Source organism: Pocillopora verrucosa, chromosome 11, assembly GCF_036669915.1.
Source record: "Pocillopora verrucosa isolate sample1 chromosome 11, ASM3666991v2, whole genome shotgun sequence".
Classification (NCBI taxonomy): domain Eukaryota; kingdom Metazoa; phylum Cnidaria; class Anthozoa; order Scleractinia; family Pocilloporidae; genus Pocillopora; species Pocillopora verrucosa.
In genome coordinates this window covers 1747712-1888399 of record NC_089322.1, presented here as the reverse complement: position 1 = coordinate 1888399, position 140688 = coordinate 1747712, and the positions used below count along the sequence as shown (strand labels likewise).

Below are 140688 nucleotides of genomic sequence, written 5' to 3'. Positions count from 1 at the left end.
AGGAGTCGACTGTTAATTGATATGAGCACCGTCTACTACTCCAACATGCTATTTTTAGCCACTTAAATTACGTGCACTTAAATCTTCCTGCAAATTACCATAAACCAAGAAAGTACTATCTCGATCAGCATGGACACGCGATAAGAGAACTGTCGTAGTAAAATTCAGTCATTTAAGATAAAAGTTCTACGCTACCCGTGCGGGAGTTGTTCGCAATAAGTGTCCCCACTGTCGCCAGCAGCTTTCTCCCTACCATCACACGGATGCTATTATTCCCTCAGGCCCGTATCCGTTTTGTTTTTATTAAGTTCAATTTCCACCCCCGCCACCTCCACCGCCAGATCAGTTTTGGTGGTTGGAATTACAAGGTCTTACCGTGGACAGGTATGGGGCAGAGGAAGATGATCTCTCTCCAGATTATGTTCTACCTCCACCGCCTGCTGGGTGGCAAGCTTTTCGCCTCGGCCATCGTTAGCCTTATTTATTTCAGCCGTATTTACATTCATTTAGCTAAGTATATTCTACAGGTATTCCAAACAAAAAAACAAAAACGAAATAAAGGCTTATTTACTCCCCATATTTAGTCACAACGGCATTTTGGTGTTTTATGTTAGCAACCTTAAGAATTTATCCACTTACGAATATATCCACTTATCTAACTGCATATTCATAAATCTTTTGGGAACTGGGGACAGCTCCGTCTAAATAGGGAGAATTTGTTAAATAATAAAATTATAATTATAGTAAATCTACAATATCTTAAGGGTTTCCTTGTATTGGGGTCGGAAAAAGGAATGGAAATATTATATTATTTTAAGTCATTTAATGCAAATTATAAAAAGGGCAGGTTGATTACTTCCTACTCCTTCTTAGTGGTCTTATCTTAAAGGTTGAGTTTGGTCACGTTCTTGTTGTGAGTTTGGTCACGTTCTCCTTGTGAGTTTAATCACGTTTTCCTCGTTGTGATCGTGAGGTGGACATGGAACTCGTGATGAGCCATGTTCCTAATTAAGTTAATTTGTTAGTCCAGGATGAGTAAATCTCCATGGTAATAGATCGCGTTCGACACCTTCTTGTCCCCAGAGGTAATTTAAGGTGTAAACAGGTGATACCCCTCATGTTTCGCAACCAAAAGCAATTTGGGGGCGGTACTTGTGAGCGCCTTTCTTCTTTAACTCTTGTGACCAAGATGTTGTTATGTAAAAATCTTTAAAGGTGGTTTTCTCTTAAGATACCTTTTCAGTTATAAATAATACTCTGAACCAAGGTTATTTGTAATTTTTATATTATCGATCTCGTTTCTGTTCTGGCCGATCTCAACCGTAAAGATATGAAAATTAAGGTATAAATTGATTTTGTAACTGCGTAAACAACTCGAAGGTGCATACTCAGTATGTGGGAACTGCAATACGTGGTCAAGCGTAATTCGCTACTTGAGATGGTACGATGACGACACAAGAAGATTGACGGCTTAGAAATGTCATCCGCAGTGTCACCTTCAGCGGAGACTCTAGTTTTCCCTGTTGGATAGAAGCTAGTCCCCGTTGTATCAATTTGTGAAGAAGGAGAATAAAGAAGAATTAACCTATCAAACGACGAGTGTTAGAAAATTTACTTCTAACACTATGGGGGACTAAGGCGAGGTTAGTGTGGTGTTCGCCTTTGAAGTGCAAATATATAGCATGTAAACCTCAGGGAAACATGTTTAGAATATTCAAGCGTAAATTTTAGAATGAAGCAGGCTGCGCATGCGTGTCGAAAGAACATGACCAGTCTAAACCACATGGGCAATCTGAACAGTGGTTAACATGATAATTAGCGAAGGAGAAACAAGAACAGGCGGACTGTAAAAAGCATGGAATAGCCTGAGTGATGCTTTTTGCGCCATTCACTCAAACGCTCCAAACGTCAGTTTCAGAAACTCTCTTCAGTGTCCAATTTACATTATCAACTCAGATAAAATCAAATTGTCTCGTAATACTCCCACCGAAGTAGCATCACAGTTTCTTCGAAAACACACCCCCTTTGTTCATTTGCGGGCTAACATAATCTCGTACCCAATTTTTTTTACTGTAACGGAAATGTAAGTTACAACCGCTTGGTCGTGAAAGGGGCGGGCACGAGACTACCTACAATCAGTCCTCTGCTCGTGAGATCGGGGAAAGGTATACTGGGGGTCTGGCACTACTTGCAGACCTCTAGCTGACTACCCTTTACAGGACTATAGAGAATTGGCTGCCATTGAACTGCCAACGAGGAAGGATCATAGGAGTATTACGGAAGCTTATGGGGGAATCAGGTAAATAATCATTTCATCCTGACAACCAAAATCATCCAACCCTAAGCAATTCCCCCCCCCCTTCGATAAAAAATTATCGGTCCGTAACTAAGCCACTTATATTTTAAGTTACGCGTGTTAAGCGACTGCAGGTAATCAAGGAAAACCGATAATACGGACTTTAAGATTGAGGACGGGGGCTTCTATTGAGAACGTCCTAACGGAGGAGAGCCTGGCTAGAGTAAAGCGTCGTTTACGCGGGAAATTTGGCGTTAAGATCCACTCGATCCAATACGTTTAGAATTTGGAGGACGTCTAACCATCATGGCTAATTTTAGGGAAATGCGTGATCTTTTCACACTTTATCATTCATCAGAGGTCATGATGAAGAGTTCATTTTACTGTATGATACACTCTCTTCAAAGTACTTACATCTTCCGCATGAAGACTATCAGCTATTTTCCTTCGACCATATGGAACCTGACCAGTGTAAAGCACAATTCAGATTCTGTAAAAACGACATCCTTTTGCTTGTCGATGTTCTGCAAATACCAGCAGATTTGGTTAATTCTCAAGGAACTATTTTTGGTGGACTGGAAAGCTTCATTTGTATTTTACTCAGAGAATTGGTATATCCATGTCAATACAGTGATTTATTACAAAGATTTGATCTACCAGTGCCCGAGTTGTCTATGATAAGTAGCACTGTTGTGAATTATATTTATGAGAACCACATGAACCTTTTAGCTTGGACTTTCATATATAGTGTCTATATAGTGTCTTTATTGTTCAAAAGATAAAATTACATATCTTATGTTACATTAAAAAAAAGGATGTAAATAAGCTTAGGTGTATCTAAATAAGATAAGTATATACGTGGAAACAAATACAAAAGTCTAATACAGGAAGTACACTTTTACAAAGCTACATTGTGCTTAAAAACAATTCTATTAAAAAATGTATTCTTAAAACGGTTTGTGCGAATAGCGGGCATGACAGGGGATTTATTTCTCAAATTATACCTCGTGATCTTGGTCTCAGGGAAGTAGGCTCTAAGAGGATGGCTCAGGATAGTTGAAACCTTGCGACAAATTTTGTGATCTTGCGTTTTAAGTAAGTCACCTATCACTAATTTCTTAGATATGTAACTACGTTTAAAACAACGATCTAAAAACTGCTGGGCTATAGTTAGCTCTGACTCAGAGGCCCCATGCACAGATAGAGCATAAGTAATATTAGGTAGGACAATGGAATTAAATAAAACATCTACTTCTGCTTGGCTACATCCTTCTTTGCGGAGGCATCTGATAACGTATAAACATTTATTAGCTTTACCTAACTTTTCTTTTAGGTGAGTACTGAATTTGCAGTTCGGCTGAAACGTGAGACCAAGAATGGTTATTGTACTAGTCTGAGGTATGCCAAAAATACTTTTGTAGGCCTCAGCAGTGTGACCTTTTTTATACATAATAAGCTCTTTACATTTAGTAGAATTTGAATTCATTCTATTTTGGCTTGCCCACTGTAAAAACTGATTTATTAAGTCTACAGAGTGATCTTTATAATAATATACCGGAGCAATAATCGTACAGTCATCAGCGTATTTGAAACCAAGTGTCTCGTTCCCTAATTTAATTTCCAGATCGTTAAGAAATATATTGAACAAATAAGGTCCTGAAACACTACCCTGGGTTGTGCCCTTGTGAACTGTTTTCCAATTACAGACATGATTCCCGAAAATAACTCTTTGTTTTCTATCTCGCAAAAAACCTAACCACCAGTTTATGATATACGGGTTAAGTGGTAGACTCTTAAGTTTCTCAGCAAGGAGTTGATGGCTCACAGAGTCAAAGGCCTTACTGAAATCCATCGCGAACATCCGCACTGCCTTGCACTTGGGATCATCAAGAAACTTGCAGATCTTATTCTGTATAAGTAGCAGAGCATCTGTGCAGCTCCCTCCTTCTCTATACGCGAATTGACTATTCAACAGCTGTTCTTCTACCGGCCTTTGGGCGTGAATCTTATAGACTGCCTTTTCCAGGGCTCTTGCTATTACAGGGGTTACGTTGATCCCCCGGAAGTCCCCTCTTGCCACTGGAACATCAACTTTTGGCAGTGGGTTTATACTTGCCCTTTTCCACGATCTAGGCCATTGGTGCGTAGCGAGAGACAAATTCCATAGCTTAGTAATGATTGGAGTGAAGATCTCCGCATGGTCTTTCCACACCCAATACGGAATTTGGTCAGGACCAGTTGCAGTCTTCTTTAGAGTACTCAGTGAGTTCCATACATATCGTTCACTAATTTCCGGGACTTTCACCTCAGGACCAATTTCAAGTAACGCGGGCTCAACGTAATCGCCATCCGTACACAGGTCACCGAAATACTCGTTCAAATCTTGAGCGGTCTCTCTATCCAGCGAAACGTTTGTGGACCGCCGGCGTTGAGATATCAAGTCTACGTTTTTCCACCATTCTCTGCTCCCCATTTTGCCCTCCAGAAGCATCCTTCTGTTTTCGCCAATAACCTTCAACACATTTCTACTAAGCTCTCTATGCTTATTAGTGCGTAAAACAGAGATGCGAGACTTGCTACGTAGCATGTATTTAACTAGCGGTGTCATCCAACTTGGATCACGGGACGAAAGGGAAACCGTTCGTAAAGGCATGCACCAGTTAATATTTGACAGGATCTTCAATTCTAAGATGTTCACAGCTGTTTCGATACTATCCGCCTCCAAAACATCATCCCAGCATTCTGATGCGAGGGCAAGGTAAAGAGCTTGCTTCCTATGCTCACGACAATCCCTAAATTGCACTTTCTTACGAATAGGCTTGAGTTTCTTGCCCGCTGGAACTATAAATCCAATGTGATCCGTCTTAATCAGCATCTTTATAGATAAAGTTTTTCCGAAGAGCTCTGGCCTATTTGTAAGACAATTATCCAAAAATGAATCCCCTCGTGTTGGAAAATCCACTAAAGCGGTCCAACCAGTAATGCGTTTAAGTCTCGTGAGATCAAGGTGATTAAGATCGCCACCGCAAACAATAGTAGCGTTTGGGTGATTATCCAGCATTGTGTCAAAGAAATTAAGAAGATAATCCATTAAATCGCATTGCTGGTATGATGTTTTCGGGGGGTGATAAAGACCAGATAAAAGAATGTAATTCCCACTTGGCAGCAACACAGTCAGGCAAATAAACTCGTATAAATTAGAACGATAAACATCAATAACTGAAAGATTACTCCTTGTATAGATAGCAACACCTCCCCCATTCCTTAGATCGCATCCAGACCAATTCCTATCCCTTCTGAAGATATTATAACCCGAGATATTAACCACCGTATCGGGTACCTCAATTTTTAAATGAGTTTCCGACACAACACAAGCATCGATGTCATTATTTCTTAAGTCGGCCTCCAAAGCCACAACCGCTCGCACCCGACTAGTTGTTTTCCCCAAACTACAGATGTTAATAAACAAAAGTTTAGGGACAGCAAGCTGACCAGAACTAACAGAGGTGTGTTCGCGGGACACCACTTGTTTTGGTACACTGACGAGATTGCTAGGGTTTCGTCGTTTTTCAACCCGCAGCCGGGGAATAGCAAACCCACTTTCCGCCCTTCGTCCAATGATGACAGAAATATTCTGAATAGATCTCTCCTTCACATGCTGAACATTTTTTCTCAAACCTCCCCGATTACCACGAAACCTGAGCAGCTGTAGTTTCTTAAGCGTCTCTAAGACAGGGCTCGAAGGTTTACCAGATTTCTTTCTCAAACCGAGTAAATAGTTTCTTCCATAACATGGAATCTTACTTTCGTCAGACCAGGTTTGCTTTCGTAGATCATAGCTCTTCTCTGAAGAAATAGGACCAGGGTTCGTCTCCACATCCATAAAAACTGTAATGTCTATCGTTAACAGGGAGCAATCCGTCGCCGCAAGCAGTATATAACCATGTTTAACCCATTTCATGATAGGCCTTCGAAGTCTATCATGGCGGTGCGCCCTTGTTGAGTAGCACTTACGAGCTGAGAAGGAAATTCCAAAGACGTCGCAACCAACCGAACTTTTTCCTCTCCAAATAGGCTTGAGAGAGTCAAAGTCTTCATCCAAGTATATATTGTAATAAAATTGAAGCTTAAAATTGATTAAAATAGCTAATAGAAGAGGAGCCAATATCCTCGTGGCCGCCATACTCGGCGCCTGCGCAAGCAAACATTGAATGTTTCTCTTTCTTTCTTCTTAAAGCATTAAAATTCATTAAAAACAAGCTATGGCTAAGAATATTGATGCAGAGCTGAAATAGACTGACCAGTAATGTCACTATTAATTGACATTTTTTCCACAGAGGGGAGGAAGTATAATGCCGGCATGCTTGCAGACTCAGGACTGCTCAGAGATCTTAGCCAATATGCTTTTTCTATTAGAGCGGACCCTCTCTGTTTGCATGGAGATTCTGCCTACCCTTTAATGGTTCACCTACACTGGTAATACTAGTAGCCAGTTTTTTGACCCCATTCCTTCTTCTCCGCAAGAATATTTTCAGTTGGGTCAATTCTTAAGTTCTTGGTCTGGCCATGCAAAAAGGTATAGTAAAGGTGTACCAAGTTTAAAGGAAATAAAACAACACTATGTATTGAAACGAGAGTAAAGTTTGAAGGTGTTTGTTTATTATTTAGGGTAAAAACAACAAACCTCTGCAAATCTAGTGAGTAATTTATGATAGGTAGCACTGATAATGGCGAAGAAAATTAGAGTGCATTCGACATTGGTATAGAACAATACCAACTCAATAGTTCAAACCAATATTGATCAACTAGTGGGGATAAAAGATGCTGTACTAATTTTGTACTATTTAAATTCATTCCAGTTTCATGCAGTCATACTGAATTTACTCTAGTATTGTGACATACATTGTTCTTTTTTTGTTTGGCACTGTTAAGTCATTGAGACTGGATGCATGATTCATAGTTTATTTAACAAACAACATCTGCGAAAAGAATACAACAATTTTATGTCATAAAAAACGGCAGCCATTGATTGTTGTAAAAAGCGTGCAGTATGTCTCATGAACTATTAGAATCTGAACATGATTTTCGTAAACCCATCCACTAGACTAGTCAGTTTTGGTAAATACAGTCAATTTACTTTACTCAACATAAAAGACAATAAACAACTACCGGGTGGATGCTAATAATTAAAAAATAAATGACGGCCAGTTCTCATCTTATTTGTTTTTCATTTGTTGCACTACTGACTCCATAAGTTTCATGGTGTTTTCTTGCATATTTTAATTAACAACATGAAATCTTGGTGTTGACGTTCGCATAGGTTTTGCTTTTTCTCATCAATTTCTAGCTGTTTGTTGTTTTAACTCGAGACCTTGCTCATTTTTGCCCTGTAGGTATCGATTGCTTCAGAACATTTTGATCTTTTTTTTTTCTTCACCACTTTCTTCTGAATCCGTTCGGCTCCGTTTTAGAGTTTCTCCTAGGCTTTCCATTACTTTTTGCCGCATAACAGCGGCAGTAGCCTTTCCTTTCTCAACTTTTCTTTCATGCTCTTCATCTTTATCCTTATATTCTGATTGAGAATACTTCTCTTTCTCGATGATTTCCTCAAGAAGCACATCAATCTCCGTCTCCTCTACATCTATGCTAGTAGCTTTATCCTGCTCTTTCTTTTTAGCAATATGTTTCTCTTTTAAGAGACAAAATTTATCTTTCACCGCTCTTTGGGTAACTGTGAAGGCTGGATTCGTTACATCACTAAATGAGCAACTACAGTATTTCACAGATTAATGCGCTGTTGAGTTCTAGGTTTGTATTTGAAGGGTTCCGTGGCTAAAATCTCTCGTAGAAGGAGGGTATGATGCTCATCGGTCCATTGCATTCTACAGAGAAGAATTACAAATCAAGGATCCATTCTATTTGCAGTCGAATTTAATACACAAGTTCTGATTTTACAGAAAAACTTACAAAGATTTGGCTGAACACTGTTTTTAACTTCAAGTACCTGTTGAAAAAAATCCTTCGTTTGAAATTTTTTCTACATCTTATCGCCTCACTAGAAGCCACGGCCGAGAAAAAGCGTAGAGTGGAAGATGCTGGCGAGAAAATGAACGAAATTAAAAAATTTACCTTGTTTATTAGGATTTGAATCTGTCGTTTGCTAATGAACCTCGAGTAGCCTGTTTTCACGTCGTTCACAGATCGAGCACGCGGTTGTCCACCTGTTCGCACTTACGCAATCGCGTTCCCAAGGAAAAATTTACTTCCGGTAGCCGTCGTTCACTCAAGCCATCCTCAATCTTAAGGTCCTTAATTAATTCATTTTCTTTCAACTTCCCATCTCAACATCGGCTGTAACCATCTGCCGAGATCTGAGGACTCTCTACTTGAACGTTAAATGACGGAGGGTACTATCGATATCGTTGTTATCCTCAGTAAGTCTAGAGAGAAATTGGCCAGCTAAAATATCGCAACCCATTCAGTATTTTTCTAAAATAACGGCTCCAACCTTTTATAAGTAAGCGAAAATCATGAGCAAATTGTATTGTAACCAGTTTTCGCAATTTTTGCCCATATTCACCGAACTTGAAGATCTTCGTTCGACTTGTATCGCCAACTGTGTCTTTAACGTTTTTCTTACTTACACCGCCTTCATGTTCAATATTGTGGCATTCTACGCCATACAAAAAGCTTCAACGATGCCAAAAACTTTGAAAACTCTGCTGTTGAGTCTTGCCTGCTCGGATGTTGCTGTTGGTTTATTTAGTCAACCACTATACACTTTCTTTCTCATCAACTGGCTTCGACTACACAATCCTGGCTGTAACACTCAACAAGTGCGGACGATCTTCAGTGGTATATTTTTAGCTGCCTCGTTCCTTGGTGTTGTGGCTGTAAGTATAGACAGGTTCTTAGCCGTTCATCTTCATCTCAGATACCAGGAGCTTGTGACTCCCATGCGTGTTGTTGTTTTGCTGATCAGCTTATGGCTGTACAGTGCATTTGTTAATTTGATGAAATTGTGGGGGCATTTTAATGCTCAGGATCTTATAAGTGCAATTACGGCTGCTGTCGGTTTTATCATCACCCTCATGGTGTACATCAGGATATATTTAACTGTACAACGGCACAAGAATCAGATTCAGTCCATGCAAATACGGAACGAAGCTCAGTCTGAGGAGATAAAAAACTTTACTCTCCTCACTAGATCCATAGTTAGCATATTCTACGTATATCTCGTGTTTTTAATTTGTTATTTGCCCTACTTAATTTGCATGGCTGTTATTCGAATCTATGGCTCGAGTATCGTTTTAAAAAAATTGTATCTTTTCTCATTGACTCTCATGTATCTCAATTCATCTTTGAACCCTATAATTTACCACTGGAAGATGAGACACATTCGACACGCTATCATAGACATACTACGAAAGATGTCTTGGGTGAGCAATCGGCCATTTCGGATCCACTACAATCGGTCATCAGATGTCGTCCATATTGGTAACTGATCCCCTCTGTGTGGCTTACAAAGACTGCGCGCAGTAATTGTTTACGACAAAGTAAATAGGGACATACAAGATCGTATAAAAACTTAATGATAAGACCCGGCAGTCAGATAATTGCGTAGTTCCAATTTTAAGTCCAATAAGTCTCTAGTTTGGAAGGGATGGGGCTAATTTTAGGAAGAAAGCTGGTTTTGTCATCGATGAGTGGTGAAATTGTAATTGTGGATGCAGATAAAAGTGAGAGAGGAGACATGACTTATTCATATCAAGGTTTCCGTCGCTCTTAATTTCAAATCAGAATTATAACCAATAACGGTGGTTTCGGACTTGAGCTTCGGAAAAGCCTCTTTTTCCCTCATGTAAATTTTTCCTATGACTGCCAACTGTTTCGCCAAATCCCCTCTCTTAAACTAACATTGACAATTAATTGACATGCCAGCTTCAAATAAGGAAACTTATGTCATCCATCCTTCTGCCGCAAAACCAGAATTTCCAAGTTACTCTGACTGTAATAGTGGAAAACGAACTTCTTCCTTTTAATAAACAGTTAACCCCTTGACTCCCCATAATGAGTAATTTAAAAAAATTCTCAAGCAAACAGGTAATAAAAATGATAGAGATGATCAATTTGGGAACATGGTATTGATAGTAAGATTCTCAGGACTAAACAACAAATAAATGTAAGGTATGATCATGAGTGAAGGGAATAAACTTGCACGTCTTTCATTATGTTAATAGTTGCAAACTTTAAATGATAAACAGAGTAGGGTCACATTGAGAGTGCCACGTTTTGCCCTCCGGAAGAAAAACAAACATGAGCTAGTATTTGCAAGGGAAGAAAAATCGATCTTAATTATTGGCTAATGAGTGGATAGAAAACAAAAATGGATTGATCAATATCCTTGAAAATTAAACAAATAACATAGAGCATCGAGTTTGTGTAAACACTTTTGAGGTAAAAACTTAGTCGAAGGAGAATGCTGCATATGAAAACGAAAACAGAGGTGGCTTTAGTGTTATTGATTAGCCCGCACATTGCAGGGGGTTCTTGATAATAACGGGAGTTTTGAGAACTTAAAATTAATTAAGTTTTGTTTTCTTATTATTTCCTTTGTTTAGATGCAAATAACTGATAGGTTTTGGAATCAATTTGACAATTCTTTACAATTTCTAGACAGCTTAACGGATCAATAAAGTGAAATGTATTGAAAACATTAGTACGTCTCGAGATAAAAGTGTTCAAAAGTTTATTTAAACAGATTATGGACGGCTTAAACTTTGGGCATATCTATAATAACTACGTGACAATTTGAATATGCCTTACAAAATGTCGGAGAATATTTCTGAAAGCCTCGATTTCTCTTGCAACAGTGTCGATTTCTCGTGGTTTTCGGGGGTAAACAAGAGGTGGGTGATCAGTCGTCGCCAACAGAGTATGAATAAAGATTAGTATTATGAAATGAAATGAAATTATTATTATTATTATTAAAAACTGACACGCTAACAAGGAGAAAGGGGGTAATACGAATATTACAGTCTTATGGGGGATAATGTTGTTTTTATCTTGACACAACCAAAATCCTCCTTAGGAAATGAATAAAACATTACAAAGCCTTCAAGATGATAACCAAACATTCTGAACAATAAGAAATGTTTGGTTTTGTTACCTTAACCGATAATAAGTTATGGAACTTTTGGTATCATCGATTTTCTATTACTGACCTCGCTTTTCCGAATGAGTTTTTGCAGTAATCGTTGCTTTTAGAAGTAAATGCGTATAATCGGAGATTATAGAGCAGAAAGCCATTAAAAATAGTTCATCTGTCACTTATCCTCCCAAGAGGCTGGTCGTTATTTATCACATGCGGTGGGAGGGGGGGCGGGAACCTTAGAGGATCTTGGTCGAGTGACAACAATGTTTACAAAGCCCCCCCCCCTCCCCTCCATAAGATTTTATAAGATTCCTACGACCCCTCCCTCCCTTGTTGATAGTTAATTGGTAGTCAATTTATTATAGTCCCCTATTAATATTCTGTTGGCGACGACTGAACCCCCCCCTCCGCTTTTCGTTAACCCTATAACTCCCAAGATCTGATTGTTAATTCTCCCCTCTACCTGCTACACATTTCCTTGTAAATAATTTACAATAATTTAACGTTAGATCAAGGTAACAACTTCTACCTGATAAGTTCAAGTATTCTCATGAACTATTCGCTGGATAATGTATGGATATTTTAGAGAGAAATTAGTTTTAAATCATTCCTGGGAGTTAAAAGGTTAAAGCCAGGAGAAATGGACCTTGTAACAAATAATCTCCGAAATTTTGAAAGACGTCTTCAAACTATTACATAATCTTCATGGTAAGCCCGAAATTTGAGCCATCGATTATCTCACAACAAAAGCTTTCAAGCACTTTCATTACGAGACTAACTTTTTTAGCTACGTTTTACATAACTGACCCATTAACTTGTCTAGAAATTGGAAAGAATTGTTACATTATTTCAAAAACCTATTTGTTATTGCGTCTAAGCGAAAGGAGATTTGGAGGAAAAACACACTTAATTTTAAGCTCATAAAACTCCCGCTCAGCTTGTATTATGAAACATCTGCGGACTAATCAATAATTTTACGGCCACCTTTGTGCTTCTCGCTGTTTGTTTAGTTTCAAGTATGTCGATCGATCTATTTTCGTTTTCCATCCACTCAATAGCCAGTGATAACAACAATTTTTCTTCGCTCTTAAATACTTGCTCCTGGTTTCTTCTCATCCTGAGGAAAACACATGATGCCCCAAATGTGACGCTATACCATTTCATCGAGGAATCGTTTAAAGCTTTAACTTCTAATGAAAGAGCTGGAAGTTTATTCCCTTCACTCACGATCATAACATATTTATTTGTTGTTTATTCGTGACCATCTTAATATCAATACCACGTCCCTAAATTGATCATCTTTGTCATTCTCATCATCTGCTTGCTTTAAACTTTCTTTAAATTACACATTAATGGGGGAGTTAAGGAGTTGACTGTTTATTAATATGAGCACCGTACACTACTCTAACACGCTAAATTTAGCCACTTAAATTATGTGCACCTAAATCTTCCTTCAAGTTATTATAAACCAAGAAAGAACTATATCTCGAGCAACATGGTGAGGCGCGAAGTGAATTGTCGCAGTAAAATTCAGTCGTTTAAGATAAAAGTTATATGCTACATCATCGCAAAAAGTAAATTAGGTAAAACGCGGTAATTGCATGATCACAACAAGTTACTCAAAAGCTGTTTCCGTTTTGTTTTGTTTTTTCCTATTTTTCAAAGAAGGTTAGTTCATCGTCAGACTTGTGCAAACGAAAGCAATAACGATGAAAATGTGTCTAATTGCAAATAGTTCCCATTATTACATTGATGCTAGCAATAAACATTACCCTTCAAAGTGAAAAGAAGTAAATTGTAAGAAAAATACTGCAGGATCGATGTCTGCTTGCAACGTGATCCACTTACTTAATTGTTCTTAAGGTAAGAACAATTTTCTCCGCGGACCTTATCTCATTCCTTCTTAGGGTAATGCTTCTTTGGAAAAAATTGATTATATTAATAATAAAAACTCGCTTTTTCATGAGATAAAGCAGCTTTTTTGAAGATGGTTCGTGGGAATTTCCCTCTTATCAGCATATAGCTCAATGAAAAATGACTTATCAAAGTTTTGAGCCATTTACTTTCATGAGCCTGAACAGTTTCGTTATATTTTAACCTCCTTAGAACAGATAACCAGGCCGAGGCAAAAGGCAATGAAGCTCGTTTAATTTGGAAATCAGCTAAAACACTTTGATAACCAAACCAGTCTTCCTATTTAATGGGCCTCGTTCGTTCCACTAGTAAGAATTTAATGTAAAGTGTATTTAAAATTCGAAAGGATTTGCTTGCTGAGCCATATCACTAAGTTTGTCTACAATGTTCTTTCTCCTTATTTCCTTTGTCGTAAACAAACCTGGCACAGTCCTTGTTAGACAAACAGAGCGGATTAGTTGAATAACATGTCCGGTCCCAGTAAAGGAGGAAAAGGTTTGGGTAAAGGAGGTGCAAAACGTCACAGAAAAATCCTACGAGACAACACCCAGGATATAACCAAGCCGGCCATAAGACGTTTGGCTAGAAGAGTTGGTATGGAGCACATGACGGTGACTGCCATGGACGTTGTATATGCGTTGAAACGACAAGGACGTACGTTGTACAGCTTTGGAGGCCGAATGATGAGGAACTGGCACGACGGAGAAACTTTAGAGTTAGCAAGCATATTGAAGGGAACACTGAAATTTTTATGATAGCCTCCAGGAGGACTACAAGCTATCAATTATGTTTTTGTTTTGCGTACATTATTAATTTTCTCGTTTGAAATTAAAACAATGTACTATGTAATGTCTTCATTATTTCCCCAAGTGATACCTGCTTACTTTCGTCTCTTTTGTGTCTGTGTACCCGAAGTTCCCTATTTTTTTGTCGCTGTAGCACGACTTAATGTTGTGCAAATAATGCACAGAGAATTAAGTTGCTTCTTTCGTTTGTCCATGTTCAGTTTACCGTGCCTCATCAGTATCTATGGGGGGACTAAGGCGAGGTTGGTGTGGTGTTCGTCTTTGAAGTGCAAATTGGAAAGAGTGAACCTCAGGGAACCATGTTTACAAAATTCAAACGCAAATTTTGGAATAAAGAAGGTTTCAATTACGTGTCGAAAGAACAAAACCAGTCTAATCCACATGGGCAATCGGAACAGTGGCTCACATCACAAATAGCGAATGAGAACCCGAAACAAGAAGAGGCGGACAGTAAAAAGAACGGAATAACCCGACTGATGCTTTTTGCGACATTAACTCCGACGAAAAGCTAGCAGTTGAAACATCAGTTCCAGAAACTCTCCTCAGTGTCCAATTTACATTATCAACTCAGATAAAAGTCAAATTGTCTCGTAATACCCCCCACCGAAGTAGCCTACAGAGCAGGCGTGATTTTGGCGAACGAGTGTTCAGTATTTTCTTAACGAAAATTATGGCCGCGATCGTTGATTTTAATGGCAGCGGAAGGCTGGAGAGAGAAAGAAATTTATACTAAGGGAGCGGCTGACGGACAAAGATAGGGAGAAGGGTAGGGTGGGGGAGTGAGGGTTACGCCTGTTGCGGAGTTCCGGATTGGTGCGATTAAGCTCCAGCCGTCAATCGCATGCTGTCAATCATTTGAGTGTATTCTAGCTCTTGCTGGAGAAATAGAAAGATGGCGAACTCTGATCGTGAAGTTTTAGTTTCGATTCCGCTCTCTAAGGAAGCAATCAAGAGTTTTTCGGAATTTGGTGCGTCTCGGAACAAAAAGAAGCAATTGCTACACTGGTTTCTGGAAAAAACTGGTTTTGGGAAGAGCCTGATATTTCAACGGCTGGTTCCTAAAAAAGAAATAATGACGAGAAAACCTTCTACCGTAGTTATCGTTTGTCCGCTTCAGGGTATTGTTTATGATCAAATGGAAGAAGCATCCTCGATGGGATTGACGGCAGCTATGCTCACGGATTGTTGTTTGGAGGAAATTGAGTGCGGCAAATATAACCTCGTATTTGCGTCGGCAGAGGAGGTTTTTGCGAACCCATTTCTTTCCTTAATGAAAAAAACAGCCACGCCATTTCACTAGAATATGTGTGCAATCATTGTGTGCAATCAAACGCAGTCAAACTAGAGGGGACAGAAAATTCTCACCTCATTCAAGAAAATTTTGTTCGAAAAACAAGCGAGCCCGTCCGGATTTACGCACCTCCAATATGCTTCCAGATTTCAAGTATTCGTCAAACTCAACTGACACTAACTTGGTGATTCCTTTATTTAGTTCCGGCTCAATTTCTTCGTGCTTTAAAATCTCATTAAAAGCTTCTCTCCATTGTTTGGTGTGAATGTTCTTCACCAATGTTTTCGTTTGGGAATCCTTGGGAATTCTCACAGTCACGTTTCCCGACTAATTCATGAACACGATTTTTACACCATCGTTTGGAAGATCTTCCACTATCAGTTGACTCAGCATCTCGTTTTCCTGTACGAAAGAAGTAGATGCGGTATTCGCTGTGATTTCGAAGGCGAGAGACTCTTTTGATCGCTTGGGAGGAACTTTCCCCGACGGAGTCTTCTCAATCGGGGAACTGACACGTACAGATTTTAATTTCTTCCGCAGTGGACTAGCTTTATCTGGCGTGTTGAGATTTCCTTTGCTAGTTTTAACTGGAGAAGACGTCGTTGCAGTCGCGTTCTCGACAAAGTGGTAGCACTGGCCTGAATTTCGAGTCCTACGGCCACATGGTTTGCAAACACGATTTGAAGATCTCGAGCTATCTTGCACCAAAGAAAATCCAACTTGACGAAAAATTTCACTCAAAACAACCCCAAGGCACTCTTTCCGTTTCGAAGGTTTGAAAATGCGTTTTGATGAAGAGAGGCTTTGATTAGGAAGATTTCCCAACTGAATTTTGAGGAAAAGGAAACTGCGCAAAGCCTATAGTTGTCTCTCGCTCTATTATGGGACATTACACAAAATGTGTTTGTTTTTTCCGGAAGTCATCGCCAAAGGTTTTTAAAGACACTGATTTTTATTGGTTACCTGCCTATTCCGGAAATGCAGTGAAGCGCAACTAATCAGGGGGTGTATGGAATTTTTTAACAGCCTCTTCGGGCAGCTGCCTTTTCGCCCATTCCTCTGTCCCCTACCCCCACTGTCCACTTTAACTTCAAATCAGACATGGCCATTCGGATAAACGATCGTGATAACGCTAGCTAGCTCTAGTAAGACGCCTACACTTCAGGCTATCACTGAAGTAGCATCATAGTTTCTTTGAAAGCGCACTCCCTTTGTTCGTTTGCAGTTTAGATTTCTGCCAAAAATTAACGGTTTTGCTCAAATTCAGTAACCTGCGAGCTAATCTCGAAACCAGATCCTACCGTTTCTAAACTGTAACTGAAATGTAAGTTAGAACCGCCTGGCCGTGAGAGGGTTTTGGTACGAGACTACCTCCAAGCAGATTTTCTCTGCCCGTGGGAAGACTTGAGACGAATCGGGGAGAGGTGTGTCAGAGGTCTGGCAGCACTTGCAGACTTCTAGTTGAATACCCTTTAAGGAATGTAGAGAATTGGCTGCCATTGAACTGCTAATGAGGCAGCTAAAAATCATAAGAATATTACAGAGGCTTATGGGGGAGTCAGGTAAATTTTATCGTGACAACCAAAATCCTTCGACCCCCAATCCCCCCTTCCCCACCCGCTAAACACTGATAAACACTGATCAGTCCGTAGCTAAGCCACCTATTTTTTCATAGTCTGTTTTAGAATTAACGAACATGAACGAGAAATTAAACGAGCTAGACAAACGAACTGTTACACGTAGGTAGGAGGTAATCAAGAAAAACTCACACAGGACGAAATCACATGTTTCCGTATTTCTGAAACGTGGCGGAAACATGCAACTCCATGTTTACGTCTTACGGAAACGTGAAAATTAAAGCCTACGTGTTACCGTCACATTAACGGAACGGAAATGCCAAGTCACGTTTCCGTCATATTGAAGCCAGCACATTTCCGCCGTTGTTCGTTTCCGTCATGTTTCTGCAAACGGATTTGCAGGTTTTTGCTACATCTTACCAAAACACAAACGCGAGATGGTTCTTTGAACAACAAGGAATCTTAATGCGACAGCTGTGTTATTTAATCCGGTTAGGCCAAATGAGACAGTTGTGTGACTTAGGTCGGTTGGTGCCAATGAGACAATTGTGTCATTTGATCTGGTTGACCCAAATGAGACGAGTTGTGTCATTTGATCCGGTTACCCAAAGAAGACAGTTGTGTGCACTGAGCTGGTTGGGCCAAACGAGACAGCCAAAATTAGACATTGTATTATTTGAGCCAGTTTAAGGCCAAATGAGACAGTTGTGTGATTTGCGCCAGCTGGGCCAAATGAGACAGTTATGTAATTTAAGTCGGTTGGGCCAAATGAGACCACTGTGTCATTTGATCTGGTTGGCCCAAATAAGACAAGTTGAACCGGCTGTGCCAAATGAGACAGTTGTGTCATTTAATCTGGTTTGTCCAAATGAGACAGTTGTGTGATTTGAGCCGGTTGTATCAGATGAGACAGTTGTGTGACTTGAGCCAGTTGGGCCAAATGAGATGGGCCAAATGAGACAGTTGTGTGATATGAGCCAGTTGGGTCAGGTGAGACAGTTGTGTGATTTAAGTCGATTGGGCCAAATGAGACTGTTGTGTCGTTTGATTTGGTTGGCTCAAATGAGACAAGTTGTGCCAAATGAGACAGTTGTGTGATTTAAGTCGATTGGGCAAAACAAGACAGTTGTGTGATTTGAGTCAGATGAGACGGTTGTGGGATTTGAGCCGGTTAGGCCAAATGAGATAGTTGTGTCACTTGATCTGATTGGGCAAAATGAGACAATTGTGTGATTTGTGGCGGTTGGGTCAGATGAGGCGGTTGAGGGATTTGAGCCAGTTGGGCCAAATGAGACAGTTGTGTCATTTGATCTGATTGGGCCAAACGAGGCAGTTGTGTGATTTGAGCCAGTTAGGCCAAATGACACAGTTGTGTGATTTAAGTCGGTTGGGCCAAATGAGACCACTGTGTCATTTGATCTGGTTGGCCCAAATAAGACAAGTTGAACCGGTTGTGCCAAATGAGACAGTTGTGTCATTTAATCTGGTTTGTCCAAATGAGACAGTTGTGTGATTTGAGCCGGTTGGATCAGATGAGATTGTTGTGTGATTTGAACCAGTTGGGCCAAGTGAGACATTTCTGGGATGTGAGCTGGTTAGGCCAAAAAGAGACAATTGTGTCATTTGAGCTGGTTAAGCCAAATAAGACATTCATGTGAGTGGAGTGGATTTTGCGAATAGTAGGCTCTGTAATGAATTGAAGCTCTATTTAACTACAACCTTATCTTATGGAAGAAAAATAAATGACGCTTTGGCAAAATATAGCTGTAGTATTTCTTTGACTGAAGGGGAAAACGCCATAAGAGGTGTTCTGTAAATTAATTAATAAGACTTTCCGCCTACCATGAACATTATAAGGGTGCGTTTCGGAAAGAAAGAGGGAAAAAAAGGTTTACCAAAGCTAGAAAGTTTCCGCAAGGGTAAGATAAATTTGAATTAACACGTTTCCGAGAAGTAAGCTGTAGCGGAAACATGAAACAGACCTCAGTTTCCGGAACGGTTTCTTGTGTTTCCGCAGGTTCCATCACCCATTCAGTAGCCCGGAATACGTCAACGGAAACATGGAAAAGACATGTTTCCGCAACGTTTTCTTGTGTTTCCGCAAATGTAAACCCGAAATTACGATTGCGGAAACATTTGTTTCCTTTAGCTGAAACTTGACGGAAACATGCACAAAAAGTGGTCCGGTTCCGTTGTATACGCAGCAACGGAAACGCGAGAAAACGTCACGAAACCGGTAACGGAAACACAGGTTATCCGTCGTGTTTCCGGAACGGTTTAACATGTTTCTGCCACGTTTCCGGTTACGGATTCTTGCAATTTCGTCCTGTGTCATAATTAATTTATTTCCTTTTAACTTCCCGTCTCAGCACCAGTCACAACCATCTGTTGAGACCTGAGGACTGTTTACTTGAACGTTGAATAACGGAAGGTGCTATCGTTGTTATCTTCAGTAAGGCTTGTGAGAATTTGGCTTGCTAAATATCGCAAACCATTCACTATTTGTCTGAAATAGCAGCCTCTAGCGGATATCATGAGCAAATTGTTTTGTAACCAGTCTTCGAAGTTTTTTCCGATATTCACTGAACTTGAAGATCTTCGTTCGACTTGTATCGCCAACTGTGTCTTTAACATTTTTCTTAGTTACACCGCCTTCATGTTGAATATTGTTACAATCTACGCCATATACAAAACTTCAACAATGCCAAAAACTTTGAAAACTCTGCTGCTAAGTCTTGCCTGCTCGGATGTTGCTGTTGGTTTATTCAGTCAACCATTATACACTTTCTTTCTGATCAACTGGCTTCGACTACACAATCCTAGCTGTAACACTAAACAAGTGCGGACGATTTCAAATATTTTATTTTCAGGTGCTTCGTTTCTTGGTGTTGTAGCTGTAAGTGTAGACAGGTTCTTGGCTGTTCATTTTCATCTCAGATACCAAGAGGTTGTGACTCACAGGCGTGTTGTTATTGTTGTGATTGGTATATGGGTGAAAAGTACATTTGTTTCTTTGATAATATTGTGGGGGCTACTTAGTACCAGGGATCTTATAAATACAATTATTGAAGCTTTCAGTCTCATTATCACGTTTGTGGTGTACATCAGAATATATATAACTGTACGACGGCACAAGAATCACATTCATTCCATGCAAATACGAGATGAGGCTCAGTCTGAGGAGTTAAAAAACCTTATTGTTCTCATTAAATCCACAGTTGGCATATTCTACGTATATCTCGTGTTTTTAATTTGTTATTTGCCCCATCTCATTTGCATGGCTGTTATTAGAACCTATGGCTCGAGTATCGTCCTAAAGAAACTTTTACTTTACTCATTGACTCTCATGTATCTAAATTCATCTTTGAACCCTATAATTTACTGCTGGAAGATGAGACACATTCGACACGCAATCATGGACATATTGCGAAAGATGTCTTGGATCAACAATCTACCATTTCGTATCAACTACAATCGGTCATCGAGTGTCGTCCATATTGATAACTGATCCCCTCTATGTGGCTTACAAAGACTATGGGCCGTAATTGTTTACGAGAAAGTGAAATAGGGACTAACAAGATTGTACATAAACTTAGTGATATGAACCGACAGCCAAATAATCCCGTAGTTCCAATTTTAAGCATTCGATAAATCGAACAATCTGTAATGTGGAAGGGAAAGGTTAATTTGAGCAAGAAAGCTGGTTTTATCATCGATGGATAGTGAAATTGTAATTATGGATGTAAATAAAAGTAGGACTTGACTCCTTTGAATGTAAAATTTAAATAGACTCTAGAATGACAGAGATAATCAATTTAAGGACATGGTACTGATAGTAAGATTCTCAGAACTAAACACCAAATAAGTATAAGGTATGATCGTGAGTGAAGGGAATAAACTTTCGGCTCTTTCATTAGAAGTTAAAAACTCTAAACGATTCTACGATACACCGGTATAGCGTCGCATTAAGAACGTCTCGTAATGCCTTCAGGAAAAAAAAACCGACAGGAGCTAGTATTTACGAGGGAAGAAGAATCGGTGTTAATCATCGGCTAATGAGTGGATTCTAAACGAAAATAAATTGGACGATATACTTGAAAATTAAACAAACAACGAAAAGCATCGAGTTTGCCTCAACACTTTGAGGTAAAAAGTTAGTCAAAGCAGAATGCTGCGTATGAAAACAAAAGCAAAGGATGCTATAAAGTTATTGATTAGCCCGCAGATGTTTGCAGGTGGTCCTTGATAACAGCGGAAGTTTTGAGAACTTAAAATTAAGTATGTTTTTCCTTGTCATCTCCTTTCGCATAGATGCAAATAACAGATAGGTTTTGACATCAATTTGACAATCGTTTTTAATTTCTGAACAAGTTAAGAGGCTGTCCGCGTAGAACGGATAAGGCAAATTTCGGCCGATCACCGATTTCCCTAAATTTTTCAGTGAAAGTAAAAAATTCTTTTCCGTGTACAAATCACACTTATTTTGATAATTTTTCATTATTTTTATTTTTTATGAGACAATTTTAGAAGTCACCCCAAAACTGCTCAATTTGCCATCTGTGATCCATATTATTAAGCTATAAATATCGAGCGCTACCAAATCCTTATTTCCCTAGAAAGCTGGTTATTTTACATATTTAAGAATGACTTTATTTCAATACGTTAAAAAAATGATTGCATTCTATAAAATTTTTACCGAGTTATGAAATTTTCAAAATACCTTATCGTGAGCATTGAAATTTGTGAGGAGTGAGGTACATGCGGTTGAAAGCTATTTTCTCTTACGTGGGACCTGATCTAGAGTCAAGTCTATTGCAGCTTAAAATTAATTAGAAACAGCAAGTTAAACATAGAATAAAACTTTTGGGCACTCCTCATCCTGCACCGTAGAGAGCTTTGCGAATTTCATAAATATTCGCCATCTTGATTGAAACCAACGATAAGGCGGTCCGACCTGCAGACAAGTTTCTGAAGTGTAACAGCCCTAAAATTCTCGAAGGTGCCGCAACGATTATCTGATTGAGTATCAAGATCGATATAATTCATCATTTTGGCCATTTTTTCACGAAATGGCTCAATTTTTCCGGAAAAATACTTCGTTAATAATTCTTATATGCAAATCAGCTTCATGCGTTCGTGTTATAATACATGTCAAAAATAGTTTCCGTTTAGCCGTTCAAAGAAGTGTTCTTATGAATGTGAAACTCATCTGTTGTATCCTTTCTTGAAAGCTTTACGTAAAATTTTAAGAGCCAATTCCTTTGAACACAATGCGCTAAGGGAATCCAGTTTGTTTTGACAAAAAAGTTTTTAATTTCCCGCAAGCGTTTTTATCTTATGCATAATCTTTTCAGACCTCTTTTGCCGTTTTTCTTCAGGAAAAAATTCACCCTTACTTGGGGAAAAATTTCGTCTCACTATTTGCGAAAGTTTTTTAGATTGTGAGCTAGTTGGTTCTCATGATTAACGCCGTGGAGTTTTTTTTAAGCGTGACTGTAGACTGCCGTGAACTAGCCTTGTCACGCAATACCAGCATTAAGAGACTGTCTCACGGCTGGTGAACTCAATTCAAATTAAAAAAAAACATTTAGTTCGGCATTAATATCATGATATGTTGATGTTTCGCCATGGAGAGTATGAAAATCTCCCCAGATGAAATTGAGAAATTATGCAACCGATAGAAATTGGTATATATAATTTAAGTGCCGCTCTCGCCTAGAACGGTCCTCTCGACTTCCCGACGGAAAAAAGTTTTCTTTTATTTTTTGCCCATAAAAAGGGTTTAGGACACATGTTTCAAAAATAGTTTAGTTGTTCTCCAATTCTCATTTTTTGCGTCGCCACAAGTCAAAAATAACTTTTGGCTAGACCACCATTACGGACAGTAATCGAAAATGTAAATTTCACAGAATTTGTCTAGCGCGTAGCGACTGCAATAATATAGCTCACGGAATTCTATCTTGCTACAAGTTACAAGGTACCTTCAATTAGTTCACAGACAAAATGTGGAAACTTCAGCTGAAATATTTTTCATACAAGCGTGATCTGAGGGGAGCCTTCTCTTCGACCTTTATCTGCATATCAAAATTCACCTATTTGTACGAAAGAAATCTCAAAATGAAGCCGTTAATCGAGCTAAAAAAGCATATCAGTGTATAGTTTATACACCAATGAGGTCACCGATTGCCTCAAACCCGCGATTATATCTGTAGCTTTCATCCACCAACAACTTAAAAACAACGCAAATCCATGTGTTTGCTCAATTGCGCTCGTGTCAATGATCCTTTGCATAATTCTGAAACTCGACCAAGATCTCCTCTTGACCGTTCAAACTTCGTTTGTTTATCCTCTACGTTAAAGATTTCAGGTTTTCATAACAAGTGAAGGGAGAATAGATGCCGAGTTGTCCTTAAACATTGCGTAAACGTGATCGGTCGTAACGCTTACGCGCTTGCGTGACTTACAAAGTAAACAAAAGTGATCGGAAGGCGCCTTCTCGATAATTTTCGTTTAAATATCTGGTCATGAACTACGCATAAAGAGTAAAGTTTGATACTCTAGTCATTACAGAGATATCGTGATGCTTAAAAGGGCACACAAACAAGTTGAAATACGTTACGGTGTTTTTTACCCAAACAACACGCATACACTCTGAAAGTGAAATGTAGTAACCACATTAGTCTTGTAATAAAATTGTTCAAATGTTTATTTCTACAGATAATCAACGGCTTAATTTTTGGGTATATCTATGTTGATTATACGTGGCAATTTGAGAATGCTTTTCAAAATCGATTTCTCTTGGTTTCCAGGGGACCAGAGCGGGGATCAGTGGTCGCCAACAGAGTTTCAAGGGAGGGGAGGGACTAAAGAAAAATTGCCTCAGAGAATATTTAAAATATGGTCGATTTATCCCGGTTTTCAGGGGTAAAATAAAGGTGGGTGATCAGTCGTCGCCAGCAGAGAAAAAAGGCAGATTATTAAAAACTGACACGTTAATAAGGAGGGAGAGGGTCATAAGAACGTTACAGAGTCTTATGGGGGATAATGTCTTGACACAACCAAAATCCTCCGACCTCTCCTCCCCACAGGCGATAAATAGTGACCAGTCCCTTAAGAGGATAAATTACAGATGATCTATTTATGACGGCTTTCTGCTGTAGAAACTCAAATTATACGCATTTACCTCTAACAGCAACGATTACTGCAAAAACTCATTCGGAAATAGCAAGAACTGAGGTGTTGGAAAATTAGTGAAACCATAAGTTTCATTATGTATGTTTTATTAATACCCTAAAAAACATAGCTAGCTGTCACTCAAGGATAAAATTTAAAATGAGCATTGACTCATTGACTTGAATGTTTCTGATTCATTTTCGAACACTGTCATTAACTGCTGGAAGATGAGACACATTGTACTGGCCATCATAGACATACTACGGAAAATGTTTCGGCGCAAAAATCAGTCAGCGTAATTTAAATTCGGTCCTCAAGTGTCTTCCGCTTTAATGACTAAAATCTTCAGTGTGGCTAATAAGCACTTTATGCAGTTTGCTGCCGCTAGAGTAAACAGGGACTGGAGATGCAAAATTGTGTTTAGACTTAATTATATTCCAATGGCCAAAATTACTGCGCATTTCAATTTCTTAATAAAATAATGTATATAGGAATTGCAGGAGCAAAGACAGAGAGATTAAATTGAATAGTAAAGCTGGTTTTACTTTAGCGAGATGTTGTAATTATGAAGGTAGTTAAAGAGGAGGGAAATTGGAGACATGATATTCTTTGCACCAAAGTTTCGTCTTCTCTTTAACATCAAAATAGAGATGAGAGAGGAAAAAAAACGAAATTACGAGCCTGATCGGAGACCTTAACTTTAAATGAGGGTTTTGTCACTCGTTGTTCGTTTTACTCATGAATGCAATTTTTTTTGTTGCATTCACACCTTGGGGCCGTAAAGGAACCTCTCCGTTTTGAAGATAATAACAATCGATTCTCCTGAGCAGCAGCTTTCACTTAGACTTGAAAAAAAAACCTATAAAATGAAAGAACAGCATCAACATGGATCCCGACCTAGACTTTTTTTTCCAAACAACAAAAGCCTTTTGTAAAGATAACAACAAGCCGCTGGCACTCAGGAAAGGGTGACCACAACTACTCAACAGGGTGACCGCTTAATACAGGTGGAAATTAAAATAACTAAGAGGTAACAATTTCAGGACTCTGACAACCGACCGTTAAATACAGGGTGACCGCTGATACGGTGCCGCTTCATACAGGTGCCACTGTATTTCTTTCTGATTCCTTGTAAAACGTCAAGACAAGCTGTCTATACTTGTAAATTAATTCTTTGTTCCTACTGATCAGTATTTTGACAATTTTTTTTTAGTTCCCTCTAATTGTTTGGCCAAGAGATTGTAAACATTTTAAAACCTTTTGTTTTGGCCAAATCGAGGAATTAAAGTCACGCGAAAACAAGTACTGAACGATTAATTGTAGTCGAAGTTAAATGTCATATCATCTGTCAAAAGGAACTTTTCACAACTTTTTTTATAATTTTGTTTTTTAAATAGACTCGTTAAACATGTTAATACTATTTTCATACTTTTACAACACAAAAACCTGAGAGTTTCCCGTGTCTAAGCTAAACCGACAGAGGTGATCAAGAAAAACTCATCCTTTAATAAAGATCTGACATTTTCGCGTCTTAGCACAGACCTGAACCATCTACGGCAATATTTGGCCTAATTGCTAAAAAGTAGAATTAAAGTCACCGGTGTTGTCTCTTTTATAAATAGAATACTGTCTGGATTCGGATTGCATCCCAGTATACAGTCATTGCACAAGTCCTTGTTAGTCACATGTAAAATTAAATGTTACATGTCAAATATATATTAATCAACTCATTTGTGGTATTTTTTCGCCTTCATGAGCCGTTTGAAGCGTCTTTTTACTAAAATACTTCTGGCCACAGGCCGTTTTCGCAAAAAGGCGCTTCAAACGGCCCATGAAGGCTAAAAATATCACAATTACGTCCATTGATATTTCATTTAACTTTATTGAGATATTCAGACCGAGATGTAATTCAGATACGTAATTTTCAGAGCTTTATTCATAACCCTCAGATTCTGTTCGTCTGATGTCAACAATAACTAACCACGAGCACATAATGGTCTGCCTGTGGCGACACTTGAAGAAGGATTGTAAATTACGCAAGATGGCTAGTTTCTTCCCCAAAACATGTCCCACAGTATGTCCATGATAGCGTGGCGAATGTTTCTCATCTTCTAGAAGTAAATGGCAGGGTTCAAAGATGAATTAAGAAATGTGAAAGTCAATGCTTAGAGAAAAAAATATTAGGCTCATTTCAATTGCTTTCCTTTATACCAGAGTAACAACTAGCTATGTTTATTAGGATATTATCATATCATTTATGAAGAAACTCGCGGAGTTCTCAAAGTTTTCCTCGAAAACGTGATACGCGACGCGGTGACATACACTGAACACGCCAAGCCACTTATTTTTTCAGAGTCTGTTTTAAAATTATAGAACACGAACGAGAAATTAAACGAGCTCCACAAACGTACAGCTACACGTGTAAAGCGAATGGATGTAACCAATGAAGACTCATAATTATTTCCTTTTAATTTCCCATCTCAGCACCGGCCGCAAACATCTGCCGAGATCTGAGGACTGTTTACTTCAACGTTGAATGATGGAGGGTACTATCGTTGTTATCCTCAGTAACACTTTTGAGAAATTGGCCAGCGAGAATATCGCAACCCATCCATTACTTGTCTGAAATAGCGGCTCCTAGCAGATATCATGAGCAAATTGTATTGTAACCAGTCTTCGCAATTTTTGCCCATATTCACTGAACTTGAAGATCTTCGCTCGACTTTTATCACCAACTGTGTCTTTAACATTTTTCTTACTTACACCGCCTTTATGTTGAATATTGTAACAATCTGCGCCATATACAAAACCTCAACAATGCCAAAAACTCTGAAAACTCTGCTGCTAAGTCTTGCCTGCTCGGATGTTACTGTTGGTTTGTTTAGTCAACCATTATACACTTTCTTCCTTATCAACTGGCTTCGACTAGACAGTCCTAGCTGTAACACTCAACAAGTGCTGACGATTCTAGGCATTTCATTTTCAGCTGCCTCGTTCCTTGGTGTTGTGGCTGTAAGTGTAGACAGGTTCTTAGCTGTTCATCGTCATCTCAGATACCAGGAGCTTGTGACTCACAGGCGTGTTGTTATTGTTGTAACTGGCACATGGGTGTATAGTGCATTTCTTTCTTTAATGATATTGTGGAAGCTTCATAGTACTCGGGATCTTATAAGTACAATAAGTGCTGCTTTCGGTTTATTATCACACTTGTGGTGTACATCAGGATATATCAAACTGTACGACGGCACAAGAATCACATTCAGTCCATGCAAATACGAGGCGAAGCTCAGTCTGAGGAGATAAAAAACTTAACTGTTCTCATTAAATCCACAATTGGCGTATTCTACGTATATCTCGTGTTTTTAATTTGTTATTTGCCTTATCTCATTTGCATGGCTGTTATTCCAATCTATGGCTCGACTATCGTTTTGAAGAAACTTTTTCTTTACTCACTGACTCTCGTGTACCTGAATTCATCTTTGAACCCTGTCATTTACTGCTGGAAGATGAAACACAATCGACACGCTATCATAGACATACTGCGAAAGATGTCTTGGATCAGCAATCGGCCATTTCAGATCAACTACAATCGGTCATCGAGTGTAGTCCTTATTGATAACTGATCCCCTCTATGTGGCTTACAAAGACTATGCGCAGTAATTGTTTACGAGAAAGTGAAAAAGGGACAATACGATTGTACATAAACTTAGTGATAAGACCCAGCAGCCAAATAATCGCGTAATTCCAATTTTAAGTACACAATAAATCGAACAATCTGTAGCGTGGAAGGGAAAGGCTAATTTGAGCAAGAAAGCTGGTTTTATCATCGATGAATAGTGAAATTGTAATTATGGATGTAAATAAAAGTAGGACTTGACTCCTTTGAATTTGAAATTTAAAGAGACTCTCGAGCAAACAGGTAATAAGAATGACAGAGATGATCAATTCAAGGACATGGTATTGATAGCAAGATTCTCAGAACTAAACAGCAAATAAATATAAGGTACGATCATAAGTGAAGGGAATAAACTTCCAGTTCTTTTATTACAAGTTAAAAACTCTAAACGATTCTACGATAAAACGGTGTAGCATCGCATTAAGAGCGTCTCGTAATGCCCTCAGGAAGAAAAACAAACAGGCGTTAGTATTTATGAGGGAAGAAGAAACGGTGTTAATCATTGGCTAATGAGTGGATTCAAAACAAAAATGGATTGGACGATATACTTGAAAATTAAACAAACAACGTAAAGCATCGAGTTTGTCTCGACACTTTGAGGTAAAAAGTTAGTCAAAGCAGAATGCTGCGTATGAAAACAAAAGCAGAGGATGCTATAAATTTATTGATTAACCCGCAGATGTTTGCAGGTGGTCCTTGGTAATAGCGGGAGTTTTGAGAACTTAAAATTAAGTGTGTTTTTCCTTGTCATCTCCTTTCGCTTAGATGCAAATAACAGATAGGTTTTGACACCAATTTGACAATCATTTTTAATTTCTGGACAAGTTAAGAGGCTGTCCACCTAAGTACGGATAAGGCAAATTTCGGCCCTTCACCGATTTCCCTAAGTTTTTCAGTGAAAGTCGAAAATTCTATCCCATGTACAAACATCACATTTATTTTGATAATTTTTCATCCTTTTTCATTTTTTATGAGACAATTTTAAAGGTCACCCCAGAACTGCCCAATTTGAGCGCTATCAAATCCTTATTTCTCGATCTAAAAAGCTGATTATTTCACATACTTAAGAATGACTTTATTTCAATATTTTAAAGGTAAGATGATTGCATTCTATAAAATTTTTACCGAGATGAAATTTTCAAAATACCTTATCATCAGCATTGAAATTTGTGAGGAGCGAGGTATATGTGGTTGAAAGCTATTTTCTCTTTCGTGGGACCTGATCTCGAGTCAAGTCTATTGCAGCTTAAAAGTACTTGGATAGAACAAGTTAAACATAGAATAAAACTTTTGGGCACTCCTCATCCTGCACCGTTGAGAACTTTGCGAATTTCATAAATATTCGCCATCTTGATTGAAACCAACGATGAGGCGGTCCGACCTGCAGACAGGTTTCTAAAGCGTAACAGCCACAAAATACTTGAAAGTGCCGCAACGATTATCTGATGGAGTATCAAGATCGATATTATTCATCATTTTGGCCATTGTTTCACGAAATGGTTCAAATTATCCAGAAAAATACTACGTTAATAATTCCTATATGCAAATCAGCTTCGTGCGTTCATGTTATAATACACGTCAAAAATAGTTTCCGTAACAACATTTAGCCGTTCAAAGAAGTGTTCCTATAAATGTGAAACTCCTCTGTTGTATCCTTTCTTGAAAACTTTACGTAAAATTTCAAGAGCCAATTGTTTTGAACACAATGCGCTAAGGGAATCCAGTTTGTTTTGACAACTAAGTTGACAATTTCCCGCAAGTGTTTTTATCTTGTACGTAATCTTTTCAGACCTCTTTGCCGTTTTTTTTTTTCAGGAAAATAATTCACCCTTACTTGGGGAAAAATTTCGTCTCACTATTTGTGAAAGTTGTTTAGATTGTGAGCTAGTTGGTTCTCGTTATTAACGCGGTGGAGTTTTTCAGCGTGACTGTGGACTGCCGTGAACTAGCCTAGTCACGCAATACCAGCATTACAAGATTGTCTCACGGCTGATGAGCTCAAATTAAAGAAACATTTAGTTCGGCATTTATATCATGATATGTTGATGTTTTGCCGTCGAGAGTATGAAAATAGAAATTGGTATATTTGATTTAATAAACGTTTCCAAAGGTAGGTAAGCAAATTTAGTAACTTAAGTTAAAGGCATAAATCATAGAGGAAATTTCAAGAAGGTAATAGAAAGAGTCTCTTTTGTAAATGCTCGTACATGCTGTAGAGTGAGAGTGAACATGACTCACGGTCACGGTAGGCTTATGATTTTTTTTGTTTTGAAATTAAAGGCATGACTACAAAATAACAGACGCCAATTTTAAAATGATTTTCACGGGTTTGCTTACATGTTAATGCTTTAAGCGCTTTTACTCATCGATATAGAACTATACATCAGGGTACTTAGAGGCGGTGCACATTACTCTTCAACAAATCCACTCTAAATGCCCTATCATTGGTTTGCCAGGGCTCAATACTTACAGTCATCCCAACCGAGACCCGTGTTTTGCACTTCATTATAGCATTGACACCCTTGTATAAAGGACATCAGTTGCTCAATCAGGTTTTTTTTCCTGTCTCTTGATATAAATTGTGTTTCAAGAAAGCGCAAGATTTCTTTAAGAAGTGAAACATTAAAAAGACTCAGTTTATTATCCCTCGCATACTCGCACAACTTAAAAACGTCGTAAGACAGAGAGTGTTGCGGCCTCAGCTCGTTAGAAATGTGCGCCATTAGCTGTTGTCTTTCAGCTTCTTTTTCCTCCAGAAATAGTTCCTTTGGATTGTGCTCGACTTCTGATTGTGCTTGTTGCCTTCTTCTGCTCGCTGCAAGGCGAGAAAAGAAACCGTGTACTTGGTTCTTGGTCAACCACTCGCCTCATTCAAACAACCTTCTATTCTGCTCATCTCTTGTCTTGCGCATATCATTTGAGACTTACTACTGAGGGTCAGCTTTTAGCCTGACTGTTCCCCTTGGTCACACTTTGCAGTTAGATATTTCTTAACTTTGTTAGTGAATCTAATGGATCATCCTCGTGGCCTGTGTAGGGTCCAGCCCATAATGACCGTGTGCAACGCGGGTATTGAGACATTTTCACTTTGGTGGTTCAGACGGTTCATTTTCAGTGACGTTGACTGATGTAATAAACCTGTCTACCCAATCTCTACGAAGCTTATCATATAGCGTTTCTGACGGCCTTTCATCTTTGACGCAATGATTCCCTACGTCCAAATGTGACTCGAGCTCTGAAAATGTTTGGAAACTCTTCACGCATCCAGGCTTGGAACATTCAAACATGCTTATATTCGAATCGTCCCAGTCATTCTCTTCTTCTGAACTCTCTGTCACAGGATCTGAGCATTGATAAACACGTGCATCATGAAGAGGGAAAAAATGTGTCACTAACAATGATACCAGTGTCCCCTTAGCCCTTTAACACCAGCTGGTCAAAAGAGATTTCCTTGTCACGCCCTATCCCGCACGACCTCCTCACACGAATACCTTTCTCCTCAAACTGGACATTGTGAAGCTTTCTAAAATCATCTATCTTGTTCACTTCTAGGGTTATCTTCGCCTCATTAACTTCGCAAACGCATGCGGATGTACCTTTCACTGGTCTTTCAGAAAGTGCCCTCCTCATGTCTCCCGCTAATAGAATGTGGTGTCCTTCCAGGCGTTTCAAACACATCTAGGAGGCCTATAGTCCCTATCATGCGTAAGAGTTGTCGTTGTGGGTGTGAGATAAAGGAAAAGTGTTTTCGAACCGTAGGGACGAGTAAAAGAGGGGCGACATCGTGCGAGGCATGGGGAAGAGATGCTCAGGACTATATCTGTCTCCTTCATTGCCACCAAACAGGCTGGCCAGTAGTCTTGGTGTAGCAATAGCATAAAAGAATTAAAGAAATTTCCTCGGTTGATGATAAAAAACGCATTTTTGTATTTACGACTGCGACACCAATAATTAACCAAGGGAAATGGACATGTGACCAACAACAACAAAAACTTATAGGAGTATTGACAGTTGAGGAAACAGAACTAGAGAGAGCCACAAGGCTATTGGTACTTACGTGATCTTACAGCGGCGATTTCTTTAAATATAAGTCTTATTTCGTCAGGTATTTGGAAGGTTGTGACGTGGCTGCCCGCCACACTTGTAACTTTCCTAGTATGGCCGGGGTATTGGCACGATCTTGGACCTCGTTAGAATCTTCCTAGTTAGTGTCTGTGCCTCGGGCAGATGGTCATTCCCTCGAGCTGAATTCTCGACAAATGCTGAATTCCCGCTCTCGCCATGATTAATTTGGCTTCTGTAACTTCGCTGTATTTTGACAAGTAGCAGCTAACCAAATGGGCGGATATATCTGTGTTACACTTGGAGAGCAAAACATGCTCTACTTCCTCCTTACTAGAATCGACTTTGCAGTATTTCGTTAAGAGAGCAATTTGGGGGGACAGCAGGCATTTTTAGTGCAAACAAAGAAAACGTCTCAAGAAACACTGTCTCGGATTTGTCTGAAAATCTTGCCGACAAATCGTTTTGTTCCCGACAAATTTTAATTGAATTAGGAAGAAATAAACAGGTTTGCCAAATATTCTTTCGCAAAAAATAGAAATTCCACACAGAAAAGTTAAAAAGTCTTAACTTTAATAAGCTTTAGGCAAAAACATTTCGTGTTTTTGAAGAGATGACCAGTATTAAAAGGAAATGTAGCTGCCGTCGAATTTCTTTATCAAAATTAATCAATAATTTAATTAGGTGAAACAGAAACACAGGGCTCTTTTTTAGCGCCTCATAGAAAATGAAAATGGTCATATAAATATAATACTAAATTTTTGTCTTGAAAATGCGGAAAACATCCCTACAGTAAAAAAAAACAGAACTTTTTTTCATCAAGAAAACGCCAAAAAAAAATGTGTCCTAAACTACATATTACATAACTTTCTGTAGCTAATTTGCATAATTTATTAACCGCAAGAAAGCTCTCCCTCCTTGTTTGTTCTTCAGCGCACCTATATCTCAAATACAACGGCGTAAACGCGATATAATATTTATTTCTGATGTACAAACCAACCTCTCATTATTTATTGTTTGATTTTAAGGTGGTTCTCGGTCCCGATATTAATAAACTGTCGGACCGTGTTTTATCGAGATAAAAACAAGAGCGAACTGAACAACTTTATTTGTCAAAACAAACTGGATTCCGTTCGCGCATTGTGTTCAAAGAAAATGGCTCTTGAAATTTTTACGTAATGCATTCAGAAAGGATACAAAAATTAAGTTTCCACATTCTTAAAAACACTTCTTTGAATGGCTAAATGTTGTTACGGAAACTGTTTGTGACGTGTATCTTATAAACACTATAGCTGCAGCCAGGAGGCTGCAGTTAATTTGCATTTAGGAATTAAAAAGTATTTCCATTTCTTTCCCAACCCCCCTTCCCCACCCGCTAAACACTGATAAACACTGGTCAGTCCGTAACTAAGCCACTTATTTTTCCAAAGTCTGTTTTAGAATTATCGAACATGAACAAGAAATTAAACGAGCTAGACAAGTGTTGGGCGAATGGAGGTAACCAAGAAGTCTCATGATTAATTTATTTCCTTTTAACTTCTCATCTCAGCACTGGTCACAACCATCTGTTGAGATCTGAGGACTGTTTACTTGAACGTTGAATAACGGAGGGTGCTATCGTTGTTATCCTCAGTAAGGCTTGTGAGAAGTTGGCGTGCTAAAATATCGCAACCCATTCACTATTTGTCTGAAATAACGGCTCCTAGCGGATATCATGAGCAAATTGTATTGTAACCAGTCTTCGAAGTTTTTTCCCATATTCACTGAACTTGAAGATCTTCGTTCGACTTGTATCGCTAACTGTGTCTTTAACAATTTTCTTAGTCACACCGCCTTCATGTTGAATATTGTGACAATCTACGCCGTATACAAAACTTCAACAATGCCAAAAACTTTGAAAACTCTGCTGTTAAGTCTTGCCTGCTCGGATGTTGCTGTTGGTTTGTCTGTTCAACCATTATACTCTTTCTTTCTGATCAACTGGCTTCGACTAGACATTCGTGGCTGTAACACTCAACAAGTGTGGGCGATTTCAGGTACTTTATTTTCAGTTGCTTCGTTCCTTGGTGTTGTGGCTGTAAGTGTAGACAGGTTCTTGGCTGTTCATCTTCATCTCAGATACCAGGAGCTTGTGACTCACATGCGTGTTGTTGCTGTGGTGGTCAGCATATGGGTGTACAGTGGGTTTTTTTCTTTGATGAAATTGTGGGAGCCTTTTAATGCTTGGAACCTTATAAGAACAATTACTGCTGCTTTCGGTTTTCTTATCACACTCGTGGTGTATATCAGGATATATCAAACTGTGCGACGGCACAAGAATCACATTCAGTCCATGCAAATACGAGACGAAACTCAGTCTGAGGAGATAAAAAACTTAACTCATTCTCATTAAATTCACAGTTGGCATATTCTATGTATATATCGTGTTTTTAATTTGTTATTTGCATTATATAATTTGCATGGCTGTTATTCAAATCTAAGGCTCGAATATCGCTTTGAAGAAACGTTTTCTTTACTCATTGACTCTCGTGTATCTGAATTCATCTTTGAACCCTGTTATTTACTGCTGGAAGATGAAGCGCATTCGACACGCTATCATAGACGTACTGCGAAGGATGTCTTAGATCAGCAATCGGCCATTTCGGATCAACTACAATCGGTCATCGAGTGTCGTCCATATTGATAATTGATCCCCTCTACGTAGCTTACAAAGACTATGGGCCGTAATTGTTTACGAGAAAATGAAATGGGGACAAATGAGATTGTACATAAACTTAGTGATATGACCCGGCAGCCAAATAATCGCGTAGTTCTAATTTTAAGTACACAATAAATCGAATAATCTGTAGTGTGACAGGGAAAGGCTAATTTGAGCAAGAAAGCTAGTTTTGTAATCGATGGATAGAGAAATTGTAATTATGGATGTAAATAAAAGTAGGATACGACACATGATTTTATTCACATCAAGGTTTCCGTTGCTTTTAGTTTCAAATCAGAATTTAAAACCAATTACGGTGGTTGCGGACTTAAGCTTCGGAAAAGGTTTCATTTTTTCCCTTGTAAATTTTGCCCATAACTGCTAACTGTTTCGCCGAATCTCTTAGAACAAGCATTGACAACCAAGTGACATGCCAGCTTCAAATAAAACAGAAGGAAATGTTTTGCCATCCATCCTTCTGCCTCAAAAGCAGAATTCTGAAATTATTCTGTAATAGTGGAAATAAACGTCTTCCTTTTAATATACAGTCAACGCTTTGACTACCCTTAAAGTATAATTTGAAGAAATTCTCAAGCAAACAGGTAATAAGAACAACAGAGATGATCAATTTGGGGACATAGTATTGATAGTAAGATTCTCAGAACTAAACAACAAATAAATATAAGGTAAGATCAGGAGCGAAGGGAATAAACTTCCAGCTCTTTCATTAGAAGTTAAAAACTTTAATTGATCCTATGATAAAAAGGTATAGCGTCACATTGAGAGCGTCTCGTAATACCCTTAGGAATAAAAACAAACTGGAGCTAGTATTTACGAGGGAAGAAGAATCCATGTTAATCATTAGCTAATGAGTGGATTCAAAACGAAAATGGATTGATCGATATCCTTGAAAATTAAACAAACTACAAAAAGCATGAGTTTGCCTTAACACTTTTGAGGGAAAAACTTAGTCGAAGGAGAATACTGCATATGAAAACGAAAGCAGTGGTGACTTTAGAGTTATTGATTACCCCGCAGATGTTTGCAGGTGGTTCTTTATAACACCTGGGGTTTTGAGAACTTAAAAATTAAGTATGTTTTTCCTTGTTATTTCCTTTGTTTATATGCAAATAACGGATACGTTTTGGAATCATTATGACAATTTCTAGACAAGTTGATGGGTCAATTAAATGAGATGTAATGAAAACATTAGTCTCGAAATAAAAGTGTTCAAAAGTTTGTTTATTCAGATAATCGACGGCTTAAATTTTGGGCACATCTATGATGATTTCGTGGCAATTTGAAAATGCCTTTCAAAATCTCGGAGGATATTTCTAAAAGCCTCGATTTCTCCTGGTTTTCAGGGGCAACAGAGTGGGGATCAGTTGTCGCCAAGAGAGTTTCGAGGGAGGGGGGCTAAATAAACTTGCCTTGGAGAATATTTGTCACAGCGTCGCTTTTCAGCTTTCTTAAAAACTGACAAGGCAATAAGGCAGGAGGGGGTAATAAGAATATTACAGTCTTATGGGGGATAATATTGTTTTTATCTTGACACAACCAAAATCCTCCTTAGGTAATAAATAAAACATCAAAAAGCGTTCAAGATGATAACAATACATTCTGAACAATAAGCAATGTTTCGTTTAATTATCTTAACCCATAATAAGTTATGTAACTTATGGAACTTTTGGTATCACTGATCTCGCTTTTCCTGAATGAGTTTTTGCAGTAATCGTTGCTTTTAGAAGTAAATGCGTATAATCTGAGTTATTACAGCAGAAAGCCATTAAAAATAGTTCATCTGTCATTTATCCTCCTAAGAGACTAATCATCACTCATCGCCTGTGGGGAGAGGGGAGAGGGGTGTTAGAGGATCTTGGTCGAGTTACAACAATCTTTACACAGTCTCCCATAAGATTCTATAAGATTCCTATGACCCCTCCTTCCTTAGGTGACAGTTAATTGGTCAGTCAGTCTCCTCTTAGTATTCTGTTGGCGACAACTGAAACCCCTTCTGTCTTTCCTAAGAGCTAGGAAAAGTCGACGCCGTTACAAATAATCTCCGAGATCACCAAGTCATCATAACGGATAATCCTGAAATTTAAGCCGTCGATTATCTGTCAAAAAAAAAACCAAACTTTTATAACGAGAATAATTTTTTGACTATATTTTACGTAACTGACCATTAACTTGTCGAGAAATTAGAAAGAATTGTTATATTAATTGAAAAACCTATCAGTTATTGCGTCTAAGCGAAAAAAGATTACAAAGAAAAACATGTTTAATTTTAAGCTCATAAAATTCCCGGTCAGCTAGTATTATGTACAATCAAATTAAAACATCTGCAGACTAATCGATAACTTTCGTTTTCGTATGCAGCATTCTGCTTTGAATAAATTTTTAATTAAATTTTTAAAAGTGTAACCAAAGGCAAACGAAATGCTCTTCGCTGTTTGTTTAGTTTTCAAGCATATCAATCAACTATTTTCGTTTTCCATTCACTCAATAGACAATGATAGGCAATAATTTCCCTTTCCTTCTTAAATACGTGCTCCTGGCTTCTTCTCTTCCTGACGGAAAAACGTGACGCTCCAAATGTGACGCTATACTATTTCATCGTGGAATCATTTAAAGCTTTTAACTTCTAAAGAAAGAGCCGGAAGTTTATTCCCTTTACTCATGATCATAACTTTCATTTATTTGTGGTTTATTCGTGACCATCTTGCTATCAATACCGTGTCCCTAAATTGATCATCTTTGCCATTCTCATTATCTGCTTGCTTAAACTTTCTTCAAATTACACTTTAATATGGGAGTTAAGGAGTTTACTGTCTATTAATATGAGCACCGTATACGACTCCAACATGCTAATTTTAGCCGCGTAAATTATGTACACCTTCAATCTTCCTCCAAATTATTATAAAGCAAGATAGAACTATATCTCGATCAGGATGGTCACGCGAGAAGTGAGCTGTTGCCGTAAAATTCGGTCATTTAAGATGAAAGTTCTATGCCATATCATCGGAAAAAGTAAATTAGGTAAAACGCCGTAATTGCATGGTCACAGCAAGTTACTCAAAAGCTATTTTCGTTTTGTTTTGTTTTTTTCCTTTTTTCCAAACAGGCCTAGTTGATTGCCAGACTTGTGGAAACGAAACCAATAACGATGAAAATCTTTTTAATTGCAAATATTTCACATTGTCACAATGATGCTAGCAATAAATGTCACCCTTCAAAGTTAAAAGTCGTAGATTGAAAGAAAAATACTGCAGGATCTTTGCTTGCAACATGATCCATTCATTAAAATTAGCGCAAACAGATGCTTTTCAACTTTATGCCCGTGAAAGTGTGTTTTCATTAAGGCAAGCGCAATTTTTCTTCGAGGACTTTAGCTCACTCCCGCTTAGGGGTTATGCCGGGGGTCTGACACCACTTGGAGACCTCTAACTGACTACCCTTTACAGGACTATAGAGAACTGGTTGCCATTGAACTGCCAATAAGAGAGAAGAAGCTTAACAGAAGCTTATCGAATGGAGGTAATCAAGGAAAACTCATATTTCAAATTATTTTTTTTCAACTTCCCATCTCAGCACCGGCCGCAACCATCTGCCGAGATCTGAGGACTGTTTATTTGATCGTTAAATGACGGAGGGTGCTACATCGCGAACCATTCATTATTTGTCTGAAATAGCGGCTCCAAGCAAAAATCATGAACAAATTGTACTGTAACCAGTCTTTGCGATATTTGCCCATATTCACCGAACTTGAAGATCTTCGTGCGACTTGTATTGCCAACTCTGTCTTCAACATTTTTCTTACTTACACCGCCTTCATGTTGAATATTGTGACAATCTACGCCATGCACAAAATTTCAACAATGCCAAAACCTTTGAAAACTCTGCTGCTAAGTCTTGCCTGCTCGGATGTTGCTGTTGGTTTGTTTAGTCAACCATTACACACTTTCTATCTGATCAACTGGCTTCGACTGCACAATCTTAGCTGTAACACTGTACAAGTAGGGACGATTTTAAATGGTTTATTTTTAACTGCTTCGTTCCTTGGTGTTGTGGCTGTAAGTGTAGACAGGCTCTTGGCTGTTCATCTTCATCTCAGATACCAAGAGCTTGTGACTCACAGGCGTGTTGTTGTTGTGGTGATCAGCATATGGGTGTACAGTGCATTTGTTTCTTTGATTACGTTGTCGGGGCTTCTTAGTGTTCAGGGTTTAATCGGTACAATTACTGCTGTTATCGGTTTTATTATCACACTCGCGGTGTACATAAGGATTTATGGAACTGTCCGACGGCACAGGAATCAGATTCAGTCCGTCCAAATACGAGACGAAGCTCAGTCTGAGGAGATAAAAAACTTAGCTATTCTCATCAAATCCATAGTTGGCATATTCTACGTATATCTCGTGTTTTTAATTTGTTATTTTCCTCTTACCATTTGCCTTGTTGTTATTCGAATCAATGGCTCGAGTATCGTTTTAAAAAAATTGTATATTTTCTCATTGACTCTCGTGTATCTGAATTCCTCTTTGAACCCTGTCATTTACTGCTGGAAGATGAGACACATTCGACACACCATCATGGACATATTACGAAAGATGTCTTGGATCAGCAATCGGCCATTTCGGATCAACTACAATCGGTCATCGAGTGTCGTCCATATTGATAACTGATACCCTCTGTGTGGCTTACAAAGACTGCGCGCAGTAATTGTTTACGACAAAGTAAATAGGGACACACAAGATCGTATAAAAACTTAATGATAAGACCCGGCAGTCAGGTAATTGCCTAGTTCCAATTTTAAGTCCAATAAGTTTCTAGTTTGGAAGGGATGGGGCTAATTTTAGGAAGAAAGCTGGTTTTGTCATCGATGAGTGGTGAGAGTGTAATTATGGATGCAGATAAAAGTAAGAGAGGAGACATGACTTATTCATTTCAAGGTTTTCTTCGCTCTTAATTTCTAATCAAAGTTATAATCAATAACGGTGGTTTCGGACTTGAGCTTCGGAAAAGCATCTTTTTCCCTCATGTAAATTTTTCCTATGAATGCCAACTCTTTCGCCAATTCCCCATCTCTTAAACTAACATTGACAAGTAATTGACATGCCAGCTTCAAATAAAAAAAAGGAAACTTATGTCATCCATCCTTCTGCCGCAAAACCAGAATTTCCAAGTTACTCTGACTGTAATAGTGGGAAACAAACTTCTTCCTTTTAATAAACAGTCAACCCCTTGACTCCCCTTGATGTGTTATTTAAAAAAATTCTCAAGCAAACAGGTAATAAGAATGACAGAGATGATCAATTTGGGGACATGGTATTGATAGTAAGATTCTCAGGACTAAACAACAAATAAATGTAAGGTATGATCATGGAAGAAGGGAATAAACTTGCACGTCTTTCATTATGTTAATAGTTGCAAACTTTAAATGATCCTATGATAAACAGAGTAGAGTCACATTGAGAGTGCCACGTTTTGCCCTCCAGAAGAAAAACAAACAGGAGCTAGTATTTGCAAGGGAAGAAAAATCGATCTTAATTATTGGCTAATGAGTGGATGGAAAACAAAAATAGATTGATCAATATCCTCGAAAATTAAAGAAATGACATAAAGCATCGAGTTTGTGTAAACACTTTTGAGGTAAAAAACTTAGTCGAAGGAGAATGCTGCATATGAAAACGAAAACAGAGGTGGCTTTAGTGTTATTGATTAGCCCCCACGTTGCAGGTGGTTCTTGATAATAACGGGAGTTTTGAGAACTTAAAATTAATTAAGTTTTGTTTACTTATTATTTCCTTTGTTTAAATGCAAATAACTGATAGGTTTTGGAATCAATTTGACAATTCTTTACAATTTCTAGACAACTTAACGGATCAATAAAGTGAAATGTATTGAAAACATTAGTACGTCTCGAGATAAAAGTGTTCAAAAGTTTATTTATACAGATTATGGACGGTTTAAATTTTGGGCATATCTATAATAATTACGTGACAATTTGAATATGCCTTACAAAATGTCGGAGAATATTTCTGAAAGCCTCGATTTCTTTTGCAACAGTGTCGATTTCTCGCGGTTTTCGGGGGTAAACAAGAGGTGGGTGATCAGTCGTCGCCAACAGAGTATGAATAAAGATTATTATTATGAAATGAAATGAAATTATAATTATTAAAAACTGACACGCTAACAAGGAGAAAGGGGGTAATAAGAATATTACAGTCTTATGGGGGATAATGTTACTTTTATCTCGACACAACCAAAATCCTCCTTAGGAAATGAATAAAACATTACAAAGCCTTCAAGATGATAACAATACATTCTGAACAATAAGCAATGTTTGGTTTAGTTACCTTAACCAGTAATAAGTTATGGAACTTTTGGTATCATCGATTTTCTAATACTGACCTCGCTTTTCCCTAATTAGTTTTTTGCAGTAATCGTTGCTTTTAGAAGTGAATGCGTATAATCGGAGTTTATGCAGCAGAAAGCCATTAAAAATAGTTTATCTGTCATTTATCCTCCCAAGAGGCTGGTCGTTATTTATCACATGTGGTGGAAGGGGGGGGGGCGGGGGGCGGGGAGCGTTAGAGGATCTTGGTCGAGTGACAACAATGTTTACAAAGCCCCCCCTCCCCTCCATAAGATTCTATAAGATTCCCACGACACCTCCCTCCCTTGTTGATTGTTAATTGGAAGTAAATTTACTATAGTCCCCTATTAATATTCTGTTGGCGACGACTGAACCGCCCCTCCGCTTTTCCTTAACCCTTTTACTCCCAAGATCTGATTGTTAATTCTCCCCTCTACCTGCTATACATTTCCTTGTAAATAATTTACAAGAATTTAAAGTTAGATCAAGGTAACAACTTCTACCTGATAAGTCTAAGTATTCTCATGACCGATTCGCTGGATAATGTATGGATATTTTAGAGAGAAATTAGTTTTAAATCATTCCTGGGAGTTAAAAGGTTAAAGCCAGGAGAAATCGACGTTGTAACGAATAATCCCTGAGATTTTGAAAGACATCTTCAAACCATTACGTAATCATCATGGATAAGCCCGAAATTTGTGCCGTCGATTATCTCTCAACAAGAGCTTTCAAGCACTTTCATTACGAGACTAATTTTTTAGCTACATTTTACATACCTGACCCATTAACTTGTCTAGAAATTGGAAAGAATTGTTAAATTATTTCAAAAACCTATTTGTTATTGCTTCTAAGCGAAAGGAGATTTCAAGGAAAAACATGCTTAATTTTAAGCTCATAAAATTCCCGCTCAGCTTGTATTATGAAAAATCACCTGAAAACATCTGCGGGCTAATCAATAACTTTACAGCCACCTCTGTGCTTCTCGCTGTTTGTTTAGTTGTCAAGTATATCGATCGATCCATTTTCGTTTTCCATCCACTCAATAGCCGATGATAAACAAAAATTTCCCTTCCCTCTTAAATACTTGCTCCTGGTTTCTTTTCATCCTGAGAAAAAAACGTGACGCCCCAAATGTGACGCTATACTATTTCATCGTGCGGGATCATATAAAGCTTTTAACTTTTAATGAAAGAGCTGGAAGTTTATTCCCTTCACTCATGATCATAACTTATATTTATTTGCTTTAAACTTTCTTTAAATTACACATTAATAGGGGAGTTCAGGAGTTGACTGTTTATTAATATGAGCACTGCATACTATTCCAACACGATATTTCTAGCCACTTAAATTACATGCACCTTCAACCTTCCTCTAAATTATTATAAACCAAGAAAGAACTATATCTCGATCAGCATGGTCACGCGAGAAGTGAGCTTTCGCAGTAAAATTCGGTCATTTAAGATGAAAGTTCTTTGTCATATCATCGGAAAAAATAAATTAGGCAAAACACTGTAATTGCATGGTCACAACAAGTTACTCAAAAGCTATTTTCGTTTAGTTTTGTCTTTTCCTATTTTGCAAACAAGCCTAGTTAATTGTGAGACTTGAGCGAACGAAAGCAATAACGATGAAAATCTTTCTTATTGCTCACATTGTCATAGCGATGTTCACGGCAATAAAAGTTACCCTTCAAAATGAAAAGAGGTAAATTGAAAGGGAAATACTGCATGATATCTGCCTGCAACATGATCCATTGATTAAAATTAGTGCAAACAGATGCTTTATCACTCTATTCCTGTAAAAGTGTGTTCTAATTAATGCAAGAAAAATTTACTTCACGGAGTTGATCTCACTCCTTCTTAGTGTAATGCTTTTTCTTAATTCAATCAGCCATTTCGGATCAACTACAATCGGTCATCAAATGCTGTCCATATTGATAACTGATCCCCTCTATGTGGCTTACAAAGACTGCGCGCAGTAATTGTTTACGACAAAGTAAATAAGGACATACAAGATCGAATAAAAACTTAATGATAAGACCCGGCAGCCAAATTATTGCGTAGTTCCAATTTTAAGTACGTGATAAGTCCAATAGTCTCTAGTTTGGAAGGGATGGGGCTAATTTTTGGAAGAAAGCTGGCTTTGTCATCGATGAGTGGTGAAATTGTAATTATGGATGCAGATAAAAGCAAGCGAGGAGACATGACATTATTTATATCAAGGTTTTCGTCGCTCTTAATTTCAAATCAGAATTACAACCAATAACGATGGTTTCGGACTTGAGCTTCAGAAAAGCCTTTTTTCCCCCATGTAAATTTTGGCCATGACTGCCGACTGTTTCGCCAAATCCCCTTCTCTTAAAATTAACATTAACATGTAACTGACATGCCAGCTTCAAATAAAGCAGAAGGAATCTTATGTCATCCATCCCTATGCCGCAAAAGCAGAATTTCCAAGTTACTCTGACTGTAATAGTGGGAAACGAACTTCTTCCTTTTAATAAACAGTCAACCCCTTGACTCCCCTTAATGTGTAATTTAAAGACATTCTCAAGCAAACAGTCAATAAGAATGACAGATATGATCAATTTTATGATCAATCAATTTTGATAGGAAGATTCTCAGAACTAAACAACAAATAAATGTAAGGTATGATCATGAGTGAAGGGAATGAACTTGCACGTCTTTCATTATGTTAATAGTTGCAAACTTTAAATGATCCCATGATAAAACAGTATAGCGTCACATTAAGAACATCACGTTCTGCCCTCAGGAAGAAAAACAAAAAGCAGCTAGTATTTACAAGGGAAGAAAAAAATCGATGTTAATCATTAGCTAATGAGTGAATTCGAAACAAAAATGGATTGATCGATATGCTTAAAAAAATAAACAAACAACGAAAAGGATCCAGTTTGCCTTAACACTTTGGAGGTAAAAACCTAGTTGAAGAAGAATGCTGCATATGAAAACGAAAACAGAGGTGGCTATAGAGTTATTGATTAGCCGGCAGATGTTTGCATCATTATCTCCTTTCGCTTAGATGCAAATAACAGATAGGTTTGCAATCAATTTGACAATTCTTTACAATTTCTAGACAAGGTAATGGGTCAATAAAATGAAATATAGTGAAAACAATAGTCTCGTAATAAAAGTGTTCAAAAGTTTATTTGTACAGATAATGGACGGCTTAAATTTTGGGCATATCTATGATGATTGCATGGCAATTTGAAAATGAATTTCAACATCTCGGAGAGTATTTATAACAGTCTCGTTTTCTCCTGCCTTTAAGGAAAAACGGAAGGCTCGCATTGAGAATTTTGATAATTGCAATACCGTGTCCCTAAATTGATCATCTTTGTCATTCTCATTACCTGCTTGTTTCAAACTTTCTTTAAATTACACATTAACGGGGGAGTTAAGGAGTTGACTGTTTATTAATATGAGCACCTTATACTACACGAATATGCTATTTTTAGCCACTTAAATTACGTTCACCTTCAATCTTCCTCCAAGTTACTATAAACCAAGAAAGAACCATATCTCGATCAGCATGGTCACGCGAGAAGTGAGCTGTCGCAGTAAAATTCGGTCATTTTAAATGAAAGTTCTATGCCATATCATCGGAAAAAGTAAATAAGGTAAAATGTCGTAATTGCATGGTCACAACAAGTTATTCAAAAGCAATTTTCATTTTGTTTTGTTTTTTCCTATTTTGCAAACAAGCCTAGTTAATTGTGAGACTTGAGCAAACGAAAGCAACAAGGATGAAATTCTTTTTAATTGCAAATATTTCATATTTTCAAGATGATGTTAGCAATAGATGTAACCATTCGAAGTGAAAAGAGGTAAATTGAAAGGAAAATACTGCATGATCTCTGCCTGCAACGTGATCTATTAACTCAAATTAGTGTAAACAGATGCTTTTTAATTCTATGCCCGTAAAAGTGTGTTCTCATTAAGGTAAGAAAAATTTTCTTCGCGGGTAGGGTAATGCTTCTTTGGAAAAAATTATTCTATTGATAATAAAAACTCGCTTTTCTATGAGTTAAAGCACTCTTTTGGAAGATGCCTCGAGGGAATTCCCCTCTGATCAACAAATGGCTAAATAAAAATGACTTATCAAAGTTTTGAACCATGTACTGTCGTGAGCCTTAACAGTTTTCTAATATTTTAACCTCCCTAGGATACATAACCAGGCTGAAGCAAAAAGCAAATTGTGCTCGTTTAATTTAGGGATTAGCTGAAACACATCGATAATTAAACCAGCTTCCTGTCTAATGCGGCTCTTTCTTTCCACTTGTGATAATTTGATGCATTGTGTATATTTAAAATTCGACTGGATACACAATTATTTGGCTGCTGAGTCAGTCATATCACTAAGTTTATGAACAATGTTCTTTCTCTCCATTTCCTTTATCGTAAACAAATCGTACACAGTCCTTTTTAGACGCACAGAGTGGATCAGTTATCAACTTGGACGACACTCGATGATCGATTGTAGTTTATCCGTAATGGCCGATTGCTGTTCCAAGGAATCTTCCGTAGTATGTCCATGATAGTGCGTCGAACATGTCTCATCCTCCAGCAGTAAATGACAGGGTTCAAAGATGAATTAAGAAACACAAGAGACATTGAGTAAAGAAAAAAATGTCTTGAAGCGATACTCGAGCCATAGATTAGAATAACAGCCGAGCAAATAAAAAAAGGCAAATAACAAATTAACAACACGAGATATACGTAGAATATGCTAACTGTGGATTTCATGAGAACCATAAAGTTTTTTAATTCATCAGAATGAGCTACTTCTTGTACTTGCATAGAGTGAATCTGATTCTTGTGCCGTCGTACAGTTAAATATATCCGGATGTACACCACAAATGTGACAATGAAACCGAAAGCTGCAATAACTGACTCTATAATCTCCTTAGCACCAGCTAACCCCCACAATGTTATCAAAGAAAAAAGTGCACTGCACAGCCATTTGCCGATCACCACAACAACAACACGCCTGTGAGTCACAACCTCTTGATATCTGAGATGAAGATGAACGGCCAAGAACCTGTCTACACTTACAGCCACAACACCAAAGAACGAAGCAGTTGTGAATAAATAACCTGAAATATTCAGCACTTGAAAAATATTACAGTTAAGATTGTCCAGTTGTAACCTCTTGACCAAAAAAAAGATGTATAATGGTAGGATAAACAAACCAACAGCAACATCAGAGGAGGCAAGACTCAGCAGCAGAGTTTTCAAAGTTTTTGCTATTGCCGAAGTTTTGTGGATAGCGTAAATTGTCACAATATTCAACATGATGGAGGTGTGAGCTATAAAATTGTTAAAAATGCAGTAGGCGATAAAAGTCGAACGAAGATCTTTAAGTTCCGTGTATGTGGGAAAATATTCCAAAGAATCGTTACAAAATGACTCTTTCATGATATCAACTCACTCACAAAAGATAGGACCCTCTATTCCAAACAAATTGAACGTGTTGCAATTCTTTAGCGGGACAGTTTCTCCCTATTTCGGGCAGCGATTCTTTTGCTGATTCAACATTCTGCCTAAAACGTTACCTTTCCTCCCAAAAGTGGTGAACATCGACAAAAGGTATCCTGTGCTTTAGGAATGGGTTTTAAAGTTGTAAGCCAATGATAAAGAAAGAACTTACGTCAGACAAATCAACAGACGTAAGCAGTCAAGATGTTCGACTGTCTTTTGGAATAGACAGTTTTCTCCGAGGCTTGTTTTTCAATCATATATCTTGGAAATGTTAATACTCAAACTAAAACAAAATAAAATGTGTCCTTGAAAGCCTCCCTTACCCCAGCCCCTAGCTCCGCCGTCCCTGAGGTATTCCGGTATCAACATGAACGACACTTGAACGCCGATTGTAAAATTACGCCAGATGGCTGATTTGTTCTCCAAGATATGTTCTGCGGTATTTCCATGAAAGCGCGTCGAATGCGTCTCACCTTTTAGCTGTAAATGACAATCCGTTATGGAACTCTTTCTAATACCTAAGTTCTCGCTATTTGAGAATCAGTCTTTGCAGTAATCGTTGCTGTTAGAAGTAGATGCATACTATTTGGGTTTCTACAGCAGAAAGCCACCTAAATAGTTCATCTGTCATTTATGCCACAAAAGGAACGGTAATTACTTATTTTTCATAATAAATTTCAACTTCAAATTGTCACGTAATCGTCATGGATAAGCCCGAAATTTGAGCCTTCGACTATCTGTCAAAAGAAAAGCTTTTAAGCACTTTTATTACGAGACTAATTTTTTGACCACATTTTACATAACTGACCCATTAACTTGTCTAGAAATTGGAAATATTTGTGAAATCAATTCAAAAACCTATCTATTACTGCGTCTAGGCGAAAGGAGATCACAAGAAAAAACATGCTTAATTTTAAGCTCATAAAATTCCCGGTCAGCTTGTATTATATAAAATCACCTGAAAACATCTGCGGGCTAATTGTTAGCTTTAAAGACATCTCTGTTTTCGTTTTCATATGCAGCATTCTGCTTTGAATAAATTTTTACCCCAAAAGAGTAAGGGAAGGTACGTTTTTTATGGGGGGGGGGGGGGGGTGGGGGGGGGTGGGTCGCACTTCCCAGAATGGATTAATGTATGACTCTTCACAAATATCTGACCCTTCCCCCACCTCCTCCAAGACAAAAATCACTGGAAGTGAAAATAATTAACGGGAAGTGTTATTCAGACAACCGCATCTGCGCACAAAGCAGTGAATAGCGTGGCGTGTGATTGCACGGTGAAAACTTGATAATGGGTAAGGACGTACGAGGAACAGAAGGAGGAAAATGCGGTTGAGGTGAATGCGAGGATTTCATGAGGTCAGATGGAGCAACTTGTGGCTATTGCGGCTGTTTGCCGACTTACCATTCTAAAAAGGATGCCCGCTACTCCTCTGACTCTGTTGGTGGCACATCGGGTAAGGGAACAAGTGAAAGTGCAAGTCCACAGAAATTGAAAGATGAAGACCTAGGGTGGTTCCTGGACCCAAAGGGTGAATATACTGAATTCTCGAATAGTATTCTGCAAAAATTCTAAACGTCCTTTTGGACCACTTGTCCCTACAAGGGACACTTTTGCCGCTGTTTCGTGACTGAAAGAAAGCGCCGGTGGGAAGTTCGCGAGGCTTTGAAAGCAATAAATCACAAGTTGGCGTTTTGTGACTTCTGATAATCCAGCGGTTGCCGGGAGATTCGTGGAGGAAAGTTTTAGCGCGAAACGTCATGACGCTACCACTATTAAGAACAACACTGATGACCTTTCGAAGCCGAAGGTCAAAATCGATGAGCTGAATGCGAAAGTAACTGAAGATGGTAATGCGCTGTTCGATTCAAACGGATGGCATATTTAATCTGGCCAGAAATTTATTCATAATGCGAATGAAGAATTTCTGGAGAGTTTGAAATCAATCAAAAAGACTGTCGGCGAAACCATGGAGCTGTTGGAGAAGGCTCGAGACAAAGTGGCATCAATTTTGCCATTGAAACGGGGAAACGCGCTAAAGCGGAAGTCGCGAATACCAAAGCAGGGAATCGCCACCACAACCCCGCACGGAGACATTACCGCCGTCGAAATATGGACGAAAGGGGACACGGGTCGAGAGAAACGATTATGCTAGTTGGGAGAAGATGGATAATGAAAGAGCTGGAACTTTATTCCCTTCACTCATAATCATACCTTATATTCATTTGTCATTTATTCGTGACCATCTTGCTATCGATACCATGTCCCTAAATTGATCATCTTAGTCATTCTCATTACCTGCTTGCTTTAAACTTTCTCCAAATTGCATATTAATGGGGGAGTTAAGGAGTTGACTGTTTATTAATGTGAGCCCCGTATACTACTCCAGTACGCTATTTTTAGCCACTTTTAAGTGGCTAAAAATTTAAGTGCACGTAATTTAAAAATTACTTGCACTTAAATCTTCCTGCAAATTAATATAAACCACAAAAGAACTATATCTTGTTCAGCATGGACATGCGATAAGTGAACTGTCGAAGTAAAATTTAGTTATTTAAGATAAAAGTTCCATGCCATATCATCGGAAAAAGTAAATTAAGAAAACGCTGTTATTTCATGGTCACAACAAATTACTTAACAACTATTTTCGCTTTGTTTTTGTTTTTTGTTTTTACTTATTTTGCAAACAAGCTTAGTTAATCGTCAGATTTGTGCAAACGAAAGCAATAACGATGAAACTTTTTTTGTTGGCAATAAAAGTTACCCTTCAAAGTGAAAAGTGGTAAATTGAAGGAAAATATTGCATGATATCTGCCTGCAACGTGATCCATTAATTATAATTAGTGCAAACAAATGCTTTATCCCTTTATGCCCGTAAAAGTGTGTTCTCATTAAGGTAAGGAAAATTTTCATGGCGGAATTTATCTCAGTCCTTCCTAGTGTAATACTTATATTGGTAACAAGAACTCGCTTTTTTATGAGTTATAGCTTTTTCAAAGATGATTCAATGGAATTCCCCTCTTATCAACTATGGCTAAATAAAAAATGACTTATCAAAGCTTTGAGCCGTGTACTGTCGTGAACATAAACACCTTTTTGGAAAAACGTTTGGGTAAAGGAGGTGCGAAACGTCACAAAAAAAATTCTAAGAGACAACTCTAAGGGTATAACCAAGCCGGCCAAGAAAGGTGGTGTGAAGCTCATTTCAGGACTCATTTATGAAGAAACTTGCTGAGTTGTCAAAATTTTCTCGAAAACGTTATACACAAAGCTGTGACATACACTGAACATGCCAAAAGCAAGACGGCGACCGCCACGCTGTACGGCTTTGGAAACTGAAGAATGAAGAACTGACATGACGGAAAAGCTGTAGAGTAAGCAAGCGTGTAAACGGAAAGAGTGAAATTTTTATGACAGCTTCCAGCAGGACCGCAAGCTCTTAACTATGTTTTACTTTTGCGTACATTATTCATTTCCTGGTTTGAAATTGAAACAATATATTATGTAACGTCTGCATTATTTCCCCAAGGGATACCTGCTTAATTTCGTGTACCTGTGTTGTTGATGTTGCCTATTTTTTGTAGCTTTAGCAAGACTTAATATTATACAAAGAATGCAACGAGAATCAATTTGCTTCTTTCGTTTCTACATTTGTTTGTAGTCCATGTTCATTTTAACGCACCTCATCGGTATCTATGGGGGAACTAAGACGAGCTTAGTGTGGTCTTCGCCTTTGAGGTGCAAATATGTAGCATGTAAATCTCTGGGAACCATTTTTAGAAAATTCCAACGTCAATTTTAGAATAAAGCAGGCTTCACATGCGTGTCGAAATAACAACACCAGTCTTATCCGCATCATAATTAGCGAACGAGAACCCGAAACAAGAATAGGCGGACTGTCAAAGCATGAAATAGCTCGAGTGATGCTTTTTGCGTCAGTTTTAGAAACGCACCCCCTTTGTTCATTTGCAGTTTAGATTACTGCCAAAAACTAACGGTTTCGCTCAAATTCAGTAGCTTGCGGGCCAATATAATCTCGTACCCAGATCTTACTGTAACGGAAATGTACGTTACAACCGATTGGCCGAGAAAGGGGTGGGCACGAGACTTCCTATCGGCAGACCTCTGCCCGTGGGAAGACTTGAGACGATATCGGGGAGAGAGGTATGCTGGAGGTCTGGCACCACTAGCAGACTTCCAGCTGACTACCCTTTACAGAACTATAGAGAATTGGCTGCCATTGAACTGCCAATGAGGCAGGATCATAAGAGTATTACGGAGGCTTATGGGGGAACCAGGTAAATTTTATCGTGACACCCCAAACCCCCCCCCCTTTTCCCCCCTCCCGTCCCCCATAAAAAATTATCGGTCCGTAATTAAGCAACTTATCTTTTTATCTTTTTAAGTTGCACGTGTTAAGCGAATGGAGATAATCGAGGAAAATTGAAATTGACAATAGGGTCGGGGGCTTCTATTGAGAACATCATCACGGAGGAGAGCCTGGTTAGACTACGGTGTCGTTTGCGCGGGAAACTGAGCTTTAAGATCCACTCAATCCAATACGTTTAGAAATTCGTGATCTTTTCACACTTTATCATTTATCAGAGGTCATAAATGATGAAGGGTTCATTTTCTCGTAAGATGCATTCTCTTCAAGGAACAAGGCTTTCTATTGCTTTTTGCCGCATACTACTGGCAGTGGCCTTTCCTTTCTCAACTTTTCTTTCATGCTCTTCATCTTTATCCTTGTATTCTGATTCATAATACTTCTCTTTCTCGATGATTTCCTCAAGAAGCACATCAACTCGGTCTCCTCTACATCTATGCTTTATCCTGCTCTCTCTTTTTAGCGAGATATTTCTCTTTCAAGAAACAAAATTTGTCTTTCACGGCTCTTTAGGTAACCGTCAAGGCTGGATTCGTAACATCATTAAGTGAACAACTACAGTATTCCACAGATTACTGCGCTGTTAAGTTCGAGGTTAGTATTTGAAGGGTTCCGAGGCTAAAATCTCTCGCAGAAGGAGGGTATGAGGCTCATCGGTCCATTGCATTCTACGGAGGAGAATTACGAATCAAGGGTTAATTCTATTTACAGTCGAATCTAATACACAAGTTCTAATTTTACAGAAAAACTTACAAGGATTTGGCTGAACTTGGATGCTTGTTAGCAAACATTGTTTTTAACTTAAAGTACCTGTTGGAAAAAATCCTTCGTTGGAAACTGTATCCACATGTAATCGCCCCACTAGAAGGCACGGCCGAGAAAAAGCGCAAAGCTGGAAGATGCTGGCAAAAAGTGAACGAAATTCAAAAATTTACCTTGTTTATTAGGATTTGAATCTGCCGTTTTCTATAGAACCTCGAGTCGCCTGTTTTCACGTCGTTCACAGATCGAGCACGCGGTTTTCCACCTGTTCGCACTTGCGCAATAGCATTCCCAAGAAAAAATTTACTTCCGGTAGCCGTCATTCACTCAAGCCATTTATTTTCTTTTAATTTCCCATCTCAGCATCGGCTGCAACCATCTGCCGAGGTCTGAGGTCTCTTTACTTGAACGTTCAATGACGGAGGGTACCATCGTTGTTATTCTCAGTAAGTCTTAAGAGAAGTTGGCCTGCTAAAAAATATCGGAAACCAAACAGTATTTTTCTGAAATAGCGGCTCCAACGTTTTATAAGTAACCGAAAATCATGAGCAAATTGTATTGTAGGCAGTCTTCGCAATTTTTGCCCATATTCACCGAGCTTGAAGATCTTCGTTCGACTTGTATCGCCAACTGTGTCTTTAACATTTTTCTTAGTTACACCGCCTTCATATTGAATATTGTGACAATCTACGCCATACACAAAACTTCAACAATGCCAAACACTTTGAAAACTCTGCTGATAAGTCTTGCCTGCTTGGATGTTGCTGTCGGTTTGTTTAGTCAACCATTATACACTGTCTTTCTTATCAACTGGCTTCGATTAGACAATCCTAGCTGTAACACTCAACAAGTGCGGACGATTTCAAGTAGTTTATTATCAGCTGCCTTGTTCTTTGGTGTTGTGGCTGTAAGTGTAGACAGGCTCTTAGCTGTTCATCTTCATCTCAGATACCAAGAGCTTGTGACTCACAGGCGTGTTGTTATTATTGTGATTGGCATATGGCCATGGTGTATAGTGTATTTGTTTCTCTGATGATATTGTGGGGGCTTCTTAGTACTTGGGATCTTGCAGGTACAATTAATTTTGCTTTCAGTTTTATTATCACATTCGTGGTGTATATCAAAATTTATTGTTTTTTTAGAGGGCACGGTAACGAATCTTGCAATCTGATTGGTTCTTTACCCGGTCAGTATTTTCCTATCGCTGCCCACGGGCCACGTTAACGCTTTCGTGAATCGCCGAGTACATCCCAACTTTCGTTGTCATTTTTCATAAATATACCTCGTTCTCCGGCTGGGCAGTATTTTTAAGCAAACACGTCGGTCACTACCTCAAGCCAATAAATAACTTATGAATCCTCCCTTTTCTCTCTATCAAATCACTTTGGTTGACAGAAAAATATTGGTTTCAGAATGAATTTGTATAAACAATAGTGTCATTACGTTGGTTGACAAGCGGCCTAAAAACCGTCTGCAATTAATTTTAATCGTTCACAAAAAGTACCCAGAAAGTTGAAACGTGAGGTATTTGGTTACAGTTGAACTGAACGATGGAACTTTCATTCATTAATATCTGAATTTTCTCGAGCAATTTGTTCATAATAAAAAAAAAGCGAGCGAAGTTTTAATTTAAGTTCTACAACAAATATACTCTCCTGGTGAGTCTTTCCAATTCCGTTCAATTTGGACATGTGTACCTTGTGTGACAAAATTCCATTAAATGTCTGTCCCCTTGCTCAATATCATCATCAGTAAGAATTTTCTTTCCAAGAGTTTTACAGGCAAGGACAAAATGACGCCAACACTCAAGGTGGTTTTCAGGGAGAACTCCTTTTAAAGCAAACAATGAATAAACTACTGTCCAGTTCTTCCATTGATCAGCAGTAAATCCTGAAAAACTGTTGGCAATCTTTCCAGGTATGCGTCCAATATCTTGAGGCACTGTCATCCCATCGACCAGTTCTTGGATCCTTTGAAAGTCCTCATCAGATATGAAATCATTTTTTTCATTAAGCCACACATTTTTCATGATGTGTTTGGCTGTTCCCAGATAAAGATTGTGCATGGGGTCCACAACAAAGTAGCGAATACAATCAAAATAGTCTAGTTCTTGCAGAACTGAATACCTAGCACCTAACTGAGAACACAGTTTTTGTTGTGCAGTAGGGCTGGTTTCATCCATTGTTCTTTTTGCAGAACACTTATGCTCAGAGGATGTTCTGGGGCTCCAGTTTTCTCGATCAAAACCACTAAAATCGAGGCCATCTCTAGAACCAAAAGATTTCTTACAGCGAGAACACCCTTGTGATGACATGTGACCTAGAAATCCCCCTATTTTTCTTGTGGCTGGAATGTCTGAGGAGACACAAATGAGTCCAACCTTTATTGGTCGTTTAAAAAAACTACCATGAACTGAGAATCATTCCTTACAGGCCCACAAAGCTTGTAACTCTCTCACAAGCGGTTCAAGGAAAGTGTTGGCAGTTAGCTTTGGCTCTGAAGGTCCAGGCAGAATTCCAGTAACTATGATGTTCTCAAGTCTATATCTTTCATGACGAGGTAAATTAAGTAGAACAAGATACACAACTCCAACTGATCCTGGTGAATGCTTATGAGGTCTGAACCAATCTACATTAAGCATGAAAGCTAAGCTGTTCGAGTTTGAAAGAAACCCAGTTGAAGACAGCTCCCTCCAAACATTCCCTTGGTAGATATCTGTCTTAACATTTGCAGAGGAAACCTGATTTCTCCATTCTTGACATTTGTTCCACAGTCCAGGTCTAGCCAGAAGACGCTGCAAAGACTTCACAATTGAGTTATATGGATACACCATTCTTGGATAAAGAAATGTTTTTGTTCCAGTCTGAACAGTCTTTAGTAGTATTTCATCACAAGGACCTAGGGAAAAAAACTTCAAAAGTTATACAAACCCAGCTCATGTGGAAAACCTATAATTTAATATAGAAATCAAAAATTCTTTCTTACTGAGTACTCATTGCATACTCATTGAAACTCGTTCACTTCCAGAAAACCCTCTCCAAGATGATGAGAAAAGTCCACAGTTTTTCTAATAAGCAAAATAATCTTCATTTTAAGTATGCAGCAACTCACCAGTTTTGCTCCCCCAATATCTTTGATGTAGTATATAAAAAACAAGTGCAAGGGTTTGATTGTGGCATCCAAATGTTGAGAAACACGAAATGAAAGCACAAGGCTGCTGGTTTAATTTGTTTTGAGATGTTTGGATGCCACAACCAAACCTGAAGCAAGAGCCTTTTAGCTTGCTTCTCAAACTGCCTATTTCAATCATCACCTAAATTGTCACATTATTGTTATGCTCTTTTCATTGGTTGCATAATTTTGGACATTTTATCAGCAACTATCCATCTGTTGTCTCTTTGGGGTTTCTTTGGGGGATTCAAAGTGTGTGCTAAATTTATGGTAGTTTTGCTCATTTAGTTTATAGCTCTATGGTTAGTTGGAGCTTAATTATGGCAGAAAGTAATGCAGTTAACCGTTTACGCATCCCGAAAAGGGGTGAAGAGCAAGGTAAACTGCTAAAGGAAAGTGTTCCCAAATGTAGTGTAATTTTCTTATTTGCATTACACATACACATAAATCTAGATATTCAGTAGAAACGTATATCCAGATCACTGATGATCTGGATGTGTTTTTATTGGATATCTGGATTCATGCATGTGACGAAATACAGATATACATCTTTATCAAGTATCTAGATTTATGCATGTGACAAAATACTTTCCACTCATTGGCCAATAACCTCAGAATAATTAATGAGTTTGAGGAGGAATACATCACATGCACATAAAATGAACTGACTGCTAAGTAGTTTCTTACCTCTGCGACTCCTGTGTGGGTGTCTTGACCATGGTACAAACTTACATCGAGCTGAAACTTGCCTTCCACAACGGTTCTGGATGCAGTCTTTGTAATCATACAGGTTTTTGCAATTTGGGCACACAACATATTTAATAAATTCATCATTTCCTAGTAGCCCAAGGTTCTTCCTTAACTTGTAAAGCGTACTTGGCAAACGTTTTGAAAGTCTAGAAATTATACCATTCTCATCAAAAGTTCCAAGAAGCCCCAAGAAACGACTAAGAAATTTGAGTAGCATTTCAACAGCTGAGTCTGTAACAAAAAAAGCTGACTGCCAGGATACTAGAAACAATAACAACCAAAATACAAGAATACCGCATCTGTCGGAGATTGAGGGTGAATATTCATCGGCATTCTCAGTTGATTGATTCTGCTCAAAATCCTCTTCAGAGTCTTGAGCATTTGGAAAACCAGACCAGTCTTCGTTCACAGAATCTTCCCTGACATTTCTACCACTTTCATATGCTTCGATCTCTTCATCGTCGTCCTCAAAGTAAGACAGATCTTCTTCGCTAAAACGTTTCCTTAATCGGTCCTTGAGTCTTCTTCTAAGATCTGGAGACAAAGGGCTATCGATGAGTTCCGCCTCAGTTCCATCGATGCCCTCATCTACCTCATGGCAGTTGATCGGCGACTCTGTCTCAAGGCCATCGCCATTGCATAAGTTGCCGTTTGACAAAAGCTGTGGAGCATCATCAGCGTCTCGGTGGATTTCATCGCCAGAACTGTCCGGGCAAACGTGTGTCCTCGCTCCAGAATAGGAGTAACTATTTCCACATCTAGAACAATAAATTCGACGCCTATTCCGCCGATTCAGTTCGCGAGGAAAGCTTCTTTTTGGCATTGTAAGGTGCTCCAATCAGCGAAATAACGAAAAAGGAACTTCGATCCCAAAATACAGGATAAAATCTTGTCAAATACTTAATAAATTTTGTTAATTGTTTAAATTCACCACTAAGAACAATACTTTGATGAAGGATTTTAATTTTTGCGTCCCTCTTGGCGCCATACATAAGACCGCTGACCATCATGCACGAAATTTTTGACCAATCATATCGATTGTTATGACTGCACACTTCATCGGACCAATCACATTCCTTGTTTTAGTTTGTTCGTGAAGGGAAAACTCACAACAAGCATTCCACGTGCGACTTGCAAGTCGAGTGAAAGCTGTCTATTTACCTAACTCTTTATCGCGAAATGGCATCTAGCAGAGCCTCAAATGTATCCGAATTTCGCCAAGTCTTGAGCAGACTCAAAGATTTACATGAGAAGCTGGAAAGGTCCGATCAATCTAGTCTTGCAGCTAAATTGTCGGACATAAATGACTCCTTAAGCATTATCGAAGGTAACCAGACTGACTTCTCCGATACAGTCCTGCAAACTTTGGAGAGGATCCATTCTACGATGGTAAATGGCTTCAAAACTATGGAAGACAGGATATCCACGCTAGAAGCCAAACTAACCAGCCATGAGACTGGAAGCTATGATGCAGTGACGCCGCCGAATTCTTCAAGAAAAAGAAAAATCGCACGGCACCCTGATCTTTCGGTAAGATACGTGAATATTTTCCTCTTTGCTATTTCTTTGCGTTGAGAATGTTAACCATAAAAATTTATAAGATATATCAAAGGATTACCCGGTAAGAACATGGAAAGGGAAGTCAAAAGCCGTTTTCAAATTTCGTGCGCATTTTGTGATTTATATCACACCTTTTGATTGATCAAAGCCGATCCCCGCCATTTTTGACTTGCTGTCGGTTGCGAATTTCTTTTATCATCCGTCCTCTTTCGGTGACGCTAACGTCTCCTTAGTTCAAAGATGTGTTTATGCATGTGAGCGATTGATTTGTTTGCTCTCTCTTAGAAAGAGAGAAAGAATGACAAACTTAAATTATCTGATGTTTAAAACACTCAGTTAAATTCCTCTTGCATTTATTGATGATCATTCACAGCATTACGTCCGCTCCAAGATGGAACAGTTAGGACTGTCGTGGAACACGGAAAGGAAGTAAGTTCATAGCCAAAGGGGAGTAAAGATACTTGTAACATAGTTTGCGATTGAATAGTTTACAACGGAAGTCCATGTGGAAAGAAAGTGGGAGGTGCAAGATGTTTGAAGGGCTACGCATTAATAAAATCTCAACCACAAAGGAAAAAAGTAGAATCAAAGTGGTGAGAGCAGAAGTAAAAATCATCGTTTTAGTCCCACGTTTTCTTGATCACTCATGTTAGTCCATGGAAGTTCACTGTAAGAATACTATACTGAGGAATGCTGTGTCATGGCTCCATTTGGGCTATTTTTACCACTTACACCAAAAGAAGAGGTTTCTCATAAACCTAACCATTTGAATAATGAGTTACAGTTTCTATTTGGGGGCACCAAAGAGGGGGAACCTATGCTGGAAATGACTTTGAGGTTTTGCAATTTACTTTTATCTACACATTATATTCCAACAGGGAGAATGAGCCACCAAACCAAGAAGTTGCCAGAAGACTTCTCAAAGAAGTTCAAGAAGTTGAGCACGTAAAGAATGACTCTCTCTGCACAGAGAGGCGGATATTTGGTATGTTTCCCTTTGGTATTGATTGTTTTAATTGGGCAGGACCTTTAAGTCAACTATTTATCACTTATCAACTCCAAGAAATGGATATCTCACTCAACTTTTGCTTCATTGGGATTGATTTCTTTTAAAGTTAAACCGCAAGAAACCTGCTCTGTTTACATCACCTAAGTTGGCTCACAATGCCTACATGTTGTCTTTTTCAAACAGAGTAAATGATTTTAGCTCTGGCACATTAACTGTATAAAGCTAGTCAAATAATTTCTCGGGTACAGCTTCAGTATTAAACCTTGGTTTCCTGGCCTCACCTCAGAAATATTTAATTTTTCAGATGCTGTCTCTCAAAACTTTGCCTCCAACAAAAGAAAGAGGAGGCAGATGGAAAATGGTACATATGAGCAGTACCAAAGGGAACAGAAAAGGAGGCAAAGAATTAAAAGGGTAAGAGTTAGCTTGCTTCAATGATGTTTCTACACAAAAAGTTAACTGTGGACCATTTCATTCACCTCTTAAATTCTTTCTTTTCCTTTATTTCTCTACCCTATGTGATTGTGGAGATTGCCAGTATTGATGTTTTTCTGCTTGAGCTTAGTTTAATATTGAAAATTGAATGTCATGTTAGTTGTGCACTGAGCCAAGCAGTTTTGGAAATGTCTTTTAGTATTATGAGTTAGAGAGAAACATCTATTTCAAATGATGTAATCTCTCCTAACCACAACTATTGTTTATTTAATGAAAGTCTGCTAAGTAATAATAATAATAATAATAACGAATTTTTATACAGGATTGAAAAACCCATCAGTGTGTAACACTGTTGTCCTTGGGGTCCTGTCAAAAATAATAAATAAATAAATAAAATAAAATTTAACAAGATATAATCATTGATCTTAAGGTCTAGAAAAGCATACAATAAAATGAAAAAAAAAAAAAAAAAAAAATTAAAAATTAAATAAAAATGCTCTGAAAAGGATACCTATAACCACGTTTAGATAGAATTTAACTAAAATAATCTCGCAATTTGTTCTTAAATTTCAGTCTCGAATCTAACGACCTTAGTTCAGCAGGCAGGTTGTTGAAAGTCTTTGCTCCTTGGTAATAGAAGCTCTTTTTACCAAATTCTAAACGAACTTTGGGTAATTTCACTGATATACCGTTATTCCTAGTGGCCTTAGAATGAACCAGCCTTTCGAAGTAGTTCTTAAAGGGTGTGCAAACATTATTCAGGAGACAGTCGAAAACAAACAGACAGCTTTTACGCTTGATCAAATTGTTCACGGATGGGGGATTAAAAGAACTATTGCCGATAACTTTAAAGCCTCGTCGTTCGATGTTCTTTATCATTTCCTTTCGGTAATCCGGAAAGCTAAGACCAAGTGTTCCGCAATAGGTAAAGATAGGTGCGATCATAGTGTTATAGATCGATTCTGCACACTTTTGGTCGATCAAAGGACGAATTGATCGCAAGAGATTGATTCTGGTTGCAGCTTTTTTATAGATTCGGTCAAAATGTGATGCGAGGTTTAGTGATGAGTCAAGGTGAACACCTAAGTACTTATAGGTAGAGGTATTATTGATGAGTGACCCATTAGCAGAAAGTTTAAGTTCCTTGTCTTGAAGGTTGATTCTTTTAGCTGTTCCAAATAACATAGACTCCGTCTTGTCCTTTTTTAGGTTAATGATCAGTTCGTTGTCTTTAAACCACTCGCACAGGTTATTCATATCCTCGCTAAGGCTTCTCTGTATAGTATCAATATCTTTAGAAGAGGTATAGATGACTGAATCGTCGGCATAAGTGATAATCTTCGAATGTTGAAGCGGTTTATGTACATCGTTGAAAAAGATAATGAATAAGATAGGACCCAGGATACTTCGAAGTAGTTCTTAAAGGGTGTGCAAACATTATTCAGGAGACAGTCGAAAACAAACAGACAGCTTTTACGCTTGATCAAATTGTTCACGGATGGGGGATTAAAAGAACTATTGCCGATAACTTTAAAGCCTCGTCGTTCGATGTTCTTTATCATTTCCTTTCGGTAATCCGGAAAGCTAAGACCAAGTGTTCCGCAATAGGTAAAGATAGGTGCGATCATAGTGTTATAGATCGATTCTGCACACTTTTGGTCGATCAAAGGACGAATTGATCGCAAGAGATTGATTCTGGTTGCAGCTTTTTTATAGATTCGGTCAAAATGTGATGCGAGGTTTAGTGATGAGTCAAGGTGAACACCTAAGTACTTATAGGTAGAGGTATTATTGATGAGTGACCCATTAGCAGAAAGTTTAAGTTCCTTGTCTTGAAGGTTGATTCTTTTAGCTGTTCCAAATAACATAGACTCCGTCTTGTCCTTTTTTAGGTTAATGATCAGTTCGTTGTCTTTAAACCACTCGCACAGGTTATTCATATCCTCGCTAAGGCTTCTCTGTATAGTATCAATATCTTTAGAAGAGGTATAGATGACTGAATCGTCGGCATAAGTGATAATCTTCGAATGTTGAAGCGGTTTATGTACATCGTTGAAAAAGATAATGAATAAGATAGGACCCAGGATACTTCCCTGAGGAACACCTGTGAGAATGGGTTGAGGTTCTGATAGCACGCCTTTATATTGGACAACTTGTGATCTGCAGAAAAGGTAATCAGTGAACCATGCGAGTTCTGTTCCACGAACTCCGTAAGTTGAAAGCTTGCTCAGGAGGCCAGAGTGACTGATGGTGTCAAACGCCTTGGATAGATCGATGAAAACACAGCCTGTCAGGTTACCATTCTCACCTTCTCTTCTGATAACATCGGTAAGATGAGTAACGGCCAGTTCAGTAGAGCGCATGCGACGGAAGCCGTACTGAAAATGAGAAAGTAGACCATTCTGTTCAAAATGAGCCATCAGCTGCTTAAATACCACTTTCTCCAGGATCTTTGACATTGAAGGAAGTATTGAAATAGGCCTATAATTGTCGATTTCGGCCATTGAACCAGATTTAAAAAGTGGTACAATTTTAGCCGCTTTCCAGTCAGTAGGTACAGACCCTGTTGCGAGAGACAGGTTAATTATATGCGTGAGAGGCTTGGCTATTATATCAGCAGAGTCCTTTAACATTCCAGAAGGAAAGTTGTCAAGGCCAGAGGACTTATTTCTCTTAAGGCTCTTTAATGCATTAAAGACAACCTTTTCCGAGACTGATCTAAACTCAAAGTTCTCTAGCGGCTGCTGGGTGTCTATTGTAAGGGGCCTTTTCCAGACAAAATTGCAAAGAGGGAAGATCTTTCTTTTTAGAGATCGCGCAACATCAGTGAAGAATTTGCAGAACAAATTTGCAATAACCTCTTTGTCGGTTTCTACTGCTTCATTAACGAGAAAAGCTGCTCCTGGTTCCTTTGTAGACTTTGTAGGGTATAGTTTTTTAATAGCTGACCAAAATTTGTTAGGTGAACCCACAGTCTCCTCTAAGAGTTCACGGTGATACCTGCTTTTGCAATTTTTTACCATACCGTTAACTTTGTTTCGTTGGCGCTTGTACGAAGACCAGTCAATTTCACGATTTGTCTTTCTCGCTTTTCTCAAAAGCTGATCTTTGGTATTCATTTCTTGCTTTACCTTCTGTGTAAGCCATGGGCTGAGTTTCCCTTTGATCCTCTTCTTTATAGCTGGCGCATGCTTATCAATACATTCTTTCAGAATGGCTTTCAAAAAAGACCATGCTTCATTAACGCAGGAGGATTTAAAGACAGGTGTGAAACTATTGGACCGTAAATCATTGCAAAAGGATATAGGATCATAATTAGCATAGTTTCGACAGGTGATGGTTCTTGGCTGGAATTTATGGTTATGCAGCTTCCGGACACAACCAATCATATCATGGTCACTTAAGCCGGCGGGAATGACTTTAACACTATAAACATTCTGAGGGCGATTTGTGTAAATCACATCTATCAGTGTTTTTGAATCTTGCGTTACCCTCGTGGGATCCTTGATTAGCTGTTTAAGGCCAAAAGACAATAGCATTGCCTTCAGTTCTTTGTTGTCTGAGCTTACCAAATAGTTGCAGTTGATATCGCCTGTCAAAATGCATTCTTTGTTTTCAGATGATACAGCAGAAAGCATCGACTCCAGTTTATTTTCAAAATCTGCACAAAGATGCTTTGAAGAACTCGGGGGGCGATAAATAAAACCAATAAGGATACCCTTAGATTTTGGAAATAAAATTTCTATCCAGATACATTCGATTCCATCGCGTTCCAGGTCTAGTCTTCTATGAAAGGGGACAGAAGAGGAGATATAAACTCCCACACCTCCACCTTTGCCTGTTTTCCTTGGTCTATTAATGAACGTATAGCCATCCAGTTGAACTTGAGCCTCTTCACTGTCCGATAGATGAGTCTCACTGAGGGATATGATGTCTATATGCTTGGAATCATCGATCATTTGGCATAGACTATCCCTGTTCGCCACGAGGCCTCTGATAAGTCTTAAACTTTTCATGTTTTACCCTAGAAACTGGAGAAGAGACTGAGAGTGGTTACTGAGGAAGAAAAGAAGTCAGAATTGTTCGAGGCATTGCATTTGTCAATGATATCCTCAGATGAATCTGATGGCGAGGATGACACCCTGTCCACAAAGCATCTTGTCTGGAGGACAGAGGAGGTTTCTTCTTTCTTCAAAGAACTGGACTCACGGCATAGGGCAAATATGTCCACCCAACAAAGGAGGCAGTCTGTAAACAGGCAGGTTGGCCGTCCAAGTACCAGAAGCCACAATGAAGTGCCAGAGAAATTGCTCTGGGCCATTAAATTGTAATTATTTTCTATTTTTTTTTCCATGAATGCTGTTATTGTTTACTAGGCAATTTTGGTTACAGTGGATCCATTAGAGTAAAGCAGTAATTAATGGATGTTCTTGATTTAGATTAAATATGGGATATTTACTTCTAGAGGCCCTGCTATGTTCCTTAAGTTCAACTGCAAAAGTTCTTTTACACTTGAGGATGGTGTTGAGTAGGATTTTTCAAACTCTAATGTTTGAGCCTAGAAATTTTCTGAGTATTTTTGTGATGTTTATCAAAATTAAGGAAACAGCTCGAAATGTTGAACTGGATGATACATGTAAAAGGTTCTTTTACAACTGCCTATGTGAGTCCCAATATAATCATCCAAATTTCACATATATGCATTTCAACATTTTCCCAATTTTACATATGATCCACCTTAGGTGGTGAACAGACATTAGGTTTCACTCATTTTTGTGCAAGGTTTGTTTGTGTCATTTAGAAGTCTCATTTTATTGACCAAAATGAAGCAGATTGTATTTGTTTGCCAAGGGTGAGACATACAATTTTGTTGATATTGTAGTAAGAGTGCATTTTTTTTCGCTGATACTTTTAAAATTTTTTTTAAATGTTAGATTACAAGGTTTTCTGTGTTGTGAATATTTGTAAAAATCGTATGATTAAGAACTGATGTAACTAGGTGAATACTACTTTGATTAATTGGTAATAAAAAGGCTTCAAAAAAATTTATGTTAAGGCTCTTATTGCTTGCGTCACATACGGGAGGGAATGATTCCAAGTAGTTCAATGGATCATTTGATTTGCGAAGTGGATTCAGCGACTGGTAGAACTTCTTCAAAATCGTTCTAGATCAAGGGAGCCTGGAGCTAAAGAAATTATGAGCGAGAGAAGTAAATGTAAATATAAATTTCCAAATGGTTGACAGTGTAAAACACCGATGAATATAGGAATACATGCCATTTTCCGCACGATAATCGAACGGCAAATACAAGAAAATGCGTGGGAATAACCGCATTCGGGTGGTGAACCGCCACTAACAACGCGTTTTCTCAACGCAAACAGCTGCAAACGCTAGAAAATATTGTATTTCAATTTGTTAGCCAACCCGTGAACGTTGGACGACACTTGGTTTTCAAGCGTTATCTACGCATTTACTGTCCTAGAAAATGGAAGAAAACGCATTGTCTTCAACGGAAAACGTCTGTGAAAACAATGTTTTGTTACTGGGAAAACACCAGTAAACAATGGAATACAAACTGTTTTCCCGTCTGTTAACCGTACTCTTAACACTAAGAAAACAATCGTTTTCATAGAGTTCACTGTGGAGGAAAATTGCTGGATAATGGAACGAATACTCCAATTTGCCGACTCGAAAACAACGGGAGAACGTTGGATTTTCTTTTCGGAAAATGTCAGAAAATGCGTGAATAATGCTGCGTTTTCAAATATTCACAACTTGTTTTCCGAACGGGTGAACACCACTTTTTTTGCAGTGGAAGGAATTGAGAAAAGGCTGCATTAAATTCCCTTGTGTCTTGTTGGAGTGTGCCGTTCGAATTTAGTTTTTGTGAAGGAAAGATCAGAGTTAAACACGCCATTACAGCAAACAAACGAGCAAACTCTCACAACTTCAAAATAAAAAATTGAGTTTACTCACAATTAATTTCCTCGCCGTTTACTTAATGAACAGAGGTAAATCTTCGTACATGACTGAATGGTCGATGAGAGTAAATAATACTTTCCGTTAGATCATTAACTGATTTTTGACAGTTCTAACCAAACTAGTTCTGTTGGTTTTCAAATGTTCCTACGATTTTTTTTTCTTGCGCGCTCTCTAATTGACAGGTGTCAGATTGTGACAGATACTTGTAAAAATAATGTTTCAAAGTATGTTTGGAAGCCTTTTAAATCACCTTTGTCGTTACGGAAATAAAAATGTTTCGGCATCTCTCTTAAATTTGCATCACCTCTATTTTAACTACCATTTACTCACTCAAAAATTGTTCAGTTTATGGAAGATCTTGCCGTACTTACGGCCATAAGTCATTCGGGTTCTTTCGGAAAGAATTTAGTCAAGTTTAAAAACAATAAATATGTTATTTACCGGCTAAGGGTCGATCCGTATGGTGAAAAACTGTGACCTCGGTCTTGAAAATGCTGCTCTCGGCCTACGGCCTCGGGCAGTATTTTCAAGACCTCGGTCACAGTTTTTCACCATACGGACCTCCCAGCCGGCAAATAACATATATATATATATATATATATATATATATATATATCTAACTGTGCGACGGCACAAAAATCATACTCAGTCCATGCAAATACGAAACGAAGCTTAGTCTGAGGAGATAAAAAACTTTATTGTCCTCATTACATCCACAGTTGGCATATTCTACGTATATCTTGTGTTTTGAATTTGTTATTTGCCCTACCTCATTTGAAAGGCTGTTATTCAAATCCACGGCTCGAGTATCGTTTTTTTGATGAGTTCTCACGCACTGAAAGACGATCTCACTCAACTCGGCGAAAAAATCGGTAAATTGAAAGAAGAATGCTCCAGGATCTCTGCCTGCAACGTGATCCATTCAACAAAATCTGCGCAAACAGATGCTTTATAACTCTATGCCCGTAAAAAACTTGTTCTCATTAAGGTAAGTGCAATCTTCTTCGCGGACTTTACCTCACTCCTTGTTAGAGTAATACTTCTTTAGAAAAAATTGATTATATTAAAAATTTGTTAGATTATATTCTGTGGCAATTCTAAAATATCTTTCAAAATCTCAAAGAATATTTCTAAAACTCTCGATTTCTCCTGGTTTTCAAGAACAACAGAACGGGGATCAAACTTCGCCAAGGGAGTTTCGGGGAGGGGGGGAGGGGGGATGATCAGTTGTCGCCAACAGAGTGTAAAGAGAGATTATTAAAAACTAACATTACAATATTACAATCTTATGGGGGAAAATGTTGTTTTTATCTTGACACAATCAAAATCCTCCTTAGGAAATAAATAAAACATAAAAAAGCTTTCAAGATTACAACAATACGTTCTGAACAATAAGCAATGCTTGGTTTAGTTATCTTAACCGATAATCAGTTATGGAACTTTCGGTATCACCGGTTTTCTAACACTGACTTCGCTTTTCCCAAATGAGTTTTTGCAGTAATCGTTGCTTTTAGCAGTAAAAGCGTTTAATATGAGTTTCTACAGAAGAAAGCCATTAAAAAAAGTTCACGTGTAATATATCTTCCTGGGAGACTACTCATTATTTATCGCCTGTGAGGGGATAGGAGGGCGTTAGAGGATCTTGGTCGAGTCACAACAATGTTTACACAGTCCCCCATAGGGTTCTATAAGATTCCTACGACCCCTCCCTCCCTTGTTGACAGTTAATTGGCAGTCAATATATTATAGTCCCCTATTAATACTCTGTTGGCGACGACTGCACCCCCCCTCCGCTTTCTTTAACCCTTTAACTCCCAAGAACTGATTGCTAATTTTCCCCTCTACTTACTACACATTTTCTTGTAAGTAAGTTACAAGAATTTGATGTTAGATCAAGGTAACAACTTCTACCTGATAAGTTTAAGTATTCTCATTACCTGTTCGCTGGATAATGTATGGATGTTTTAGGGAGAAATTAGTTTTAAATCATTCCTGGGAGTTAAAAGGTTAAAGCCAGGAGAAATCGACGTTGTTACAAATAATCTCCAAGATTTTTGAAGACATCTTCAAATCATTACGTAATCATCATGGATAAGTCCGAAATTTGAGCCGTCGATTATCTCAACAAAAGCTTTCAAGCAATTTTATTACGAGACTAATTTTTTTGACTACATTTTACATAATTGACACATTAACTTGTCTAGAAATTGGTCGGCATTTTAGGTAGGTTTTCTTTCGCCACCGCGGCTGAAAAACAGCTCAAACAACGAAAACCCTGTAAAAAGCACTGCTTTTTGGTTGTCGGTTTAGAAAAAGGGCTGTTTAGAGAAGTTAATTGCCAAGGAAATCGAAAATTACGAACCGACCCAGCTTGACACTTTGCTCGAGCGATCCAACGCCGAAATTAAAAACAAACATGGTTAATCCTCCAGTAAAATTCAGTAATTAAAAATAAAGGTTGTGTACCATATCATCGGAAGAAGTAAATAATAAACACTTTAATTGGTCACAACAAGCTACTGATATCGATATCTCCATGATATCAACTCACTCATAAAAGATAGGACCCTCTATTCCAGACGAACACAACGTGTTGCGATGTTACTCTTTGGGGAGACAGTTTCTCGTTATTTCGGGCAGTGATTCTCTCAAAATGTTACCTTTCCTCCCAAAAGTGATGAACTTCAACAAAAGGAATCCTCTTGATTCTCGCAGTGGGATTTTGGGATGTCAGCCAATGACAAAGAAAGAACTTACGTCAAACAAATTAATTCACATATGGAGGCAGTCAAGATGTTCAATTGTATTTTGAAATCGACATTTTTTCTCCCGAGGCTTGTTTTTAAATCATATACCTTATAGATGTAAATACTCGTACAAAAACAAGATAAAAAGTGTCCTTGAAAGCCTCCCTTGCTCCAGCCCCTAGCTCCGCCGTCCCAGAGGTATTCATGTATCACCATAAACGATACTCGAACGCGATTGTAAAATTGCGCCAGATGGCTGATTTGCTCTCTAAGATATGCTCTTCGGTATTTCTATGAGGGCGCGTTCAATGTGTCTCACCTTTAGCAGTAAATGACAATGTGCTATGGACCTCTTTCTAATACCTCAATTCTCGCTATTTGCGAATCAGTTTTTTCAATAATCGTTCCCGTTAGAAGTAAATGCGTACAATTTGGGTTTCTATAGGAGAAAGCCATTAAAAATAATTCATCTGTCATATATCCTACAAAAGGAAGGGTCAATTTTTTGGGGGCAGGGGGGGCAGGGGATTCCGTAGTACACATGATTTATTCATATCAAAGTTTCCGTCGCTCTTAATTTAAAATCAGAATTAAAAACCAATAACGGTGGTTGCGGACTTAAGCTTCGGAAAAGTTTTCTTTTTCCTTGTAAATTTTCCCAAATAATTGCCAACTGTTTTGCCAAATCTCTGAAACCAGCTCTGACAACTAAATGACATGCCAGCTTCGAATAAAACAGAAGGAAACCTGTGCCATCTTTCTGCCTCAAAAGCAGAATTCCCAAATTACTCTGTAATAGTGGGAAACGAACGTTTTCCTTTTTAATAAAGATTCAACGCTTTGACTACTCTTGATGTATAATTTGAAGAAATTCTCAAGCAAACAGGTAATGAGAATGACAGAGATGATCAATTTAGGGATATGGTATTGAAAGTAAGATTCTCAGGACTAAAAAACAAATAAATATAAGGTATGATCGTGAGTGAAGGGAATAAACTTGCACGTCTGTCAGAAGTTAAAGCTTTAATTGATCCTGCTATAAAACAGTATAGCGTAACATTGAGTGCGTCTCATAATACCTCCAGGAAAAAAAACAAAAAGGGATTAGCATTAACGAGGGAAGAAGAATCGATGTTAATAATTAGCTAATGAGTGGATTCAATACGAAAATGGATTAAACAACATACTTGAAAATTAAACAAACAAAGAAAAGCATCGAGTTTACCTTAACACTTTGAGGTAAAAACTTAGTGAAAGCAAAATGCTGCGTATGAAAACAAAAACAGACCAAATGTAACGAGACCAAAAGTTCCATTACGTATGTTTTATTAATATTTTAGCACATAGCTAACATAGCTAGCTGTCACTCTGGGATAAAATTTAAAATGAGCTCAATATTTTTTCTTTACTCTTTGAATCGCATATTTCTTAATTCATCTCTGAACCCTGTAATTAACTGCTGGAATATGAGACACATTGGACACGTCATCGTAGACATACTGCGGAACATGTCTCGGAGATGAAATCGGTCAGCGTAATTTAAAATCGGTCCTCAGGTGTCTTTTGCATCAATAACTAAAATCTTCTGTGCGGCTAACAAGCACTTTGTGCGGTTTGCTGTCGATAGAGTAAACAGGGATTCAATAACATGTCCCAATGGCCAAAATTATTGTGCAGTTCAATTTTTTAATGACGTAATGTATTTAGGAATTGCAGTAGCAAAGACGAAGAGATTAAATTGAATACTAAAGCTGGTTTCAATTTAGTGAGATGTTGTTATTATGAAGGTACTTGAAGAGGAAGTAAATAGCAAGTACACGAGAGTCAGTTTTTTTCTTTAGTGAGATGTTGTTATCATGAAGGTACTTGAAGAGCAAGGAAATAGCCAATAATAAAATGAAAGAACAGCATCAACATGGATCTCAAAATAGACATGTAAAGATAACAACAAGCTACTTGGACTCAGGAAAGGGTGACCGCCACTGCTGAATCCTTTACACCCTAACATCAATATGCATATTCTCCATACTGTTCTCTATACATTTCCAATGACACTGACAAGGAGAATTTGCGTAACAAGAAAGAACTGCTTTTATCTGGTGATCATTTCCAATTTTCCCATAACCTTAATGTGTGATGCAGGGTTGATGTTGTAAAGAGAAATTAGAAGCTAGTCACTCCCAGGGGTCAAAGGATTAATAAAGGTGACCGCTTGATGGAGGTGAAAATTACACTAACTAAGGGATACCATTTTCAACACTTTAACAAACGACCGCCCAAAACAGGGTGACCGCTAATGTGGTGCCGCTTCGTACAGGTGCCATTGTATTCCTATCTGACTCTTTGTAAAACGTCATGACAAGTTATTTATACTTGTCAATTAATTTTTTGTTCCTGCTGATCAATATTTTGACAAATTTCGCATAACTTAGTTCCTTCTAATATATAATTTTGGCCAAGAGATTGTAAATAGTTTATGATCTCTTGTTTTGGCCAAATCGAGAAATTAAAGTCCCGCGAAATTAATTAATTAAAAAAGCGCATTTCAAGTCTCATTTGCGAAGAAGCTCGTGGTTGTATGTATGCCTCCTTGAGGCTATCAAAAAAAATTTCAGTATTTCCTTTACACCCTTGCTAACTCTTCATTCTTCTGCTAAGTTCTTCATTCTTCAGCCTCCAAAACCGTAGAGCGTGCGTTTTTGTCGTTTCAGCGGGTATACAACGTCCATGGCGGTCACAGTCTTGCACTTAGCGTGCTCAGTGTATGTCACCGCGTCGCGTATTACGTTTTCGAGGAAAACTTTAAGAGCTCCATGAGTTTCTTCCCAAATGAGACCTGAAATGCGCTTTCTTATGTTTTATTAATATCCTAGTTAACATAGCTGTCACACTGAAATAAACGAAGGCAATTAAAATGAGCTTAATCTTAAGAACATGAACGAGAAATTGAATGAGCTCTACAAACGTGCAGTTACACTTGTTAAGCGAATGGATGTAATCAAGGAAGACTTATAATCATTTTCTTGTAGCTTCCTGTCTCATCACCGGCCGCAACCATCTGCTGAGATCCAAAGACTGTTTACTTCAACGTTGAATGACGGAGGGTACTATCGTTGTTATCCTCAGTAAGGCTTGTGAGAAGTTTGCCCGCTAAAATATCGCAAACCATTCAGTATTTGTCTGAAATAGCGGCTCCTAGCGGAAATCATGAGCAAATTGTTTTGTAACCAGTCTTCGCAGTTTTTTCCCATATTCACCGAACTTGAAGATCTTCGTTCGACTTGTATCACCAACTGCGTCTTTAACATTTTTCTTACTTACACCGCCTTCATGTTGAATATTGTGACAATCTATGCCATACACAAAACTGCAACAATGCCAAAAACTCTGAAAACTCTGCTGCTAAGTCTTGCCTGCTCGGATGTTGCTGTTGGTTTGTTTATTCAACCGTTATACACTTTCTTTTTGATCAACTGGCTTCGATTAGACAATCCTGGCTGTAACACTCAACAGGTGCGGACGATTTTAGGTTATTTATTCTCAACCGCTTCGTTCCATGGTGTTGTGGCTGTAAGTGTAGACAGGTTCTTAGCTGTTCATCTTCATCTCAGATACCAAGAGCTTGTGACTCACAGGCGTGTTGTTATTGTTGTGATTGGCATATGGGTGTACAGTGCATTTTCCTCTTTGATGATATTTTGGGGGCTTCTTGGTACTCGGGATCTTATAAGTACAATTAATATAGCTTTCAGTTTTATTATCACACTCGTGGCGTACATCAGGATATATCTAACTGTACGACGGCACAAGAATCAGATTCGATCCATGCAAATACGAAACGAAGCTCATTCTGAAGAGATCAACTTCAGTGTCCTCATTAAATCCACAGTTGGCATATTCTACGTATATCTCGTATTTTTAATGTGTTATTTGCCCTATTTCATTTGCATAGCTGTTATTCAAATCTATAGCTCGAGTATCCCCTTAAAGAAACTTTTCCTTTACTCGCTGACTCTCGCGTACCTGAATTCATCTTTGAACCCTGTCATTTACTGCTGGAAGATGAGACACGTTCGACACGCTATCATAGACATACTGCGAAAGATGTCTTGGATCAGCAATCGGCCATTTCGGATCAACTACAATCGGTCATCGAGTGTCGTGCATATTGATAACTGATGCCTTCTGTGTGGCTTACAAACACTACATACAGTAGTTGTTTACTACAAAGTGAAATAGTGACAAACAAGATTGTACCGCATAAACTTTGTGATATGATCCAGCAGTCAAACGATCGCTTAGTTCTAATTTTAATTACTCAATAAATCGAATAATCTGTAGTGTGATAGGGAAAGGCTAATTTGAGCAAGAAAGCTGGTTTTGTCATCGATGGATAGTGAAATTGTAATCATGGATGTAAATAAAAGTAGGATACGACTCAAGATTTTATTCACATCAAGGCTTCTGTTGCTCTTAATTTCAAATCAGAATTTAAAACCAATAACGGTGGTTGCGGACTTAAGCTTCGGAAAAGGTTTCATTTTTCCCTTGTAAATTTTGCCCATAACTGCTAACTATTTCACCGAATCTCTTAAAACTAGTACTGGCAACTAAGTGACATGCCAGCTTCAAATAAAACAGAAGGAAATGTTTTGCCATCCATCCTTCTGCCTCAAAAGCAGAATTCCCAAATTACTCTTTAGTTAATAGACAGACAACCCCTTGACTACCCTTAATGTGTAATTTGAAGAACTTCTCAAGCAAACAGGTAATAAGAATGAGAGAGATGATCAATTTGGGGATATAGTATGGATAGTAAGAATGTCAGGACTAAACAACAAATAAAAATAAGGTTTGATCATGAGCGAAGGGAATAAACTTCCAGTTCTTTCATTAGAAGTTAAAAACTTTAATTGATCCTATGATAAAAAGATATAGCGTCACATTGAGAGCGTCTCGTGATGCCCTCAGGAAGAAAAACAAACAGGAGCTAGTATTTACGAGGGAAGAAGAATCCATGTTAATCATTCGCTAGTGAGTGGATTCAAAACGAAAATGTATGATCAATATCCTTGAAAATTAACAAACAAAATCTTGATAATAACGGGAGTTTTGAGAACTTAAAATTAAGTTTGTTATTTCTTTTGTTTATATGCAAATAACAGATAGATTTTGAAATCATTATGACAATTCTTTGCAATTTCTAGACAAGTTGATGGGTCAATAAAATGAAATGTATTGAAAAAATTAGTTTCGAAATAAAAGTGTTCAAAAGTTTGTTTATACAGGTAATCGACGGCTTAAATTTTGGGCACATCTATGATGATTATGTGGCAATTTGAAAATGCCTTTCAAAATCTCGGAGAATATTTCGAAAACCCTCGTAAATGCGTATAATCTGAGTTCACAGCAGAAAGCCATTAAAGATAATTCATCTGTCATTTACCTCCTAAGAGACTGGTCATTATTTGTCACCTGTGGGGAGAGGGGGGTGTTGGAGGATCTTGGTCGAGTCACAACAATCTTTACACAGCCCCCCATAAGATTCTATGAGATTCCAATCACCCCTCCCTCCTAGCTGACAGTTAATAGGTCACTCAGTCTCCTCTTAATACTCTGTTAGCGACAACTGAAACCCCTTCCATCTTTCCTTGGAGCCAGGAAAAATCGACGCTGTTACAAATAATCTCCCAGATTTTGAAAGACATCTTTAAATCATCACGTAATCGTAATGGATAATCCTGAAATTTAAGCCGTCGATTATCTATCAAATAAAACAAACTTTTATAACGAGAATAACTTTTTGACTATATTTTACATAACTGACCCATGAACTTGTCTAGAAATTAGAAAGAATTGTTAAATTAATTCAAAAACCTATCTGCTATTGCGTCTAAGCGAAAGGAGATTACAAAGAAAAACATACTTAATTTTAAATTCATAAAATTCCCGGTGAGCTAGTGTCATGTAAAATCTCATTGAAACATATGCAGACTAATCAATAACTTTCGTTTTCGCATGCAGCACTCTGTTTTGAATAAATTTTTACCACAAAAGTGTAACCAAAGGCAATCGAAATACTCTTCGCTGTTTGTTTAGTTTTCAAGCATATCAATCAGCCCATTTTCGTTTTCCATTCACTCGATAGACAATGATAAACAATAATTTCCCTTTCCCTCTTAAATACGTGCTCCTGGTTTCTTCTCTTCCTGAGAAAAAACGTGACGCTCCAGATGTGACGCTATACCATTTCATCGTGGAATCATTTAAAGTTTTTAACTTCTAAAGAAAGAGCTAGAAGTTTATTCTCTTCACTCATGATCGTTATAATATATATATATTTGCTGTTTATTCCCGAGCATCTTACTATCAATACCATGTCCCTAAATTGATCTTCTTTGTCATTCTCATTATCTGCTTGCTCTAAACTTTCTTTAATTACACTTTAATAGGAGGAGTTAAAGAGTTGACTGTTTATTAATATGAGCACCGTATACTCCTCCAACACGCTATTATAAGCCACTTAAATTATGTCTTAAATGTGCGTGAAAATTATCATAAACCAAGAAAGAACTATCCCGATCAGCATGGTCACGAGAGAAGTGAACTGTCGCAGTAAAATTCATTCATTTAAGATACAAGTTATATGCCATATCATCGGAAATAGTCAATTCCGTAGGAAATAGTGAAACGCAGCAATTGATCACATTAAGTTATTCAAAAGCTATTTTCGTTTTTTTTTGTGTTTTCCTATTTTCCAAACAAGCCTAGTTAATCGTCAGAATTGTGCATCATCTTTGCCAATCTCATTATCTGCTTGCTTTCAACTTTCTTTAAATTAAACTTTAATAGGGGAGTTAAGGAGTTGGCTGTTTTTTAAGATGAGCACCGTATACTACTCCAACACGCTATTTTTAGCCACTTAAATTATGTCTTAAGTCTTCCTGCAAATTATCATAAACCAAGAACGAACTATCACGATAAGCATGGTCACGCGAGAAGTGAACTCTCACAATAAAATTCAGTCATTTAAGATAAAAGTTATATGCCATATCATCGGAAATAGTAAATTAGGTAAAACGTTGTAATCGGTCACAACACGTTACTCAAAAGCTATTTTGGTTTTTTTTTTGTGTTTTCCTATTTTCCAAACAAGTCTTGTTAATCGTCAGACTTGTGCAAACGAAAGTAATAACGATGAAACTCTTTTTGATATAAATAGTTCCCATTGTCACAATGATGTTAGCAATACAAGTTATCCTTCGAAGTAAAAAGTGGTAAATTGAAAGGAAAATTCTGCAGGATGTCTGCTTACAGCGTGATCCATTCATTACAATTAGCGCAAACAGATGCTTTTAACTCTATGCCCATAAAAGGTTTTTCTCATTTAAGTACGAGCAATTATCTTCGCGGACTTTATCTTACTCCTTCTTAGGGTAATGCTTCTATGAAAAAAAAAATGATTACGTTGATATTAAAAACTAGAGTTATAGCAGTTTTTTGAAGATGCTTCGAGGGAATTCCCCTCTGATCAACATATGGCTAAATAAAAAAATGACTTATCGAAGTTTTGAGCCATGTACTGTCGCGAGCCTAAACAGATTTTTCTGTTTCAACCTCCTTAGAATAGATAACTAGGTTGAGGTAAAAAGCAAATGAAGCTCGTTTAATTTAGGAATTAGCTGAGATACATCGATAACCAAACCAACTTTCCTGTTTAATTGTCCTCTTTCGTTCCAGTGAGAATTTGGTGTATTGTGTATTTAAACTCGACAGGATACGCAATGATTCTGCTGCTGAGTCACATCACTAAGTTTATGTACAATGTTCTTTCTTCCTGTTTTCTTTGTGGTAAACAAACCATGCACAGTCCTTGTTAGACGCACAGGGTGGATCAGTTATCAACATGGACGACACTCGATGATCGATTGTAGTTTATCCGTAATGGCCAATTTCTCTTCCAAGGCATCTTTCGCAGTATGTCTATAATGGCGTGTCGAACGTGTCTCATCTTCCAGCAGTAAATGACAGGATTCAAAGATGAATTAAGAAATATGAGAGTCATTGAGTAAAGAAAAAATTGTTTTAAAGCGATACTCGAGCCATACATTCGAATAAGAGCCGAGCAAATGAAAAAAGGCAAATAACAAATTAACAATAAGAGATATACGTAGAATAAGCTAACTGTGGATTTAATAATAATTATTAAGTTTTTTATTTCATCAGAATGAGCTACTTCTTGTACTTGCATAGAATGAATCTGATTCTTGTGCCGTCGGACAGTTAAATATATCCTGATGTACACCACGAGTGTGACAATGAAACCCAAAGCTACCGCAACTGAATTAATAAGTTGCCGAGTACCAGGTAACACCCAAAATATCATGAAAGAAATAAATGCACTGTACAACCATTTGCTGATCACCACAACAACAACACGCTTGTGAGTCACAAGCTCTTGGTATCTGAGATGAAGATGAACAGCTAAGAACCTGTCTACACTTACAGCCACAACACCAAGGAACGAAGCAGTTGAGAATAAATAACTTAAAATCGTCGCCAATTGTTTAGTGATACAACCAGTATTGCGTAATCGAAGCCCGTTGATCAAAGAGAAAGTGTATAATGGTTGACTAAACAAACCAACAGCAACATCCGAGCAGGCAAGACTTAGCAGCAGAGTTTTCAAAGTTTTAGCGATTGCCGAAGTTTTGTAGATAGCGTAGATTGTCACAATATTCAACATGATGGAGGTGTGAGTAAGAAAATTGTTGAAGATACAGTTGACGATAAAAGTCGAAAGAAGATCTCTGAGTTCAGTGGATATGGGGTATATTGCAGAATCGTTGCAAATAACATTGCTCATGATATCAACTCACTCATAAAATATAAGAACTACTATTCCAGACAAACAGAGCGTGTTGCGATTCTTTAGCAGGACAGTTTTATCCTTATTTCGGGCAGTAATTTTTGAGCTAATTTCACTTTCAACTTAAAATGCTACCTTTCCTCCCAGAAGTGGTGAACTTCAATAAAAGGCATCTTCTCCTGGTGGTATGGGTTTTTGGGATGTAAACCAATGACAAAGGAAGAACTTACGTCAGACAAATTAACAGATATGTGAGCAGTCAAGATGTTCAATTGTATTTTAAAATAGACAGTTTTCTCCCTAGGCTTGTTTTTTAAGTGCATGTTAAACATGTTAATTCTAGCTTTTTTCTTAATTCCATGAAATTGAGAAGAACTGTTCAACACAGAAACCTGAAAGTTACTCTAAGCGAAAGGAGGCAATTACCAAAAAACTCGTCATTTAGATCGATCAGCGTACTGAAATTTTTCTGGCGTCTTGGCACAGGCCTGAACCATCTTTAGAAATATCGATTATAATTACATAATTATTGCATAATTACTAAAACGTCGAACTAAAGCCACTCGTGTTGTCGCTTTCGTAAAGCATTTTGTTCAAGTCAACAGAAAATTATTTCAAAAAAGTTCACAAATAATAGATTTCTTCAATTTCCGGGTTTTTATGAAAAATTCAAACTTTGGTAACTTATACAATTCCGCACCTCGGGTACCGACGTACGGGAAAAACACAACCGACGAGGAAATTATGTCCCAATAATTTCTCCTGTTTGGGTGAAGAATATTTCTCCTTAGTTCTGGCTAGCTTTACGTTTGAAGAAATTTGAAATCTAGGGGAACAGTCATTATTTATATTTATCGACTGAGGGATGGCGTCGGAGGGCTTTTTTTTTTTTTTTCCTTCCTTTTTTTTGAGGGGGAAGGGAATTACACGTTTCCCTTGGGGGACAGATGAGGGATCAATTGTTGCTAACAGAGTCTGAAGGGGGAACTACGGAAATTATCCCGTTCACCCCCTCTCTGCCCCCTCCCCTCCCCTCTCTGCCCCCTCCCCTCCCCTCTTCCCTCCGTACGGTTTTTTTCGACTGGTTAGTTATTCATATTACATTGGTAGAATATCGAAAACATGTATTCAAAGCTAATATTTCACTTGAAAATGCCAGTGGTCGTTCAGTAATAAAAATAAACTTGCTGTTCTGCTTCTTTCAAATTTAGCTGTTGTGTGTATTAAGCGAATTACTTGCATATATTTGCAATATTGGTAATTGCATACAACTACCGTAGACGGGAGATCATAAAAAGTCAATGAAGGTGGAGGGGAGGGATCATCAGAATACTGCAGTGCTAGTCTCGTAACCAGACCTTTCACGGGCAAGATCACATTTCAGTCAGTAACCCGGTAGGATCTGGGTACTAGATTATGCAGAGCATTATAAGGGGTTCAGGTAAATTTTATTGTGACATTAATAAAATCCCCCGACCCCTCCCCACCCCTTTCGACCGGGCTTTTTGAGTTATTTACATGCACTCTCGCTTCCCAATACAGGAAAAATATTTTGCGTTGGATCTTTCGTAACTCCCTTAATTATTCCTTTTTCCTCTAACTTTGTTTGTTTGTTTGTTTTTTTCCATCGGAAATACAAGCTACACTGTTGATGCAATTTTTTTTGTTAGATTTAGAAGGAAATCTCTGATTTGGCTAATGTTACCTTTTTCCGCTTTTTGACAGAAATAAAAGCAGTAACGTCACAAATGAAACCACAGAAATGCTTTCGAAAGTTCAGGAACTGGACATATTGCACGTAAATACTTTTACCTTCTTTTTTACTTTGCCTAAATGATTGAATGTATCGGTGCAAAGCAGGTAGATTTGACGGTCTATCATGTTCGATTATTTTAAAATAGAAATTTGCCAAATTACTGGATAGCTCTATCGAGAAAGCTAATTTTCTTGTGATAAATCGACTTGCTAAAATATCACAACCCATAAACTATTTATCTGAAATAGCGGCCCCTATAATTTATAAGTGAGTGAAAATCATGAAAAAATTGTATCGTAACCAGTATTCGAAATTTTTGCCCATATTCACCGAACTTGAAGATCTTCGTTCGACTTGTATCGCCATCTGTGTCTTTAACATTTTTCTCAGTTACACCGCCTTCATGTTGAATATTGTGACAATCTACGCTATCCACAAAACTTCAACAATGCCAAAAACTTTGAAAACTCTGCTGCTAAGTCTTGCCTGCTCGGATGTTGCTGTTGGTTTATTTAGTCAACCATTATACACCTTCTTCCTTATCAACTGCCTTCGACTAAACAATCCTGGCTGTATCCCTAAACAAGTGGGGACGATTATAGGTAGTTTATTTTCAGCTGCCTCGTTCCTCGGTGTTGTGGCTGTAAGCGTAGACAGGTACTTAACTGTTCATCCTCATCTCAGATACCAGGGGTTCGTGTCTCACAGGCGTGTTGTTGTGGTGGTGGTCAGCATATGGGTGTATAGTGCATTTGTTTCTTTGGTTACATTGTGGGGGCTTCTTAGTGCTTGGAATCTTATAAATACAATTACTGTTGCTTTCGGTTTTATTATCAAACTCGTGGTGTACATCAGGATATATCAAACTGTACGATGGCACAAGAATCACATTCAGTCCATGCAAATACGAGACGAAGCTCAGTCTGAGGAGATAAAAAACTTAACTGCTCTAATTAAATACACAGTTGGAATATTTCACGTATATCTCGTGTTTTTAGTTTGTTATTTGCCCCTTTTGCAACTATTCAATTTTATGGCTCGAGTATCGTTTTAAAGAAACTTTTTCTTTTCTTATTGACTCTCGTGTTCCTGAATTCATCTTTGAACCCTGTCATTTACTGCTGGAAGATGAGACACATTCGACACGCTATCATAGACATATTACGAAAGATGTATTGGAACAGCAATCGGCCATTTCGGATCAATTACAACCGGTCATCGAGTGTCGTCCATATTGATAACTGATCGCCTCTGTGTGGCTTACAAAGACTATGGGCGGTATTTGTTTACGACAAAGTAAAATAGGGACAAACAAGATTGTACATAAACTTAGTGATATGACCCGGCAGCCAAATAATCCCGTGGTTCCAATTTTAAGTACTCGATAAATCGAACAATCTGTAATGTGGAAGGGAAAGGCTTATTTGAGCAAGAAAGCTGGTTTTGTCATCGATGGATAGTGAAATTGTAATTATGGATGTAAATAAAAGTAGGATACGACACAAGATTTTATTCACATCAAGGTTTCCGTCGCTCTTAGTTTCAAATCAGAATTTAAAATCAATAACAGTGGTTGCGGACTTAAGCTTCGGAAAAGGTTTCATTTTTCCCTTGTAAATTTTGCCCATAACTGCCAACTGTTCCGCCGAATTTCTTAAAAATAGCACTAACAGAAAAACAAATAGGAGGTAGTATTTACGAGGGAAAGAAAATCGATGTAAATGATTAGCTAGTGAGTGGACTGAAAACGAAAATGGATTGATCGATATCCTTGGAAATTAAACAAACAACAAAAAGCACCGAGTTTGTGTTAACACTTTTGAGGTAAAAAACTTAGTCGAAGCAGAATATGAAAACGAAAACAGAGGTGGCTTTAGAGTTATTGATTAGCCCGCAGATGTTTGCAGGTTACCCTTGATAACACCGGGAGTTTTGAGAACTTAAAATTAAGTATATTTTTCCTTGTTATTTCCTTTGTTTATATGCAAATAACAGATAGGTTTTGGAATCATTATGACAATTCTTTGCAATTTCTAGACAAATTAAATGGGTCAATAAAATGAGATGTATTGAAAACATTAGTTCCGAAAAAGAAGTGTCCGAAAGTTTGTTTATACAGATAATCGACGGCTTAAATTTTGGGCATATCTATGATGATTACGTGGCAATTTGAAAATGCCTTTCAAAATCTCGGAGAATATTCTAAAGCCTCGATTTCTCCTGGTTTTGAGGGGCAACAGAGTGGGGATCAGTCGTCGCAAAGAGATTTTGAGGGGGGGGGGAAGGCTAAAGAAACTTGCTTTGGAGGATATTTGTCACAGCGTCGCTTTTCTTAAAAGCAGACAAGGTAAGAAGGAGGGAGGGGGTAATAAGAATATTACAGTCTTATGGGGGATAATGTTACTTTTATCTTGACACAACCAAAATCATCTTTAGGAAATAAATAAAGCATCAAATATATCCTGGTGTACACCACAAATGTGACAATGAAACCGAAAGCTGCAACAACTGACTCTGTAATATTCCGAGTACTAAGCAACCCCTACAATGCTATCGAAGAAACAAATGCACTGCACAATTATTTGCCGATAACCACCACCACAACAAGCTTGTGAGTCACAAGCTCTTGATATCTGAGATGAAGATGAACAGCTAAGAACCTGTCTACACTTACAGCCACAACACCAAGGAACGAAGCAGTTGAGAATAAATAACCTGAAATATTCAGCACTTGGTAAGTATTACAATTAATTTTGTCCAGTTGTAACCACTTGACAAGAAAGAAAGTGTATATTGCTTTGCTAAACAAACCAACAGCAACATCTTAGAAGACAAGACTCAGCAGCAGAGTTTTCAAAGTTTTTGCCATAGCCGAAGTTTTGTGGATGGCGTAGATTGTCCCAATATTCAACATGATGGGGGTGAGTTATAAAATTGTTAAAATGCAGTTGGTGTTAAGAGTCGAGCGAAGATATTTAAGTTCAGTGTATCGGGGCAAATAATCCAAAGACTCGTTACAAAATTATTCGTCCATGGTATCAACTCACTCATAAAAGATAGGACCCTCTATTCCAGACAAACAGAATGTGTTGCGATTCTTTAGCAGGCCAGTCTCTCCTTATTTAGGGCAGCAAATGTTGAGCTGATTCCACTTTCTGCGTAAAATGTTACCTTTCCTCCCAAAAGCGAAAAATTCATCAAAAAGAATCCTCTTAATTCTCGCAATATGAGTTTTTGGGATGTGGAAGAGGCAGTCAAGATGTTCAATTGTATTTTGAAATCGATACTTTTCTCTCGAGGCTTGTTTTTAATGATATTTCTTGAATATGTTAATACTCATACTAACACAAAATAAAATGTGTCTTTGAAAGCCTCCCTTGCCCCAGCCCCTAGCTCCGCCGTTCCTGAGGTATTTTGCAGTAATCGTTGCTGTTCAAAAGAGATGCATACAATTTGGGTTCTACAGCGGGAGAGCCATTAAAAAATAGTTCATCTGTCCTATATCCTACAAAAGGTACGGTCAGTATTCATTTTCTTTGTGGGGAGGGGGCAGAGGATTCAGTAGGACACATGCTTTTATTCATATTAAGGTTTCCGCCGCTTTTAATTTAAAATCAGAATGAAGAAACCAATAACGGTAGTTGCGGACTTAAGCTTCGGAAAAGCTTTCTTTTTTTTCTTTGTAAATTTTGCCTATAACTACCAACTGTTTCGCCAAATCTCTTAAAACAAGTACTGACAACTAAATGACATGCCAGCTTCAAATGAAACAGGAAACTTATGCCATCCATCCTTCAGCCTCAAAACCAGAATTTCCAAGTTACTCTGTAATAGTGGAAACGAACTTCTTCCTTTTAATAAACAGTCAACGCTTTAGCCACCCTTAATGTATAATTTGAAGAAATTCTCAAGCAAACAGTTAATAAGAGTGACAGAGATGATCAATTTAGGGATATGGTATTGGTAGTAAGATTTTCAGGACTAAACAACAAATAAATATAAGGCATGATCATGAGTGAATGGAATAAACTTCCAGCTCTTTCATTAGAAGTTAAAAACTATAAAACAGTATAGCGTCACATTGAGAACGTCTCGTAATGCCCTCAGGAAGAAAAAGGAGCTAGTATTTACGAGGGAAGAAGAATCGATGTTAATCATTAGCTAATGAGTGGACTGAAGACGAAAATGGATTGATCAATAACCTTGAAAATTAAACAAGCCATAAAAAGCATGAGTTTGCGTCAACACTTTCGAGGTAGAAACTTAGTCGAAGCAGAATGCTGCGTATTAAAACGAAAACAGAGGTGTATAGAGTTATTGATTAGCCTGCAGACTTTTGCAGGTGGTTCTTGAGAATACCGGGAGTTTTGAGAGCTTAAAGTTAAGTATGTTTTTCCTTATATTTCCTTTTTTTAGATGCAAACAACAGATAGGTTTTGGAATCAATTTGACAGTTTCTAGATAACTCAATGAGTCAATAAAGTGGAATGTATTGGAAACGTCAGTCTCGAAATAAGAGTGTTCAAAAGTTTATTTACGGCAAAAAAACTAGCGTTCACCGTACGAAAAACGAAGGTTAAATTCACGCAAAACTCGGGTTTATTAACGTTAACCCGTGTTTTGCATACGGAAAATCCGACGTTTTTTGTAAAGATAATCGAATACATAAATTGTGGGCATATCTATGATGATCACGTGGCAATTTGACGATGCTTTTCAAAATCTCGGAAAATATTTCTAAAAGCCTCTATTTCTTGTGGTTTTCAGTGGCAACAGAGTGGGGATCAGTTGTCGCCAAGAGAGTTTCGTGGTAGGAGGGGGAAGAGAGAAACTTGCCTTGGAGAATATTTCTAACAGCGTCGCTTGTCAGCTTTCTTAAAACTTACAAGGTACCAAGGAGGGAGGGGGTAATAGGAATATTTCAGTCTTATGGCCGATAATGTTGTTTTTAACTTGACACAACCAAAATCCTCCTTAGGAAATAAATAAAACATCAAAAAGCCTTGTCAAGATGATGTTATCAAGATGATAACAGTACATTCTGAACAATAAGCAAGTTTGGTTTAGTTATCTTAACCGAGAATAGGTTATGGAACTTTTGGTATCATCGATTTTATAACACAGACCTCGTTTTTCCTGAATGATTTTTTTTCAGTAATCGTTGCTTTTAGAAGTCAAAGCGTATAATTTGGGTTTCTATAGCAGAAAACCTTTAAAAAATTTCCTTTGTCATTTATTCCTCTCAAGGGACTAGTCATTCTTTATCGCCTGCTTTTTTTTTGAGGGGGGAGGTCGAGTCATAACAATATTTACATAGCCCTCCCCCTCCAAAGGATTTTCTAAGATTCCTGACCCCTCCCTCCCTTGTTGACAATTAATTGGCAGTCAATTTACTATGGTCTCCTTTTAATACTATGTTGGCGATAACGGCACCCCCTCCGTTTTTCCTTAACCCTTTAACTCCCAAGATCTGATTGTTAATTCTCCCTTCTACCTGCTACACATTTCCTTGTAAATAATTTATAAGAATTTAACGTTAGATCAAGGTATCAACTTCTATCTGATAAGTTTAGGTATTCTCATTACCTGTTCGTTGGATAATGTATGGATATTTTAGAGAGAAATTAGTTTTAAATCACTCCTAATAGTTAACGGGTTAAAGCCAGGAGAAATTGACGCTGTTTCAAATAATCTCCGAGATTTTGAGACATCTTCAAACTGTTACTTAATCATCATGAATAAGCCCGAAATTTGAGCCGTCGAGTATCTGTCAAAAAAAGCTTTAAAGCACTTTCATTACGAGACTAATATTTTGACTACATTTTACATAACTGACCCATTAGCTTGTCTAAAAATTGGAAAGAATTGTTAAATGAATTAAAAAACCTATAGGTTATTGCGTCTAAACAAAAGGAGATTTCTAGGAAAAACAGGCTTAATTTTAAGCTCATAAAATTGCCGGTCAGCTAGAATTATGAAAAATCACCTGACATCCGCGGGCTAATCAATAACTTTACTGTCACTTCTGTTTTGTTTTCGTATGCAGCATTCTCCTTTGACTAAGTTTTTATCTTCAAAGTGTAACCAAAGGTAAATGAACTGCTCTTCACTATTTGTTTAGTTTTCAAGCACATAGATTAATCCGTTTTCGTTTTCAATCCACTCAATAGACAATGATAAACAATAATTTCCCCTTTCCCTCTTAAATACTTGCTCCTGGCTTTTTTTTTCCTAAGGAAAAAAACCCTCCAAATGTGACGCTAAACCGTTTCGTCGTAGGATCATTTTAATATTTAAACTTCTAACGAAAAAGCTGGAAGTTTATTCACTTCACTTATACCTCACATTTAATTGCTGTTTATTCCTGAGCATCTTACTATCAATACCATGTCCCTTAATGGATTATCTTTGTCATTCTGGCTCATTATGTGCTTGCTTTAAAATTTCTTTAAATAACACATTAGTAGGGGAGTTGTGGAGTTGACTGTTTATTGATATGAGCACCGTATACTACTCCAACACGCTATTTTTAGCCACTTAAATTATGTGCACTTAAATATTCCTGAAAATTATCATAAACCAAGAAAGAACTATATCTCGACCAGCATGGTCACGCGAGAAGTGAGCTGTCGGACGAAAATTCAGTAATTTAAAATAAAGGTTGTATACCATATCCTTGAAAGAAGTAAACAATAAACGCTTTAATTGGTCACAACAAGTTACTCGAAAGCTATTTCCGTTTTGTTTTGTTTTTTTCCTATTTCCAAACCAGTCTAGTTAATCGTCAGACTTGTGCAAACGAAAGCAATAAAGATTAAAATCTTTCTAATTGCCAGTAGTTCACATTGTCACAATGATGTTGGCAATAAAAGTTACCCTTCAAAAGTGAAAAGTGGTAAATTGAAGGAAAATACTGCGTGATTTCTGCTTGCGACGTGATCCATTGATTATAATTAGTGCAAACAGATGCTTTACCACTTTATGCCCGTAAAAGTGTGTTGTCATTACCGTAAGAAAAATTTTCTTTACGGAGTTTATCTCACTCCTTCTTAGTGTCAGTGTCTCAATGATGTTAGCAATAAAAGTCACCCTACAAAGTGAAAAGTGGTAAACCGAAAGAAAAATATTCTAGGATCTCTGTCTCCAACGTGATCCATTCAACAAAATTAGCGCAAACAGGTGCTTTATAACTCTTTGCCCGTAAAAGCTTGTTCTCATTAAGGTAAGAGAAATTTTCTTCGCATCACTCCTTCTTAGGGTAATGCTTCTATGGAAAAAAATTGATTATATTGATAATAAAAAATCGCTTTTTCGTGAGCTAAAGCAACGTTTTTGAACATGCTTCAAAGGAATAAAATGAGTTATCAAAGCTTTGAGCCATGTACTGTGGTGAGCCTAAACAGTTTTGTTATATTTTAATCTCCTTAGGGTAGCCAACCAGGCTGAGGCAAAAAGCAAATGAAGCACGTTTAATAAGAATTATTAAACGATAAGCAAACCAGCTTTTCTGTTTCATTGGCGTCTTCCTTTCCACTTGTTATAATTTTTATGTATTGTGTATTGAAAACTCGACTGAATACACAATCATTTGGCTGCTGAGTCATATCACTAAGTTTATGTAGAATGTTCTTTTTCCCTATTTCCTTTGTCGTAAACAAACCACGCAAAGTCCATGTTAGACGTACAGAGTGGATCAGTTATCAATTTGGACAACACTCAATGATCGATTGTAGTTTATTCGTAATGGCCGATTGCTCTTCCGAGACATCTTTCGCAGTATGTCCATGATAGCGTGTCGAACGTGTCTCATCTTCCAGCAGTAAATGACAGGGTTCAAAGATGAATTAAGAAATATGAGAGTCAATGAGTAAAGAAAAAAATGTTTTGAAGCGATACTCGAGCCCAAGATTCGAATAACAGCCGAGCAAATAAAAAAAGGCAAATAACAAATCAACAACAAGATATATACGTAGAATAAGCTAACTGTGGATTTGATAAGAACAATAAAGTTTTTCATTTCATCAGAATGAGCTACTTCTTGTACTTTCATAGAGTGAATCTGTTTCTTGTGCCGTCGTACAATAAAATATATCCTGGTGTACACCACAAAAGTGACAGTGAAACCGAAAGCTGCAACAACTGACCCTATAAGATCCCGAGTACCAGGTAACCCCCACAACGTTATCAAAGAAACAAATGCACTGCACAACCATTTGCCGATCACCACAACAACAACACGCCTGTGAGTCACAAGCTCTTGATATCTGAGATGAAGATGAACAGCTAAGAACCTGTCTACACTTACAGCCACAACACCAAAGAAGGAAGCAGTTGAGAATAAATAACCTGAAATAATCAGCACTTGATAAGTATCACAGTTAAGATTGTCCAGTTGTAAGCACTTGACTAGAAAGAAAGTGTATAATGGTTGGCTAAACAAACCAACAGCAAGGTCCGAGAAGGCAAGACTCAGCAGCAGAGTTTTCAAAGTTTTTGCCATTGCCGAAGTTTTGTGGATAGCGTAGATTGTCACAATATTCAACATGATGGAGGTGTGAGTTATAAAATTGTTGAAAATGCAGTTGGTGATAAAAGTCAAACGAAGATCTTTAAGTTCTGTGTATGTAGGAAAATAATCCAAAAATTCTTTACAAAATAACTCGTTCATGATATCAACTCACTCATAAAAGATAGGATCCTCTATTCCAGACAAATTGAACGAGTTGCGATTCTTTAGCAGGACAGTTTCTCATTATTTTGGGCAGAAAATCTTGAGCTGATTCCACTTTCTGCCTAAAATGTTACCTTTCCTCCCAATAGTGATAAACTTCAACAAAAGGAATCCTCTTAACTCTCGCAATATGGGTTTTTGGGATGTCAGCCAATGACAAAAAAAGAACTTACGTCAGACAAATTAATTCAGAGATGGAGCCAGTCAAGATGTTCAATTGTATTTTGTAATCAACACTTTTCTCCCGAGGCTTTTTTTTAATTATATATCTTGGAGATGTTAATACTCACACTAACACAAAATAACACGTGTCCTTGAAAGCCTCCCTTGCCCCAGCCCCCAGCTCCGCCGTCCCTGAGGTATTCTGGTATCACCATGAACGACACTTGAACGCCGATTGTAAAATTATGCCAGATGGCTGATTTGTTCTCCAAGATATGTTTTGCGGTATTTCCATAAAAGTACCTCGAATGTGTTTCACCTCTTAACAGCAAATGACAATCCGCTATGGAACTCTTTCTAATAACTCAGTTCTCGCTATTTGCCAATAAGTTTTTGCAGTAATCGTTGCTGTTAGAAGTAGATGCATACAATTTGGGTTTCTACAGCAGAAAGCCATTAAAAAATAGTTCATCTGTCATATATCCTACCAAAGGAACGGTCAGTATTTATTTTTATTATTCATTTTTCAAAATCAATTTCAATTTCAAATCGTCACGTAATCGTCATGGATAAGCCCGAAATTTGAGCTGTCGATTACCTGTCAAAAGAAAAGCTTTAAAGCACTTTTATCACGAGACTAATTTTTTGACCACATTTTACATAACTGACCCATAAACTTGTCTAGAAATTGGAAATAATTGTTAAATCAATTCAAAAGCATATCTATTACTGCGTCTAGGCGAAAGGCGATCACAAGAAAAAACGTACTTAATTTTAAGCTCATAAAATTCCCGGTCAGCTTATATCATGTAAGATCACCTGAAGACATCTGCGGACTAATTATTAGCTTAAGAGACACCTCTGTTTTCGTTTTCATATGCAGCATTCTGCTTTGAATAAATTTTTACCCCAAAAGAGTAAGAAGGTCCCAATGGGGTTAACCGTTAGCCGTAAAACGGCCTAAAATATTTAGCCGTTAGACGTAAAAATTGACAAATTTTAACCGTTAGTCGTAAAAAAAATTAAACCTTAAAAAATATCTCTGGTGGAAACAATGGAAATGTGTTAACCGTTAGCCGGAAATTGGCCAAAATTTTAACCGATAGCCGTAAAAGCCATCACCCCATTGAGACCCTCGACTAAGGGAAGGTACATTTTTTATTATGGGGGTGAGGGGGGGGGGGGTGGGTCGCACTTCACAGAATGGATTAATGTATGACTCTTCACAAATACCTACACAAAACATCTGACCCTCCCTCATCTCCTCCAAGACAAAAATAACCGGAGGTGAAAATAATTAACCGGAAGTGTTATTCACACAACTGCGTCTGCGCTCAAACTAGTTAATTGCGTGGCGTGTGATTGCGCGGTAAAAACTTGAAAATGGGCAAGGACGTACGAGGAACAGAAGGAGAAAAATGCGCTTGTGGTGAAAGCGAGGATTTCATGAGGTCAGATGGAGCAACTTGTGGATATTGTGGCTGTTTGCCGACTCGCCATTCTGAAAAGGATGCCCGCTATTCCCCGACTCTGTTGATGGTACATCGGGTGCGGGAACAAGTGAAAGTGCAAGTCCACAGAAGTGGAAAGATGAAGACCTGGGGTGTTTCGCGGACCCAAAGGGCGAATATACTGAATTCTCAAATAATATTCTGCCAAAATGCTATGTGTCCTTTGGATCACTTGTCCCTACATGGAACGGTTTCGCCGCTGTTTCGTGACTGAAAGAAAGCGCCTATGGGAAGTCCGCGAGGCTTTGAAAGCAATAGCAATAAATCACAAGTTGGCTTTTGTGACTTCTGATAATCCCGCGGCTGCCGGGAGATTCATGGAGGAAAATTTTAGCGCAAAACGCCATGACGCTACCACTATTAAGAACAACATTGATGACCTTTCGATGCCGAAGGTCAAAATCGAGCTGAATGCGAAAGTAACTCAAAATGGTAATGCGCTGTTCGATTCAAACGGACGGGATATTTAATCTGGCCATAAATCTAGTCCTAATGCGAATGAAGAACTCCTGGAGAGTTTAAAATCAATCAAAAACACTGTGGGCGAAACCATGGAGCTGTTGGAGAAGGCTCGAGACAAAGTGGCGTCAATTTTCCCATTGAAATAGGGAAACGCGCTAAGGAAGTCGCGAATACCAAAGCAGAACCGCCACCAGAACCCCGCGCGGAAACATTACCGCCGTCCTAATTTCGTGTACCTGTGTAGTTGATGTTGCCTATTTTTTGTAGCTGTAGCAAGGCTTAATATCATACAAAGAATGTAAAGAGAATTAAATTGCTTCTTTCGTTTCTACGTTTGTTTGTAGTCTATGTTCATTTCTTTGATGATATTTTGGGGGCTTCTTAGTACTCGGGAACTTATAAGTACAATCATTGCTGCTTTCGGTTTTCTTATCACATTTGTGGTGTACATCAGGACATATCAAACTGTACGACGGCAGGAGAATCACATTCAGTCCATGCAAATACGAGACGAAGCTCAGTCTGAGGAGATAAAAAACTTAACTGTTCTAATTAAATCCACAGTTGGCATATTCTACGTATATCTCGTGTTTTTGATTTGTTGTTTGCCCTATCTCATTTGCATGGCTGTTATTCCATTGACCCCTATGTATCTAAATTCATCTTTGAACCCTGTCATTTACTGCTGGAAGATGAGACACGTTCGACACGCTATCATGGACATACTTCAAAAGATGTCTTGGAACAGCAATCGGCCATTTCGGGTAAACTACAATCGGTCATCGAGTGTCGTCCATATTAGTAACTGATCTCCTCTGTGTGGCTTACAAAGACTATACACAGTAATTCCTTAGGACAAAGTGAAATAGGAACAAACAAGATTGTACATAAACTTAGTGATATGGCCCGGCAGCCAATTTTAATAGTTCCAATTTTAAGTACACAATATATCGAATAATCACAACTGGAAGGGCAGAGGCTACTTTGAGCTAGAAAGCTGGCTTTGTCATCGATCGATCATGAAATTGTAATTATGGGTGCAAATAAAAGTAAAATAGGACACATGCTTTTATTCATATTAAGGTTTCCGTCGCTCTTAATTTCAGATCAAACCAGTAACGGTGGTTGCGCTCTTGAGCTTCGGAAAAGTCTCTTCTTTCGCTTGTAAATTTTGCCCATGACTGCCAAATGTTTCGCCGAATCCCTTAAAACTAGCACTGACAACTAAATGAGATGCCAGCTTCAAATCAAATAGAAGGAAACCCGTGCCATCCATCCTTCTGCCTCAAAAGCAAAATTCCTAAATTACTCCTTAGTAATGGAAAACGAACTTCTTCCTATTATATACAGTCAACGCCTTGACTCCTTTAAATGTGTTATTTAAAGAAATTCTCAAGCAATTTGGGTACATGGTATTGATAGTAAGATTCTCAGCACTAAACAACAAATGAATCTAAGGTATAATCATCAGTGAAGGGAATAAACTTCCAGCTCTTTCATCAGAAGTAAAAAAATTTAAATGATCCTACGATAAAACGGTATAGCGTCGCATTGCGAGCGTCTGGTAATGCCGTCAGGAAGAAAAACAAGCAGGAGCTAATATTTACGAGGGAAGAAAAATCGATGTTAATCATTGGCTAATGAGTGGCTTCTTAACGAAGATAGATTAAGCGACATACTTGAAAATTACACAAACAACGAAAAGCATCTAGTTTGCCTCAACACTTTTGTGGTAAAAACTTAGTCGAAGCAGAAACTGCCTATGAAAACGATAACAGAGGTGGCTTTAGAGTTATTGATTAGCCCGCGCATGTTTGCAGGTGGTTCTTGATAATACCGGAGTTTTGAAATTAAGTATGTTCTTCCTTGTTATCTCTTTGCGCTTAGATGCAAATAACAGATAGGTTTTGACATCAATTTGACAATCCTTTTCAATTTCTAGACAAGTTAATGGGTCAATAAGTGAAATGTAGTGAAAGTATTAGTCTCATAATAAAAGTGTTGAAAAGTTTATTTGTACAGATAATCGCGGCTTAAATTTCGGGCATATCTATGATCGAGTGTCTTCCACAACAATAGCTGAAATCTTCTGTGTGGCTAACAAGCGCTTTGTTTGGACGTTTGCTGTCGTTAGAGTAAACAGGGATGGGAGATACGAAATTGTATTTAGACTCAATGATGTCCCAATGGCCAAAATTATTGGTCACTTCAATATTTTAATGAAATAATCTATGAAGGAATTGCAGTCGGAAAGACGGAGTGATTAAATTGAAGAGTAAAGCCGGTTTTACTTTAATGAGATGTTGTTATTATGAAGGTTCTCGGAGAAGAAGGAATTGGGAGACATGATATTATGTGCATCAAGGTTTTCGTCGTCTCTTTAAAATCAAAATCGAAACTCGATGAGAAAAAAAAAAACAACAAAATAAAAGAACAGAATCAACATGGATCACAACATAGACATGTAAAAGTAACAACAAGCCGTTGGGACTCAGGAAAGGGTGACCGCTACTGCCTAACCCTTGATACCCCTAACATCAGTATGCATATTCTCCACACTGATCTCTATACATTTCCAATGACACTGATAAGGAGAATTTGCTTTCTATTTTTCTCATAACCTTAATGTGTGATGCAGAGGTGATGTTGTAAAGAGAAATTAGAAGCTAGTCACTCCCAGAGGTCAAAGGGTTGATATTGGTGACCGCTTGATAGAGGTTAAAATTGCACAAACTAAGGGATACCATTTTCAGCACTTTAACAACCGACCTCCTAATACAGGGTGACCGCTAATACAGTGCTGCTTCATACAGGTGCCATTATATTCCTATCTGACTCCTTGTAAAACGTTATGACAAGTTATTTATACTTGTTAATTAATTCTTTGTTCCTGCTGATCAGTATTTTGACAATTTTCGCTTTACTCAGTTCCTTCTAATATATACTTTTGGCCAAGAGATTGTAGACGATTTATAACCTCTTGTTTTGGCCGAGTCGAGAAATTAAAGTCCTGCGAAATTAAGTCACTGCTAAAACAAGTACTGAATGATTTATTATAGTCGAAATTAAATGTCAAAGTATCTCTCAAAAGAAACTTTTAACAATTTTTTAACAAGGTTTGTTTTCTAAATAGACTCGTTAAACATGTTAATACTATTTTCATACTTTTACAACACAAAAACCCGAGAGTAACCCGTGTCTAAGCTACGCCGACATGGCTAATCAAGAAAAACTCATCCTTTAACAAAGATCTGAAATTTCTGCGTCTTAGCACAGACCTGAACCATCTACAGCAATATTTAGTCTAATTGCTAAAAACATCGAATCTAAGCCACAGGTGTTGTCGCTGTTAGAAATAGAACTCTTTTTGGGTTCGGATTGCATCTCAGTATACAGTCATCGCACAAGTCCTTGTTAGTGACATGCAAAATAAAATGTGAAGTATGAAATGTTAATCAACTCATTTGCAGTATTTTTTTTTCGCCTTCATGGGCCGTTTGAAGCGTCTTTTTGCTAAATTACTTCTGGACGCAGACGTCTCAAACGACCCATGAAGGCTAAAAATATCACAAGTGCGTCGATTAACATTTCATTGAACTTTATTGAGATATTCAGACAGAGATGTGACTTAGATATGCCGGCAATTTTCAGAGCCTTATTCATAACCCTGGCGTATTCTGTTCGTCTCATGTCAATTATAATTAACCATGAACACATAGTGTGGTCCACCCGTGGAATGACACTTGAAGACGATTTGTAAATTACGCAAGATGGCTGATTTCTTCCCAAGACATGTTCCACAGCATATCCATGATAGCGTGTCGATTGTGTCTCATCTTTCAGAATGGCAGGTTTCAAAGACGAATTAAGAAATGTGAGAGTCAATGAGTAAAACAAAAAATACTAAGCTCATTTTCATTGCTTTCATTTTTTCCAGAGTGACAGCTATGTTTATTAGGATATTAATAAAACATAAAAAGCGCATTTCAGTTCTCATTTATGAAGAATATCGCGGAGTTCTCCAAGGTTTCCTCGAAAACATGATACGCGACGCGCTGACATACACTGAACACGCCGAGCGCAAAACGGAGACCAGATGGACGTTGTATACGCGCTGAAACGACAAGGACGCACGCTGTACGGTTTTGGAGGCCGAAGAATTAAGAGCTGACATAACGAATAAACTTTGGAGCAAGCGTGTGAAGGAAAGACTGAAATTCTTATGATAGCCTTCAGAAGGACTGCAAGCTCTTAATTATGTTTTACTTTTGCGTACATTATTAATTTTCATTATTTCCCCAAGTGATACCTACTTAATTTCGTGTATCTGTGTACCTGATGTTGCTTATTTTTTTGTAGCTGTAGCAAGGCTCAATGATATATACAAAGAATACAAAAAGAATTAAATTGCTTCTTTCGTTTCTACATTTGTTTGTAGTCCATGTTCATTTTACTACGCCTCATCTGTATCAATGGGGGGGAATAAGGCGAGCTTAGTATGGCGCATATGTAGCATGTAAACCCCAAAAAACCATGTTCAGAATATTTAAACGCAAATTAAGAATAAAGCAGGCTCCACATGCGTGTCGAAATAACAAAACCAGTCTTATCCACACGGGCATCGGAACAGTGGGTAACACCATAGGTAGATAGATAGATAGTTTATTATTATCAAGAACCTTGCAGCCACAGGCTGAATTACGTTTGATTTACAATAAAATATATACTACAAAAAATACATGGCTAAGAAGAACTAATTAAAAAGACAAAAATATATAATTAAGAGAAAAACAATATTACATCATTGCTTTATGGACATAGTGATGGATAAAGCTATTTCGAGTACGAATGGTGTGGAGGCGCCGTGTAGTAAAAGAGTGCTGACTCCTTAAATTGACTTCGCACTCATTCTTGGGAGGTAGTAAGCTATAGAGCTTGTGCGAGGGATTAGACAGGATGGAATTAAAAAGCTTATCACATAAGAACTCGCGGCGGTTGTGTAAGGGAACTAGACCAGTCAAAAGAAGCGCCTCATTGTACGAACAATCTGGATAGATAATACGTAAAGCTCGCCTTTGACATCTCTCAAGATCTACTGAAAGGTATTGCGGGAGGCTATGATGATAAACAGGGCATGCATATTCAGTGACAGGCCTAATACAAGTCAAATAGAAGAGCAAAAGTTCCTCCGACTTGACCTGTGCACGCTTAAGCTGACGCAAAAAATACAGGCGCTTGTTTACTTTCTTTACAACTTCGGATACGTGATTATTCCACGTAAGATCGCAAGATATCTGCAAACCTAAGATCTTTGCTTGCTCTACACACTCTAAGTCCTGATCATTAACCTTAATTGGATCAAAGTTCTTTCTAGAGTGACTGAATGTTATGCGCAGTTCCTTGCACTTGGTTTCATTTAATTGGAACTTGTCAGCAGAAGCTTGCGTCGCGAGTTCGTCAACCGCTTGTTGGACTTTGCTGACCTCAGACTTCATGACTGTTTCAGAAATAGTGGAGTCATCGACATATTTCCACATGTCTGTACCCGGGATGATGAGGTCGTTTATCATAATAGTAAATAACCAGGGGCCAAGTTTTGTGCCCTGTGGGACCCCTGATGGGATGGCCCCCCACTCCGAGTAACAGTCCTGACTAAGTTTAACACGCTGTCGGCGACAGGACAGAAAGTCCACTATCCAGTCAATTATTCCGCTTGGAAGATCGTATGAAATGAGCTTCTGAACTAGGATCTGATGGTCAATAAGGTCAAACGCCTTGCGGAAGTCAAAGAGGATGGTTCTGACAGTTGCACCGTTCCCATCCGTAGCACTAAGCCATGAGTGGACCATGCTTATTAGTGCTTGTGTCGTACTGGAACCTGGCACAGTCCCAAACTGCCGTACATCCACTTTCGCCAACACAACAGGCTTGAGGAAACTCTCCACGACGAAATCTTCAGCAACCTTAGAAAGCACGGGAGTTAGGGATATTGGACGTAGATGTTTGTTTACATCGTGTATTGGATTCTGCTTTGGTACTGGAGTGATGTTAGCGTCCTTCCAAGACTGAGGCAACCGTGCTTCCTTAAACGAACAGTTAAGGATATCAGTCACAGGCAGTGCTAATAAATCTGCATTCTCTTTAAGAAGCCAACCGGGGATTCCGTCCGGACCGGTTGCCTTAGTTGGATTTAAGGCGGATAGCTTCTTTAAAACAGAGAATTCTGATACCTGGAAAGCACTCTCCTGGTCAGAGTTGGTTGAGGTGTTAGGTGAAAGGGGGTGAAGACGCGCATAGGAGCCAAGAACGCCTGGTTGATGGTGTTAGCAATGTCTATCGTGCTTGGAGGCGAACCTCTCTGACCACAATCAATATGTTGGTAGAGGGTAGCTGGATTAACGCCTCTAGAAGCTGCGTCTGACGTACCACTGAGCTTCTTTACCTCACGCCACCAAACTGCGGGTTTACAGTCCTTCAGATGTTCAACCTTGGAGTTATAGAACTTTGCACGGCATGCTTTCCTCTCACGATTAACGCGATTTCGTAGGGTGCGGTACTGCTCCTGGTCGCCTTGAGCGAGGGCCTTTTGGCGGCTGTGAATGAGACCCTTCAATTGTTGATTGACCCAGGGCGGCTCGTTGGTTTGTACCGACTTAGACTTCAGGGGGAGGAGAATGTCCATTCCGGTCTTAACTATGGTCTCCAGCATTTCCACTTTGCCCTTGCAAGAATCTTTACTATCGATAAGTGTCTTAACGTCCACATTTCCAAGATACGTGCGCATAGCCATACGCGTTGTAGGCCGTAAGTCCCTCGATTTCACGATAAGTTTAGTTCTTGGTTGTTGGGAACGCACGAGCGGCTGAACTTCCACAGAGAAATGATCGGACAAACCGAGAGCAGGGCGCTGGATCGGAGGGGCATAGAACTCCTTCACATTTGTTAACACCGGATCTAAGGTATTTCTTTCGCGAGTTGGAAAGGTAACGATTTGCTTCAAATTAAAGCCGTTACTAAGGCGCGAAGATTTCTTTAACAGAGTTTTATTGAAGTCACCAAGTAAAATTATCCCGCAGCCAGGAAAGCGAGCCTCAACCAAAGATAAACAGTTATACAAATAATCCAGCATAGGCGAATCCGCGGCGCTCGGAGAATGATAAACAACTCCAACAATAATGCTGGTAATGCCCCTTGGGAGACGCGAAGGCCGTATTTGAGTCCAAACAACTTCAAACTTCCTATCCATAATGTCCTCAATGATCTTGAATTGGATAGACTCTTTAATGTACAGACACACTCCCCCATGCACTGCTTCAGTTCGATCTCGGCGGATCACGTTATAGCCAGAAATAGCGACAATATTATTGTCAATGTGGTCTTTGAGCCAAGTCTCTGTTATGCATACAAGGTCGTAATCTGCATAATGGACGACTTCACGGACTTCATCTATTTTCGGCGCCAGTGACATGACGTTGGAGAGAAAGAACGACGGCATGAATAGCTTTGATGACTTTGCAGGTTCGGCTTTAGATGGTGTAGGTGGAATAGCGAGAAGGTTGGCGTTATTACAGTATTTGTGACTGGACTTCAAACGGTAGGGGCCATGGTTGGCTGACCTTGGTGAAATAACTGCAATATGGCGGTGACGATAAACTTCTCGCTCCTTCACTTGTCGTCCAGCTATGGTACCGCGATAAGATGGCCATTTCCCACCATGAAATCGAAGAAAACCAAAAGAGGGGCGAACCTGGACCATTTTGCGGCAGCAGATATAACATTTAAGGCAATAAAATTCAAAAATTACGGAAGCAGATGAGACCTCGTGCTGCCTTGAAAGGCGCATACATAATTCCAAGCGAATGAGAACCCCAAACAAGAGCAGGCGGACCGTCAAAAGCACGGAATAGCCCAAGTGATGCTTTTTGAGACATTTACTCCGACGAAATGCAAACGGTCGAAACTTCGGTTTTAGAAACTTTCCTCAGTGTTTAATTTACATTATCAACTCAGATAAAATCAAATTGTCTCGTAATACCCCCACCGAAGTAGTACAGTTTCCTTCGTTCATTTGCAGTTTTAATTTCTGCCAAAAACTTAACGGTTTCGCTCAAATTCAGTAGCCTGTGGACTACTATAATTTCGTATTCAGATCTTACCGTTTATCTGTAAGGGAAATGTAGGTTCCAACCGCTTGACCGTGAAAGGGGTGGGTATGAGACTATCTACGAGCATACCATCTCTGCCCGTGAGAAGGCTTGAGACGAGTCGGGGAGAGGTCTGCCGGGGGTCTGGCACTACCTGCAGACCTCTAGCTGACTACTCTACAGAGGACAAAATAGAATTGGCTGCCATTGAACTGCCAATAAGGTAGCTAAGGATTATAAGAATATTACAGAGGCGTGTGGGGAAGTCAGGTAAATTTTATCGTGACAACCAAAATCCTCCGACCCTCAACTCTCGTCCTGCGACAATGATCAGTCCATCAAAAAGCCACTAATTTTTTGAGCGTTTGTTTTACAGTTATAGAACATGAACGAGAAATCCAACGAGCAGTACAAACGCACTGTTACACGTGTTAAGCGAATGGTGGTAATCAAGGAAAACTGATAATCAACTTATTTTCTTTTAACTTCCTATCTCATCACCGGCCGCAACCATCTGCCGAGATCCAAGGACTGTTTACTTCAACGTTGAATGACGGAGGGTACTATCGTTGTTATCCTCAGTAAGGCTTGTGAGAAGTTGGCCTGCTAAAATATTTGTCTGAAATAGCGGCTCCTAGCGGATATCATGAGCAAATTGTATTGTAACCAGTCTTCGCAATTTTTTCCCACATTCACCGAACTTGAAGATCTTCATTCGACTTGTGTCGTCAACTGTGTCTTTAACATTTTCCTTACTTACACCGCCTTCATGTTGAATATTGTGACAATCTACGCCTTACACAAAACTTCGACAATGCCAAACACTTTGAAAACTCTGCTGCTTAGTCTTGCCTGCTCGGATGTTGCCGTTGGTTTGTTTAGTCAACCATTATACACTTTCATTTTGATCAACTGGCTTCGACTAGACAATCCTGGCTGTAACACTCAACAAGTGCGGACGATTTCAACTATTTTATTTTCAGGTGCTTCGTTCCTTGGTGTTGTGGCTGTAAGTGTAGACAGGTTCTTAGCTGTTCATCTTCATCTCAGATACCAAGAGCTTGTGACTTACAGGCGCGTTGTTATTGTTGTGATTGTCATATGGGTATATAATGCATTTCTTTCTTTGATGATATTGTGGGGGCTTCTTGGTACTCGGGATCTTCTAGGTACGATTAATTTTGCTTTCAGTTTTATTATCACACTCGTGGTGTACATCAGGATAAATCTAACTATGCGAAGGCACAAAAATCATATTCAGTCCATGCAAATACGAAACGAAGCTCAGTCTGAGGAGATAAAAAACTTTACTGTCCTAATTAAATCCACAGTTGGCATATTCTACGTACATTTCGTGTTTTTAATTTGTTATTTGCCCTACCTAATTTGCAAGGCTGCTCTTCAAATCTACGGCCCGAGTATCGTTTTAAAGAAACTTTATCTTTACTCGCTGACCTTCGTGTACCTGAATTCATCTTTGAACCCTATCATTTACTGCTGGAAGATGAAACACATTCGACACGCTATCATAGACATAGTGCGGAGGATGTCTTGGAACAGCAATCAGCCATTTCGGATCAACTACAATCGGTCATCGAGTGTCGTCCATATTGATAATTGATCCCCTCTACGTAGCTTACAAAGACTATGGGCCGTAATTGTTTACGAGAAAGTGAAATGGGGACAAACGAGATTGTACATAAACTTAGTGATATGACCCGGCAGCGAAATAATCGCGTAGTTCTAATTTTAAGTACACAATAAATCGAATAATCTGTAGTGTGACAGGGAAAGGCTAATTTGAGCAAGAAAGCTAGTTTTGTAATCGATGGATTGAGAAATTGTAATTATGGATGTAAATAAAAGTAGGATACGACACAAGATTTTATTCACATCAAGGTTTCCGTTGCTTTTAGTTTCAAATCAGAATTTAAAACCAATAACGGTGGTTGCGGACTTAAGCTTCGGAAAAGGTTTCATTTTTTCCCCTGTAAATTTTGCCCATAACTGCTAACTGTTTCGCCGAATCTCTTAGAACTAGCACTGACAACCAAGTGACATGCCAGCTTCAAATAAAACAGAAGGAAATGTTTTGCCATCCATCCTTCTGCCTCAAAAGCAGAATTCTGGAATTATTCTGTAATAGTGGAAATGAACGTCTTCCTTTTAATATACAGTCAACGCTTTGACTACCCTTAATGTATAATTTGAAGAAATTCTCAAGCAAACAGGTAATAAGAACAACAGAGATGATCAATTTGGGGACATAGTATTGATAGTAAGATTCTCAGAACTAAACAACAAATAAATATAAGGTAAGATCAGGAGCGAAGGGAATAAACTTCCAGCTCTTTCATTAGAAGTTAAAAACTTTAATTGATCCTATGATAAAAAGGTATAGCGTCACATTGAGAGCGTCTCGTTATACCCTTAGGAATAAAAACAAACAGGAGCTAGTATTTACGAGGCAAGAAGAATCCATGTTAATCATTAGCTATTAGTTAATCATGAGTGGATTCAAAACGAAAATGGATTGATTGATATCCTTGAAAATTAAACAAACTACAAAAAGCATGAGTTTGCCTTAACACTTTTGAGGGAAAAACTTAGTTGAAGGAGAATACTGCATATGAAAACGAAAGCAGAGGTGACTTTAGAGTTATTAATTACCCCGCAGATGTTTGCAGGTGGTTCTTTATAACACCTGGGGATTTGAGAACTTAAAAATTAAGTATGCTTTTCCTTGTTATTTCCTTTGTTTATATGCAAATAACAGATACGTTTTGGAATCATAATGACAATTTCTAGACAAGTTGATGGGTCAATTAAATCAAAAGCAGAATTCTCAAATTACTTTGTAATAGTGGAAACGAACTTCTTCCTTTTAATAAACAGTCAACGTTTTGACCATCCTTAACGTGTAATTTGAAGAAATTCTCGAGCAAACAGGTAATAAGAATGACAGAGATGATCAATTTGGAGACATGGTATTGATGGTAAGATTCTCAAAGCTAGACAACAAATAAATATAAGTTATGATCAGGAGCAAAGGGAATAAACTTCCAGCTCTTTCATTAGAAGTTAACGACTTTAATTGATCATACGATAAAGCGATATAGCGTCACATTTAGGGCGTCTCGTAATGCCCTCAGGAAGAAAAACAAACAGGAGCTAGTATTTACGAGGGAAGAATAATCGATGTTAATCATTGGCTAATGAGTGGATTCAAAAAGAAAATGAATTGATCGATATCCTTGAAAATTGAACAAACTACAAAAAGCATGAGTTTGCCTTAACACTTTTGAGGTAAAAACTTAGTCGAAGGTGAATGCTGCATATGAAAACGACGGCAGAGGTGGCTTAAGAGTTACTGATTACCCTGCAGATGTTTTCGGGAGTTTTAAGAACTTAAAATTAAGTATGTTTTTCCTGGTTATTTCCTTTGTTTACATGCAAATAAGGGATAGGTTTTAGAATCATTATGACAATTCTTTACAGTTTCTAGACAAGTTGATGGGTCAATACAATGAGATATATTGAAAACATTAGTCTCGAAATAAAAGTGTTCAAAAGTTTGTTTATTCAGATAATCGACGGCTTAAATTTTGGGCATATCTATGATGATTACGTGACAATTTGAAAATGCCTTTCAAAATCTCGGAGGATATTTCTAAAAGCCTCGATTTCTCCTGGTTTTCAGGGGCAACAGAGTGGGAATCAGTTGTCGCCAAGAGAGTTTCGAGGGAGGGGGGGCTAAAGAAACTTGCCTTGGAGAATATTTGTAACAGCGTCGCTTTTCAGCTTTCTTAAAAGCTGACAAGGCAACAAGGCAGGAGGGGGTAATAAGAATATTACAGTCTTATGGGGGATAATATTGTTTTTATCTTGACACAACCAAAATCCTCCTTAGGTAATAAATAAAACATCAAAAAGCGTTAAAGATGATAACAATACATTCTGAACAATAAGCAATGTTTCGTTTAATTATCTTAACCGATAATAAGTTATGTAACTTATGGAACTTTTGGTATCACTGATCTCGCTTTTCCTGAATGAGTTTTTGCAGTAATCGTTGCTTTTAGAAGTAAATGCGTATTGTCTGAGTTATTACAGCAGAAAGTCATTAAAAATAGTTCATCTGTCATTTATCCTCCTAAGAGACTGGTCATCACTCATCGCCTGTGGGGAGAGGGGAGAGGGGTGTTAGAGGATCTTGGTCGAGTCACAACAATCTTTACACAGTCTCCCATAAGATTCTATAAGATTCCTATGACCCCTCCTTCCCTAGGTGACAGTTAATTGGTCAGTCAGCCTCCTCTTAATGTTCTGTTGGCGACAACTGAAACCCCTTCTGTCTTTCCTAAGAGCTAGGAAAAGTCGACGCGGTTACAAATAATCTCCGAGATCTTGAAATTATCGATTATCTGTCAAAAAAAACCAAACTTTTATAACGAGAATAATTTTTTGACTATATTTTACGTAACTGACCATTAATTTGTCGAGAAATTAGAAAGAATTGTTAAATTAATTGAAAAACCTATCAGTTATTGCGTCTAAGTGAAAAAAGATTACAAAGAAAAACATGTTTAATTTTAAGCTCATAAAATTCCCGGTCAGCTAGTATTATGTAAAATCACATTAAAACATCTGCAGACTAGTCGATAACTTTCGTTTTCGTATGCAGCATTCTGCTTTGAATAAATTTTTACTTAAATTTTTAAAAGTGTAACCAAAGGCAAACGAAATGCTCTTCGCTGTTTGTTTAGTTTTCAAGCATATCAATCAACTATTTTCGTTTTCCATTCACTCAATAGACAATGATAGGCAATAATTTCCCTTTCCTTCTTAAATACGTGCTCCTGGATTCTTCTCTTCCTGAAGGCAAAACGTGACGCCCCAAATGTGACGCTATACTATTTCATTGTGGAATCATTTAAAGCTTTTAACTTCTAAAGAAAGAGCCGGAAGTTTATTCCCTTCACTCATGATCATAACTTACATTTATTTGTGGTTTATTCGTGACCATCTTGCTATCAATACCATGTCCCTAAATTGATCATCTTTGCCATTCTCCTTATCTGCTTGCTTTAAACTTTCCTTAAATTACACTCTAATAGGGGAGTTCAGGAGTTTACTGTCTATTAATATGAGCCCCGTATACGACTCCAACAAGCTAATTTTAGCCGCTTAAATTATGTACACCTTCAATCTTCCTCCAAATTATTATAAAGCAAGATAGAACTATATCTCGATCAGCATGGTCACGCGAGAAGTGAGCTGTCGCCTTAAAATTGGGTCATTTAAGATGAAAGTTCTATGCCATATCATCGGGAAAAGTAAATTAGGTAAAACGCCGTAATTGCATGGTCACAACAAGTTACTCAAAAGCTATTTTCGTTTTGTTTTGTTTTTTTCCTTTTTTCCAAACAGGCCTAGTTGATTGTCAGACTTGTGGAAACGAAACCAATAACGATGAAAATCTTTTTTAATTGCAAATATTTCACATTGTCACAATGATGCTAAAAGTCGTAAATTGAAAGTAAAATACTGCAGGATCTTTGCTTGCAACATGATCCATTCATTAAAATTAGCGCAAACAGATGCTTTTCATCTTTATGCCCGTGAAAGTGTGTTCTCATTATGGCAAGCGCAATTTTTCTTCGAGGACTTTCGCTCACTCCCGTTTAGGGGTTAAGCCGGGGGTCTGGCACCACTTGGAGACCTCTAACTGACTACCCTTTACAGGACTATAGAGAACTGGTTGCCATTGAACTGCCAATAAGAGAGAAGAAGCTTAACAGAAGCTTATCGGGGAAACAGGTAAATTTCGTCGTGACAACCAAAATCTCCGAACCCCAAAAAACCCTCAACCCCCCCACTGCCCTGCGATAAACAATGATCGGTCCATAAGCTACTTATTTTTTCAGAATTTGTTTTAGAATAATCAACCATGAACGGGAAATTAAACGAGCTTTACTGAAGAAATGTAAAATGGTTTCCGTGTTTACACAGCCTGATGTAAACACGCGGGAGGTTGGGAGAACACGAGATAAGCGTAGGAAGTAGCAAGTGTTTACATCAGGCTATGTAAACACGGAGACCATTTTACATTTCTTTTATAAAATAACTAATGAAAGAGGAACGAAAACCGTGTTTACATACGCTCGTGTAAAATGGTTTTATGGCCAATCAGAGCGCGCGTACTATTTGAATTATTTTATAAAAACGCACTGTTGCACGTGTCAAGCGAATGGAGGTAATCAAGGAAAACTCATAATTCAAATTATTTTCTTTTAACTTCCCACCTCAGCACCGGCCGTAACCATCTGCCGAGATCTAAGGACTGTTTATTTGATCGTTAAATGACGGAGGGTGCTACATCGCTGACCATTCATTATTTGTCTGAAATAGCGGCTCCAAGCAAAAATCATGAACAAATTGTATTGTAACCAGTCTTCGCAATATTTGCCCATATTCACCGAACTTGAAGATTTTCGTGCGACTTATATCGCCAACTGTGTCTTTAACATTTTTCTTAGTTACACCGCCTTCATGTTGAATATTGTGACAATCTATGCCATACACAAAACTGCAACAATGCCAAAAACCTTGAAAACTCTGCTGCTAAGTCTTGCCTGCTTGGATGTTGCTGTTGGTTTTTTTAGTCAACCATTATACACTTTCTTTTTGATCAACTGGCTTCGACTACACAATCTTGGCTGTAACACTACACAAGTATGGACGATTTTAAGTGGTTTATTTTTAACTGCTTCGTTCCTTAGTGTTGTGGCTGTAAGTGTAGACAGGTTCTTTGCTGTTCATCTTCATCTCAGATACCAGGAGCTTGTGACTCACAGACGTGTTGTTGTTGCAATGATCAGCATCTGGGTGTACAGTGCATTTGTTTCTTTGATTACATTGTGGGGGCCTAATAATGCTCTGTACCTTATAAGTACGATAAATGCTGCTTTCGGTTTTATTATCACACTCGTGGTGTACATCAGGATATATCTAACCGTCCGACGGCACAAGAATGAGATTCAGTCCATACAAATACGAAACGAAGCTCAGTCTGAGGAGATAAAAAACTTAACTGTTCTCATTAAATCCACGGTTGGCATATTCTACGTATATCTCGTTGTTAATTTGTTATTTGCCCTACTTAATTTGCGGGACTGTTATTCGAATCTACGGCTCGACTACCGCTTTAAAAACATTGTATATTTATTCAGTGACTCTCTTGTATCTCAATTCAACTTTGAACCCCGTCATTTACTGCTGGAAGATGAGACACATTCGACACGCTATCGTAGACATACTACGAAAGATGTCTTGGAACAGCAATCGGCCACTTCGGATCAACTACAATCGGTCATCGAGTGTCGTCCATATTGATAACTTATGCCCTCTGTGCCTCTAAGAAGGACTTTGAACGGTTTGTTTACGACAAAGTGAAGTAGGGACAAAAAACATTGTACAAAAACTTTGTGATATGACCCGCCCGGTGTATAATTGCGTAGTTCCAATTTTAAGTACACAATATATCGAATAATCACTACGGAAAGGGAAGAGGCTAATTTTAGCAAGAAAGCTAGTATTGTCATCGATGGATAGTGAAACTGTAGTTAAGGATGCAAATAAAAGTGGGATAAGACACATGATTTTATTCATATCAAGGCCTCCGTCGCTCTTAATTTAAAATCACAATTAGAAACCAATAACGGTGGTTGCTTCGGAAAAGGTTTCTCTTTTTTGCTTGTTAATTTGCGAATGAATGCCAACTGTTTCGCCATCTCTTAAAACTAGCACTGACAGCTAAATGAGATGCCCCAACAGAAGGAAACTTGTGCCATCCTTCTGCCTCAAAGGCAGAATTCCGCAGATGTTTTCAGGTGGTTCTTGATATATAATACCGGGAGTTTTTGAGAACTTAAAATTGAGTATGTTTTTCCCTGATATCTCCTTTCGCTTAGATGCAATAACAGATAGGTTTTGGAATCAATTTGGCAATTCTTTGCAATTTCAATACAACTTAAAGGGTCAATAAAGTGAATTTAAAAAATTAGTCTCGTAATAAAAGTGTTCAAAAATTTATTTTTACAGATGATCGACGGCTTAAATTCATGATGATTACGTGGCAATTTGAAAATGCCTTTCAAAATCTCCGAGAATATTTCTAAAAGCCTCAATTTCTCCTTGCTTTCAGTGGAACAGAGCGGGGATCAATGTTTGCCAAAAGAGTTTCAAGAGGGGGGGGGGGGGGGGGACTAAAGAAAATTGTCCCAGAGAATATTGGTTTTCAGGGGTAAAATAAAGGTGGGTTATCAGTCGTCGCCAGCAGAGTATAAAGGGAGATTATTAAAAACCAACACGGAGGGAGGGGTCATGAGAATGTTACAGAGTCTTATGGGGGATAATGTCTTGGCACAATCAAAATCTTCCAGCCCCCCTCCCCCACAGGCGATGAATAATGACCAGTCCCTCGGGAGGATAAATGACAGATGAACTATTTTTAATGACTTTCTGCTGTAGAAACTCAAATTATACGCATTTACCTCTAACAGCAACGATTACTGAAAAAACTAATTCGGCAATTGCAAGAACTGAGGTGTTAGAAAATTGATGAAACCAAAAGTTCCATTACGTTTGTTTTATTAATATCCTAACAAACATAGCTCGAAATAAAAGTGATCAAAAATTTGTTTGTACAGATAATCGACGGCTTAAATTTCTGGCACATCGATGATAATTCCGTGACAATTCTAAAATGTCTTCCAAAACGTCGGAGAATATTTTTTCCAAAAGCCTCGATTTCTCCTGGTTTTCAAGGGCAACAGAACGGAGATCAGTCGATTCCAAGAGAGTTTGGGGGGGGGGGGGGAGAAAGAAGCTCGCCCTGGAGAATATTTGTAACAGCATCGATTTCGCCTGGTTTTCGGGGGTAAACAAAATGGGGGTGATCAGACGTCGCCAACAGAGTGTAAAGGGAGATTATTAAAAACTGACACGTTAATAAGGAGGGAGGAGGTAATAAGAATATTACAATATTACAGAGTCTCATGGGGAATAGTGTTGTTTTTATCTTGACTCAACCGAAATCCCCTTTGGAAATAAATGAAACACCAAACAGCCTTCAAGGTGACAACAGTACATTCTGAACAATCAGAAATGTTTGGTTTTAGTTATCTTAACCGATAATATGTTATGGAACTTTTGTTATCATCGTTTTCTACCACTGACCTCGCTTTTCCCAAATGACTTTTTGCAGTAATCGTTGCTTTTAGAAGTAAGTGCGTATAATCTGAGTTTCTACAGCAGAAAGCCATTAAAAATAGTTCATCTGTCATTTATCCTCCTAAAAGGCTGGTCATAGGGGTGTTAGTGGATCTTGGTCGAGTCACAACAATGTTTACACGGCCCCCCCCCCCTCCATAAGATTCTATAACATTCCTACGACCCCTCCATCCCTTTTTGACAGTTAATTGGCTGTCAATTTACTGTAGTCCCCTATTAATATTCTGTTGGCGACGACTGCCCTCCCCCCCTTCCGCTTTCCTTAACCCTTTAACTCCCAAGATCTGATTGTTTATTCTCCCCTCTACTTGCTACACATTTTCTTGTAAATAAGTTACAAGAATTTGATGTTAGATCAAGGTAACAACTTCTACCTGATAAGTTTAAGCGTTCTCATTGTTCGCTTGATGATTTATGGATAGTTTAGAGAGAAATCAGTTTTAAATCAATGCTGGGAGTTAAAAGGTTAAAGCCAGGAGAAATCGACGCTGTTACAAATAATCTCCGAGATTTTTGAAGACATCTTCAAATCATTACGTAATTATCATGGATAAGCCCGAAATTTAAGCCGTCGATTATCTCAACACAAGCTTTCAAGCACTTTCATTACGAGACAAATTTTTTGACTACATTTTACATAATTGAAGCATTAACTTGTCTAGAAATTGGTCGGCGTTTAAGGTAGGTTTTCTTTCGCCACCGCGGCTGAAAAACAGCTCAAACAACGAAAACACTGTAAAAAGCACTGCTTTTTGGTTGTCGGTTCGGAAAAAGTGCTGTTTAGAGAAGGTAATTGCCAAGGAAATCGAAAATTACGAACCGACCCCAGCTTGACACTTTGCTCGAGCGATCCAACGTCGAAATTAAAAATAAACATGGTTAAACCCCGGAAACGACGATTCCATTTCATCGAAAGTGATTTGGACACAGACTGAACAATTCCTTGAACTGTTTAGCCGGACTTTGAACTTTTTTGCGCCTTAAAGATGTGAAGATATCATTGCATATTATTGGTTTGTTCGTACGCAGTTGTTTTGACCGAATGCGCGGTTTGAATGAATTATTTTTGCACTTGGTGCGCGCCCTTTGCTTATGCTTAATTATGATAAGCTATCTCGTATTTTTTCATGTTTATTATTAACACGTAATCATATGATTTTTCTCGTGCAATTTGGAATAAATAAGTACTTGTTGATTTTTTTCACAGACCACAAATTGCACTCCCCTACTGGCTCGTATAATTTTGTTAGTCTTTAAAAAAAGTTTACTGGTGCTTATTTATTCCAAATTGCACTCGAAATCATGTGATTACCTATACAAATTATGTACACTTAAATCTTCCTCCAAATTATCGTAACCAAGAAAGAACCATCTCGATCAGCATGATCGCGCGAGAAGTGAGCTGTCGCAGTAAAATTCAGTAATTAAAAATAAAGGTTGTATACCATATCATCGGAAGAAGTAAATAATAAACGCTTTAATTGGTCACAACAAGCTACTCGAAAGTTATTTTCGTTTTGTTTTGTTTTTTCTTATTTTCCAAACAAGCCTAGTTAATCGTCAGACTTGTGCAAACGAAACCAATAACGATGAAAATCTTCCTTATTGCAAATAGTTCACATTGTCTCAATGATATTAGCCATTTAAGTCACCCTTCGAAGTAAAAAGTGGTAAATTGAAAGAAAAATGCTGCGTGATATCTGCCTGCAAGGTGTCCATTAATTAAAATTAGCGCAAACATATGCTCTATAACTCCATGCCTGTAAAAGTATGTTCTTATTATGGTAAGAGCAATCTTCTTCGCGGACTTTATCTCACTCCTTCTTAGCGTAATACTTCTTTGGAAAAAAGTTGATAATATTGATAATTAAGACTCGCTTTTTCATGAGTAAAAGCAGCTTTTTTGAAGATGCTTCACGGGAATTCCCCTCTTATCAACATATGCCTAAATGAAAAATGATTTATCGAAGTTTTGAGCCATGTACTGTAGTGAGTGCAAACAGTTTTTTTATGTTTTAACCTCCCTAGAATACATAACCAGGCTGAGGCACAAAGCAAATGAAGCTCGTTTAATTTAGGAATTTGCAGAAACACATCGATAACCAAACCAGCTTTCCTGTTTAATTGGCCTTTTCCTGATAACTTGATATATTGCGTATTTAAAATTCGACTGAAAACACAATTATCAATAAGTTTATGTGCATTTTTTTTTCTCTAACTCCTTTGTTGCCAAAAAACCGTGCACAGTCCTTGTTAGACACACAGAGTGGATCAGTTTTCAACTTGGGCGATACTCGATGATCGATTGTAGTTTATCCTTAATGGCGGATTGCTGTTCCATGACATCTTTCACAGTACGTCCATGATAGCGTGTCGAACGTCTCTCATCTTCCAGCAGTAAATGAAAGGGTTCAAAGATGAATTTAGATACATGAGAGCCACGGAGTAAAGATAAAATTGTTTTAAAGCGATACTCAAGCCACAGATTCGAATAACAGCCAAGCAAATTAAAAAAGGCAAATAACAAATCATGAACACGAGATATACGTAGAATATCCTTACTGTGGATTTAATGAGAACAATAAAGTTTTTTATTTCATCAGAATGCGCTACTTCTTGTACTAGCGTAGAATGAATCTGATTCTTGTGCCGTCGGACAGTAAAATATATCCTTATATACACCACGAATGTGATAATGAAACCCAAAGCTGCAATAAGTGTACATAGAAGATCTCGAGTACTCGGAAGCCCCCACAGTATCATCAAAGAAATAAATGCACTGCACACCCATTTGCTGATCATCACAACAACAACACGCTTGTGAGTCACAAGCTCTTCATATCTGAGATGAAGATGAACAGCTAAGAACCTGTCTACACTTACAGCCAGAACACCAAGGAACGAAGCAGTTGAGAATAAATAACGTGAAATATTCAGCACTAGGTAAGTATTACAGTTAAGATTGTCCAGTTGTAACCACTTGACCAGAGAAAAAGTGTATATAGGTTGGCTAAACAAACCAACAGCAACATCAGAGCAGGCAAGGCTCAGCGGCAGAGTTTTTAAAGTTTTTGCCATTGCCGAAGTTTTGCATATAGTGTAGATTGTCACAATATTCAACATGATGGAGGTGTAAGTAAAAAAATTGTTAAAGATACAGTTGGCGACAAAAGTCGAAGAAAGACCTTTAAGCTCGGCGTATGTGAATAAATATTGCGAAGACTCGCCACAGTACAATTCGTCCATGATATCAACTCACTCATAAAAGATAGGACCCTCTATTCCAGACAAACACAATGTGTTGCGATATTACTCTTTGGGAAGACAGTTTCTCCTTATTTCGGGCAGTGATTCAAAATGTTACCTTTTCTCCCAAAAGTGATGAACTTCAACAAAAGGAATCCTCTTAATTCTCGTAATATGGGATTTTGGGATGTCAGCCAATGACAAAGAAAGAACTCACGTCAGACAAATTAATTCACATATGAAGGCAGTCAAGATGTTCAATTGTATTTTGAAATCGAAACTTTTCTCCCGAGGCTTGTTTTTTAATCATATACCTTAGAGATGTAAATACTCATACAAAAACAAGATAAAAAGTGTCCTTGAAAGCCTCTCTTGCTCCAGCCCCTAGCTCCGCTGTCCCTGAGGTATTCATGTATCACCATAAACGATACTCGAACGCCGATTGTAAAATTACGCCAGATGGCTGATTTGTTCTCCAAGATCTGTTCTTCGGTATTTCTATGAGAGCGCGTTGAATGTGTCTCACCTTTAGCAGTAAATGACAATGTGCTATGGACCTCTTTCTAATACCTCAATTCTCGCTATTTGTGAATCAGTTTTTTCAATAATCGTTCCCGTTAGAAGTAAATGCGTACAATTTGGGTTTCTATAGGAGAAAGCCATTAAAAATAATTCATCTGTCATGTATCCTACAAAACGAACGGTCGATATTTATTTTTTGGGGGGAGGGGGGCAGGGGATTCCGTAGTACACATGATTTATTCATATCAAAGTTTCCGTCGCTCTTAATTTAAAATCAGAATTAAAAACCAATAACGGTGGTTGCGGACTTAAGCTTCGGAAAAGTTTTCTTTTTCCTTGTAAATTTTCCCAAATAATTGCCAACTGTTTTGCCAAATCTCTGAAACCAGCTCTGACAACTAAATGACATGCCAGCTTCGAATAAAACAGAAGGAAACCTGTGCCATTCTTCTGCCTCAAAAGCAGAATTCCCAAATTACTCTGTAATAGTGGGAAACGAACTTTTTCCTTTTTAATAAAGAGTCAACGCTTTGACTACTCTTGATGTGTAATTTGAAGAAATTCTCCAGCAAACAGGTAATGAGAATGACAGAGATGATCAATTTAGGGATATGGTATTGAAAGTAAGATTCTCAGGACTAAAAAACAAATAAATATAAGGTATGATCGTGAGTGAAGGGAATAAACTTGCACGTCTGTCAGAAGTTAAAACTTTAATTGATCCTGCTATAAAACAGTATAGCGTCACATTGAGAGCGTCTCATAATACCTTCAGAAAAAAAAAAACAAAAAGGGATTAGCATTAACGAGGGAAGAAGAATCGATGTTAATAATTAGCTAATGAGTGGATTCAATACAAAAATGTATTAAACAACATACTTGAAAATTAAACAAACAAAGAAAAGCATCGAGTTTACCTCAACACTTTGAGGTAAAAACTTAGTGAAAGCAAAATGCTGCGTATGAAAACAAAAACAGACCAAATGTTACGAGACCAAAAGTTCCATTACGTATGTTTTATTAATATTTTAGCACATAGCTAACATAGCTAGCTGTCACTCTGGGATAAAATTTAAAATGAGCACAATATTTTTTCTTTACTCTTTGAATCGCATATTTCTTAATTCATCTCTGAACCCTGTAATTAACTGCTGGAATATGAGACACATTGGACACGTCATCGTAGACATACTGCGGAACATGTCTCGGAGATGAAATCGGCCAGCGTAATTTAAAATCGGTCCTCAGGTGTCTTTTGCATCAATAACTAAAATCTTCTGTGCGGCTAACAAGCACTTTGTGCGGTTTGCTGTCGATAGAGTAAACAGGGATTCAATAACATGTCCCAATGGCCAAAATTATTGTGCAGTTCAATTTTTTAATGACGTAATGTATTTAGGAATTGCAGTAGCAAAGACGAAGAGATTAAATTGAATAGTAAAGCTGGTTTCACTTTAGTGAGGTGTTGTTATTATGAAGGTACTTGAAGAGGAAGGAAATAGCAGGTACACGAGAGTCAGTTTTTTTCTTTAGTGAGATGTTGTTATCATGAAGGTACTTGAAGAGGAGGGAAATAGCCAACATTGAAAGAACAGCATCAACATGGATCTCAAAATAGACATGTAAAGATAACAACAAGCCGTTGGGACTCGGAAAAGGGTGACCACCAATGCTTATTCCTTTACACCCTAACATCAGTATGCATATTCTCCATACTGTTCTCTATACATTTCCAATGACACTGACAAGGAGAATTTGCTTAACAAGAAAGAACTGCTTTTATTTGGTGATCATTTCCAATTTTCTCATAACCTCAATGTGTGACGCAGGGTTGATGCTGTAAAGAGAAATTAGAAGCTAGTCACCCTTAGGGGTCAAAGGATTAATAAAGGTGACCGCTTGATGGAGGTGAAAATTACACTAACTAAGGGATACCATTTTCAACACTTTAACAAACGACCGCCCAAAACAGGGTGACCGCTAATGTGGTGCCGCTTCGTACAGGTGCCATTGTATTCCTATCTGACTCTTTGTAAAACGTCATGACAAGTTATTTATACTTGTCAATTAATTTTTTGTTCCTGCTGATCAATATTTTGACAAATTTCGCATAACTTAGTTCCTTCTAATATATAATTTTGGCCAAGAGATTGTAAATAGTTTATGATCTCTTGTTTTGGCCAAATCGAGAAATTAAAGTCCCGCGAAATTAATTAATTAAAAAAGCGCATTTCAAGTCTCATTTGCGAAGAAGCTCGTGGTTGTATGTATGCCTCCTTGAGGCTATCAAAAAAAATTTCAGTATTTCCTTTACACCCTTGCTAACTCTTCATTCTTCTGCTAAGTTCTTCATTCTTCAGCCTCCAAAACCGTAGAGCGTGCGTTTTTGTCGTTTCAGCGGGTATACAACGTCCATGGCGGTCACAGTCTTGCACTTAGCGTGCTCAGTGTATGTCACCGCGTCGCGTATTACGTTTTCGAGGAAAACTTTAAGAGCTCCATGAGTTTCTTCCCAAATGAGACCTGAAATGCGCTTTCTTATGTTTTATTAATATCCTAGTTAACATAGCTGTCACACTGAAATAAACGAAGGCAATTAAAATGAGCTTAATCTTAAGAACATGAACGAGAAATTGAATGAGCTCTACAAACGTGCAGTTACACTTGTTAAGCGAATGGATGTAATCAAGGAAGACTTATAATCATTTTCTTGTAGCTTCCTATCTCATCACCGGCCGCAACCATCTGCTGAGATCCAAAGACTGTTTACTTCAACGTTGAATGACGGAGGGTACTATCGTTGTTATCCTCAGTAAGGCTTGTGAGAAGTTTGCCCGCTAAAATATCGCAAACCATTCAGTATTTGTCTGAAATAGCGGCTCCTAGCGGAAATCATGAGCAAATTGTTTTGTAACCAGTCTTCGCAGTTTTTTCCCATATTCACCGAACTTGAAGATCTTCGTTCGACTTGTATCACCAACTGCGTCTTTAACATTTTTCTTACTTACACCGCCTTCATGTTGAATATTGTGACAATCTATGCCATACACAAAACTGCAACGATGCCAAAAACTCTGAAAACTCTGCTGCTAAGTCTTGCCTGCTCGGATGTTGCTGTTGGTTTGTTTATTCAACCGTTATACACTTTCTTTTTGATCAACTGGCTTCGATTAGACAATCCTGGCTGTAACACTCAACAGGTGCGGACGATTTTAGGTTATTTATTCTCAACCGCTTCGTTCCATGGTGTTGTGGCTGTAAGTGTAGACAGGTTCTTAGCTGTTCATCTTCATCTCAGATACCAAGAGCTTGTGACTCACAGGCGTGTTGTTATTGTTGTGATTGGCATATGGGTGTACAGTGCATTTTCCTCTTTGATGATATTTTGGGGGCTTCTTGGTACTCGGGATCTTATAAGTACAATTAATATAGCTTTCAGTTTTATTATCACACTCGTGGCGTACATCAGGATATATCTAACTGTACGACGGCACAAGAATCAGATTCGATCCATGCAAATACGAAACGAAGCTCATTCTGAAGAGATCAACTTCAGTGTCCTCATTAAATCCACAGTTGGCATATTCTACGTATATCTCGTATTTTTAATGTGTTATTTGCCCTATTTCATTTGCATAGCTGTTATTCAAATCTATAGCTCGAGTATCCCCTTAAAGAAACTTTTCCTTTACTCGCTGACTCTCGCGTATCTGAATTCATCTTTGAACCCTGTCATTTACTGCTGGAAGATGAGACACGTTCGACACGCTATCATAGACATACTGCGAAAGATGTCTTGGATCAGCAATCGGCCATTTCGGATCAACTACAATCGGTCATCGAGTGTCGTGCATATTGATAACTGATGCCTTCTGTGTGGCTTACAAACACTACATACAGTAGTTGTTTACTACAAAGTGAAATAGTGACAAACAAGATTGTACCGCATAAACTTTGTGATATGATCCAGCAGTCAAACGATCGCTTAGTTCTAATTTTAATTACTCAATAAATCGAATAATCTGTAGTGTGATTGGGAAAGGCTAATTTGAGCAAGAAAGCTGGTTTTGTCATCGATGGATAGTGAAATTGTAATCATGGATGTAAATAAAAGTAGGATACGACTCAAGATTTTATTCACATCAAGGCTTCTGTTGCTCTTAATTTCAAATCAGAATTTAAAACCAATAACGGTGGTTGCGGACTTAAGCTTCGGAAAAGGTTTCATTTTTCCCTTGTAAATTTTGCCCATAACTGCTAACTATTTCGCCGAATCTCTTAAAACTAGTACTGGCAACTAAGTGACATGCCAGCTTCAAATAAAACAGAAGGAAATGTTTTGCCATCCATCCTTCTGCCTCAAAAGCAGAATTCCCAAATTACTCTTTAGTTAATAGACAGACAACCCCTTGACTCATTACAACTCCATAGCGGATTAAATGTGACTTTCTTAAATGGGTGACACCGCTGGATTTTTTACCTCGAAGGCTCGGTTTATTCCTTTGGGCATTGCTTTCGGTGGCTGCCGAAAACGTGTCGGTTTTATTCGTTTCGAAAAAGGTGAGATATTTTGGAAGAAGACCAAAGGAACTGCGGAAGGTACTTCAAAAGACTTGGACAATAGTGTAATTAAGCTACCTTGCGCGAACAGACTTGTGATCTTGTATCCTTTTGTTTACATTGTCTTGAGATGAATGAACTCGAGATCGATTAACTGCAATTATTTGAATGGATTTAGTTTCTATTCACGGTGTATTTTTAGCCTTAATATGTTTTTAGGATTAAAGAGCGTCGCAAAAGATTTAAAAATGGATCTTGGACGAGTTGTTGTAATCACTGCGAAGAGCAAAAGCGAAAATAGTTTATCATTTCGAGCGCCGATCGTTTTGTTTTGATCCGAATCAAGCAGATTCCCGGGAGAGTTTATTTCATCTGTTAACAAAAGAAAAATATCTCACCTACATCAAAGAAGTTGCGCTCTTCACGATCTTCGGAAGCATGCCGGCATGTCGGCAAACTCATCGGAATGAATAAGTAATGAGAAAGAACAATAGCCTGAATATATGAATACTTAACAACCTCAATTTTCTGAGGTACACATTTAATCCGCTATGGAGTTGCCCTTAGGGAGTACCCTTAATGTGTAATTTGAAGAACTTCTCAAGCAAACAGGTAATAAGAATGAGAGAGATGATCAATTTGGGGACATAGTATGGATAGTAAGAATGTCAGGACTAAACAACAAATAAAAATAAGGTTTGATCATGAGCGAAGGGAATAAACTTCCAGTTCTTTCATTAGAAGTTAAAAACTTTAATTGATCCTATGATAAAAAGATATAGCGTCACATTGAGAGCGTCTCGTGATGCCCTCAGGAAGAAAAACAAACAGGAGCTAGTATTTACGAGGGAAGAAGAATCCATGTTAATCATTCGCTAGTGAGTGGATTCAAAACGAAAATGTATGATCAATATCCTTGAAAATTAACAAACAAAAAAGAGCATCGAGTTTGTCGTAACACTTTTGAGGTAAAAACGTAGTCGAAGTAGAATGCTGCATATGAAAAGGGAAACAGAGGTGGCTTTAGAGTTATTGATTATCCAGGAGATGTTTGCAGGTGGTTCTTGATAATAACGGGAGTTTTGAGAACTTAAAATTAAGTTTGTTATTTCTTTTGTTTATATGCAAATAACAGATAGATTTTGAAATCATTATGACAATTCTTTGCAATTTCTAGACAAGTTGATGGGTCAATAAAATGAAATGTATTGAAAAAATTAGTCTCGAAATAAAAGTGTTCAAAAGTTTGTTTATACAGGTAATCGACGGCTTAAATTTTGGGCACATCTATGATGATTATGTGGCAATTTGAAAATGCCTTTCAAAATATCGGAGAATATTTCGAAAACCCTCGTAAATGCGTATAATCTGAGTTCACAGCAGAAAGCCATTAAAGATAATTCATCTGTCATTTACCTCCTAAGAGACTGGTCATTATTTGTCACCTGTGGGGAGAGGGGGGTGTTAGAGGATCTTGGTCGAGTCACAACAATCCCTTCCATCTTTCCTTGGAGCCAGGAAAAATCGACGCTGTTACAAATAATCTCCCAGATTTTGAAAGACATCTTTAAATCATCACGTAATCGTAATGGATAATCCTGAAATTTAAGCCGTCGATTATCTGTCAAATAAAACAAACTTTTATAACGAGAATAACTTTTTGACTATATTTTACATAACTGACCCATGAACTTGTCTAGAAATTAGAAAGAATTGTTAAATTAATTCAAAAACCTATCTGCTATTGCGTCTAAGCGAAAGGAGATTACAAAGAAAAACATACTTAATTTTAAATTCATAAAATTCCCGGTGAGCTAGTGTCACGTAAAATCTCATTGAAACATATGCAGACTAATCAATAACTTTCGTTTTCGCATGCAGCACTCTGTTTTGAATAAATTTTTACCACAAAAGTGTAACCAAAGGCAATCGAAATACTCTTCGCTGTTTGTTTAGTTTTCAAGCATATCAATCAGCCCATTTTCGTTTTCCATTCACTCGATAGACAATGATAAACAATAATTTCCCTTTCCCTCTTAAATACGTGCTCCTGGTTTCTTCTCTTCCTGAGAAAAAACGTGACGCTCCAGATGTGACGCTATACCATTTCATCGTGGAATCATTTAAAGTTTTTAACTTCTAAAGAAAGAGCTAGAAGTTTATTCTCTTCACTCATGATCGTTATAATATATATATATTTGCTGTTTATTCCCGAGCATCTTACTATCAATACCATGTCCCTAAATTGATCTTCTTTGTCATTCTCATTATCTGCTTGCTCTAAACTTTCTTTAATTACACTTTAATAGGAGGAGTTAAAGAGTTGACTGTTTATTAATATGAGCACCGTATACTACTCCAACACGCTATTATAAGCCACTTAAATTATGTCTTAAATGTGCGTGAAAATTATCATAAACCAAGAAAGAACTATCCCGATCAGCATGGTCACGAGAGAAGTGAACTGTCGCAGTAAAATTCATTCATTTAAGATACAAGTTATATGCCATATCATCGGAAATAGTCAATTCCGTAGGAAATAGTGAAACGCAGCAATTGATCACATTAAGTTATTCAAAAGCTATTTTCGTTTTTTTTTTTGTGTTTTCCTATTTTCCAAACAAGCCTAGTTAATCGTCAGAATTGTGCATCATCTTTGCCAATCTCATTATCTGCTTGCTTTCAACTTTCTTTAAATTACACTTTAATAGGGGAGTTAAGGAGTTGACTGTTTTTTTAAGATGAGCACCGTATACTACTCCAACACGCTATTTTTAGCCACTTAAATTATATCTTAAGTCTTCCTGCAAATTATCATAAACCAAGAACGAACTATCACGATAAGCATGGTCACGCGAGAAGTGAACACTCGCAATAAAATTCAGTCATTTAAGATAAAAGTTATATGCCATATCATCGGAAATAGTAAATTAGTTAAAACGTTGTAATTGGTCACAACACGTTACTCAAAAGCTATTTTAGTTTTTTTTTTGTGTTTTCCTATTTTCCAAACAAGCCTAGTTAATCGTCAGACTTGTGCAAACGAAAGTAATAACGATGAAACTCTTTTTGATGTAAATAGTTCACATTGTCACAATGATGTTAGCAATACAAGTTATCCTTCGAAGTAAAAAGTGGTAAATTGAAAGGAAAATTCTGCAGGATGTCTGCTTACAGCGTGATCCATTCAGTACAATTAGCGCAAACAGATGCTTTTAACTCTATGCCCGTAGAAGGTTTTTCTCATTTAGGAACGAGCAATTATCTTCGCGGACTTTATCTTACTCCTTCTTAGGGTAATGCTTCTATGAAAAAAAAAATGATTACGTTGATATTAAAAACTAGAGTTATAGCAGTTTTTTAAAGATGCTTCGAGGGAATTCCCCTCTGATCAACATATGGCTAAATAAAAAAAATGACTTATCGAAGTTTTGAGCTATGTACTGTCGTGAGCCTAAACAGTTTTGTTCTGTTTCAACCTCCTTAGAATAGATAACCAGGTTGAGGTAAAAAGCAAATGAAGCTCGTTTAATTTAGGAATTAGCTGAGATACATCGATAACCAAACCAACTTTCCTGTTTAATTCTCCTCTTTCGTTCCACTCGTGAGAATCTGATGTTTTGTGTATTTGAAACTCGAGAGGATACCCAATGATTTGGCTGCTGAGTCACATCACTAAGTTTAGGTACAATGTTCTTTCTCCCTGTTTCCTTTGTGGTAAACAAACCGTGCACAGTCCTTGTTAGACACACAGAGTGGATCAGTTATGAACATGGACACCACTCGATGATTGATTGTAGTTTATCCGTAATTTATTTGCATCTTTCGAAGTAAGTTCACGATAGCGTGCCGAACGTGTCTCATCTTCCAGCAGTAAATGACAGGATTCAAAGATGAATTAAGAAATATGAGAGTCGATGAGTTAAGTAAAAATTGTTTTAAAGCGATACTCGAGCCATAGATTCGAATAACAGCCGTGCAAATTAAAAAAGGCAAATAACAAATCAACAACAAGAGATATACGTAAAATATGCTAGCTGTGGATTTAATGAGAACAATGAAGTTTTTTGTTTCATCAGAATAAGCTACTTCTTGTACTTGCATAGAATGAATCTGATTCTTGTGCTGTCGGACAGTTAAATATATCCTGGTGTACACCACAAATGTGACAATGAAACCGAAGGCTGCAACAACTGACTCTGTAATATTCCGAGTACTAAGCAGCCCCTACAATGCTATCGAAGAAACAAATGCACTGCACAATTATTTGCCGATAACCACCACCACAACAAGCTTGTGAGTCACAAGCTCTTGATATCTGAGATGAAGATGAACAGCTAAGAACCTGTCTACACTTACAGCCACAACACTAAGGAACGAAGCAGTTGAGAATAAATAACCTGAAATATTCAGCACTTGGTAAGTATTACAGTTAATATTTTCCAGTTGTAACCACTTGACAAGAAAGAAAGTGTATATTGCTTTGCTAGACAAACCAACAGCAACATCTGAGAAGGCAAGACTCAGCAGCAGAGTTTTCAAAGTTTTTGCCATAGCCGAAGTTTTGTGGATGGCGTAGATTGTCCCAATATCCAACATGATGGGGGTGAGTTATAAAATTGTTAAAAATGCAGTTGGTGTTAAAAGTCGAGCGAAGATATTTAAGTTCAGTGTATCGGGGAAAATAATCCAAAGACTCGTTACAAAATAATTCGTTCATGATATCAACTCACTCATAAAAGATAGGACCCTCTATTCCAGACAAACAGAATGTGTTGCGATTCTTTAGCAGGCCAGTCTCTCCTTATTTAGGGCAGCACATGTTGAGCTGATTCCACTTTCTGCGTAAAATCTTACCTTTTCTCCCAAAAGCGAAAAATTCATCAAAAATAATCCTCTTAATTCTCGCAATATGAGTTTTTGGGATGTAGAAGAGGCAGTCAAGATGTTCAATTGTATTTTGAAATCGATACTTTTCTCTCGAGGCTTGTTTTTTAATGATATTTCTTGAATATGTTAATACTCATACTAACACAAAATAAAATGTGTCTTTGAAAGCCTCCCTTGCTCCAGCCCCTAGCTCCGCCGTTCCTGAGGTATTTTGCAGTAATCGTTGCTGTTCAAAGGAGATGCATACAATTTGGGTTCTACAGCGGGAGAGCCATTAAAAAATAGTTCATCTGTCCTATATCCTACAAAAGGAACGGTCAGTATTCATTTTCTTTGTGGGGAGGGGGCAGAGGATTCAGTAGGACACATGCTTTATTCATAAGAAGGTTTCCGCCGCTTTTAATTTAAAATCAGAATAAAGAAACCAATAACGGTAGTTGCGGACTTAAGCTTCGGAAAAGCTTTCTTTTTTTTTCTTTGTAAATTTTGCCTATAACTACCAACTGTTTCGCCAAATCTCTTAAAACAAGCACTGACAACTAAATGACATGCCAGCTTCAAATGAAACAGGAAACTTATGCCATCCATCCTTCAGCCTCAAAACCAGAATTTCCAAGTTTCTCTGTAATAGTGGGAACGAACTTCTTCCTTTTAATAAACAGTCAACGCTTTAGCCACCCTTAATGTATAATTTGAAGAAATTCTCAAGCAAACAGGTAATAAGAGTGACAGAGATGATCAATTTAGGGATATGGTATTGATAGTAAGATTTTCAGGACTAAACAACAAATAAATATAAGGTATGATCATGAGTGAATGGAATAAACTTCCAGCTCTTTCATTAGAAGTTAAAAACTATAAAACAGTATAGCGTCACATTGAGAACGTCTCGTAATGCCCTCAGGAAGAAAAAGGAGCTAGTATTTACGAGAGAAGAAGAATCGATGTTAATCATTAGCTAATGAGTGGACTGAAGACGAAAATGGATTGATCAATATCCTTGAAAATTAAACAAGCCATAAAAAGCATGAGTTTGCGTCAACACTTTCGAGGTAGAAACTTAGTCGAAGCAGAATGCTGCGTATTAAAACGAAAACAGAGGTGGCTATAGAGTTATTGATTAGCCTGCAGATTTTTGCAGGTGGTTCTTGAGAATACCGGGAGTTTTGAGAGCTTAAAGTTAAGTATGTTTTTCCTTGTTATTTCCTTTGTTTAGATGCAAATAACAGATAGGTTTTGGAATCAATTTGACAGTTTCTAGATAACTTAATGAGTGGCAACAGAGCGGGGATCAGTTGTCGCCAAGAGAGTTTCGTGGTAGGAGGGGGAAGAGAGAAACTTGCCTTGGAGAATATTTCTAACAGCGTCGCTTGTCAGCTTTCTTAAAAGCCTACAAGGTACCTAGGAGGGAGGGGGTAATAGGAATATTTCAGTCTTATGGCCGGATAATGTTGTTTTTAACTTGACACAACCAAAATCCTCCTTAGGAAATAAATAAAACATCAAAAAGCCTTCAAGATGATAACAGTACATTCTGAACAATAAGCAAGTTTGGTTTAGTTATCTTAACCGAGAATAGGTTATGGAACTTTTGGTATCATCGATTTTATAACACAGACCTCGTTTTTCCTGAATGATTTTTTTCAGTAATCGTTGCTTTTAGAAGTCAAAGCGTATAATTTGGGTTTCTATAGCAGAAAAACTTTAAAACATTTCCTTTGTCATTTATTCCTCTCAAGGGACTCGTCATTCTTTATCGCCTGCTTTTTTTTTGAGGGGGCAGGTCGAGTCATAACAATATTTACATAGCCCTCCCCCTCCAAAAAATTTTCTAAGATTCCTGACCCCTCCCTCCCTTGTTGACAATTAATTAGCAGTCAATTTACTATTGTCTCCTTTTAATACTATGTTGGCGATAACGGCACCCCCCTCCGTTTTTCCTTAACCCTTTAACTCCCAAGATCTGATTGTTAATTCTCCCCTCTACCTGCTACACATTTCCTTGTAAATAATTTATAATAATTTAACGTTAGATCAAGGTAACAACTTCTATCCGATAAGTTTAGGTATTCTCATTACCTGTTCGTTGGATAATGTATGGATATTTTAGAGAGAAATTAGTTTTAAATCACTCCTAATAGTTAACGGGTTAAAGCCAGGAGAAATTGACGCTGTTTCAAATAATCTCCGAGATTTTGAGACATCTTCAAACTGTTACTTAGTCATCATGAATAAGCCCGAAATTTGAACCGTCGAGCATCTGTCAAAAAAAAGCTTTTAAGCACTTTTATTACGAGACTAATTTTTTGACTACATTTTACATAACTGACCCATTAGCTTGTCTAAAAATTGGAAAGAATTGTTAAATGATTTAAAAAAACCTATCGGTTATTGCGTCTAAACGAAAGGAGATTTCTAGGAAAAACATGCTTAATTTTAAGCTCATAAAATTGCCGGTCAGCTAGAATTATGAAAAATCACCTGACATCTGCGGGCTAATCAATTACTTTACTGTCACTTCTGTTTTGTTTTCGTATGCAGCATTCTCCTTTGACTAAGTTTTTATCTTCAAAGTGTAACCAAAGGCAAATGAACTGCTCTTCACTATTTGTTTAGTTTTCAAGCACATAGATTAATCCGTTTTCGTTTTCAATCCACTCAATAGACAATGATAAACAATAATTTTCCCTTCCCTCTTAAATACTTGCTCCTGGTTTCTTCCCTTCCTAAGGAAAAAAACCCTCCAAATGTGACGCTAAACCATTTCGTCGTAGGATCATTTTAATATTTAAACTTCTAACGAAAAAGCTGGAAGTTTATTCACTTCACTTATACCTCACATTTAATTGCTGTTTATTCCTGAGCATCTTACTATCAATACCATGTCCCTTAATGGATTATCTTTGTAATTCTGGCTCATTATCTGCTTGCCTTAAACATTCTTTAAATAACACATTAGTAGAGGAGTTGTGGAGTTGACTGTTTATTGATATGAGCACCGTATACTACTCCAACACGCTATTTTTGGCCACTTAAATTATGTGCACTTAAATCTTCCTGAAAATCATCATAAACCAAGAACTATATCTCGACCAGCATGGTCACGCGAGAAGTGAACTGTCGCACGAAAATTCAGTAAATTAAAATAAAAGTTGTATACCATATCCTTGAAAGAAGTAAACAATAAACGCTTTAATTGGTGACAACAAGTTACTCAAAAGCTATTTCCGTTTTGTTTTGTTTTTTTCCTATTTCCAAACCAGTCTAGTTAATCGTCAGACTTGTGCAAACGAAAGCAATAAAGATTAAAATCTTTCTAATTGCCAGTAGTTCACATTGTCACAATGATGTTGGCAATAAAAGTTACCCTTCAAAAGTGAAAAGTGGTAAATTGAAGGAAAATACTGCGTGATTTCTGCCTGCGACGTGATCCATTGATTATAATTAGTGCAAACAGATGCTTTACCACTTTATGCCCGTAAAAGTGTGTTGTCATTACCGTAAGAAAAATTTTCTTTACGGAGTTTATCTCACTCCTTCTTAGTGTCAGTGTCTCAATGATGTTAACAATAAAAGTCACCCTAAAAAGTGAAAAGTGGTAAACAGAAAGAAAAATACTCTAGGATCTCTGTCTCCAACGTGATCCATTCAACATAATTAGCGCAAACAGGTGCTTTATAACTCTTTGCCCTTAAAAGCTTGTTCTCATTAAGGTAAGATAAATTTTCTTCGCATCACTCCTTCTTAGGGTAATGCTTCTATGGAAAAAAATTGATTATATTGATAATAAAAACTCGCTTTTTCATGAGCTAAAGCAACGTTTTTGAACATGCTTCAAAGGAATTCCCCTCTTATCAACTTATGACTACATAAAAAAATGAGTTATCAAAGCTTTGAGCCTCGTACTGTGGTAAGCCTAAACAGTTTTGTTATGTTTTAACCTCCTTAGGATAGCCAACCAGGCTGAGCCAAAAAGCAAATGAAGCGCGTTTAATAAGAATTATTAAACGATAAGCAAACCAGCTTTTCTGTTTCATTGGCATCTTCCTTTCCACTTGTTATAATTTTTATGTATTGTGTATTGAAAACTCGACTGAATACACAATCATTGGCTGCTGAGTCATATCACTAAGTTTATGTAGAATGTTCTTTTTCCCTATTTCCTTTGTCGTAAACAAACCACGCAAAGTCCATGTTAGACGTACAGAGTGGATCAGTTATCAATTTGGACAACACTCAATGATCCATTGTAGTTTATTCGTAATGGCCGATTGCTCTTCCGAGACATCTTTCGCAGTATGTCCATGATAGCGTGTCGAACGTGTCTCATCTTCCAGCAGTAAATGACAGGGTTCAAAGATGAATTAAGAAATATGAGAGTCAATGAGTAAAGAAAAAAATGTTTTGAAGCGATACTCGAGCCCAAGATTCGAATAACAGCCGAGCAAATAAAAAAAGGCAAATAACAAATCAACAACAAGAGATATACGTAGAATAAGCTAACTGTGGATTTGATAAGAACAATAAAGTTTTTTATTTCATCAGAATGAGCTACTTCTTGTACTTGCATAGAGTGAATCTGTTTCTTGTGCCGTCGTACAGTAAAATATATCCTGGTGTACACAACAAAAGTGACAATGAAACCGAAAGCTGCAACAACTGACCCTATAAGATCCCGAGTACCAGGTAACCCCCACAACGTTATCAAAGAAACAAATGCACTGCACAACCATTTGCCGATCACCACAACAACAACACGCCTGTGAGTCACAAGCTCTTGATAACTGAGATGAAGATGAACAGCTAAGAACCTGTCTACACTTACAGCCACAACACCAAAGAAGGAAGCAGTTGAGAATAAATAACCTGAAATAATCAGCACTTGATAAGTATCACAGTTAAGATTGTCCAGTTGTAAGCACTTGACCAGAAAGAAAGTGTATAATGGTTGGCTAAACAAACCAACAGCAAGGTCCGAGAAGGCAAAACTCAGCAGCAGAGTTTTCAAAGTTTTTGCCATTGCCGAAGTTTTGTGGATAGCGTAGATTGTCACAATATTCAACACGATGGAGGTGTGAGTTATAAAATTGTTGAAAATGCAGTTGGTGATAAAAGTCAAACGCAGATCTTTAAGTTCTGTGTATGTAGGAAAATAATCCAAAAATTCTTTACAAAATAACTCGTTCATGATATCAACTCACTTATAAAAGATAGGACCCTCTATTCCAGACAAATTGAACGAGTTGCGATTCTTTAGTAGGACGGTTTCTCCTTATTTCGGGCAGCGATTCTTTGGCTGATTCTACATTCTGCCTAAAACGTTACCTTTCCTCCCAAAAGTGGTGAACATCGACAAAAGGTATCCTGTGCTTGAGGTATGGGTTTTAAAGTTGTAAGCCAATGATAAAGAAAGAACTTACGTCAGATAAATCAACAGACGTAAGCGGTCAAGATGTTCGACTGTCTTTTGGAATAGACAGTTTTCTCCGAGGCTTGTTTTTCAATCATATATCTTGGAGATGTTAATACTTCAACTAAAACAAAATAAAATGTGTCCTTGAAAGCCTCCCTTACCCCAGCCCCTAGCTCCGCCGTCCCTGAGGTAAAATCAACATGAACGACACTTGAACGCCGATTGTAAAATTACGCCAGATGGCTGATTTGTTCTCCAAGATATGTTCTGCGGTATTTCTATGAAAGCGCGTCGAATGCGTCTCACCTTTTAGCAGTAAATGACAATCCACTATGGAACTCTTTCTAATAACTCAGTTCTCGTTATTTGAGAATCAGTTTTTGCAGCAATCGTTGCTGTTAGAAGTAGATGCATACTATTTGGGTGTCTACAGCAGAATGCCACCGAGTATATTTCATCTGTCATTTATCCCACAAAAGGAACGGTCATTATTCATTTTTCAAAATCAATTTCAATTTCAAATCGTCACGTAATCGTCATGGATAAGCCCGAAATTTGAGCCGTTGATTACCTATCAAAAGAAAAGCTTTAAAGCACTTTTATCACGAGACTAATTTTTTGACCACATTTTACATAACTGACCCATTAACTTGTATAGAAATTGGAAATAATTGTTAAATAAATTCAAAAACATATCTATTACTGCGTCTAGGCGAAAGGCGATCACAAGAAAAAACGTACTTAATTTTAAGCTCATAAAATTCCCGGTCAGCTTATATCATGTAAGATCACCTGAAGACATCTGCCGACTAATTATTAGCTTAAGAGACACCTCTGTTTTCGTTTTCATATGCAGCATTCTACTTTGAATAAATTTTTACCCCAAAAGAGTAAGAGGGTCCCAATGGGGTTAACCGTTAGCCGTAAAACGGCCAAAATATTTAGCCGTTAGACGTAAAAATTGACAAATTTTAACCGTTAGTCGTAAAAGAAGTTAACCGTAAAAAAATATCTCTGGTGGAAACAATGGAAATGTGTTAACCACTAGCCGGAAATTGGTCAAAATTTTAACCGATAGCCGTAAAAGCCATCACCCCATTGAGACCCTCGAGTAAGGGAAGGTACTTTTTTATTATGGGGGTGAGGAGGGGGGTGGGGGGGGTGGGTCGCACTTCACAGAATGGATTAATGTATGACTCTTCACAAATACCTACACAAAACATCTGACCCTCCCTCATCTCCTCCAAGACAAAAATAACCGGAAGTGAAAATAATTAACCGGAAGTGTTATTCACACAACTGCGTCTGCGCTCAAACTAGTTAATTGCGTGGCGTGTAATTGCACGGTAAAAACTTGAAAATGGGCAAGGACTAACGAGGAACAGAAGGAGGAAATTGCGCTTGTGGTGAAAGCGAGGATTTCGTGAGGTCAGATGGAGCAACTTGTGGATATTGTGGCTGTTTGCCGACTCGCCATTCTGAAAAGGATGCCCGCTAGACCCCGGACTCTGTTGGTGGCACATCGGGTGCGGGAACAAGTGAAAGTGCAAGTCCACAGAAGTGGAAAGATGAAGACCTGGGGTGATTCCCGGACCCAAAGGGCGAATATACTGAATTCTCAAATAATATTCTGCCAAAATGCTATGTGTCCTTTTGGACCACTTGTTCCTACATGGAACGGTTTCGCCGCTGTTTCGTGACTGAAAGAAAAGCGCCAATGGGAAGTCCGCGAGGCTTTGAAAGCAATAGCAATAAATCACAAGTTGGCTTTTGTGACTTCTGATAATCCCGCGGCTGCCGTGAGATTCATGGAGGGAAATGTTAGCGCAAAACGCCATGACGCTACCACTATTAAGAACAACATTGATGACCTTTCGAAGCCGAAGATCAAAATCGAGCTGAATGCGAAAGTAACTGAAAATGGTGATGCGCTGTTCGATTCAAACGGACGGGATATTTAATCTGGCCATAAATTTAGTCCTAATGCGAATGAAGAACTCCCGGAGGAAGTCGCGAATACCAAAGCAGAACCGCCACCAGAACCCCGCGCGGAAACATAACGGCCGTTGTAATATCGTGTACCTGTGTAGTTGATGTTGCCTATTTTTTGTAGCTGCAGCAAGGCTTAATATTATACAAAGAATGTAAAGAGAATTAAATTGCTTCTTTCGTTTCTACGTTTGTTTGTAGTCCATGTTCATTTCTTTGATGATATTTTGGGGGCTTCTTAGTACTCGGAAACTTATAAGAATAATCATTGCTGCTTTCAGTTTTCTTATCACATTTGTGGTGTACATCAGGACATATCAAACTGTACGACGGCACAAGAATCACATTCAGTCCATGCAAATACGAGACGAAGCTCAGTCTGAGGAGATAAAAAACTTAACTGTTCTCATTAAATCCACAGTTGGCATATTCTACGTATATCTCGTGTTTTTGATTTGTTATTTGCCCTATCTCATTTGCATGGCTGTTATTCCATTGACCCTCATGTATCTAAATTTATCTTTGAACCCTGTCATTTACTGCTGGAAGATGAGACACGTTCGACACGCTATCATGGACATACTTCGAAAGATGTCTTGGAACAGCAATCGGCCATTTCGGGTAAACTACAATCGGTCATCGAGTGTCGTCCATATTGATAACTGATCTCCTCTGTGTGGCTTACAAAGACTATACACAGTAATTCTTTAGGACAAAGTGAAATAGGAACAAACAAGATTGTACATAAACTTAGTGATATGGCCCGGCAGCCAATTTTAATAGTTCCAATTTTAAGTACACAATATATCGAATAATCACAACTGGAAGGGCAGAGGCTACTTTGAGCTAGAAAGCTGGCTTTGTCATCGATCGATCATGAAATTGTAATTATGGGTGCAAATAAAAGTAAAATAGGACACATGCTTTTATTCATATTAAGGTTTCCGTCGCTCTTAATTTCAGATCAGACCAGTAACGGTGGTTGCGCTCTTGAGCTTCGGAAAAGTTTCTTCTTTGGCTTGTAAATCTTGCCCATGACTGCCAACTGTTTCGCCGAATCCCTTAAAACTAGCACTGACAACTAAATGAGATGCCAGCTTCAAATAAAATAGAAGAAAACCCGTGCCAGCCATCCTTCTGCCTCAAAAGCAAAATTCCTAAATTACTCCTTAGTAATGGAAAACGAACTTCTTCCTATTATATACAGTCAACGCCTTGACTCTTTGAATGTGTTATTTAAAGAAATTCTCAAGCAATTTGGGGACATGGTATTGATAGTAAGATTCTCAGAACTAAACAACAAATGAATCTAAGGTATAATCATAAGTGAAGGGAATAAACTTCCAGCTCTTTCATTAGAAGTAAAAAAAATTCAAATGATCCTACGATAAAACGGTATAGCGTCGCATTGCGAGCGTCTGGTAATGCCGTCAGGAAGAAAAACAAGCAGGAGCTAATATTTACGAGGGAAGAAAAATCGATGTTAATCATTGGCTAATGAGTGGCTTCATAACGAAGATAGATTAAGCGACATACTTGAAAATTACACAAACAACGAAAAGCATCTAGTTTGCCTCAACACTTTTGTGGTAAAAACTTAGTCGAAGCAGAAACTGCCTATGAAAACGATAACAGAGGTGGCTATAGAGTTATTGATTAGCCCGCGCATGTTTGCAGGTGGTTCTTGATAATACCGTGAGTTTTGAAATTAAGTATGTTCTTCCTTGTTATCTCTTTGCGCTTAGATGCAAATAACAGATAGGTTTTGACATCAATTTGACAATCCTTTTCAATTTCTAGACAAGTTAATGGATCAATAAAGTGAAATGTAGTGAAAGCATTAGTCTCATAATAAAAGTGTTGAAAAATTTATTTTTACAGATAATTGACGGTTTAAATTTCGGGCATATCTATGATCGAGTGTCTTCCACATCAATAGCTGAAATCTTCTGTGTGGCTAACAAGCGCTTTGTTTGGATGTTTGCTGTCGTTAGAGTAAACAGGGATGGGAGATAAGAAATTGTATTTAGACTCAATGATGTCCCAATGGCCAAAATTATTGGTCACTTCAATATTTTAATGAAATAATCTGTGAAGGAATTGCAGTCGGTAAGACGGAGAGATTACATTGAATAGTAAAGCCCGTTTTACTTTAGTGAGATGTTGTTATTATGAAGGTTCTCGAAGAAGAAGGAATTGGGAGACATGATATTATGTGCATCAAGGTTTTCGTCGTCTCTTTAAAATCAAAATAGAATCTCGATGAGAAAAAAACAACAACAAAATAAAAGAACAGAATCAACATGGATCACAACATAGACATGTAAAAGTAACAACAAGCCGTTGTGACTCAGGAAAGGGTGACCGCTACTGCCTAACCCTTGACACCCCTAACATCAGTATGCATATTCTCCACACTGGTCTCTATACATTTCCAATGACACTGATAAGGAGAATTTGCTTTCTATTTTTCTCATAACCTTAATGTGTGATGCAGGGGTGATGCTGTAAAGAGAAATTAGATGCTAGTAACTCCCAGGGGTCAAAGGGTTGATATAGGTGACCGCTTGATAGAGGTGAAAATTGCACAAACTAAGGGATACCATTTTCAGCACTTTAACAACTGACCTCCTAATACAGGGTGACCGCTAATACGGTGCTGCTTCATAGAGGTGCCATTATTTTCTTATCTGACTCCTTGTAAAACGTCATGGCAAGTTATTTATACTTGTTAATTAATTCTTTGTTCCTGCTGATCGGTATTTTGACAATTTTCGCTTTACTCAGTTCCTTCTAATATATACTTTTGACAAAGAGATTGTAGACGATTTATAACCTCTTGTTTTGGCCGAATCGAGAAATTAAAGTCCTGCGAAATTAAGTCACCGCTAAAACAAGTACTGAATGATTTATTATAGTCGAAAAGTATCTCTCAAAAGAAACTTTTAACAATTTTTTAACAAGGTTTGTTTTCTAAATAGACTCGTTAAACATGTTAATACTATTTTCATACTTTTACAGCACAAAAACCCGAGAGTAACCCGTGTCTAAGCTACGCCGACATGGCTAATCAAGAAAAACTCATCCTTTAACAAAGATCTGAACCATCTGCAGCAATATTTGGCCTAATTGCTAAAACGTCGAATTTAAGCCACAGGTGTTGTCGTTGTTATAAATAGAATACTTTTTGGGTTCGGATTGCATCCCAGTATACAGTCATTGCACAAGTCCTTGTTAGTGACATGCAAAATAAAATGTGAAGTATGAAATGTTAATCAACTCATTTGCAGTATTTTTTTTTCGCCTTCATGGGCCGTTTGAAGCGTCTTTTTACTAAATTACTTCTGGACGCAGACGCCTCAAACGGCCCATGAAGGCTAAAAATATCACAAGTGCGTCGATTAACATTTCATTGAACTTTATTGAGATATTCAGATCGAGATTTGACTTAGATATGCCGGCAATTTTCAGAGCCTTATTCATAACCCTCACATATTCTGTTCTAATTAACCATGAACACATAGTGTGGTCCACCCGTAGAATGACACTAAGTGAAGACGGTTTGCAAATTACGCAAGATGGCTGATTTCTTCCCAAGACATGTTCCACAGCATGTCCATGATAGCGTGTCGAATGTGTCTCATCTTTCAGAAGTAAATGGCAGGTTTCAAAGACGAATTAAGAAATGTGAGAGTCAATGAGTAAAATCAAAAATACTAAGCTCATTTTAATTGCTTTCATTTATTCCAGAGTGGCAGCTATGTTTATTACGATGTTAATAAAACATAAAAAAGCGCATTTCAGGTCTCATTTATGAAGAATATCGCAGAGTTCTCCAAGGTTTCTTCGAAAACATGATAAGCGACGCGGTGACATACACTGAACACGCTGAGCGCAAAACGGAGGCCAGATGGACATTGTATACGCGCTGAAACGACAAGGACGCACGCTGTACGGCTTTGGAGGCCGAAGAATGAAGAACTGACATGACGGATAAACTTTGGAGTTAGCAAGCGTGTGAAGGAAAGACTAAAATTTTAATGATAGCCTTCAGAAGGACTGCAAGCTCTTAATTATGTTTTACTTTTGCGTACATTATTAATTTTCATTATTTCCCCAAGTGATACCTACTTAATTTCGTGTATCTGTGTACTTGATGTTGCTTATTTTTTTTGTAGCTCTAGCAAGGCTCAATGTTATACAAAGAATACAAAGAGAATTAAATTGCTTCTTTCGTTTCTACATTTGTTTGTAGTCCATGTTCATTTTACTGCGCCTCATCTGTATCAATGGGGGGAATAAGGCGAGCTTAGTATGGCGCATATGTAGCATGTAAACCCCAAAGAACCATGTTCAGAATATTTAAACGCAAATTACGAATAAAGCAGGCGTGTCGAAATAACAAAACCAGTCTTATCCACACGGGCATCGGAACAGTGGGTAACACCATAATTAACGAATGAGAATCCGAAACAAGAGCAGGCGGACCGTCAAAAGCACGGAATAGCCCAAGTGATACTTTTTTAGACATTTACTCCGACGAAACGCAAACGGTCGAAACTTCTGTTTTTACATTATCAAGTCAGATAAAATCAAATTGTCTCGTAATACCCCCACCGAAGTAGCACAGTTTCCTCCAAAACGCGCCCCCTTCGTTCATTTACGGTTTTGATTTCTGCCAAAAACTTAACGGTTTCGCTCAAATTCAGTAGCCTGTGGACTATTATAATTTCGTACTCAGATCTTACCGTTTATCTGTAAGGGAAATGTAGGTTCCAACCGCTTGGCTGTGAAAGGGGTGGGTACGAGACTATCTACGAGCATACCATCTCTGCCCGTGAGAAGGCTTGAGACGAATCGGGGAGAGGTCTGCCGGGGGTCCGGCACTACCTGCTGACCTCTAGCTGACTACTCTACAGAGGACAATGGAGAATTGGCTGCCATTGAACTGCCAATAAGGTAGCTAAGGATTATAAGAATATTACAGAGGCGTGTGGGGGAGTCAGGTAAATTCTATCGTGACAGCCAAAATCATCCGCCCCCAACTCCCGTCCTGCGATAAAGAATGATCAGTTCGTCATTAAGCCACTCATTTGTTCAGTGTTTGTTTTAAATTTATAGAACATGAACAAGAAATCCAACGAGCTGTACAAACGCACTGTTACACGTGTTAAGCGAATGTTGGTAATCAAGGAAAACTGATAATTAACTTATTTTCTTTTAACTTCCTATCGCAGAACCGGCCGCAACCGTCTGCCGAGATCCAATCACTGTTTACTTCAACGTTGAATGAAGGAGGGTACTATCGTTGTTATCCTCAGTAAGGCTTGTGAGAAGTTGGCCTGCAAAAATATTTGTCTGAAATAGCGGAAATCATGAACAAATTGTACTGTAACCAGTTTTCGCAATTTTTGCCCATATTCACCGAACTTGAAGATCTTTGTTCGACTTGTGTCGCTAACTGTGTCTTTAACATTTTCCTTCGTTCATCTTCATCTCAGATACCAGGGGCTTGTGACTCACAGGCGCGTTGTTATTGTTGTGATTGGCATATGGATGTATAGTGTATTTGTATTTGTTTCTTTGATGATATTGTGGTGTTGATGATATAGTACTCGGGATCTTGTAGGTACAGTTAATTTTGCTTTCAGTTTTATTATCACATTCGTGGTGTATATCAAAATATATCTAACTGTGCGACGGCACAAAAATCATACTCAGTCCATGCAAATACGAAACGAAGCTTAGTCTGAGGAGATAAAAAACTTTATTGTCCTCATTACATCCACAGTTGGCATATTCTACGCATATCTCGTGTTTTGAATTTGTTTTTTGCCCTACCTCATTTGCAAGGCTGTTATTCAAATCCACGGCTCGAGTATCGTTTTTTTGATGAGTTCTCACGCACTGAAAGACGATCACACTCAACTCGGCAAAAACTCGGTAAATTGAAAGAAGAATGCTCCAGGATCTCTGCCTGCAACTTGATCCATTCAACAAAATCTGCGCAAACAGATGCTTTATAACTCTATGCCCGTAAAAAACTTGTTCTCATTAAGGTAAGTGCAATCTTCTTCGCGGACTTTATCTCACTCCTTAGGGTAATACTTCTTTAGAAAAAATTGATTATATTAAAAATTTGTTAGATTATATTCTGTGGCAATTCTAAAATGTCTTTCAAAATCTCAGAGAATATTTCTAAAAGCCTCAATTTTCCTGGTTTTCACGAACAACAGAACGGGGATCAAACTTCACCAAGGGAGTTTCGGGGGGGAGGGAGGGGATGATCAGTCGTCGCCAATAAAGAGAGATTATTAAAAACTAACACGCTTTTAAGGAGGGAGGGGGTAATAAGAATATTACAATCTTATGGGGGATAATGTTGTTTTTATCTTGACACAACCAAAATCCTCCTTAGGAAATAAATAAAAGATAAAAAAGATTCCAAGATTACAACAATACGTTCTGAACAATTAAGCAATGTTTGGTTTAGTTATCTTAACCGATAATCAGTTATGGAACTTTCGGTATCACCGGTTTTCTAATAATTTTAATATGAGTTTCTACAGAGGAGAGCCATTAAAAAAAGTTCACGTGTAATATATCTTCCTGGGAGACTGCTCATTATTTATCGCCTGTGAGGGGAGGGGAAGGCGTTAGAGGATCTTGGTCGAGTCACAACAATGTTTACACAGCCCCCATAGGGTTCTAAGATTCCTACGACCCCTCCCTCCCTTGTTGACAGTTGATTGGCAGTCAATTTACTATAGTCCCCTATTAATACTCTGTTGGCGACGACTGCCCTCCCCCCCCCCCCCTTCCGCTTTCCTTAACCCTCTAACTCCCAAGATCTGAATGTTAATTCTCCCCTCTACCTGCTACACATTTTCTTGTAAATAAGTTACAAGAATTTGATGTTAGGTCAAGGTAACAACTTCTACCTGATAAGTTTGAGTATTCTCATTACCTGTTCGCTAGATAATGTATGGATATTTTAGAGAGAAATTAGTTTTAAATCATTCCTGGGAGTTAAAAGGTTAAAGCCAGGAGAAATCGACGTTGTTACAAATAATCTCCAAGATTTTTAAAGACATCTTCAAATCATTACGTAATCATCATGGATAAGTCCGAAATTTGAGCCGTCGATTATCTCAACAAAAGCTTTGAAGCAATTTTATTACGAGACTAATTTTTTTGACTACATTTTACATAATTGACACATTAACTTGTCTAGAAATTGGTCGGCGTTTTAGGTAGGATTTTCTTTCGCCACCGCGGCTGAAAAACAGCTCAAACAACGAAAACCCTGTAAAAAGCACTGCTTTTTGGTTGTCGGTTTGGAAAAAGGGCTGTTTAGAGAAGTTAATTGCCAAGGAAATCGAAAATTACGAACCAACCCAGCTTGACACTTTGCTCGAGCGATGCAACGCCGAAATTAAAAACAAACATGGTTAATCCTCAGAAACGACGATTCCATTTAATCGAAAGTGATCCGGACACAGACTGAACAATTCCTTTCTTGAACTGTTTAGCCGGACTTTGACCTTTTTTGCGCCTAAAAGGTGTGAACATATCATTGAAGAAATGTAAAATGCTTCCGTGTTTACATAGCCTGATGTAAACACGCGGGAGGTTGGGAGAACACGAGATAAGCGTAGGAAACCACGACACGAAGCGGAGTGGTTTCCAGCTTATCGAGTGTAAATAACTGATGAAAGAGGAACGAAAACCGTGTTTACATACGCTCATGTAAAATGGTTTTATGGCCAATCAGAGCGCGCGTACTATTTGAATTATTTTATAATACATATTACTGTTTTGATCGTACGCGGTTGATTTGACCAAACGCACAGTTTGAATAAATTATTTTTGCACTTGATGCGCGCGCTTTGCTTATGCCTAATTATGATAAGCTATCTCGTATTTTTTCATGTTTATTATGAACACGTAATCATATGATTTTTCTCTTGCAATTTGGAATAAATATTTTTTCAAAGACCACAAATTGCACTCACCCTACTGGCTCGTAAAATGTTGTTAGTCTTTAAAAAAATTTACTCGTACTTATTTATTCCAAATTGCACTCGAAATCATGTGATTACCAATACAAATTATGTACACTTAAATCTTCTTCCAAATTATCGCAAACCAAGAAAGAACCATTTCGATCAGCATGGTCACGCGAGAAGTGTGCCGTCACAGTAAAATTCAGTAATTAAAAATAAAGGTTGTATACCATATCATCGGAAGAAGTAAATAATAAACACTTTAATTGGTCACAAGCTACTGATATCGATATCTCCATGATATCAACTCACTCATAAAAGATAGGACCCTCTATTCCAGACGAACACAATGTGTTGCGATGTTACTCTTTGGGAAGACAGTTTCTCCTTATTTCGGGCAGTGATTCTCTCAAAATGTTACCTTTCCTCCCAAAAGTGATTAACTTCAACAAAAGGAATCCTCTTAATTCTCGCAGAGGGATTTTGGGATGTCAGCCAATGACAAAGAAAGAACTTACGTCAGACAAATTAATTCACATATGGAGGCAGTCAAGATGTTCAATTGTATTTTGAAATCGACATTTTTTTCTCTCGAGGCTTGTTTTTTTAATCATATACCTTAGAGATGTTAATACTCATACTAAAACAAAATAAAAGTGTCCTTAAAAGCCTCCCTTGCCCCAGCCCCTAGCTCCGCTGTCCCTGAGGTATTCATGTATCACCATAAACGATACTCGAACGCCGATTGTAAAATTACGCCAGATGGCTGATTTGTTCTCCAAGATATGTTCTTCGGTATTTCTATGCGAGCGCGTTGAATGTGTCTCACCTTTAGGAGTAAATGACAATGTGCTATGGACCTCTTTCTAATACCTCAATTCTCGCTATTTGCGAATTAGTTTTTCTCAATAATCGTTCCTGTTAGAAGTAAATGCGTACAATTTGGGTTTCTATAGGAGAAAGCCATTAAAAACAATTCATCTGTCATGTATCCTACAAAACGAACGGTCGATATTTATTTTTTGGGGGGAGGGGGGCAGGGGATTCCGTAGGGGATTCCATGATTTATTCATATCAAAGTTTCCGTCGCTCTTAATTTAAAATCAGAATTAAAAACCAATAACGGTAGTTGCGGACTTAAGCTTCGGAAAAGTTTTCTTCTTTTCCTTGTAAATTTTACCAAATAATTGCCAACTGTTTTGCCCAATCTCTGAAACCAGCTCTGACAACTAAATGACATGCCAGCTTCAAATAAAACAGAAGGAAACCTGTGCCATCCTTCTGCCTCAAAAGCAGAATTCCCAAATTACTCTGTAATAGTGGGAAACGAACTTTTTCCTTTTTAATAAAGAGTCAACGCTTTGACTACTCTTGATGTGTAATTTGAAGAAATTCTCCAGCAAACAGGTAATGAGAATGACAGAGATGATCAATTTAGGGATATGGTATTGAAAGTAAGATTCTCAGGACTAAAAAACAAATAAATATAAGGTATGATCGTGAGTGAAGGGAATAAACTTGCACGTCTGTCAGAAGTTAAAACTTTAATTGATCCTGCTATAAAACAGTATAGCGTCACATTGAGAGCGTCTCATAATACCTTCAGAAAAAAAAAACAAAAAGGGATTAGCATTAACGAGGGAAGAAGAATCGATGTTTATAATTAGCTAATGAGTGGATTCAATACAAAAATGTATTAAACAACATACTTGAAAATTAAACAAACAAAGAAAAGCATCGAGTTTACCTCAACACTTTGAAAGCAAAATGCTGCGTATGAAAACAAAAACAGACCAAATGTTACGAGACCAAAAGTTCCATTACGTATGTTTTATTAATATTTTAGCACATAGCTAACATAGCTAGCTGTCACTCTGGGATAAAATTTAAAATGAGCACAATATTTTTTCTTTACTCTTTGAATCGCATATTTCTTAATTCATCTCTGAACCCTGTAATTAACTGCTGGAATATGAGACACATTGGACACGTCATCGTAGACATACTGCGGAACATGTCTCGGAGATGAAATCGGCCAGCGTAATTTAAAATCGGTCCTCAGGTGTCTTTTGCATCAATAACTAAAATCTTCTGTGCGGCTAACAAGCACTTTGTGCGGTTTGCTGTCGAAAGAGTAAACAGGGATTCAATAACATGTCCCAATGGCCAAAATTATTGTGCAGTTCAATTTTTTAATGACGTAATGTATTTAGGAATTGCAGTAGCAAAGACGAAGAGATTAAATTGAATAGTAAAGCTGGTTTCACTTTAGTGAGATGTTGTTATTATGAAGGTACTTGAAGAGGAAGGAAATAGCAGGTACACGAGAGTCAGTTTTTTTCTTTAGTGAGATGTTGTTATCATGAAGGTACTTGAAGAGGAGGGAAGTAGCCAACATTGAAAGAACAGCATCAACATGGATCTCAAAATAGACATGTAAAGATAACAACAAGCCGTTGGGACTCGGAAAAGGGTGACCACCACTGCTTATTCCTTTACACCCTAACATCAGTATGCATATTCTCCATACTGTTCTCTATACATTTCCAATGACACTGACAAGGAGAATTTGCTTAACAAGAAAGAACTGCTTTTATTTGGTGATCATTTCCAATTTTCTCATAACCTCAATGTGTGACGCAGGGTTGATGCTGTAAAGAGAAATTAGAAGCTAGTCACCCTTAGGGGTCAAAGGATTAATAAAGGTGACCGCTTGATGGAGGTGAAAATTACACTAACTAAGGGTTACCATTTTCAACACTTTAACAAACGACCGCCCAAAACAGGGTGACCGCTAATGTGGTGCCGCTTCGTACAGGTGCCATTGTATTCCTATCTGACTCTTTGTAAAACGTCATGACAAGTTATTTATACTTGTCAATTAATTTTTTGTTCCTGCTGATCAATATTTTGACAAATTTCGCATAACTTAGTTCCTTCTAATATATAATTTTGGCCAAGAGATTGTAAATAGTTTATGATCTCTTGTTTTGGCCAAATCGAGAAATTAAAGTCCCGCGAAATTAATTAATTAAAAAAGCGCATTTCAAGTCTCATTTGCGAAGAAACTCGTGGTTGTATGTATGCCTCCTTGAGGCTATCAAAAAAAATTTCAGTATTTCCTTTACACCCTTGCTAACTCTTCATTCTTCTGCTAAGTTCTTCATTCTTCAGCCTCCAAAACCGTAGAGCGTGCGTCTTTGTCGTTTCAGCGGGTATACAACGTCCATGGCGGTCACAGTCTTGCGCTTACCGTGCTCAGTGTATGTCACCGCGTCGCGTATTACGTTTTCGAGGAAAACTTTAAGAGCTCCATGAGTTTCTTCCCAAATGAGACCTGAAATGCGCTTTCTTATGTTTTATTAATATCCTAGTTAACATAGCTGTCACACTGAAATAAACGAAGGCAATTAAAATGAGCTTAATCTTAAGAACATGAACGAGAAATTGAATGAGCTCTACAAACGTGCAGTTATACTTGTCAAGCGAATGGATGTAATCAAGGAAGACTTATAATCATTTTCTTGTAGCTTCCTATCTCATCACCGGCCGCAACCATCTGCTGAGATCCAAAGACTGTTTACTTCAACGTTGAATGACGGAGGGTACTATCGTTGTTATCCTCAATAAGGCTTGTGAGAAGTTTGCCCGCTAAAATATCGCAAACCATTCAGTATTTGTCTGAAATAGTGGCTCCTAGCGGAAATCATGAGCAAATTGTTTTGTAACCAGTCTTCGCAGTTTTTTCCCATATTCACCGAACTTGAAGATCTTCGTTCGACTTGTATCACCAACTGCGTCTTTAACATTTTTCTTACTTACACCGCCTTCATGTTGAATATTGTGACAATCTATGCCATACACAAAACTGCAACAATGCCAAAAACTCTGAAAACTCTGCTGCTAAGTCTTGCCTGCTCGGATGTTGCTGTTGGTTTGTTTATTCAACCGTTATACACTTTCTTTTTGATCAACTGGCTTCGATTAGACAATCCTGGCTGTAACACTCAACAGGTGCGGACGATTTTAGGTTATTTGTTCTCAACCGCTTCGTTCCATGGTGTTGTGGCTGTAAGTGTAGACAGGTTCTTAGCTGTTCATCTTCATCTCAGATACCAAGAGCTTGTGACTCACAGGCGTGTTGTTATTGTTGTGATTGGCATATGGGTGTACAGTGCATTTTCCTCTTTGATGATATTTTGGGGGCTTCTTGGTACTCGGGATCTTATAAGTACAATTAATATAGCTTTCAGTTTTATTATCACACTCGTGGCGTACATCAGGATATATCTAACTGTACGACGGCACAAGAATCAGATTCGATCCATGCAAATACGAAACGAAGCTCGTTCTGAAGAGATCAACTTCAGTGTCCTCATTAAATCCACAGTTGGCATATTCTACGTATATCTCGTATTTTTAATGTGTTATTTGCCCTATTTCATTTGCATAGCTGTTATTCAAATCTATAGCTCGAGTATCTCCTTAAAGAAACTTTTCCTTTACTCGCTGACTCTCGCGTACCTGAATTCATCTTTGAACCCTGTCATTTACTGCTGGAAGATGAGACACGTTCGACACGCTATCATAGACATACTGCGAAAGATGTCTTGGATCAGCAATCGGCCATTTCGGATCAACTACAATCGGTCATCGAGTGTCGTGCATATTGATAACTGATGCCTTCTGTGTGGCTTACAAACACTACATACAGTAGTTGTTTACTACAAAGTGAAATAGTGACAAACAAGATTGTACCGCATAAACTTTGTGATATGATCCAGCAGTCAAACGATCGCTTAGTTCTAATTTTAATTACTCAATAAATCGAATAATCTGTAGTGTGATAGGGAAAGGCTAATTTGAGCAAGAAAGCTGGTTTTGTCATCGATGGATAGTGAAATTGTAATCATGGATGTAAATAAAAGTAGGATACGACTCAAGATTTTATTCACATCAAGGCTTCTGTTGCTCTTAATTTCAAATCAGAATTTAAAACCAATAACGGTGGTTGCGGACTTAAGCTTCGGAAAAGGTTTCATTTTTCCCTTGTAAATTTTGCCCATAACTGCTAACTATTTCGCTGAATCTCTTAAAACTAGTACTGGCAACTAAGTGACATGCCAGCTTCAAATAAAACAGAAGGAAATGTTTTGCCATCCATCCTTCTGCCTCAAAAGCAGAATTCCCAAATTACTCTTTAGTTAATAGACAGACAACCCCTTGACTACCCTTAATGTGTAATTTGAAGAACTTCTCAAGCAAACAGGTAATAAGAATGAGAGAGATGATCAATTTGGGGACATAGTATGGATAGTAAGAATGTCAGGACTAAACAACAAATAAAAATAAGGTTTGATCATGAGCGAAGGGAATAAACTTCCAGTTCTTTCATTAGAAGTTAAAAACTTTAATTGATCCTATGATAAAAAGATATAGCGTCACATTGAGAGCGTCTCGTGATGCCCTCAGGAAGAAAAACAAACAGGAGCTAGTATTTACGAGGGAAGAAGAATCCATGTTAATCATTCGCTAGTGAGTGGATTCAAAACGAAAATGTATGATCAATATCCTTGAAAATTAACAAACAAAAAAGAGCATCGAGTTTGTCGTAACACTTTTGAGGTAAAAACGTAGTCGAAGTAGAATGCTGCATATGAAAAGGGGAACAGAGGTGGCTTTAGAGTTATTGATTATCCAGGAGATGTTTGCAGGTGGTTCTTGATAATAACGGGAGTTTTGAGAACTTAAAATTAAGTTTGTTATTTCTTTTGTTTATATGCAAATAACAGATAGATTTTGAA

The 140688-nt window shown here is 38.0% G+C and overlaps 15 protein-coding genes and 7 pseudogenes across 15 annotated transcripts; 13 read left to right on the top strand and 9 right to left on the bottom strand.

Moving 5' to 3' along the window:
- Positions 1-2671: 2671 nt before the first annotated feature.
- Positions 2672-6479, bottom strand: LOC136284468 (uncharacterized). Its single transcript, XM_066174808.1, has 2 exons — positions 3852-6479; positions 2672-2758 (listed from the first exon to the last, which is right to left on the bottom strand). Exons 1-2 carry the CDS (start codon positions 6477-6479, stop codon positions 2672-2674), a joined length of 2715 nt encoding a protein of 904 aa, XP_066030905.1.
- A 1033-nt stretch (positions 6480-7512) lies between these two features.
- LOC131795221 (uncharacterized) lies at positions 7513-8177 on the bottom strand (annotated as a pseudogene).
- Positions 8178-8826: 649 nt separating this feature from the next.
- LOC131795218 (beta-4C adrenergic receptor-like) lies at positions 8827-9801 on the top strand. The gene has a single exon (XM_059112785.2). It carries the CDS (start codon positions 8827-8829, stop codon positions 9799-9801), a length of 975 nt encoding a protein of 324 aa, XP_058968768.2.
- A 4030-nt stretch (positions 9802-13831) lies between these two features.
- LOC131795232 (histone H4-like) lies at positions 13832-14119 on the top strand. The gene has a single exon (XM_059112796.1). It carries the CDS (start codon positions 13832-13834, stop codon positions 14117-14119), a length of 288 nt encoding a protein of 95 aa, XP_058968779.1.
- Positions 14120-15536: 1417 nt separating this feature from the next.
- LOC131795233 (uncharacterized) lies at positions 15537-16351 on the bottom strand (annotated as a pseudogene).
- A 3095-nt stretch (positions 16352-19446) lies between these two features.
- Positions 19447-20780, top strand: LOC131795216 (adenosine receptor A3-like). The gene has a single exon (XM_059112783.2). It carries the CDS (start codon positions 19572-19574, stop codon positions 20544-20546), a length of 975 nt encoding a protein of 324 aa, XP_058968766.1. The 5' UTR covers positions 19447-19571; the 3' UTR covers positions 20547-20780.
- Positions 20781-26759: 5979 nt separating this feature from the next.
- Positions 26760-27834, top strand: LOC136276994 (beta-1 adrenergic receptor-like; annotated as a pseudogene).
- A 2997-nt stretch (positions 27835-30831) lies between these two features.
- On the bottom strand, positions 30832-31517 carry LOC136284255 (uncharacterized; annotated as a pseudogene).
- A 1748-nt stretch (positions 31518-33265) lies between these two features.
- LOC131795249 (beta-4C adrenergic receptor-like) lies at positions 33266-34573 on the top strand (annotated as a pseudogene).
- Positions 34574-38357: 3784 nt separating this feature from the next.
- LOC136277068 (adenosine receptor A3-like) lies at positions 38358-39332 on the top strand. Its single transcript, XM_066158716.1, has one exon. The coding sequence runs from the start codon at positions 38358-38360 to the stop codon at positions 39330-39332; it is 975 nt and encodes a 324-aa protein (XP_066014813.1).
- Positions 39333-44990: 5658 nt separating this feature from the next.
- On the bottom strand, positions 44991-47077 carry LOC131768529 (adenosine receptor A1-like). Its single transcript, XM_059084255.2, has one exon. The coding sequence runs from the start codon at positions 46459-46461 to the stop codon at positions 45487-45489; it is 975 nt and encodes a 324-aa protein (XP_058940238.2). The 5' UTR covers positions 46462-47077; the 3' UTR covers positions 44991-45486.
- Positions 47078-57953: 10876 nt separating this feature from the next.
- LOC136284300 (uncharacterized) lies at positions 57954-63051 on the top strand. Its single transcript, XM_066174323.1, has 2 exons — positions 57954-58578; positions 62628-63051. The coding sequence occupies exons 1-2, from the start codon at positions 58516-58518 to the stop codon at positions 62928-62930; spliced, it is 366 nt and encodes a 121-aa protein (XP_066030420.1). The 5' UTR covers positions 57954-58515; the 3' UTR covers positions 62931-63051.
- Positions 63052-70442: 7391 nt separating this feature from the next.
- Positions 70443-71663, top strand: LOC136284299 (beta-1 adrenergic receptor-like). The gene has a single exon (XM_066174322.1). The coding sequence runs from the start codon at positions 70537-70539 to the stop codon at positions 71506-71508; it is 972 nt and encodes a 323-aa protein (XP_066030419.1). The 5' UTR covers positions 70443-70536; the 3' UTR covers positions 71509-71663.
- Positions 71664-75223: 3560 nt separating this feature from the next.
- LOC131768419 (beta-4C adrenergic receptor-like) lies at positions 75224-76195 on the bottom strand. The gene has a single exon (XM_059084159.2). The coding sequence runs from the start codon at positions 76193-76195 to the stop codon at positions 75224-75226; it is 972 nt and encodes a 323-aa protein (XP_058940142.2).
- Positions 76196-78234: 2039 nt separating this feature from the next.
- Positions 78235-79293, top strand: LOC131768387 (beta-1 adrenergic receptor-like; annotated as a pseudogene).
- Positions 79294-85480: 6187 nt separating this feature from the next.
- On the bottom strand, positions 85481-86622 carry LOC136284298 (histamine H2 receptor-like). The gene has a single exon (XM_066174321.1). It carries the CDS (start codon positions 86620-86622, stop codon positions 85648-85650), a length of 975 nt encoding a protein of 324 aa, XP_066030418.1. The 3' UTR covers positions 85481-85647.
- Positions 86623-97355: 10733 nt separating this feature from the next.
- LOC131795234 (adenosine receptor A3-like) lies at positions 97356-98773 on the top strand. Its single transcript, XM_066158550.1, has one exon. It carries the CDS (start codon positions 97611-97613, stop codon positions 98583-98585), a length of 975 nt encoding a protein of 324 aa, XP_066014647.1. The 5' UTR covers positions 97356-97610; the 3' UTR covers positions 98586-98773.
- Positions 98774-103393: 4620 nt separating this feature from the next.
- LOC131768482 (adenosine receptor A3-like) lies at positions 103394-104384 on the top strand (annotated as a pseudogene).
- Positions 104385-108607: 4223 nt separating this feature from the next.
- On the bottom strand, positions 108608-109504 carry LOC131768357 (alpha-1B adrenergic receptor-like). The gene has a single exon (XM_059084097.2). It carries the CDS (start codon positions 109502-109504, stop codon positions 108608-108610), a length of 897 nt encoding a protein of 298 aa, XP_058940080.2.
- Positions 109505-112698: 3194 nt separating this feature from the next.
- LOC131768518 (beta-1 adrenergic receptor-like) lies at positions 112699-114009 on the top strand. The gene has a single exon (XM_059084246.2). The coding sequence runs from the start codon at positions 112921-112923 to the stop codon at positions 113890-113892; it is 972 nt and encodes a 323-aa protein (XP_058940229.2). The 5' UTR covers positions 112699-112920; the 3' UTR covers positions 113893-114009.
- A 9680-nt stretch (positions 114010-123689) lies between these two features.
- Positions 123690-124664, bottom strand: LOC136284297 (histamine H2 receptor-like). Its single transcript, XM_066174320.1, has one exon. The coding sequence runs from the start codon at positions 124662-124664 to the stop codon at positions 123690-123692; it is 975 nt and encodes a 324-aa protein (XP_066030417.1).
- A 13886-nt stretch (positions 124665-138550) lies between these two features.
- LOC136277007 (beta-4C adrenergic receptor-like) lies at positions 138551-139719 on the top strand. The gene has a single exon (XM_066158597.1). It carries the CDS (start codon positions 138593-138595, stop codon positions 139562-139564), a length of 972 nt encoding a protein of 323 aa, XP_066014694.1. The 5' UTR covers positions 138551-138592; the 3' UTR covers positions 139565-139719.
- Positions 139720-140688: the final 969 nt, after the last annotated feature.

Excerpts from the sequence above, each read along its gene's own strand:
- LOC136284468 (XM_066174808.1), bottom strand. The coding sequence starts at position 6,479 with ATGGCGGCCACGAGGATATTGGCTCCTCTTCTATTAGCTATTTTAATC. Across the intron at positions 2,759-3,851 it reads ACTGTACGATTATTGCTCCG|GTTCCATATGGTCGAAGGAA; the intron begins GTATATTATTAT and ends TACACTGGTCAG.
- LOC131795218 (XM_059112785.2), top strand. The coding sequence starts at position 8,827 with ATGAGCAAATTGTATTGTAACCAGTTTTCGCAATTTTTGCCCATATTC.
- LOC131795232 (XM_059112796.1), top strand. The coding sequence starts at position 13,832 with ATGTCCGGTCCCAGTAAAGGAGGAAAAGGTTTGGGTAAAGGAGGTGCA.
- LOC131795216 (XM_059112783.2), top strand. The coding sequence starts at position 19,572 with ATGAGCAAATTGTTTTGTAACCAGTCTTCGAAGTTTTTTCCGATATTC.
- LOC136277068 (XM_066158716.1), top strand. The coding sequence starts at position 38,358 with ATGAACAAATTGTACTGTAACCAGTCTTTGCGATATTTGCCCATATTC.
- LOC131768529 (XM_059084255.2), bottom strand. The coding sequence starts at position 46,461 with ATGAAAGAGTCATTTTGTAACGATTCTTTGGAATATTTTCCCACATAC.
- LOC136284300 (XM_066174323.1), top strand. The coding sequence starts at position 58,516 with ATGGAAAATGGTACATATGAGCAGTACCAAAGGGAACAGAAAAGGAGG. Across the intron at positions 58,579-62,627 it reads GGAGGCAAAGAATTAAAAGG|AAACTGGAGAAGAGACTGAG; the intron begins GTAAGAGTTAGC and ends GTTTTACCCTAG.
- LOC136284299 (XM_066174322.1), top strand. The coding sequence starts at position 70,537 with ATGAGCAAATTGTTTTGTAACCAGTCTTCGCAGTTTTTTCCCATATTC.
- LOC131768419 (XM_059084159.2), bottom strand. The coding sequence starts at position 76,195 with ATGAGCAATGTTATTTGCAACGATTCTGCAATATACCCCATATCCACT.
- LOC136284298 (XM_066174321.1), bottom strand. The coding sequence starts at position 86,622 with ATGAACGAGTTATTTTGTAAAGAATTTTTGGATTATTTTCCTACATAC.
- LOC131795234 (XM_066158550.1), top strand. The coding sequence starts at position 97,611 with ATGAGCAAATTGTATTGTAACCAGTCTTCGCAATTTTTTCCCACATTC.
- LOC131768357 (XM_059084097.2), bottom strand. The coding sequence starts at position 109,504 with ATGGACGAATTGTACTGTGGCGAGTCTTCGCAATATTTATTCACATAC.
- LOC131768518 (XM_059084246.2), top strand. The coding sequence starts at position 112,921 with ATGAGCAAATTGTTTTGTAACCAGTCTTCGCAGTTTTTTCCCATATTC.
- LOC136284297 (XM_066174320.1), bottom strand. The coding sequence starts at position 124,664 with ATGAACGAGTTATTTTGTAAAGAATTTTTGGATTATTTTCCTACATAC.
- LOC136277007 (XM_066158597.1), top strand. The coding sequence starts at position 138,593 with ATGAGCAAATTGTTTTGTAACCAGTCTTCGCAGTTTTTTCCCATATTC.